Source organism: Nicotiana tomentosiformis, chromosome 2, assembly GCF_000390325.3.
Source record: "Nicotiana tomentosiformis chromosome 2, ASM39032v3, whole genome shotgun sequence".
Taxonomy (NCBI): Eukaryota; Viridiplantae; Streptophyta; class Magnoliopsida; order Solanales; family Solanaceae; genus Nicotiana; species Nicotiana tomentosiformis.
Window position 1 is genome coordinate 192,692,535 of NC_090813.1, and position 144,179 is coordinate 192,836,713.

General features: G+C 39.0%; 8 protein-coding genes and 1 non-coding gene across 12 annotated transcripts; 5 read left to right on the forward strand and 4 right to left on the reverse strand.

Annotated features, from left to right (window-relative positions):
- Positions 1-7,938: 7,938 nt before the first annotated feature.
- LOC138906310 (uncharacterized) lies at positions 7,939-8,442 on the reverse strand. Its single transcript, XM_070194843.1, has one exon. The coding sequence runs from the start codon at positions 8,440-8,442 to the stop codon at positions 7,939-7,941; it is 504 nt and encodes a 167-aa protein (XP_070050944.1).
- A 3,068-nt stretch (positions 8,443-11,510) lies between these two features.
- LOC104108793 (pentatricopeptide repeat-containing protein At1g09220, mitochondrial) lies at positions 11,511-17,762 on the forward strand. 3 transcript variants are annotated; one of them, XR_011414475.1, is made up of 3 exons: positions 11,513-13,009; positions 16,276-17,001; positions 17,406-17,762. XR_011414475.1 is itself a non-coding variant. In XM_070196499.1 (2 exons), exons 1-2 carry the CDS (start codon positions 11,611-11,613, stop codon positions 16,347-16,349), a joined length of 1,383 nt encoding a protein of 460 aa, XP_070052600.1. In that variant the 5' UTR covers positions 11,511-11,610; the 3' UTR covers positions 16,350-17,318. The 3 variants fall into 3 exon arrangements, 2 of the variants coding, with proteins under 2 accessions (XP_070052600.1, XP_070052601.1); XM_070196499.1 differs by lacking the exon at positions 17,406-17,762 and having other exon boundaries at positions 11,511-12,919; positions 16,276-17,318; XM_070196500.1 differs by lacking the exon at positions 17,406-17,762 and having other exon boundaries at positions 11,512-12,929; positions 16,276-17,318.
- Positions 17,763-18,024: 262 nt separating this feature from the next.
- On the reverse strand, positions 18,025-18,960 carry LOC104108792 (uncharacterized). Its single transcript, XM_070194844.1, has 3 exons — positions 18,654-18,960; positions 18,085-18,545; positions 18,025-18,030 (listed from the first exon to the last, which is right to left on the reverse strand). The coding sequence occupies exons 1-3, from the start codon at positions 18,958-18,960 to the stop codon at positions 18,025-18,027; spliced, it is 774 nt and encodes a 257-aa protein (XP_070050945.1).
- A 6,919-nt stretch (positions 18,961-25,879) lies between these two features.
- On the reverse strand, positions 25,880-30,059 carry LOC104108791 (uncharacterized). The gene is made up of 7 exons (XM_009617915.4): positions 29,714-30,059; positions 28,280-28,949; positions 27,023-27,581; positions 26,818-26,918; positions 26,636-26,725; positions 26,429-26,556; positions 25,880-26,266 (listed from the first exon to the last, which is right to left on the reverse strand). The coding sequence occupies exons 2-7, from the start codon at positions 28,829-28,831 to the stop codon at positions 26,137-26,139; spliced, it is 1,560 nt and encodes a 519-aa protein (XP_009616210.1). The 5' UTR covers positions 28,832-28,949; positions 29,714-30,059; the 3' UTR covers positions 25,880-26,136.
- Positions 30,060-37,365: 7,306 nt separating this feature from the next.
- LOC104096845 (receptor-like protein kinase ANXUR1) lies at positions 37,366-40,417 on the forward strand. Its single transcript, XM_009603281.4, has one exon. It carries the CDS (start codon positions 37,657-37,659, stop codon positions 40,291-40,293), a length of 2,637 nt encoding a protein of 878 aa, XP_009601576.1. The 5' UTR covers positions 37,366-37,656; the 3' UTR covers positions 40,294-40,417.
- An 11,305-nt stretch (positions 40,418-51,722) lies between these two features.
- Positions 51,723-53,230, reverse strand: LOC138906311 (uncharacterized). Its single transcript, XM_070194846.1, has 4 exons — positions 53,144-53,230; positions 52,328-52,804; positions 51,919-52,257; positions 51,723-51,824 (listed from the first exon to the last, which is right to left on the reverse strand). The coding sequence occupies exons 1-4, from the start codon at positions 53,228-53,230 to the stop codon at positions 51,723-51,725; spliced, it is 1,005 nt and encodes a 334-aa protein (XP_070050947.1).
- Positions 53,231-53,963: 733 nt separating this feature from the next.
- On the forward strand, positions 53,964-54,070 carry LOC117273898 (small nucleolar RNA R71). The gene has a single exon (XR_004503920.1). It is a non-coding gene; the product is annotated as a small nucleolar RNA R71 (small nucleolar RNA).
- Positions 54,071-57,108: 3,038 nt separating this feature from the next.
- LOC104084974 (uncharacterized) lies at positions 57,109-84,638 on the forward strand. Its single transcript, XM_009588935.3, has 27 exons — positions 57,109-57,362; positions 57,615-57,680; positions 58,518-58,604; positions 61,628-61,684; positions 61,822-61,886; positions 62,045-62,214; positions 62,469-62,530; positions 62,740-62,823; positions 65,254-65,422; positions 74,421-74,536; positions 75,474-75,602; positions 75,739-75,810; positions 75,972-76,067; positions 76,495-76,572; positions 77,344-77,472; positions 77,689-77,856; positions 78,779-78,979; positions 79,062-79,175; positions 79,261-79,511; positions 79,854-79,899; positions 79,980-80,228; positions 80,732-80,962; positions 81,277-81,368; positions 83,016-83,244; positions 83,392-83,748; positions 83,840-83,913; positions 84,029-84,638. Exons 1-27 carry the CDS (start codon positions 57,264-57,266, stop codon positions 84,129-84,131), a joined length of 3,594 nt encoding a protein of 1,197 aa, XP_009587230.1. The 5' UTR covers positions 57,109-57,263; the 3' UTR covers positions 84,132-84,638.
- A 2,892-nt stretch (positions 84,639-87,530) lies between these two features.
- Positions 87,531-92,201, forward strand: LOC104084975 (pentatricopeptide repeat-containing protein GUN1, chloroplastic). 2 transcript variants are annotated; one of them, XM_009588936.3, is made up of 4 exons: positions 87,536-89,621; positions 90,436-90,652; positions 91,567-91,751; positions 91,838-92,201. In XM_009588936.3, the coding sequence occupies exons 1-4, from the start codon at positions 87,751-87,753 to the stop codon at positions 92,100-92,102; spliced, it is 2,538 nt and encodes an 845-aa protein (XP_009587231.3). In that variant the 5' UTR covers positions 87,536-87,750; the 3' UTR covers positions 92,103-92,201. The 2 variants fall into 2 exon arrangements, with proteins under 2 accessions (XP_018622455.2, XP_009587231.3); XM_018766939.3 differs by lacking the exon at positions 91,838-92,201 and having other exon boundaries at positions 87,531-89,621; positions 90,436-90,704; positions 91,567-91,742.
- Positions 92,202-144,179: the final 51,978 nt, after the last annotated feature.

Below are 144,179 nucleotides of genomic sequence, written 5' to 3' on the forward strand. Positions count from 1 at the left end.
ACAAATCAGACTTACAAATCTCATTCAGCAAATATTCGCTAATGTGACTACAAATATTTATAAATCACATTAGGCAAATGTTACGTAACTGTCTAAATATGCATAACACATAACCATTAGTAGTTTATACTAAAAAAACATGTCAGGAGGGCTGGTTTTTTGTTATTATTATATACGGTTAAAACCAGGCCCACCTGATTTTACTGTTTAACCGAGACCGGGAGTTTGCATCGAAGGATGGTCTCGTAACGGAATAGGCCATATCACGAGGATAAGGTACCGAGCTCAGAACCGAGGTACCTGTCGTGATCGAGGCTAGTAGAGATCGAAGCCAAATGAGGCGGACATCGAGCAAGATCGAAGATAGCATAATAACAAAAAGGCAAGATATTCGTGGCTGACCGAGGATCATGGCGTAAATCTCGATGACTAGTCGAATGAGAAACGGTTAATTAGATAATCATGGATTTTCTTTCTATAATTAGAATTGTACCATAAGTGGAACTCCTCTACTATATAAAGGAGGGTTCTAATCATTTGTAGGACACGTTTTGACAGACACAAAAAGCAATAAAATTCTCTTTATTGTTCTCACCATTGTTATTCATCTTGTTATACTTCCATAGTTCTTATATCAACCAGTTCAAGAGTGTCCAAACTCAAGGGTTGAGTTTCATTCTAACACTGGTTTGCTTTACTTTATTGTTAATTTCTATTACTCATCCTCATATTTATCAATTGGTATTAGGTGAAATCACATGTCCTTAGAACCATATTATAAGTTTAATTGTTATCCAACTTTAAGGGTAAACAGTTTGGTTTACACTTGTTCTCGTATGAATCTTTGTTTTCGGGACAAACATGTCAAACTCACAAGCAGCACCTACACATAGTGACAACAGCCTTGGATTTCAGGGCGAAAACGACAACATAGCCGCCCCAGGAATTGAGGTGCCTCAGGCCGACCTTGAGGGAGCACCAATTGCAAATCCCGTCGACGTCAGTTCACATGTCGCCCTAAATGCAAATTTGGGCGTTGAGCCCGAAGGTAGTATACACAAGGAAGTTCGATCAGGTGGTCGAGGTATACAGGGCGGAAAAGATGATGGAGTTAGCCTCAAATTGATATTCGAAATATTACTGGCTCAATAGGCCGCTATAGCACAATTATAAAATCAACACCGAACACCGAGTAGGATCGAACCAGAAGTCGTTCAAAGGACCGAGCCTGTGCCAGAAAGGTCGAATGCCAACGAATCGGGGACTGCCGCCGCCATTATGAAAATGTTCGAGGAGCTCACTAAACATATTGAATCGGGAGAAAAGAAAATCGAGGCAAATGACAATAAAGTAGAGACATATAACTCCCAGTTTGACCAAATACCGGGGGCGCCACCGATTTTTAAAGGTATGGATTCAAAGAAATTTGTACATAAGCCTTTCCCTCCGAGTGCGACACCGAAACCCATTCCGAAAAAATTTCGAATGCCAGAAATTCCTAAGTACAACGGGACCACTGACCCTAATGAGCATGTCACTTCTTGTACATGCGCAATAAAGGGAAATGACTTAGAAGACGATGAGATTGAATTTGTTCTACTAAAGAAATTTGGAGAAACCTTGTCGAAAGGAGCAATGATATGGTACCACAATTTGCCACCTAATTCCATCAATTCCTTCACCATGCTTGCAAACTCCTTAGTAAAGGAACATGCCGGAGCAATAAAGGTCGCGACTAGAAAATCGGACCTCTTCAAGATTTAACAAAAAAATAACAAAATGTTGAGGGAATTCGTATCTCGGTTTCAGATGGAACGCAAGGAACTACCACCGGTCACAGACGATTGGGCTATTCAGGCCTTTACTCAAGGTTTGAACGAACGAAGTTCGGTGGCATCACGATAGCTAAAGCAGAATTTAATTGAATATCTAGCGGTAACCTGGGCCGATGTACATAATCGGTACCAGTCGAAGATCAGGTTCGAGGATGATCAATTGGGGATCCCTTCCGATTTTGCTTATCCAAACAGGCCCGTCGGCAAAACTCAAAGGGATATCGACAGAGAACCCCGGTCGAGCAGAGATCGGTATCTACCATACAACGCAGATCGTAGAAACAGCGGCCTAGGACGCAATCCTATCTGAAATGATTGAAGGAACGATCGAAGACAGAGCCCTCGAGGGCTCATGAGTAAAAGTGGCTTCGATAAACATGCCAATCCCACAGAAGCACCACGATTGTCAGAATACAACTTCAGCATCGACGTGTCAGGTATTGTGTCAGCCATTGGGAGAATCAAAGATACTAGATGGCCCAGACCCCTATAAACCGATCCATCCCAAAGGAACCCCAATCAAACATGCAAATACCATGGTACACATGGTCATAAAACCGAAGACTGCAGACAACTAAGGGAGGAGGTGGGCCATCTATTCAACGAGGGTCACCTTCGAGAATTCTTGAGCGACCGAGCTAAAAACCATTTTAGAGAAAGAGACACAAACAGGAAGAACGAGCAGGAAGAACCACATCACGTGATTCACATAATCGTTGGTGGGGTCGATATTACACAAGGGCCCGTGTTCAAACGCACTAAAGTATCAACCACCAGAGAAAAATGAACTCGAGACTATGTGCCAGAAGGCGCTTTATCATTCAATGACGAGGAAGCAGAAGGGATTTCACAACCCCACAATGACGCTTTGGTAATCTCTATACTTATGAATAAAATTCAGGTTAAACATATTTTAATTGATCTAGAAAGTTTGGCCAATATTATTCGATCGAGGGTCATGGAGCAGCTCGGCCTACAAGATCGGATCGTACCCGCAACTCGGATTCTCAATGGCTTTAACATGGCAAGCGAAATAACTAAAGCTGAAATCATCCTACTAGTAAATGTAGCTGGAATTATTCAAGAAATAAAGTTCCATGTGATCGAAGGCAATATGAGATACAACGCACTGCTCGGAAGACCCTGGATTCACAATATGAGGGCGGTCCACTCAACCCTTCACCAAATGCTGAAGTTCTCAACACTGGATGGAGTAAAAACGGTGTATGGGGAACAACATGCTGCCAAAGAGATGTTCGCGGTCGATGAAGTAATACCAGTATCGGCACTTTCGTCAACAAAAGGATCGGAGTCCAAAGGAAAACAGGGAGCTAAATAGCAACCACAGCTACCAGCCTCTACTCAATCGGAGAAGCAGGGAACGGACGAGGACGATGATTATTGGAACCCTCGAACCTTCATAATCCCCGAGGATTCCGACGTCGCCAAATCGACGGTCGAGGAGCTGGAGCAGGTCGTACTGATCGAGCATCTATCCGATCGAAAGGTATACCTGGGTACGGGGTTAACCCCGAAGCTCAGGGAAAAACTCATTAAATTGCTTATCGATAATATGGATTGTTTTGCTTGGTCCCATTTAGACATGATAGGGATCCCTCCGGAAATCGCTACACATCGACTGAGCTTGGACCCAAAGTTCCGCCCCGTAAAACAAAAGAGAAGGCCCCAGTCCGAGATAAAGCATGCATTCATCAAGGACGAGGTAACCAAACTTCTCAAAATAGGGTCCATTCGGGAGGTAAAATATCCCGAATGGTTAGCAAACATAGTCGTAGTCCTTAAAAAGGGGAATAAACTTAGGATGTGCATAGACTATAAAGATTTAAACAAAGCATGTCCTAAAGACTCTTTTCCTCTGTCGAATATCGATCGCATGATCGATGCCACGGCCGGCCACGAGATCCTTAGTTTCCTCGATGCCTACTCTGGGGATAATCAAATACAAATGTACCCGGAGGATCACGAAAAGACTTCGTTCATCACTAAGTATGACACCTATTATTATAATGTAATGCCGTTTGGACTAAAAAATGCTGGTGCCACCTATCAACGCTTAGTAAATTGAATGTTCGAAGAACAAATAGGTAAGTCAATGGAAGTTTATATTGACGATATGCTAGTTAAGTCCCTGCGAGCAGAGGACCATTTGATACATTTGCAGGAGACCTTAGATATACTAAGGAAATACAACATGAAACTCAACCCGGAGAAATGTGCATTCGGGGTTGGCTCGGGCAAGTTTCTCGGCTTTATGGTATCAAATCGGGGTATCGAAATCAACCTCGATAAGATCAAGGCGATCGAAGACATCACAGTTGTGGATAATGTTAAGGCCGTACAAAGATTAACAGGGCGCATAGCCGCCCTAGGCCGATTCATCTCGAGGTCTTCAGATAGAAGTCGCAGGTTCTTCTCACTGCTCAAAAAGAACAACAATTTTGCATGGACCCCAGAATTCCACCAAGCATTGGAAGAACTAAAGTGGTACCTCTCGAGCCTTCCACTGTTTCATACTCCGAAAGCGGACGAGCAACTATACTTGTACTTAGTAGTTTCAAAAATCGTGGTAAGTGGGGTCCTAGTTCGAGAAGAGCAAGGTACGCAATTTCCTGTTTATTATGTTAGTCAAACTCTAGGTGAGGTCGAGACCAGGTACCCACACTTAGAAAAATTAGCACTTGCCTTAATAAGCGCTTCTAGGAAATTAAAACCATATTTTCAGTATCACCCGATCTGTGTGGTGACTACTTATCCCCTTCGCAATATTTTGCATAAACCCGAACTTTCGGGCCGATTGGCCAAATGGGCCGTCGAGATCAGTGGGTACGATATCGAGTATCGACCCCGAACGGCCATCAAGTCTCAAATCTTAGTGGACTACGTGGCCAACTTTACGCCCACCCTCGTACCTGAAGTTGAAAAGGAACTGTTATTAAAATCAGGTACATCATCGGGGGTATGGACCCTCTTCACATACGGCACTTCGAACGTGAAGGGGTTCGGGCTAGGCATTGTTTTGAATCCGCCCACGGGTAATACAATTAGACAAGCTATCAAAACTTCCAAGTTAATTAACAATGAGGCCGAGTATAAGGCTATGATTGCAGGTCTTGAGCTAGCTAAAGGTTTGGGAGCAGAAGTCATCGAAGCTAAATGTGACTCCCTGCTCGTGGTAAACCAAGTCAACAGAACTTTCGAGGTCCGAGAAGATCGAATGTAGAGGTACTTAGACAAATTACAGGAGACTCTACATCGGTTTAAAGAATGGACCTTACAGCATGTACCTCGGGAACAAAACAGCGAGGTCGATGCCCTTTCAAATTTGGGGTCATTAGTCGAAGACGGTGAGATTAACTCGGGAACTGTCGTACAACTTTCAAGGTCAGTAATTGAAGAAGGCCACGCCAAAATCAACTCCAAAAGTCTGACCTGGGATTGGAGGAACAAATATATCGAGTACCTAAAGAACGGGAAGCTTCCATCGGATCCTAAAAAATTGAGGACTCTACGTACGAATGCCGCACGATTCACATTGGTCGAAGATGGAACACTATATAGAAGGATGTTTGATGGACCATTGGCGATATGTTTTGGACCAGGAAATACCGACTACGTCCTATGAGAAATCCACGAGGGCACCTGCGGAAATTATTCTGGTGCCGAATCATTGGTTCACAAAGTCATCAGAGCAGGATACTATTGGGCCGATATGGAAAAGGATACAAAAGAGTTTGTTCGAAAGTGAGACAAATGTCAAAGGTATGCGCCGATGATCCATCAGCCCGGAGAACAACTCCACTCAGTGTTATCCCCATGGCCATTCATGAAGTGGGGAATGGATATCATCGGCCCTCTTCCATCGGCCCCAGGTAAAGCTAAATTTATTTTGTTTATGACTGACTATTTCTCTAAGTGGGTTGAAGCACAGGCTTTCGAGAATATTAGAGAGAAAGAAGTCATAGACTTCATCTGGGATCACATTATATGCCGATTCGGGATACATGTCGAGATCATATGCGACAATGGAAAGCAATTCGTCGGTGGCAAAGTAACAAAATTTCTCGAAGATCACAAAATAAAGAGGATCCTATCGATGCCGTATCATCCTAGTGGGAACGGACATGCCGAATCGACAAATAAAACCATCATTCAAAATCTAAAGAAAAGATTGAACGACGCTAAGGGAAAATGGAGAGAAATATTACTCGAAGTCCTTTGGGCGTATCGAACAACGTCAAAATCCAGTACGGGGGCAACACCGTTTTCTTTAGTATATGGCACTGAAGCTCTGATCCCGGTTGAAGTCGGGGAATCCAGCGTCAGGTTTCGATATGCAACGAAAGAGTCAAATCACGAGGCTATGAATACAAGCCTCTAATTGCTAGATGAAAATGGGAAGCCGCCCTTGTTCGAATGGCCGCACAGAAACAACGGATCGAAAGGTACTACAATCGAAGAGCTAATCTTCGGCACTTCAAAATCGGGGACTTGGTTCTGAGGAAAGTCACCCTCAATACTCGAGAATCAAACGAAGGAAAACTTGGCCCGAATTGGGAGGGACCATACCAGGTCCTCGATATCTTCGGAAAAGGATCCTACAAACTTGGCATGGTGAATGGCGAACAATTACCAAACAATTGAAACATATCACTCCTCAAACGATATTACTGCTAAGGTACGACCTTCTCCATTTTCATTTATATTTTATACTAACCATTTGCAGGTATTTAATCGAAGACATCAAAGGATTATTCAAACGCGGAGTCCTTAGGTCTGAAAGCACGTGTTGCACTCTTTTTCCCTTAGACCGGTTTTTGTCCTAAATGGATTTTTCCGGCGAAGTTTTTAACGAGGCAACCATTCTTCGTGCTAACTTAGAGCAATTTCACAGTATCTGAGGCTCCTTTACAATCAACCTCGAATACTGGGTGGCATCACCTTCGGATAGTTACAAGGAAAATACTTCATGTAGACGGGGTCTCAATAGGTAAATTTTGTAGAGGACCAAATGTTCAAATGAACCGTGTCCATGTAGATTACTCGAACCCTAATGGCAAAACATGTATGCATGTATAATCTATTGAAAGAAGTATTTTTCTTTACTAGATGTTCCATGCTTTAGAAAAATTTATACTTTATAATTTCATATTTATGATCTATTGTGGAAACTGGCTTAAGGGCCGAGCACAACTGAAGTTCAAACAATTTACCCGATACTCGGGGACTGCTGTCCAAAAAATTGACAGGATCGAATTACTAAACCTCGAAATCGTAAGGCCTTAAAAAGGCAATCCATGATTATATAGGCCACGGCCACCCCACTCGGGGACTGATACTTCGAACAAGTTCGAAGTATAACAAGGGAACAAACCCAAAAGGTGAATCCCAAGTTAAAGGCTACGGCCAAATTAACACGGTTCGGAGACGTCCGATTTCCGTTATTAAACAGGCCTTCTAATATTTTCACAAACCAGTTAAAAAAAGCTACCCTCGGCTAAATTTCTAAGGGTCTCGATAATATCAACCCTCGAAAACCCTAATGGGTATAAAGTCGTTCGAACTCTCGATCAAATTCTTTATTTTATGCTAACGCATTACGAAACAAAGGGTCTCGATAATATCAACCCTTGAAAATCCTAATGGGTACGAATATGTTCGAACTCTCGAGCAAATCCTTTATTTCGTGCTAAGGCACAACAGAATTTATATGATTAAACAATAAATATTTCAAGCCGAAAAGGGAGAGAAAGTCATTCTTTTTGCTATCGGCCTAATTCAAGAGCCTAAAGGGCCAGTTTATTTTTGAGAAATCATCCTCACTCAATTAAAACCTAAGGGTAACCCTACTCCGAGTTCGACCAAGTACTCACTCGATTATAAAAACTATACTAGCTCAGTTTCGATCAAATTGCCTAAGCCTCGAACTTATGAACAAAATTTCCATTAGGCATAAATAAAACAAAATTTTCACAAGGCATAAATGAAATAAATACAAGTCGGAAAGGAAAGAGATCTTTATATATATGAGAATATTTACAAGGTTCGTTCAGGATCCTATACAAAAGACCAAAAGTGAAAAATCCTAAGATTCCTGATCTTCTCCGATGGCAGCTTCTTCTCCATCGAGGTCCTCTCCATTCTCGGACCCGCTCTTGCTACCATCATCATCATCGTCATCGGAAGTGTCCAGCGCTCCAGCTTTGGCTTCATGCTCTCTAGCCATAACTATCTCGTTGGTAAGAGCGAAACCTCGAGCGTAGATTTCCTCGAGAGTTTCCCTATGAGATTGGCATCTGGCAAGTTCGGCAATCCAATATGCTCGAGTTTGGGCGGTCTCGGTTGCCTCTCTCGCTTGGACTTGAGCGGCTTCAGCATCGGCCCGGTAGATGGCCACGATCGTATCTGCCTCGGCGTTTGCCTTTACGGCTTCAGATTTGGCCTTGGCAAGTTCGGAAGCCAATAGAGCCTCGAGCTCCTCTATTTTCCTTGCTTGAGTCAAGATCTTCTCCTTTATACCTTGAAGCTGACTTTCGACCGATGATAATTGGGCTCGAGATGTATCTTTTTCTGCAGCAAAGTGGTCCATACCTTCTTTCCACCCCAAGGACTCCACCTTTATCGTATCTACCTCCTCGCGGAACTACTCGATCCTCTCTATCTTCTGCTGTAGCTGTGAGATCGAAATGTTAGCCATTGTTCCAGAATCGAGCCCATGAGCTTTTAAAATTTTCATTACCTGCTCGATCAGGTCGGTCTGATCTTTGTGAGTCGTGGCCAATTCGGCTCGGAGGTCCTTGATTTGTTCTTCTTTTTGCTTACCGAGAAGATTGGGGGCATTCCTCTCCTCGGTAAGCCTTTAAATGTCGGCCTCGTACCGACTCAGTTCGGCTCGAGACCGAGAAAATGCTTCTCGGTGAAGTGCTGAGGCCTACGCAGAAAAAAGAAAAGAAGTTAGACAAAAAGAGAAAAATGAACACAAAGGTAATACCAACAAGGGGAGCGAAGGCTTACCTGATTCATAGCTTGTTGCGCTTCATTAAAAAGGCTCAATGCCTCGCCCGAGTCCTTCCTCGAGACTTCCAAATCACTCAGGCCGATAGTATCTTCGACCCCAGTAAAGTAATCTCCTCCCTTCCATGGGCTCCTTCGATGGAGAGGGTCTTCAAGGCCCGAGCCTCTTGAATCATCTTCTCAGAAAACGAGGGGAGCAGCGGGGAGCCTCCAATTTCTATTGCCCCAAGGGGATCACTTGGGGAGTTCTCCTCATCTCGAAGGGCCTCAACAACCGTACCCACCGTTGGCTCAGTGTGGTGGGAAGCATCTTCGATCCTCGATGACTCGGGGACTTCGCCCAAGTCTTTTCCCGAGACCCCCTCATCTCGAGATGGAGTCTCTGCAGCCTTCACCGATTCAGTGGAGTTTGGGGCCCCGGTGCTTATTCCCGCTCGGGCCACCAGCCCGGAGTCGTCTTCTTCCTCTTCTTCGCACTCTTCCCTTAGACGCCGAACAGACTCTTCGGTCAGGAGGATGATGTTCTTCCTCGGCTTACGAGCTGCCTTCTTCTTAGGTTCTGGATCCTCGGAGGGTGAGGTCTTTTTCCTCTTTTTGTCCTTCACCAGTTTCGGTGCCTAGATCAAAGTCTCCTCCTCACCAGATAAGGGCCTCATAACAGCATCTTTGCTAAGGCCTATATGAAAGAAAGTATTATGTGGGAATTGCCTTAACAAAACCATCAAAGACATGGAAAAGGGGCTTACCATAAGTTTTGGCCTCCCGTCGGCCCTTTGATAAATCGCACCATGAACGCTCGGCATACGAAGAGGTCGAGGCCAGGTCCCGAACCCCCAACTCTTGAGATTAGGGATTGCACCGGGCATCCAAGCAACGACTACATCACGGAAGGGGATATCGATGAGAAGAAGCAAAGGGGAAAAACAATAAATAAGAACTAACATTGGGATTATACTTACGCTTCATATTCCATTTCTCAGGAAATGGTATCTTCTCGGTCGGGATTAGGTCAGAAGTCCTCACTCGAACGAACCGGCCCATCCAGCCTTGGTCCTTGTCCTCGTCTATGCTCGAGAACAACACTTTGGTGGCTCGGCGTTGGAGTTTTATTAACCCGCCTCAATAGAGGCGGGGCTGTATAACCTTATGAGGTGGTCGAGGTAGTGAAAGGCATCCCCTCGACTTTGCTCACGAAAAATCAGAGCAGAATGATAATTCGCCAAAAAAAAGGATGGATTTGGCCTAGGGTTATTTGATACTCACGACAAAAATCAATAACAACGGGGCCGAGAGGGCCCAACGTGAAAGGGTAAGTGTAAACACTTAAAACCCCTTCCACATGGATGGTAATGTCTTCTTCCGGGGTCGGGATCACCACTTCTTTGTCCTTCCAGTTGCAGTCTTTCTTTACCTGCTTAAGGTACCCTTCGGTTATCGAGCATATATACTTCGGCACTGGCTCACATCGACCAGGAATCGACGAGGCTTTATCGGTCTTGAAATCAGAAGTGAGAACACACCCCCCGGGAACACACTCTTCAAGTCGTGGCTCCACCGGTGTTTTGTCGCCGGCCGGCCGCGATGAAGAAGTGTTTTCTTTTTGAGGAATAATTTTTGATGTTTTTGTCATTTTTGTATGGATTTGAAGTTAAAAATAGATGGAGATGATAAGATTTGGTGTTTTGAGAAGATGGCAGCAGTGAAAATCGTAGATTTGCAGATGAAGAAGTTAGAAGGTATAAAAAGTTTTGGAGATTAGAAATCTGAAAGTAAAAGTTCGAAATGGTGGAGAGAGGGGCTATTTATAAATTTCAACAACGACGGTTCAATATTGGCGGTAGCCGACCATCGACTGACGCGCATTTATTGCCTTGGTAACTGTACAGACGGGACGTTTAAATCATTTACGTCGCTTACGTCACAAGGATGACGTCATGACAGGTCGAGGTAGAAAATCGAAGGCTCAATTCGTTTCTTGTCATTACACTCCAAAAAACGAGGGGACTATTTGTATACGGTTAAAACCAGGCCCACCCAATTTTACTGTTTGACCGAGACCGGGAGTTTGCAGCGAAGTACGGTCTCGTAACGGAATAGGCCATATCACGAGGATAAGGTACCGAGCTCAGAACCGAGGTACCTGTCGAGATCGAGGCTAGTAGCGATCGAAGCCAAATGAGACGGACATCGAGCAAGATCGAAGATACATAATAACAGAAAGGCAAGATATCCGTGGCTGACCGAGGATCATGGCATAAATCTCGGTGACTGGTCGAATGAGAAACGGTTAATTAGGTAATCATGGGTTTTCTTTCTGTAATTAGAATTGTACCATAAGTGGAACTCCTCTGCTATATAAAGGAGGTTTCTAATCATTTGTAGGACACGTTTTGACCGACACAAAAAGCAATACAATTCTCTTTATTGTTTTCACCATTGTTATTGAGCTTGTTATACTTCCATAGTTCTTGTATCAACATTGTCCAAACTCAAGAGCTGTGTTTCATTCTAACATGGTTTGCTTTTCTTTATTGTTAATTTCTATTAATTATCCTCATATTTATCAATTTCAATTGATATTAAGTGAAATCACGTGTCCTTAGAATCATATTATAAATTTAATTGTTATCAAATTTTAAGGTTAAACAATTATTTAACTAGGTAATTTAGTCCGTTAAGGCTCAAAGAACAAGCTTTCTTTCTTTTCATGCCATAATAAAAAAATGCAAACTTGCTGCTATTAATGGGCAGAGATGTTAATCATCTTCTTAACCTCGTTAAAAGACACCAGAACTACCGCAGAGCAATTCAACAGATTCATACTCAGTTAATATTCACGACTGCCGAAAACGCCTTTAACCCAAGTTCAATACCCATCATATTAACTTTGTGGAACTCTGTAATTCGCCATTACTCTCTTGGCATTTTACCACAAGAAGCCTTTTTTCTTTTCCAGAAACTCCGATTCCAGTATCAAAAAGTTATCTTTTTTGATAGTTTTACATATTTATTCTTGATCAAAGCATCTGCCAATTTAGAACAGTTTTATATTGGAAAACAGCTTCATTGTTTGAGCTTGAAGGATGGATTTGAATCGCATGTTTATGTGCAAACTGCCTTGGTTAATATGTATGGTGAATGTGGGTTAGTTAGGGAAGCGAAGAAGGTGTTCGATAAAATGCCTGTCAGAAATTCTGTGACTTGGAATGCTTTGATCAGTGGTTTTGTTAAATGGGGTGATGTTAAGGTTGCTCGGGCGGTGTTCGATGCAATGCCGGAGAAGAATGTCATTTCGTGGACGGGTCTCATTGATGGGTATACGCGGATGGGTCGGTTTAATGAGGCTTTGACTTTGTTTCGCGAGATGGTTGTGGTCGAGGGGATTAAACCGAGTGAAGTGAGTCTTTTGGCGATTTTCCCTGCTATTTGGAATGTTAGGTGTCTAGAGTGTTGCCAAATGGTTCACGCTTACGGGGAGAAAAGTGGTATTAATGCTTTTGATATCCGTGTTATGAATTCGCTTGTAGATGCTTATGCTAAATGTGGAAGCATAGACGATGCTGTGAGAGTTTTTGAGGATATAATAGATGAAAGAAGGAATTTGGTGTCATGGACGTCGATAATATCAGGATGTGCAATGCATGGGATGGCAAAAGAAGCTTCGGATAGTTATCAGATGATGGTGGATGCAGGTGTTGAACCGAATCGCATAACGTTTTTGAGCATGCTCAATGCTTGCAGTCATGGAGGTTTAGTGGATGAGGGGCTCGAGTTTTTCAGGAAGATGGTTGATGAGTTTGGGATTCAACCAGACATTAAGCATTATGGCAGCTTGATAGACATGTTAGGCAGAGAAGGTAGGTTAGTAGAAGCAGAAGAAATAGCTTTGGAGATACCTAATGCTATGTCTAATGTTGTGATTTGGAGAACACTATTGGGAGCTTGTAGTTTTCATGATAATGCAGATCTGGGAGAAAGAGTTATGCAGAAGATCATGGAGATGGAAAACAAATACGGTGGTGATTATGTGCTTCTTTCGAATATCCTTGCAGGTATGGGCAGGTATGTTGATTCTGAGGTTGTGAGGCGAGTGATGGATGAGCAAAATGCACTCAAAGCTCCCGGCCTTAGCTTTACTTAATGTAAGATTGTAAACTGATTGATATATTGTTATAAGTCACATTTTCCTTGATAAATTTTTTCTTTCACTGGAAGTAGGACCAGCACCAAATTGGTACTTTTAAGCATTTCTTCGTTTATTCTCATTTATTTCGTGCCTCCTTTTGCCCTTTGCTTAACCTAATCTCAGAGCTTCGGCTAATCATAACTTGCCTCCTAATCTGATTAATGCTTGTCCTATTTACTATAAGGCTCAGGCCTGAATGCAGTCCAATCTTTTATAATTAGAAAGGTCTGCAGGCTAGCTGTTCTTGTTAGTGACATAAACAGATCAACAATTTGGCAATCTATGCACAAACTACCAAATATAATATGATCTACTGACCTGTTGGATGTTTACCTCTGTTAATGAGGTGATGAAATATAGCTGGATTTTGTTGAAAGGACTGGCAGGACAATGGATGTCAATAAGAATTGGCATTCGAGAATAAGAAATTCATCACTTACTAGTGGACGTGCTTTATTTTTGTCAGGTAGTCATTAGTTAAGCAAGAAATGAGTATGTTATTACTGAGTATACTTGAGGGGTTTCTCAAATTACTGTTAGAGAACATGAAGGAATTATCAGAATACCAGCATTTTATAGTAAATGTAGACAAGAACCTGCTCATGAAATTAAGAAGGTCGCCCTAGAAGCTGTCTGTAACAAAATATTGCAAGGCTGAATGGCATCTATCTTGGACTCTTTGTTTTCATGTGACGGTTATGATTTTCACTAACTGATTCTTTCACTTTGATTAAAAAGAAGTTGAGAAACAAAAAAAGCATTCTGCCCATGGTAGATTTGGGTTGCATGGCAAATCGATAGCTGTTTGAAAAGTCATGGAGATGCCCAAGATGATGCCAGCTAAAGTAACATAACAACAACTACATCTCAATCGCAAGCAAGTTGGGGTCAACTATGTAAAACATCACTCACCATATCACTCCATTTAAGCTCATCTCATATCAATATTATACGAAATAAACAAAAAATAAAAAAGTTCTCTATTTTTTTCTCATATAAATCTTCAGCAGGACTAAAAGAATTTTTGAAAACATAGGACCTAAACAAAACGTACTAATTGATCAAAACATATTCCCAATTAATTGGTGTTATCTATGTTGATCTTTTTCTTCCATTGTGCCCTATTTTTCGCTAGGTCTACATGGATTCCAAGAGATTGTAAGTCTTTAGGGACAATTTCCTTCCATGTGATTTTAGGTCTACCTCGTCATGTTTTATCACTTTTACTCGTCACTATTGAACACCTACTGACTAATGCACGAGGTCGACACAGGACATAACCTAACCATCTCAAGCGGCTATTTCTCATTTTATCCTCGATATGTGCTACTTGCATTTTCTGCCTAGCTACAATGACTCTAAGCTACCCTTTTTAGTGGTCTTTACAAGAACTTCCAAATAGAAACAGATTCAATGGCTGTTCCTTTCCATCCTACAAGGAGGGCCTTCCCATCATTTTGAACATTGCAGGAACTGCCTTGGGAAAACTGCTTGAGAATCAGATTTGCTTGATACCAAGATGACTCACTGAGTTCCATTTCAACCATTCCAAACCTTGCAAAGTATGCTCTCCATACATCAAGCTTCATATTCCGTGTGAACCTTTCTGCACCCTCAGCTGCAACCATATTCCGGATACCTTCACCAATATGAAATACCTCAATCCTCTTTCTAGCCAAATTGTCTCTATCCATGCAGTCCTCAAAGCAATCAAAAAGCACACCATAAAAGAAAAGTGCCTCCACAAAACGGTTCAAAAATGAAGGTGAGTTATGGTTTGCTTCCACCTCACAGACAACAACTACAGATGGTCTGAGTCCTCTGATTACTCGGATCGTGTTATCCATATACTCTGGCCTGCAGATCATTGTCCTTAGTACAGCGTTACAATAGACAGCCACAGTTTCATCTGCTTTAACGTTTACTGATTCTGCCCTAAGATCTTTCATGTCAGACATAAAGACTATATCGAATGAAAAGGGCAGATTCAAGGAATTGGCAAAATTTTGTAATCTCTTGCCTGTTTCTTCGATTTTCTCTTTTTCTTGGTGTCCAATGGCAGTTATTTTCAGAAGCTCAATTGGACAGTCACATTGTTCTGCAAGAGCTTGCATCAAGCCTGTACACTGAATTCCAGTTCTGATATTAAAATCAACCAAATGGATCTTGGTTGCACCTTTAACATTTTCAATTATTGCTTGAACTCCTGCGAACTGCATTACTTGGCTGAATGGAATTTCTGTGTGGCAGGTTAAGGCTTCAGGTGTGGTACCTAATGCCAGAGTGCTTAAAACCCTTAATTTTCGTTCAAAACTTGGGGACCTTCCTGTTTCTCGATCAATCCTTTCTTGTAAAGCTTCACCAAAATAGAAACAAAGCCTCTGGATTGGATTACCTGTTGAATATATAATTGAGTAAATAAAAGTGTACTTTCTCAGTTCAACATGGTTCAGAGCAAGTCTTGGGTTCAAGACTCGCGGCCACCCATTGTAAAAAAAATTCTCATGTACTTGGCCCACGAAAAAGAATCAAACCCGCACGTGAGGAGGCGTGTTGAAGACATAATAATTAAGTAAATAAAAGTGTACCTCTCTAATAACTTAAGCTTTTAAACGAAATGATCACACACAGCTCAACATTACCTGTGACGGATGCCTTCCACAGGCAACGTGCAATGGATTGGCTAGCCAGATGAAATTGCTGCTGATCCACTTCTTCTGCAGCAGCTAGAAGGAGGTGAACGAGTTCCATGTCCCTCGTTTGCTCTATGGAAAGGCCCGAAAGTGCTGAAGCATAAGGATGTATAAACATAGAAAGACCATCTACTCTTTGGGTGGAGTACTGGATATATCTTTCTCCAGCAACTCGCAAGATTTCTTCTGTTGACAACTTAGGGATGTTACCTACATGAGCCTCGTTGATGTGTACATTGCTCAAATTTTCCTCGCTTGATTTCTTGAACAATCTCCCACAATTGTTCAACAGCTCCAACGATGCTGAAGAAATGGGATTTGTTTTCTCTCCATGGAAATTGCCAAGCCTTGGCACTTGAGGCTGAATCCTATTAGATGCTTCAAAGGTGGACTGAATTTGGACAGGCTGCAGGGGAAAGTCCGTGTTGGAAGAAGAGTCATCACTTTGAGTGCAATAACCTGAGATGTTCTGTTGCTGATCTTCCGATAGTTGAACATGTTTGTCTGATGTATTCTCTTGATATTTCAGGTCAAACACAGAGTAAAGAGAGTCAAGATCCTCACTATCCAATTCAAACAAAGGATCTATTACTCCGTCGTTGACCAATTCATCTCTCACACACTCTTGAAGATGATTGTGACCAGCCTGGAATACACTGAAATCAATGGCGGGGATTGAGACTTGATCCATGATCCTAGAACTGTACGATCTTTTCCGCTATTATATTGCCAACTGCTAACCTGAAGAAGTAGTCTTGATCAGATTTATAGTCTTGGTGATATCAGGCTTATAGCAACCTGTATTTTACTGCTGGAAGATGTAGAAAGGAATTTACTCGGGTTTGAAAGTGAAGTTTTTGTCCTCGGAAATAAAAATAGCTTGTTCATGGTGAAAGTTTAGAAGACCGATGCCAGGATGATGTTTTCATACCTGGGACAAGCAGAGAGTCCAGATGAAAGATAGTCTCTGGTATTGTTTTTTCTCTAAAAGCAACCTTGACTGAGGTAGCTCATCATAGGCCTTAACGAGTTTGATTGATTAAGGAATTTTATGCATTTGGAGAAGACGATTGGGACAATGAAATATTGTTGAAAGCATAATGCCATGGTTAGAAGGAAATGGCATTAGAGAAACAAAAAGGAAAGTCTGCAGGCCAAATGTCAGTCTCAGTAAGGAACAGAAGTGATACAGTGTCTAGAGCAATTGAGCTTCGGAATTGATGTCTTTTTGGTCAAAGTAATGGAAAAAAAGGAGGTAAATTATTATGTCATTTTAGTTATGACTTGGCACAGGACAAAAACCTGATAATCATAGGACTTTCTCTTGCTTACTTGTCTTAAGGAAATAGAAAAGAAACACACAACATAAAAAAACATTTCTGATTGTTGGCCATCCTGAAAATTGAAGAGGTTAGTAGTCTTTAAGTTTTGTGCATTTGAAACTAATCATGGTTTCTTTTGATAATTCACTCTTGGATTATAATATGTGAGTACTATTTTGATTGCAAACTGAACAATTTTTGAAAGAAGAGTAACTTTCCATCATCCAATTTATGCTTCTTAATGTAATAACCCTTCTTTAGATTTTACATTACTGAAAGTTTAATTAATGAAGGTAGTTTTGGAGCCACGGTAAAGTTGTCTTCGTGTGACCTATAGGTTACGAGTTCAAGCCGTGGAATCAGCTACTAATGCTTGCATCAGAGTAGGCTGCCTAACATCACACTCCTTGGATGCGGCCCTTCTCCGAACCCTGCATGAATACGGGATGCTTCGTGCAGTAGGTTTGTCTTTTCTGAAAGCTTAATTAGTCTCGTCGGATCTTTTGTGTATAGCTGTCGTTCAGTAATGGCTTTAAAGTTTAAGAGCAGAGATTTGTTCCGTTTCCCCCTCTCATATCACTTAGGTTCCATCAAATTAGAAGGGCTTGAATAACTGTAATTAAATTGAATGAGTTATATAGAAATGTAGAATCAATCAATCAAGCACCCCTTCTTGAACTAGATAGACAAAAAAAGTACAAATTTAATTCTTTTATTGTTTTCCTTTCTACTATTTTAATAAAATTGATTGCTTTTTTAATATGATATGGTTCTTTCAATTTCTTGTGAGCCATTTATTTCCTTCTGAAACAAAAGATCAAAATTATCTTTCTCCTTCACAAGTCGACAGCGTTACACCGTCTAGTATTTGCATTTGTTTTACTAAAAAAATACATACATGTCCCCCTCATTGACCAAACAAAAACAATAATCTACTCCCTCTTTAACAATCCAGATTACAACTGTATAGAGACAAAAAAAAAAATTAAAAGAAAAGATCAGATGAATTCTCAGACCTTTTCATCATTTCTTGTAGAATAGCCGGCATTGTCCGAAGAGTCAACCACATTCCCACAAAACAAAACAAAACAAACCCAAATAAGACCCTTCACAATCTTAACCATACCAATTGCCAGAGTCATATAATACAAGCACCAACCAACAAAATCAACACTACCTATCAACTCCCTTTTCACCTCAGCCACAACAACTAAAGACTCAACTTCATCCCTCAATTTCCACCACCACAACACACCAAAACTCATTGCCATTGCCACCTTCTCAACCACCCTATCATCCGCCGTTTCGACCCCGAAAACGGTGTCGTCCACTACCGGCTTCACCACTTTCTTGGACCAAAATGACGTCGTTTCATGCAACCCGAAAAAGAATATAACTCTACTCAATAAACATAATCTTTCGTGATGACTAAAACTTGAACTACCACCTATTCCAATAGCTATACTACCTTCTACGCCTATGCACACAAATATTTGAAGCATGAAAAGAAAAAACCAAGCGGTATACAGACAAGGTTTTGAAGTCATGTGATCCGCGGATTGTTTAATGAACAATATGGTTCGACCTGTTAACCCGTGGATGAGAGCTGAAACGGCGACAAGTGGAACTAGTACGTGCAGAATATTGGGATTCGCGTAGAGGAAGATTTTGACGAGAAGAGAATCAGGTCGTATGTAGTACTCAGCTGAGGTGGTAATGAAATAGCGAGCGACTGAGAGCCTGGCGAGGACAATAAAAGAGAGAGGGAGGAGAAGGCTGAGGAGGATAATGGTAAGGCATTGAAATGATTCTTTTAACACATTGGCAACATAGTCGAAGAATGAAATGGTTTTCTTCTCTTCTTGGTAGCATATTTCTGAACTTGATCCCATTTAACTTTAATTAACAAGCAAAGAACTGCTTTCTCTTTGACAAGTACGTAAAGGAATGAGGAGTATATAAGTGATCAAAATTTTGAAGAAACGAATTATGCAAATTAGTAGAAGAAGAATAAGTAAAAAGACTATAAATTAAAGTGGTTGCCACGACTATCTTCTCTACGTTTTCTTCTCTAACGAGTTTGGTGTATATATCTTTTTATGGACTTATCCAATAATGTACTTTAATTTATTCATACATATTTCCACCAATTGGTGGCCGCCGTACACGAAAGATATTTTATACTAATTTTTTTTTTTTTTCTAATTTAAATTTGAAAAAATTTACACTATTAGATCACCTAAAAGACAACAACAGGTAATCGGCTATAAAGCTGGAATTAGTAACCTAGAGAAATAAGACAGTTACCTACTATAATAGATTAAAATACAGTAAAAACTTAATATTATCAGTGTATATAAGTTATATTCTACTATAAGTTTACCTCTTAGTAGAATTCAACTTAGGCATAGTAGGTTTTTATGCCCAAGAGGAAGAACCTTTTCTATTTTCATTCAAAGTATAGTACGTATTCAACACCTCTTTACATATAGAATATAGATGCAAATATACATAGTGAAAGGAAGCATCAGCAAGTGCCAAATATTCAGGAAGAATTGATCTGTTATCTACGTTGCTAGTAGTATAGAGTGATAATATGAATTATATACTAACAAAGGTTGTAGTAGAGTGTTAAGTACTCCTTCATATATCCTTAACCAGAGGTCTCGGATTCGAGCCTAAGGTATGAAATCGTCTTTGTTAGGAAGTATTTTACCCCCTAATGTGGGACTTTCTGGCGCGAATTCGGATTTAGTCGGACCCCAATAGAGATATTGGACACCGGATGGAAAACAAAAAAGGATAATATATATATAAATTATATCATCCTTGCATTTTAACCATTATGCGTATTTTAGTTGCATTAACCAATATCTAGAAGCTAGAATCCAATCAAACACGAACATAAATTCAAACTACTTAATATTCTAATTTTCTCATGTCTAAGTTGATGTAACTAGAACTACGTGCTATAAAAGGTCGCTTTGTTGTTGGATAATTAATTGGACTTCAATTATTCCTTTTTTGGAGTGAAATTCTTAATTAGAAGTGATCGTGACAACGACAAATCTCACCAAATCCAACGTGATGGCATTATATGTGGGCTTTAATTCAAAGATTTGAATTTGGCCTTAAAATGGAAGCTAGCTAGAATATTATAAAAGAACAACCATTTTAAAGCACTTCGCATTCGCAACATGATGAAAACATGCAAATAGGCTCCACACGGATGGAAACTCTACCAAAGACTGCATTTGCACCCCAAATAAAAATGAATTTAAGTTATATACATAGTTCGTTCTCGTAAATAATTAGTAGCTGATTCCAAAGCTTGAACTGATGACCGATATATTATACATATACAATTTTACTGTTACTCCAAGGTTCCTTCAACAAAGGTTAATTTTTTTTTATTTGGTAATTCAGCTTAAGTACCAATTCTAAAAACTCGATGAGATTCATATTATTGTCCTTTCGTTCTCATAGTTTGCTTCTTATATAAAGGCAACCTAGTGCATTAAGCTCCCGAGACCCTTGTGGTCCGGAAGGGCTGGACCACAAAGGTTTATTGTACACAGTCCTACCCTACATTTCTGCAAGAGGTTATTTTCGCGCCTCGAACTCGTGACCTCCTGGTCATATGGCAGCAACTTTATCAGTTACACCAAGGCTCCCCTTCAGTTTGCTTCTTATATCTATAGTTAAAAATAGGAGGTGACTTCAATGGTCACATTGGGGCGACCTTTGGGGGTTATGACGGTGTGCATGGCGGCTTTGGCTTTGGAGTTAGGAACGGAGGAGGTACTTCATTGTTGGACTGTGATAAAGCCTTTTATTTGGTGATTGCTAACTCGTATTTTCCGAACATGGAGGAGCACTTGGTCACATTCCAGAGTTCGTTGGCCAAGACTCAAATTGATTATCTACTCCTCCGAAAGTGCGATAGGAGTCTGTGCATAGATTGCAAGGTTATACCAAGCGAGAATCTCACGTCTCGGCATAGGTTATTGGTGATGGACTTAGAGATCGTGAGGAAGAGAAAGAAAAGGGTTGTGTATGGTCAACCCAGGATCAGGTGGGATGCTTTGACTAATGACAAAGTGCAGGAGATTGGGGGGGGGGGGGGGGGGGTTGTTGGCTATGGGAGTCTGGAGGAGCAGTGGGGACGCGATCTGTAAGTGGACCGCGACAGCGGAGTGTAGTAAAGTAGTTGCGAGAGAAGTGTTAGAGGTCTCGAAGGGTTTCTCTGGCGGCCACAAAGGTGATTGGTGGTGGAGTGAAGAGGTATAAGAGAAAGTGGAAGCCAAGAAAACGATGTACTTGAAGTTTATAGAGAGCATGGACGAGGAGATGAATAGGATGAACAGGGAGGGGTATAGGAGGGCTAAGAAGGAGGCGAAGTTAGTGGTTTCTGCGGCAAAGACTGCGGCGTTTGGGCGTTCGTATGAAGAGCTTGGGGCCAAAGGCAAGGAAAAAAAGCTATACAGGCTAGCCAAGGTGAGATAGAGGAAGGCCCATGATCTAGATCAAGTTAAGTGTATCAAAGATGAAGACAGTAGAGTTTTGATGGAAGAGGCTCATATTAGACGAAGATGGCAGACATATTTCCATAAACTCTTGAACGAAGAGGGTGATAGGGACATTGTGTTTGGCAACTTGGAGCACTCCGAGATGCGCCAGGATTTTGGGTATTGTAGGCGCATAAGAATAGAGGAGTTCGAGGGGGATATGCGTAAGATGCGCATGGGTAGAGCTATCGGGCCAGATGAAATTCCTGTGAAATTTTGGAAGAATGCGGGTAGGGCAAATTTGGAGTAGCTCACTAGGCTGTTCAATGTCATTTTTAGGACGAATAAGATGTCCGATGAATGGAGGTGGAGTACGATGATTTCTTTGTATAAAACCAAGGGAGGTATCCAAAGTTGTAATAATTATAGGGGGATTAAGCTACTTAGTCATACGATGAAAGTTTGGGAGAGAGTGGTTGAAGTGGGGGTGAGGACCAGTGTGTCTATTTCTGAGAACCAGTTCGGTTTCATATCGGGCGTTCGATTATGGAAGTCATTCACCTTGTGAGGAGATTGGTGGAGCGGTATAGGGAGATGAAGAAGGATTTGCACATGGTGTTCATTGACCTAGAGAAAGCATATGATAAAGTCCCGATAGAGGTGATTTGGCGATGCTTGGAGGCTAAAGGGGTCCCAGTAGCCTACATTAGGTTGATTAAGGACATGTATGATGAAGCTAAGACTCGGGTTAGGACAGCGGGAGGAGACTCGGAACACTTTCCGGTTGTGATGGGATTGCACCAGGGATCAACTCTTAGCCCATTTCTATTTTCCTTGGCGATGGATGCATTGACGAGACATATTCAAGGTGAGGTGCCATGGTGTATATTATTTGCTGATGACATAGTCTTAATTGACGAGATACGGGGTGGTGTTAACGAGAAGCTGGAGTTTTGGAGGCAGACCCTAGAGTCTAAGGGTTTCAAGTTGAGCAGGACCAAGACGGAACACTTGGAATGCAAGTTCAGCAACGTTATCCAGGAAGAGGATATGGAGGTGAGACTTGATACGTAAGTCATCCGCAAGAGAGGTAGTTTCAAGTATCTTGGATCTATAACACAATGTAACAGGGAGATTGATGAAGAAGTCACGCATCGTATCAGAGCAGGATGGATGAAGTGGAGGCTCGCTTCCGATGTCTTGTGTGATAAGAATGTGTCGCTGAGATTTAAAGGTAAGTTCTACAAGGTTGTAGCTAGACCGACTATATTATATGGAGTAGAGTGTTGGCCGATCAAGAACTCTCATACCCAGAAGCTAAAAGTAGCTTAGTTGAGGATGTTAAGGTGGATGTGTGGGTATACCCGATTCGATAAGATTAGGAATGAAGTTATTGGGGAAAAAGGTGGGAGTGACCCCTGTGGAGGATAAGATGCGAGAGGTGAGGTTGAGATGGTTTGGACATACTAAGAGGAGAAGTATAGAAGCCTGGCACAGCTGGAGCCGACTGAGGACATGGCCCTAGACAGGAGGGTGTGGAGGTCAAAGATTAGGGTAGAAGGTTTGTAGGTAGTCGAGCGTTTTCTCTTTGTCTTACTCAGTTCGCTAGCATTAGTGTTAGTATGATATCTTTTTATTCATAGATTGCTATTATTACCTAGAGTTTCGCTGCATTCTTGGATTTGATCTTATTTTATCTTGCTATTATCCCTATTTGTTGCAATTACCTTTTTATTTTCAGTCGTTCTCAAGCCGAGGGTCTATCGGAAACAGCCTCTCTGCCCTTCCGGGGTAGGGGTAAGGTTACATACATCTTACCCTCCCCAGACCCCACTTGTGAGAAACTACTCGACTTGTTATTGTTGTTGTTACCAATAAAAGAATGAGGAAATTTTCTAACTGTAGGTCGCTTGTAAAACCGCGACCTACTTCCTTTTATGTTTTTTCTTCTTTTGAAAAAAAAAATTGAACAAAGCTTATAACTGTATGTCTTAAGTAAACCGGCAGCCTACTTTATTTCATGGTTTTTCCTTCTTTTTTAAAAAAGAAAATTTGCACAATTTTTTTTTTTTTACCGAAGGTCGCATGTACAATAAGCGATGTACTTTCTTTTATAAATAGTGCCCTACTTGCTCTTATGCATACTTATGAGGATAGTGGAAAAAGTGAAAACTAATGGATAACTCTAGTTTCGTGTTGTTTATACATTTGTGACAGATTAGATGGTGAAAACAATTGTGTGATCCGGATACGGAATCGTCTTTGTCAGGGAGCGTTTTATTTTCAATGTGGAATTGTTGTGAATTCGAATTTAGTTTCTGCAACAAAACTTTTAAACCCCTAGAGAAGAAAAAAATAAAACAGAATTTATGAGTAATTGGTGACTGTAATCAGAGTATACGAACATTTCAAGATTAACCTTTAAGAGGTTTTAGAATTCTGGCAGGAAGCATTTTCTCTTTTAATGATTCTTATGCGATGTGAATATAGAAATGTCACATGGTAGCCACTTATAGGACTGATGTTTAAGTTTTATCCAACACCTGTAAATTATTTAGTGTTTAGCCACAATTTAAGAAAGTAGGAAGATGTTGTTTCAGTTTTACAAACGAATGTCATGAAGTTCAGTTTTTTAGTTCAAAATTTCAAGACATTGTGTCCTGAAGTTCAATTTTTTTAGTTCAAAGCTTAAGGACATTATGTCTTTAAGTTCAGTTTTTCAAGTTTAAACTTTAGCAACACTATGTCTTGAAGTTCAACTTTTCAGATTAAAAACTTTAGGACACTATGTCAGTTCGAACTGTGTAGATCAAATTATAAACTTATTTATGTTTATTCTACCGAATAATTAAAGCAAACATTTCCAACCATTCGTTGTGATTGGAAGAGGAGGAGTTCGAATGAGTTTTGGGTCTTTGCGATGAGAGAGAGCAAGAACTTTCATTGTTGAAGGTGTATATTGATGGAGTCGAGTCAATTTTTGAATTACTAGTGATCGTGAATAAGTTCTTTGGTAGTAAGTGTTATATATAGTGGGAAAAGAATTAAGGGATGTTGAAGAAGAAGAAGACAGAGAAAAAGAGAAGCAATAGAAGAGGCGAGAAAGAAAAGAAGCGAGCTGCCCTTTTTATGTGACGGGCTAACAATAACAATAACAACATCCACAAGTGGGGTCTGGGGAGGGTAGAGTGTACGCAGAGCTGCCCTTTATGTGACTGGCTAAGCTCTAAATAATTTACAAACTCTGGTTGAAACTTAAATAGCAGCCAAAACAATGGCTATCCATGCACTTTCCTCGATGTGAATCCAGATTAGTGAGGCTCTAATGCGTGAACCGGACACCTGAGAGGAAAAGACATTTCAAGATTGCTCGAACCAAAATCATCAGCTGAGGTACCAATTCTCAGAACTCGATGAGGCTCATATCCCATGCTTATTGATTAATTATGTGTTTTTGTTCTTATTGTTTGCCTCATTTTATATGCCTAGTTGGAAGTTGGAACCATGTTCTTGAAGATTGCAGGTTCGAATCATGTCCCCACCTAATTGGCAGCACGAAATACCAAGGAAAGACAATTTTTTTTTTTTTGCATAATAATCTCGATGAGAATTTCCAATTGGCAGAAAAGAGTAGTTGTAGAGTTTGATTGAGATAAAACAGGATCAGAAGAGCTCTTATCTCTGACCAATAATGAAACTAAAGCAAGCACGAGTGCAGATTGAGATTTTGTCGAGCAAAACAATAAACCATTCTCAACTATTATCAATAGCAATGATCAAGGGAAGTCTTTTTTGTGCATCATACCATTAAAACAAAAGGCAGAGTGTTGCTACCACTTTATGGTTCCAGTGTTGCTAGCTGCTTTAGTTGTATGTTCAGAACTATCAAGCTCATGTAACACCACTGTGATTGTTGATTGACATAGCAACTATTTTCGGATCTACCTTAAACTACATGATCCACTTCTAAATGTAGATTCAAGCTTTGATCTCAGTTTCACTTGACATGCTAGTTAAACTCCAAATCCAAGTGATTGTAAGTATGGGCATTACCAGAGTTCAACCCATGTATCTGAGTTTACCAATTGGATGGAGCAGCATTTTCAAAATGCATCAAAAGTATCCTAAAAACTAGACGGAGTCAATAAACCAATTGAACTTGATAAGACTTACCATAGCAGCCAGGATATGAAGTGGTCAAGAACGTCTAAATAGAAAGGCTAAAATCGACTAGAATAACGTAAGAAAGGATAGTCATCACCAAAAAAATGCTTAACTGAACTGCCAAGAGGATAACCAAAGCTAGAAGAACTTAAAATAGGGAAAAATGAATAAAAACAGAACAGCAAATGTATTAAGAGGTTCGGGCATGCCCATGATAAATTCACACTGACAAAAACTTTAAAAAAAAATTGTTCCCAGCTATGTTTTGAATCACTGGGGTAGTCCAAATTCCTGTATAATTTTCTATAATATGATTGAGAGAAAAAAGAATATCTCCATTATCCTTACAAAGTTGAACATAAATAAGCAGGAATACCTGCATATGTCACAATAATTTTAACAGCCTTTTTCATGAATTGCTTTGTAGCACTTAAGACTGCAAAGAGGAAGGTTTGACTTCGAATCACGATATTTGTATGGGTTCTCACAGGAAGGACCAGCACATTTCTCGCGAGGGGGAGGATAACTGGAGTATAGCAACAAAACCACAAAGCATAAACTGTAAGTAACTTAAATGAATCTTAATAACAAAAAGTAAGGATCAATAATATTCAGATTCCAGATGTAACAAAACGCATAGGGTGGAAAATGAGGACGAAAGGGAAAGGGAAAGGGTGACAATCCTTACCTGCAAGGCTTAGAGTCAAAAATACTTGGCAAACCCATATCCTGAGGAAATGTCACGACAGTACCAGTGGGGCCCATAACCGTTCTGATAGTGCTCGACGCAAGCATCTTCTCTTTAGCAGCCTTCTCCTGTGCCACATACAACGATTAATTGATTGTCAGCTTCATAACCGATAACAAACTGGAAACCTAGCAACACATGGGATACCTGTGCCAACTCTTCTTGCTGCTTCTTGATTTTCTCTTCTCGCTTCTTCCTGTTGGAATCTTGACCTAGTATTTTTCTAATTGCCTCAGCCTGCAAAATTGAAAAAGTTATGCTCATTTCAGCATCGTAAAATCTCAAAAAATGTAACACATCATAAGCAAAGAAAAAGAACAAGGGCAAACCTCTAATTCCCTAGCTGCCTTCTCGTTTTGCATTCGACGTCTCTCAGCAGCCTCTGCTTTCTTCAGTTGCTGCTCAACTGCTGTTAGCTTCTCCTTTTGTTCTGTTGAAAAAGCAGAGATGGCAAGACAAATTTTGTGAATCAGAAAAGGTGATTGAGGAAAGGGATAACATCACAAGATATGAGTAAATACAAAATTTTCTCACTTCGAGGTGGTGGCGGCGGTAAGCCGTTAGGAAACTCAATCTGATTAGCAGAAGTGGCAGAGGTATCCCTGCTTGATAGAAGAGCTCGTTGCCGTGTTGTGAGACTTGCTTCCCTTTTTGTTTCAGCCGGTGTCTCAGGGGAATCCTCCTCATAATCAGTGTACTCGGAACTTCGATCTGATATTCTCTCAACTTCTTTGCCTGACCTTCCAACATCGTCCAAGATTTCATACTTATCGACCTTCAAAACGCGGGAAAGACTTCTAGTCTTAGTTGATTCTTCCCCCAAATCCTTATATCCTGCAACCTTCGAGGTTTTAAGCTTCTCCAAATACCGAATCTCGTCATCCTCATCATCATCAAGGCCATCCAAAACAAGCCTCTTTGGCATCTTCTTGCTCTTACGATTTTGATGAGGCTTGTCTCCTTGTTTTTCTAACACATTCCTTCCCATATCGCCCTTGCTAGTACCAAAAGTGCCTCCTGAGAAATCGTTCCAGGAAATTCCTTTTGACCCACTTTTCTTATCTGCCGGAGGACCGTCTTCACTTGAATTGTCCTGAAATCCAGAGAGAATGGTTCAATTGAAAGATCAGCATTACTAGGAACATTAAATGATAATCTATCGCTACATAAATGCCAAAGATTTACTAGCCATACACATAATAAAATGGACAAAAGAATAATCAAAATTTGCATCTTTAAATAAATTGCAACAACAACAACAACCACCCAGTATAATCCCACTAATGGGGTCTGGGGAGGGTAGTGTGTACGCAGACCTTACCCCTACCCTGGGGTAGAAAGGCTGTTTCCGATAGACGGCTCCCTCCCTCCAAGAACTCCCCACCTTGCTCTTGGGGTGACTCGAACTCACAACCTCTTGGTTGGAAGTGGAGGGTGCTTACCACTAGAGCAACCCACTCTTTAAATAAATTGCAATGACTAAATTTTCTTGCTCACTATTTGGAATGGAAATTAGTGAATTTCTAAATCAGCAACCAACAAGAATGCTTCTCGGGCACATTCTTTATTCATTCCCTGAGAAACTAAATAACCAAGTTCAGATGTTGCTTTATGTGTTCTCTTTTTCACATAATTTGGATACTAGACGGAATCTAGTATGTGGCAAATTCTTAAGTGGCCTCCTATCCAAACCAACCATAATTTTCTACCAGATTAAATCTGACAACATTATTAAAGATTCGAGTGGATTTAGAGAATCCAAATAATTAACAATTTGAGCGTGCGCAAAACCTGAGGAGTGAGATTCTGTCGTGGCCGAAAGGCATCAGAAGGTCGTGCACTTTTAGTAGACGATGAACTGCCAGATGCTCCATAAGAATTGTTTTTGGTTTGAATAGTGCGTGTCACGCCACCAACTTTCAGCTTTACCTTTTTCAGCTTGCTATCGTTAGCTCCATTGTTCTCAGCGTTCCCTACCTGCCTAAGAGATGCACCATTCCTGAGATCCGTATCATCTCCCTTACGTGCATTATTATATGTCACACTAGATCCCGCATCCTCCTTGTTCTTCTTAGAAGCATAATCACCTTTGAATCTGTTAGCAGAAGAATCTCTAGATATACCGTGATTAAACTTGTAGATTCTCCCTCCAACATTAGCATCGTCAGTATTCTCACCGCTAGAGACCCTACCAACACTATCTGAAACTGGTGTAAGGGGTGACTGATCACGGCGTTCAGGAAACGTCAGACTCTCTGGTCTAGGTCGACGCAACATCTGGCTTCTTTTCTTTCTAACAATAGAGGCGAGCCCTTCATATCGAGTACCACCACACTCATTCATGATGCACAAAAAGAATCCGCCCACCAACAGCAAACGTGTACCGATTAGATCACGCCTTAAAGTCCACGATACAAAGATACAGCCAGATGAACTTGGAAAAAGCTGCACCAACTGGAAACTGCAAGCATGCAAAGACAAAGCTTTTATAAAACCCTTGTGGTAAACCATTTATAAGAGAGAAACATGAAGATAAAGCTAATCTTCAACAAAACCTTTGAAGGATAAGCTACTGAAAACAATTGAAAATCCAGATTTACCACTTTTAAAAAAAAATTGCCCCCTCAAATGCAGTGGTGGAGCCACCTTTGTCCAAGGGGTGCTCGGAAAATTACACTGCGTAGTTTCTTTTAAGTATATATAGTATAATTTGAATTCTCTTAGTAAAAATTTTAGCTCGGCCACTGCTCATATGGAAGGCCACGATTTTATTTTTAGTTTCGATAAGTCATGTGGAAGGGTAAGATATAAATGGATCATCAATAAAAAGCAGTTATCACAAAATGGCATTAGAAATTTTAGACAAAACAAATTGATTGAACACAAAATCCTTTACTCAAAACATTATAAACATATAAAAAAAAATAACTTGACACATGAGCCAATGAAAAGTCAAGTTCAACAATGGATACTAAGCATATAAAAAGATACTAAAATTCTACCAACAGAATACTCAAAACATCACATAAACACAAAGAAACACCCAATAAAGAAGCACCCAGAAAGATTTATCACAAGCCATAAAACAAGAACATTAATCAACACACACCCACATGCCAAAAAAAAGCTAAATTTAACATAAACATAAAACTAAACACTTGGGCACAACATAAATAACCAAAAACATTTAATTTAACAGAAAATATATGACTTTAAAAAACGTACCTTGCCGATAAGCCGGTGGAGAGATGAAAAGGAGAAGAATAAGAAAAAAGATGGCTTTGCGTGTGTGTGTGTAGTAGGGTTAGGGTAGAGATGAGGGCTTAAGGGTATTGTTGATATAGCGAGTTTAGTAGTAATGGCAATGCAGATGCTCGTAATCTCGTCCATTTTTTTCTTTTCCTCTTGTGATTTTGTTTTCTTGTATTGGCCTTTTGTTTTGGCTTAGCCACACATTGAGTCTGAGTTGGGTCGACTCGCCACTTTCCTTTTTCTCCTCTCTCTCTCTCTCTCTCTCTCTCTCTCTCTCTCTTTGCTTCTTTTGTTTCCTCGTCTTCTACGCAGTGTTTTGCTGCAAACACACAACGTTATTAGAACAAAAAAGGTTGTTCCTTTAAACATAGGATTATTATTGAACACTTTGTTTTAATATAAAGCTCAATTAAACACCTAATGTTGATGCTTTTATATATAAGTCAATTAATTAATAATCTTTCATAAACGAAAGAAAATCTTTCATAATTAACAAAGTTAAGATATGGCGTATCTTCCTTGTTCGACGTGGCGTGAATTATCGAACATGCACTTAAGACTAGTAATACTTTGTAAAATATGTGATTCGTAAAATGATTTGCTAGCCTAGTTGTAGAGATGTTGTAGGCAAAGATCATAGTAATTGATTATTGTTTGCAAAATATGTTTTAGTTGCAACTACGAAATATATTGAAATATTCAAACTTTTTTATGTTCTCATAGAAATAATTTCTTGGCTCGTCGAAAAGATTCACCTCAAATATATTTATTAGAATATCTTTTACAATGTGACATAGTTCTTGAGAAATAATTCATCTTTTATTTTGATGGTTTTCTCTCCATCTTATTGTTAAGTGTTAGTAAATTTTTGTTATCTATTATAATATTATATTTTTTTAAGTTTCCCACTCGATGCATGGTTCTTGAGAAATAATTCATCTTTTATGTTGATGTTTCCTCTCCATCTTAATGTTAGCAGTTAGTAGTAAATTTTTCTTATCTACTAGTACAATTTATTTTTTTATTTTTTTTGGTTTCCCACCCTGATGTCTGGTATTTGTATTGGGGCTCGATTAAATTCGGATTCGTACCAGAAAATTTTATATTGGAGGGTACATCGTTCACTAACAAAGGTAACTCCATGTCCGGTACTCGAACCCAAAACCTCTAATTAGGCGACTCCATACTATAATATTGTGTTATGTGTTAGTATTATTCTTCTTTAGGCGTTACTCTAATTTGATAATGCAAAGAATAAAGAACACTTCTAATCTACAATTAATCTGTGGTTAATTGTCATACCTCTCCACCATTAATTTGTTGTAACATTTCTAGATTTTATGTATATGCAGAGTGGGAGAATGAAGTTACTACTTCATAAATGGTTCACATTTATTCATATGACAGTTTCTTAACTTTTGTGATTTCGTTTGTGAAAAGATACAACTTTTCAGAAGGTTTGAAGTTAGTATCTTTATGACAATTTTATCATTAAACCAAAATAAATATTACATAACATTAACTCACATTTGGCCTCTTACGATTTTCTGATGGAAGAAAACGTAAATGATTTGCCTATATAAATATCATCATTTGTGAGCTAAAACACCAACCAAAAATATTATTCTCTCATCCTCACAAAAGACTATTCTTCTTCCTATTTTTCCTCAGCAATTCTTTTTTGCAAACTCCAAACTTACAGCCATGAGTGCACGTATTTGGAAGTACTGTAGAACCTTGAGGAGCGACCGGTCTTAACGATTTGCACCCAGTCGGACTGAAATCGCTTTCAAGGCAGTGGCTTGCCACGATACAGTATTTATTCGATAAGTTATTTCTATTCTTGGTCAATATTATCTACTATTTTTCTTACAATTTGAAAGCGATTTTGTATATAATATTGACTAATGGCTACCACTTTGAATAAAACACTTCCTGTCAAAAATTAAGCCTTTAGATGGCAATAATTATAAGCATTGGTCCGAGAAACTTCTAATTTTCTTTGAACAATTAGAAGTGGATTACGTTTTGTTTAACGAACCTCCTACTGATGTTGTCTCCAATACTACTAATGTTGCTGATAGTTCTAATATAACTGCAATTGTTGTTGCTAATGATGCTGCTAAAAAGAAATTTAAAAAGGATAATAAAACTATTCGAGGGCATCTGCTTAACCATATGACTAATACTCTCTTTGATTTGTTTATAAATTATAAAACTGCTAAAGTCATATGGGACAGTTTGGAGAAGAAATATGGTGCGGATGATGCGGAAAAAAATAAGTATGTAGTTGGAAAGTGGATCGAGTTTCAGATGGTTGATGATAAGCCAATCATGGAGTGGAGCAGGTTCACGAGTATGAGAATTTGACTGCTGATATTCTGAACGAAGGCATAGAGAAGTGTGAGATTCTTCAAGCTAATGTTATGCTTGAAAAATTTCCACCTTCCTGGAGTGATTACAGGAATCAACTGAAATACAAGAAGAAAAACTTAACTCTTCAAGAATTCATCAGTCACATGAGGAATGAGGAAGCAAACCATCTCAAATATGAGGAGGTAGAACGACTTAAGGATAAGATGAAATTTCTCTCTCTTAATTCTTCTAAAGCTAACCTTGTGGAATCTGCTAGTACTTTTGTGAAAGACGGGTTTAAAGGTAAACAGAAGAAAGGATATGTAAAGAAGCAGAATTACTTCAATAAACCGAAGGGCCAAATCCAAAAGCCGAAAGGACCTTGCTATGTCTATGGAAAAATTGGTCATAAGGCTTTCTAGTGCAACCAAAGACAAGGACAAAGCTCGAAGGAGGGAGTGAAAACTCCACCCCAAGCGAACCTTACTGAAAGCGGTGATATGATTGTTGTTGTGGTCGTTGAGGCAAATATGGTGGCTAACAAGACTGATTAGATACTGGACACAGGCGCTTCAAGGCACTTCTGCGCCAACAAGGAATTGTTCCATGACTTTGAGGAGTCTACTGATGGCGAGTGTATTTACATGGATAACTCCACTACCGCATGAGTTATGGGTAAAGGAAAAGTTCTACTTAAATTAACTTTTGGAAAAACTTTAGCCTTGAACAATGTTCTGTACGTTCCCTCCATTCGTAGAAACTTAGTTTCTGGTGCACTTCTTAACAAAGCAGGCCTTAAACTTGTTTTTGAATCTAATAAAATTATTATTTTTCGTGAAGGAGACTTTGTTGGGAAGGGTTACCTTAATGGAGGTTTATTTGTACTAAACATTGTTCAAGAGATTAGTAGTAATGCAAGTACTTCTAATTCTACTTATATTACTGAGTCTATTGATTTGTGGCATGGTAGGCTAGGTCATATTAATATTGCTTCTATAAAAAGACTTAAAAAAATAAAATTAATTCCAGCGATTAATGTTGATAATTTTTCTAAGTGTCCTATTTGTATAGAAGCAAAATATACCAAAAAGTCTTTTAAAAATATAACTAGTAGAAAGACAGAATTGCTTGAACTAGTGCATTCAGACTTAGCCGATTTTAAGAACATTGTTAGTAAGGGTGGGAAGAAATACTACATCACTTTTGTAGATGACTTTTCGAGATACACTAAGGTATATCTTCTTAAGTCTAAGGATGAGGCTGAAAGCATGTTTTTAAAATACAAAGCAGAAGTAAAAAATTGATAGGGGTGGTGAATATAGTACTAATACTCTAGAAGCTTTTTATGAGAAAAATGATATTACACATGAGGTTAGTGCTCCCTATACTCCCCAACAAAATGGTGTAGCTGAACGAAAAAATCGAGCCCTTAAAGAAATGATGAATTCTATGCTTTTGAGTTCAGGTTTATCTGACAAGATGTGGGGGGAAGCTGTCTTATCTGCATGTTATGTTCTTAATAGAGTTCCACATAAGAAGTTAGATAAAACTCCTTATGAGTTATGGAAAGGATTTGCCCCTAACTTGAAATTTATAAAAGTGTGTGTGTGTTTGGGGGGAGGGGGGGGGGGGAGGGGGATTGGCTAAAGTTGATCTACGTAAATTTAAACAAGTAACTGTAGGACCTAAGACTTTTGATGCCGCTTTTATTGGTTATGCTCAAAACAGTGTTGCATATAAATTTCTATCTTTGAATGATCATTCTATTTGCGAATCCAGAGATGCAGAATTTTTTGAGCATGTTTTTCCATTGAAATATAATGTTCCACTGATGTGCCTAATAATACTTCTACATTTATATCTGTTAATTCTCATATTGTGCCTTCTTCTAGTATTACTGCTGATTACTGCTGATGATCATGAAAATGAACTTAGAAGGAGTAAGAGACGTAGAATTGAAGTTAGCTTTGGTCCTGACTTTATCACTACTTTCTTGACTGAAAATATTGAGCTTGATCTTTTGAATTATGAATTAGTGTCTACATATTTAATAGAAGAAGACTCTAAGACTTATGATGAAGCAATGATGTCAATAGATGCTAATATTTGAAAAGAAGCTATTAAAAGTGAATTAAACTTTATAGTTTCTAATCACACTTCGGACTTGTCTGATTTGCCTAAAGGTTGTAAACCCATAAGTAGCAAGTGGATATTTAAGAAGAAATTGAGACCTGATGGTACAATTGAGAAATATAAGGCTAGACTTGTTATTAGGGGTTTTAACCAAAAGAAAGGCGTTGATTACTTTGATACTTATTCTCCCGTAACTAAAATAACAACTATTAGAACTCTTGTTGCCTTAGCCGCTATTCATAATTTAGTGATGCATCAAATGGATGTTAAAACGGTTTTTCTAAATGGTGATTTAGAGGAAGAGATCTATATGACTCAACCTGAAGGTTTTGTGATCCAAGGACAAGAGAATAAAGTATGCAAATTGAGAAAGTCTCAATATGGTCTTAAACAGGTACCTAGGCAATGGTATGAAAAGTTTAATAGCACACTAGTAGATAATGGGTTTGTTGTTAATGCATCTGATACTTGTGTTTATTCCAAGATGGTAGGATCAGATTGTGTGATTATATGTCTGTATGTAGATGACATGTTAATCTTTGGCCCTAATGTGGATATTATAAATGATACTAAGAATTTGTTGTCTTCTAAATTTGAAATGAAAGATCTTGGAGAAGCAGATGTAATTTTAGGGATTAAAATCAAAATAACTGCTAATGGTCTTTCATTGTCTCAGTCTCATTATATTGAGAAAATGTTGAAAAGGTTTGATTGTTTTAATGTAGCTCCTGTGAGAACTCCTTATGATCCTAGCATACACTTGAGAAAGAATAAAGAATCTAGTATTTCTCAAACTGAATATGCTAAGATAATTGGTAGTGTAATGTTTCTCATGAATTATACACGGCCTAATATTGCCTATGTTGTTAGTAGATTAAGTAGATATACTCACAACCCCAATAGTGAACACTGGAATGCTTTTCATTGCTTGCTAAGGTATTTGAGAGGTACTATGGATTGGTGTTTGCATTTTAATAATTTTCCTCATGTTTTAGAAGGATTTTGTGATGCAAATTGGGTTACTGACAATGATGAAGTTAGCTCCACTAGTGGCTATTTGTTTACTTTGGGTGCAAGTGCTATTTCGTGAAAGTCTTCAAAACAGACTTGTGTAGCACGTTCGACCCTGGAATCTAAATTTATTGCTCTTGAGTTAGCAGGGCAAGAAGTTGAATGGTTGAGAAACTTATTGGCAGACGTGCCTTTGTGGGGAAAACAAACTTCTCCAGTGTCTTTACATTGTGACTCACAAGCGGTAATTGGAATTGCCAAGAATAGTGTGTACAATGGGAAAAGAAGACATATTCACATTAGACATGGTGCGGTGAAATAATTATTAAAATATAGTATTATTTCCTTGGAATATGTAAGGTCCGGAAAAAAATTGACTAATCTTTTAACTAAGGGTTTGGCAAGGAGAGTTATCCTTGAAATATCGAGAGGGATGGGGCTAAAGCCCATGGATTGAGAAGTATGGTGGATACTCGTTCGTGGTCAAATGAAGCCATACAAGACTTCAATATGCACTATATTTCCTATCCCTATGATGTGTGGTAGTGCTTTATAAGGTTGAGCCTATTTTGCTCTTAATGATTCCATAGCCTTAAGGTAGTCTATATGTTAATAGACTTGATGGAATCACCTACGTGAGTATAAAGGTGCGGTCACCTTTTCTGAAAGACTTGGGATGTCTTTCTAGAGCACTCATGAGACCCAAGGTGTGTGCATGACCATAAAAGCACTTTATTAGTATCGCGGAGTTTGCATAAAATTAAGGATATAGTATGTATATTGAGGGTCTCAACTCATGTCTATTCAGTTCAAGAGTACTTCACTTTGTGGATATTAGTCGTTGCCTCATTTCACTACGTGCCAATTCAAATCAAAAGATATTGACACTTAAGTACATGTTCCTTCCTTTTGCCAGGAAGAAATTATTCTTATTCTTTATCTTTGCATTAGTGGGGGATTGTTGGTATTATTCCTCTTTAGGCATTACTCTAATTTGATAATGCAAAGAACCAAGAACACTTCTAATCTATAATTAATCTGTAGTTAATTGTCATACTTCTCCACCATTAATTTGTTGTAACATTTCTAGATTTTATGTATATGCAGAGTGGGAGAATGAAGTTACTACTTCATAAATGGTTCACATTCATTCATATGACAGTTGCTTAACTTTTGTGACTTCGTTTGTGAAAAGATACAACTTTTCAGAAGGTTTGAAGTTACTACCTTTATGACAATTTTGTCATTAAACCAAAATAAATATTACATAACAGTAACTCACATTTGGCCTCTTACGATTTTCTGATGGAAGAAAACGTAAATGATTTGCCTATATAAACATCATCATTTGTGAGCTAAAACACCAACCAAAAATATTATTCTCTCATCCTCTCAAAAGACTATTCTTCTTCCTATTTTTCCTGGGCAATTATTTTTTGCAAACTCCAAACTTCCAGCCATGAGTGCACGTGTTTGGAAGTACTGTGAAACCTTGGGGAGCGACCGGTCTTAACGATTTGCACCCAGTCGGACCGAAATCACTTTCAAGACAGTGACTTGCCACGACACAGTATTTATTCGATAAGTTATTTCTATTCTTGGTCAATATTATCTACTATTTTTCTTCCATTATGTGCTCTCAATGTTGCCTATCTCCATCTTCTTTTCCCGAAGTGGTTCTGCCTATATTTGATTAAACTTCCCTTTGTGTCTTTCCTATCCATGTTGCTTGTTATCTCTCTTTTTCTTTTTATATTTAATATCGAGGCATTGTAATTATTGTTATTATCTATTCTCCTTTTCAACTCGTCGAGATGCTCCCATAGTCGCATTTTACACTTATTTGTAAACTAGACCGGCTTAAATTGCTTGTGTTGAAAATAATTAACTATCTGCTAGTATAATTTATTATCTCGCGTTAATATTTGCAATACCAATTTTATTTTTAGATGATGAATGCATTATTTATATACTCATGATCTCATTTGTATTTCCTAAATTGTTGTGCGAATAGTACTCTAGGCCAATATTTCCTCTTGAGGTTCTCATTAGCTAAGGAAGAAAATTTATTCATTTAGGTTTGCGTTACAATTTTTCACTCCTGTCCATTAATTCATAACGTCCATTTTTAATAGTGATTGGTGTGTGTTTAATGATGTCAAAAAAGACAAACAAAAAGAAAAAGTTGAAAGAAATTGACAATATTTTAACTTTTTTTCATTGTTGGTCTATTTCCGAGCATCCTATAGTTAAATTTTTAGCTAACACCCTTTTCATGGATGCCAAGAAATGACCTGGTTTTTGTCTTTATCAAAAACAAACAACCCTTCCTTTAGAAAAAAACTTCATTTTGAATTGACTAGGCGTACAGGATCGCCTATTTTCCTGTACGCCTTTTTCTTTCGTTTGTTAACATCATGTTAACAAAGATCGTACACATTTTGCTACTATTCGTATGTCTTTCTTCTATTTCTCGCTCGCTTCATGCTGCAAAAGGTGATGATCAAAATACATTATTTTTAGCATGTGGTTCGGAAAATGGTGGAACGGATGAAGATGAGAGAAAATGGGAACCCGACGCGAAATATCTAATTTCAGTTGATAAATCAGTCATTTCACAACCTGAATCTCAAGGCCCTTCTTCTCCATCTGTTGTACCATATATAAATGCAAGAATTTTTCAATCTGAATCTTCATATAACCTTCCCGTTAAAAACCAAACAGCTTATATTTTACTCAGGCTTCATTTCAATCCATCCCCTTATCCTAATTTCAACATTTCCAATTCATATGTCACAGTTTCTGCTGGTAAATTTACATTGTTAAATAATTTCAGTGCCTTTATAACAGCTCAAGCCTTTTCACAAAGTTACATTATTAAAGAATACCTTTTAACTCCTGTAAATTCTCCAACCTTGGAAATCAAAATTAAGCCTTTTGGTAATTCACCATTTGCATTTATTAATGGAATTGAAATGATCACGTCGCCTGATTTGTTTTTCGGCCCTGATCCTACGTTGGTTGGTTTCGACGTTGAATTTGCTACTGCACAACAAACTATATCTGTAAAGGATAATATTATGGAGTTGTTGTATAGGGTCAATGTTGGTGGACAATATATTCCTCCGAAAAATGATTCAGGCGGGTTAATGAGAAGTTGGTATGAAGATACTCCTTACATAGATGGCGCGGCATTAGGCGTTACTATGAGCAGCAACATGACAATTTTTTACGATGACTTGCCAACGTACGTTGCACCACTTGTTGTGTACGAGAGTTGTAGATCGATGGGTTATGATTCGAATGTCAACTTACAATATAACCTCACTTGGGTTTTCAATGTTGATCCGGGGTTTTCATATCTCGTGAGGTTTCACTGGTGTGATTTCACTATCGATGCCACGAGGGTCAATTCCTTGGTCTTTAATGTATATATCAATGGACAAATTGCAGAACGCGAAATGGATTTAATTGCATTCAAAAATGGGAAAAAGGCAGTCCCATTAGAAAAAGATTATGTGACTCATATTATTGATGATAAATCAGGGAAGGATAAACTTTGGATTGCAGTACATCCATCTGGTACTGGAACTGAATTTGCTAATGCACTTGTAAATGGGATTGAGATCTTTAAAATGAATGCTGGAAATACGAGCTTAGCAGGACGGAATCCTGCAATTTCAGATTTAATGAAGAAGCAACAAGAAGTAGAACAAAGTAAAAAAGAAGCTCCGCGTCCATTTGCTGATGAGAAGAAATCACATAGTACTTCTGCTATAATTACTGGTGCTGCTGGTGGAGTTGCTGCATTTGGTGTAGCTGCTGTTTTACTTATTGTTGCTTATAAGAGGAAAAAGAGAACAGCCCCGGGAGCTGAAGGTACAACGAGTTGGCTACCGATTTATGGTAACTCTCATTCTTCCAGTACCAAATCAGCTTCAGGAAGAAGTTGTGGTAGCACGACGATATCTTCAGATGCTGCTTCTAATTGTCGATATTTTTCATTAGCTGAGATCAAACAGGCTACTAAGAATTTCGACGAATCTTATGTTATTGGTGTTGGTGGATTTGGTAAGGTGTATAAAGGAGTTATCGATGGTGACACGAAAGTTGCAATCAAAAGATCAAATCCGTCTTCACAACAAGGGGTGAACGAGTTCCAGACTGAGATCGAGATGCTGTCAAAACTAAGGCATCGACATTTAGTGTCATTGATCGGATTTTGTGAAGAGAATAATGAAATGGTCCTTGTTTATGATCACATGGCGCACGGAACATTAAGGGAACATCTTTATAAAGGTAATAAAACTATATTATCTTGGAAGCAAAGGTTGGAAATTTGTATTGGAGCAGCCAGAGGACTTCATTACCTTCACACTGGAGCTAAATACACTATTATACATAGAGATGTGAAAAGTACAAATATTTTATTAAATGATAAGTGGGTTGCTAAGGTTTCGGATTTTGGACTTTCGAAAACAGGTCCAAATATGAACCAAGGACATGTTACAACAGTTGTAAAAGGTAGCTTCGGTTATTTGGATCCTGAATACTTTAGAAGACAACAACTGACTGAAAAATCAGATGTGTACTCATTTGGTGTTGTCTTGTTTGAAGTATTATGTGCAAGGCCAGCACTTAATCCAAACCTTTCGAAAGAACAAGTTAGTCTTGCAGATTGGGCATTAGCTTGTCAAAGAAAAGGGAATTTAGAAGATATTATTGATCCACAGTTAAAAGGAAAGATAAATCCTGAATGCTTGAAAATTTTTGCTCGAACAGCAGAGAAATGCTTAGCTGATAATGGTATTGATCGTCCGTCTATGGGCGACGTGCTTTGGAATCTTGAATATGCACTTCAGTTAGAGGAAAATCCAGATGGGGTTGCATCAAATTCTGAGGCAACTAAAAATGTGGATCAAGAAAAGGCTGAAGTAGTAGATCAACACAGTTTGATAGCTATGCATAGAAGTACTTTGAGCCTTGAAAGTGAAACTGGTGATAATAACACAGATGATGTCTTTTCTCAGATTGTGAATCAAACAGGAAGGTAATAGCAAACGTAGCTGTTTCTTATCTTATGAATGATTATGATAAGAATACAATATTGTACAATTTCACTACATACTTTGTCTCAAACTATATAAGAAATATTATACTAGCAGTTTATATATTGTACATTGTGTAGTGTGTTTGGACAAACTATGTGGTCTAAGAAGTTATTATTTAGATGAGGGATTTTCAGTTTGCATATAAATTTCTATTTCTAACTTAACTAAATACTCAATATGAACCAGTACAAAAGTTCATCAAGCATAATGCTAACTTCTACTAAAAGCAAGATAGTTTGTGAATTTTCCAAGCGGACAACTAATTTTTAATCTGAAGTTTTTGTAAAGTTGGTATTTAAGAGCTATGTTGCGCGGACTCTCCAAAATATCGTCGCACTCGTGTTAAATCCTTTAAAAATTCACTATTTTTCGATGATCCGATATGCACCCAGCGATTTTTTCGATGAGTATGAACCAATATTTTAAAAGGCATGGGCGTAAGACGAGGCGTTTTACATGCCTCAGCAAGGCGTAAGCCCCATGGGTATTCAATTTTAATTATTTTATAAAATAATATAATTACAGTAAGTATTTATAAACAGGTAAAATTACATAAAAATTAAAAAAAACTATATGTATGTATGTGTGTGTGTGTGTGTATATATATATATATATATATATATATATATATATATATATATATGAGAGAGAGAGAGAGAGAGAGAGAGAGAGAGAGAGAGAGAGAGACTTCGTATTTGTAAAAAAAATGAATATTCGATGTTTTGGGATATATTAGCAAACTAGCAGATCAAATAAAGAATTGAAAAAGACCATAAATTATGGCTTCAATCAATAAAAAAGATCTTGACTTTTAAATTTAATACATTCCAGTTCCTTTTTAAAACTTTTGATAATTACAAGTTGACTTTTGATAATTTGGGTATTATATAAAAGACTTATTTAACAAACTTTATTTTAATTTGAAAAAATCTTTGGGGCTTACGCCTCACTACAAAAACGCGCCCCAAACACCCGGGCGTATGCCCCGAATTGTTGGGTGTACGCCTCTTGAGACTTTCGCCATATGATCACGCCAACTATGCCTTATAAAAAAAACTAAGCGGTCGTTGCAAATATATTCCGGCTAATAAGTCCGGAGTCGGATCCCACAGGGAATTAACCGATCAAATACAACTACTAGACTCGCACGAACTCACGCAATCAATCTTCAAAAATATTTAAGTAACAATTTGGATGTTTACTAACTAAATATTACGTAATGAAAATGCCACAATTAATAACTAACTACTAACGGGTTGTAGACAAGAATTGGAATGAACTAAGATTGTGATTTCCCCTATTGTCAGAATCTTTTCCGCTACATTTTCTATAAATTTGGCTAAGTCTTCTCTATCGATCATGAGCACTCTAACTGTCGTAACTCTCTCCCGAGTAATTACCATAATTTACTAGACATATTCTCCCGAATTACGCTAGCTGGCATTAAGTATGGCTCACTCGGATCGCACCAAGGTTTCGTTATCCCTAATCTCACCTTTAAACCCTTCGTATTGATCCTTCATATACGTTAGGAGTGATGTTGCTCAACAACTACCTAAATATATATTCTCTCCCGAGTAATATATACTAAATAGGCACAGCCAATTGAGGGGCCTTCAATCAACCACAATAATATTGTAGTTAAACAAATAGAGAAAATACTACGGCAAATATATATTAACGTAACAAGAAAATCATCCTAGGTTCCATCAAAACCTTAGATTAGGAGTTTAGCTACTCATACTCATAGTAACAATATCCAAAATATTTTGCATAATTAAATTACAAAGTAAGGATAAAGGGATGTAGAAATCAACGAGTCTAGCTCCCAACGGTTGTTCCACGAGCTATCCTTGCCTCTGGTTGCCAAGAGTCCCCAAAAATGGCGTTTTTAGGTCTATTTATATGTGTAGGAAAAGACATAAACGCGTAGGCCAAGTCCTAGTCAAACTAGGAGACAAAATAAGTCTTCAAAGCTCGGAATGTGCGTGCCTCAGACCTCGCCTCGCGAGGCATAACGCCAGCTTAAGCTCGCCTTAGGCCTGGCGTCGCGAGGTATAACGCCTGCTTGAGCTCGCCCCAGGCCTGGCGTCGCCAGCTCACACGCGAGCTAAAGGGCTCACCCAGCCTGTTCTAGGCCTGGCTTTGCCAGCTTTTCATTTGTCGGCTGCTCACTTCTTTATTTCTTCTTTTCAACTGTTTTCGAGCACGCTCTAGACTTTAATTATTTCTTTTTCTCTACTTTCATCTCCAATTCACCCACAAATAAAATAGACTCCATTACGTGCAAATAAAGTGTAATTTATCATTAAAGCATATAAAATGCAAGGCGAATAATGTGCTAAACTATGGAATTATACCTCCACATCAATACCCCACACTTAAACATTACCCATCCTCGAGCAATCAAACTACACTTATAGATACAACATTTCTAAACAATTTCCTTAACTCATTACACCAAGAATATTTAAAATAATCTAAGCCCAAAGGTGTAACATCCTCGCCTCAAGATTTGACTCACAAATACCATGCCTTATTCACAATTCACTTACTTACTCTAACATGGAGGTCAACGACATTATATTTCCCTTATGAATCACGTGCCCTCACCCAATCAAAGAGCTTAGTTCCACACACAATTAATTTTAAGAACATAGGAACTCAAGATAGGAAAAATTCACTCGCTCTCATAAATAACATTCATATGCTACAAATGATGCATCATAGGCTTGCCCGTAGTGTAATACTCTACTAATCGAGTTTATTCAGTCTAAGATCAAGTAGGACTTCCACTGGTTGTAATGTAGGTTGTGGGTTGGGTATGATACATTTGGATATGAGTGACTACACCTCCCTTAAGCACTTTAATACATATACTTTAATACAACAGCTCATACTTATGTCAAACCCAACACTCTACCTTCACTTCAAATTATATTACCTCGTACTTCTTTAAGCACAAGTATATCAATAGCCACCATCATCAAGAATTATTTTTCATACAATACACTATTATCATTTTTCTCTCTCTTTTTTTCAAAACAGTACACATTTCTCTTTATTTCAATTGTTCCACTCAAAAGTCAGCCCACACCCCACACTTTAACTTTTTCATAATTTATCACAATTCAAGTGCTCATGAGAGGTGACAAGGTTCAATTATATAGTCTATTAAAACAAAGGTGTACGACTTGTAATGTGGTTATTAAAGAAACAGGATTATAGGCTCAAAGGGGTTAACTACGATATATAACATTTAGGTGGGTAAACTATATATATCTAGCTTAACAAAGAAATGCCTATATCACTTCCTAGACTGAACAAGACTACTTTTTCTCTTTGCACACACACGGGGCAAGTTGTAGACATCAAATGCAATGTACAGAATATATAAAAAACCTCACACAGACATGGCACATAACCCACTCAGGATTGGTTTCATCGCGACACCCCAGTCCAAGCAGTTAAGCAAAATTAAGAATCTATGATTTAAGGTACTTATACTAGAGTCAAAAACCGAGCCCAAGCGTCACAACCATAGTGCTAACTATTCTCAAGGCATAACAAAGCTAAGAGATATTGCAGCAATTAAATGCATAGCCCCGTGGTTCCTACTTCTAAAAATTAAAACTAACTACACTCTGTTCAACTAAAAGCCCTTGGAAAAGAACAGAGACCCAAAGAAAAACCAAGGGGGGATTACTACACTACATACAAGAAAATCTTTTTGGTTTGTTTTTCTTTAGACTTACTTCCCTCGAGAAAATTGTCTAGGAGATCCATCGTCGGGAAGAGTCCAATTTTTCTTTTCTTTTTTTCTTCTAACTAACAACAAATAACTAAAAACAAATAACTAAAACAATTAACTAAACTAATAACTAAAACAATCAACTAGAACAAAGACGACACTTACTAAAAAAAAACAAATAACTAAGCAAAACTAATATTTACAAGTCCCCACCCCACACTTAGATCATGCATTGCCCTCAGTGCATGTACAAAATGACAAAACGAGAAAAATAAGTAGGGTATAAGGAAAAACTCATTGGTCATGCTGCATCGTTGCCCTCATCCTCTGAGGCTGCCCACTCTTCATCTTATGCTTACTCCTCCTCCTCATCATCATCTGACTGCTCTGGCTCGGCCTCGTACTGCTCTGGTGTGTTGACATCCTCATCATCTCGGAGTATGTATCTATCACCTAGCCCAACCAGTTGCTGAGCATGAGCGTTGAGCGGGAACCGCTCATCCAATATATCCCTCTCCGCTATAGTGGTCGGCCGTCCCCCTATCCGCAGCTGCAAATCCATCATCCCATATAGATGGGCCATAAAACTATCATCACGAACATTGCGCTCGGCACATGTCAATAATGGCATGTCAGTCTCTTCCTTCACCCGGATGCTAGTAATGTTCGTTTGTCGTAGGGGCTAATCAATGATGTGGTCGAACGATGGGTCCTCCTCAACCTCTTCGTGTATTAAGAACTGAGTCAACATATTTGCAAAAGACACGCGATCAATCTTCTTACTCGTTCTTACTAGAGACATCTGGTAGCGGATCAAATGACCCATGTTTACCCTCTGACCCGTCATGAGGAAACATAGCACACACTTCCTCTCACGGCTAATGAGCGTGTCATGATTGCAAGGTAGGAGCCGTGCATTAATCAGTTTCAAACAAACTTGAGCCTCCACCCTCATCTTCTTTTTGGGGAACTTCCTGTGCCGATTTGTTTTCTTATCACGGATCTACGCTGCCGTAGAATTGACACCACATAATGTGTGTCTCATCTCTCTATATGTAGGACGTCGAATGAAGTAGTCTAATGGCTCCACAGAAACATCCAGAGCACCTAAAATGTTACATATGGTTGTGGCTGAAAAGTTTATCAACCGTTCACGAATCAGCACTAGTTGTTCGGTATCCTGTGGATCAAACCCTGCATAGAATTCCCGCACTAGATTGAGATTAATATTCCTTATGTTCTTGAAGACATAGCTCAACCCCAAATCATGGATGCCCCTCCAAATAGCCCGGTACTTTTCTTGCAGTTGGCGCTCATGGATAGCGGCTTCCGGATGTACATGTTTAGGCCTAAAACGCATATACCAATCCTTAGTATGTGGGGGTATGCTTCTGATGCCAAACTCCCGTTGGCCTTGGGGTTGTGGACGCATGGCCGCTACAGCTGCCACAACTTGTGCTCCTTCACCTTGACTGGAGGTAGCTTCTCCCCATTTTCTCTTCTTTGGTAGAGGTGCGGAGGTCGCCTTTGCTTTAGCCGGAGCAGTGGAAGTAACCTTTCCTTTGTCGGTGTCTTTTCTCGGAGGCATATTCGTTCATACACAAGTAATCATTAATCAGTTAAAACTGCATTACAATATGACACACATGGTCTTGCCCAAATTTCCGAGGTTACTCAGACTTCACCTCGTATTTTCTTAACACGAGAATCAAAAAACAACACATGGGTGCTTCCTCCAATTTTGAAGCATCGGGCTACCAGTGAGCTACCCCACACTTAAGATTTTAACGTGGTGCACGACTACATAACACTAGTATATTAATCCCGGAGACTCGGGCTCCAATGGGGACAAGGAATGTCATTGAGGCATTATAACAAACATTTAGCATGCATTAGTGCCATGGGAGTTCTTGTAGAGGTGAGGGTTTACCTCACCCTCCCAAATCGGCTTGGGAGTTTCTTACTACCACTTGTTCACACAATAGCAACACCATTCCTATGGGGTTCATGGGGTTGGTACACACAAATACAATACTACAATGAAGAACAACCCCTAAATTTCGTGTCTAGTTGCATACCTTTACCCAACTCGAAATTGCAAAGGAAAGATAAAAGAATCATACCTTAGAAGCTTTAAGAGGAAGGATTTGCTTGTGAATTGCTGGTGCAAATGAAAGAAATAACAGGAGGTTGCTTAACTTCAATGGGTTTGCGAGGGAGGGGGCTTTGCAGTGTTCTTCTTGCGTGAGTGTGTGAGCAGTGAATCTTTGGGCAGTGAAGTTTTGAGCGTCTATGTGTAGTGAGGTTCTGGGCTTTAGGTTGGGTTTTAAGGGATGAGGTTAAAAGAAATAAAGGAACGGGGATTAAAATAAATCGAGATTTTCACTTACCTGGCGACGCGAGGTCGCTGCTTCACCTTATCCCTCGCGAGGTGAGCTCCAACGCTAGATACACCTCATATTTCCCCTTGCGAGGCGAGCTCCAATGCCAGATACACCTCGCTTTACCCCTCGCGAGGCGAGCTCCCACGCGAGCTTTACATCAGGCGACGCGAGACCTACTCTTGGCCCAACTCGATGTGGACCAGGCGACGCGCAGTGCACTGTACGACTTGCTAAAATTACCTTCAAACATGTTAGTACCTAAAAACTAAAAAAAAATTCTAACTACACTAAAAATCAACTACGAATTGAGTTGCCTCCCAACGAGTGCCTTAGTTAATGGCACGGCCTGACGAATACAATATCATAATGGGTTGCCTCCCATGAAGTGCCTAATTTAACGTCGCGGCACAACGCATGTAATTGTACTTAAGGCTCGCTCAACCTTGGTGGCTTGAGCAGATGAGTCACCGACACTACTTTCGCATCATCCATGCCCAAATAATATTTTAACCTGTGCCCATTAAATCTAAATGTGCGAGAGTCATTTTACGCAGCAATCATTACGGCACCATTGGGGTGAATCTCTACCACACGAAATGGTCCTGACCATCTTGACTTTAATTTGCCCGGAAATAACTTTAATCTTGAATTGTATAGCAATACCATATCTCTGGGTTTAAAAGTCCGCTCAAGAATATTTTTATCATGCATCATCTTCATTCTCTCCTTGTATAGTCTTGTGCTCTCAAAAGCATGATAGCGAAACTCATCAAGCTCATGCAACTCTGTGATTCTACTTGTACCCGCAACTTCTATATCGAGATTCAGCTGCCTCAATGCCTATAAAGTTCCATGCTCCAACTTCACTGGTAAGTGACACGCCTTCCAAAACACCAATTTATATGGCGACATGCCAATCAGAGTTTTGAAAGAGGCACGATATGCCTAGAGTGCATCATCTAACTTTCTCGCCCAATCCGTTCTTGTAGCGTTCACAGTCTTTGTCAAAACGCTCTTTATCTCTTTGTTCGAAACTTCCACTTGCCCACTCATTTGTGGATGATATGGTGTGGCAACCTTGTGGCATACATCATACTTTCCTAACAACTTTGCGAAGGCTCGATTACAGAAGTGAGTGCCTCCGTCACTGATTATTGCCCTTGGAGTGCCAAATCGGGTGAATATATTCGTTCTCAAAAAAACTAATTACCCTCTTGCATCATTTGTAGGGAGCGTTGCCGCCTCCACCCATTTTGACACGTAGTCCACAACTACGAGTATGTACTTGTTGCCATATGAGCTGACGAAAGGCCCCATGAAATCGATTCCCCATACATCAAACACTTCTACCTCCTGAATTGGGTTCATAGGCATCTCATGTCAACGGGTAATATTCCCGGTTCGTTGGCATTCGTCACAACCCTTCACCCATAAGTGTGCATCTTTGAACAATGTCGGCCAGTAGAAGCCCGACTCCAACACTTTCGCAGTTGTCCTTCCTCCCCCTAAATGGCCACCATATGGTTACGCGTGACAAGCCTGCAAATTAGAAGATTGGTCTATCTTAGGGATACATCTCCGGATCATGTTATCAACACAAATCCGGAACAGATAAGGCTCATGTCGCACCCCAACCTCGGGGAGTGCGACCGACGCTCAACCGAGTGAACCCGATCGAGCAAGCCTATTAAACCTTTCCTACCCGACTCATTCATAATCCAAAAAGGGATCACATCACCATTTGTAAAACAGCGGGAAGATCAGTTATATAAATATATAAACGTTGCTAGTTCATTTTTTCTTATATACATTATGCCATAGTTGAGTTCCCAGAATACAACTCGATCCATCGACCACCCCAACATACATACATGACCCACATAAACGTCTACGGAGCCTCTAAGAGTACAAAAGAGCAACATGACAATGCCGGCAACAAGGCCTCGGCTATACCTCAAAATATGAAAACTTATACAAAAGAAGGACTACATGACCCATGGGAGAAATGGGGCTCACCAAGACTGCTGTGAGGAGAGAAAGAGAGCACCACTATCTGCGATCGACACTATCTGTGATGGAACCACCTACATCCATTCAAAGATGTAGCGCCCCCGACAAAAGGGACGTTAGTACTGTCGAATAGTACTAGTATGTCAGGCAAACACCAATCTTAGTAGAATGAACAGTGAAACAAAGAGAAGGCAGTCATAATAATCAATAAGAGCTTCATAGAAATACAAAGAAAATACCAAGTAAGGGTCACATAGTTTCCAATTCAATCTTTCCATCTTTTTAGATTAATAATCTTTAGTGCCAAAGCCACAACTCACAATGCTACCGTGTTTTAACACGGAGTCTGGTCTCGGCCCGACCGGCTAAGTCATCTCAAGTGAGAAATATCTATTTCCACCATGTAAATCAATAATTCCAACACAAATGCCACCATGTGTATAGCATGGCGTCCGATCTCGGCCCGATCGGCTAAGCCATCTCACTTGAGGCATAACCTCTTTCAATTGTTCACTCAATTCATATTTCTTTCCCATCTTTTATTACATAGCACAAACAGCCACATTTATTAAGTAGTTCTTGCCACTTGAGAACATTTTACAATTCAAGTCTTTTCCCTTTTTATCCGTTCAAATAACATCATCATTCATGTCGATAAGTACCATCACATAAGGCATTGCACACACAAGGGAAGGAGCTTGGAAACAACATAATTACATTCTCAAATATCATGATGACATGGTAACCATCTAAAACAATTAGGGAACATGGATCTTTCAATCCAACACACTAAGGCAAACAATTCTAGTATAATCAAGTTAGAACTTACACCCATTATTCGGACACCATGAGTTCGATTCTAGGAAGAAGAGAGTTAGCCATACATACCTCAATTGCGCTTCTTTAGACTCTACAATTATCCGGACCCCTTAGCAACCTCAATCTATTTTAGCAATATACAAATTGAACCCAAAATTAGGAAAACGTTCATGGTTCTATCTCACTCCCCCCCCCCCACTCCTTATCATACATGCATGCAAGATAAACCACCCTTTTACCCATGAAGTATCACACTAGTACCCCCATTATAACTATGTTTGAAATTAAGAGCTGGGGTGATGAAGTCTTACCCTTTTGGATGAAGAATTTGGTGCTCTACTTGAATATTTCCAAAGCTTCAAGTGATGATTGAAGATCAATTTGATGAAAACTTAGGTCCTCCCTCTTGAACCCTCTCTCTCTCACTCTAGAAATATCAGAAAAATGAGCTCAAAATAGACCTAAGGGGTATTTTAACGGAATGTGGGGTCGGATTTTAAATTAAGAAAAATGGTGCCCCGACACAAGTCTGCGGTCCGCAAAGTGACCGCAGAAATGGCCCTCAGGGGCCTAAACTTTCGGCTCAAGTATACGACCAGTATGCGGTCCGCATACTTGTTCTGCGGTAGCATAATGTACCGTAGAACTCCCTTCGTAGAAACCCAAGAGGATATTATTTTACCGATATGCAGTCGCAATCGACCGCAAAACTGACCTCAAATTGGCCAAACTTACTGCTTCACTCTGCGGCCATTATGCGGTCCGCAGAGTGATTATGCGGCCGCATAATGGGCCGCAAAAACACTTTCTTCTGTGAAATATTTTCCTCTGAGTCTGTAGGGTACTGTTTAGTCCAAAAAGTCTGAACCGCGAGAATTTCTACTATAGTAACGCAGGAATCTATCTTGGCACCACGAAACCTCGAGTTTTTGGTTAAAACTTTTACGAGTCCTCACAGCTCATCCCAATAATACATGCGACAGTCACGAAAGAACTTTTTCTTTTGAACAGAGGAAATGTCATAGGGAACAATACCGCTTGCCAGGTAGTTTGCAATGTGTGCATACCATGGTGCTACCTCAAGACTCGTGGCTAGTAGTTGTTCATCCGGGAAAGTTTCCACAATCTCTTCCACCTCAACCTTCTTTTCGGCTCCTTCCAGCCTGGATAAATGATCAGCCACTTGGTTCTCCGTTCCCTTTCGGTCACGGATTTCCAAGTCAAATTGTTACAGCAGTAGCATCCATCGAATTAGGCGCAACTTTGACTCCTTCTTATCAATTAGGTACCTGAGAGCAGCATGGTCAGTATAAACAACTACCTTCGAGCCTATCAGGTAGGACCTGAATTTGTCAAATGCGAACACCACTACTAGCATCTCCTTCTCAGTCACTGTGTAATTGAGTTGGGCACCACTCAAAGTTCTACTTGAATAATATATTGGATGCAAGACTTTGTCTTTGCGCTGTCCAAGCACTGCTCCCACAGCATAGTCGCTTGCGTCTCACATCAGCTCAAATGATCGATCCTAGTCAGATGCAACTATGATAGGTGATGTCACCAGCCTATTCTTCAATTCCTCAAAAGCTACCCTGCAGTCATTAGAAAATACAAAAGGGTGATCTTTTTCAAGCAATTTACACAAGGGGTTAACAATTTTGGAAAAATCTTTTATAAACCGTCTATAGAACCCGACGTGGCCAAGGAAATTTCTTATTGCTTTGACGGAAGTGGGTGGTGGAAGATTTTCTATCACATCAACCTTTGCACGATCTACCTCAATGCCCTTACTCGACACTAGGTACCCCAAGACTATACCTTCATGTACCATAAAATGGCACTTTTCTCAATTGAGTACCAGATTAGTCTCGACACATCTTTTCAGCACTCTTTTCAAATTCCTTAGGCAATCATCGAATGAGTCTCCCACCACCAAGAAATCATCCATAAAGACCTCAATGATGTCCTCTACCATATCAGTAAAGATGGCCATCATGCACCTTTGAAATATGACGGGTGTATTGCATAAGCCGAGCAGTATCCTCCGGAAGGCGTAGACGCTATATGGACAAGTGAATGATGTTTTCTCTCTCTATTCTGGGGTAATGAAGATTTGATTATACCCCGAGTATCCATCCAGAAAGCAAAAGTGAGACTTCCCAGCCAATCTATCTAGCATTTGATCAATGAACGGCAAGGGAAAGTTATGTTCAATCTTCTGTAGTCCATAAAAATTCGCCATCCCGTGACTGTTCTTGTTGATATCAACTCATTGTTCTCGTTTTGCACTATAGTCATCCCACCTTTCTTAGGCACACATTGGACTGGGCTGATCCAGTTGCTGTCGAAGATGGGGAAAATGACCCCCGCATCTAACCACTTTATTACCTCCTTTTTCACAACTTCCTTCATGTTGGGGTTCTGTCTTCTTTAATGTTCTCTGGAAGGTTTGTGGCCATTTTCCAGTAGAATCTTATGCATAGAGAAGGTCGGGCTGATACCCTTAATGTCTGCAATGGTCCAACCAATTGCAGTTTTGCACTCACTCAATACCTGCAAAAGCTATTCTTTCTGCACATCTAACAAACCATATGAGATAATTACCAGTAAAGTTGAGTTAGGTCCCAAGAAAGCATACCTGAGGTGAGGTGGTAGCGGCTTCAGTTCCAACTTTGGTGGCTCTTCTATCGATGGCTTAGCTGGAGGAATTTTTCTTTCTTCTAAGTGCAAAGGCTCAAATTTGAGCTCTCTTTTCCAAAACCCTTGGCCGTCAAGGGCCGGCACCCACTCCGCCAAATCCTCTCCATTTGCTTCATCTAAGTTCATGAGACAGGCTGCTAGAGGGTCTTTAACATTCAAGGTCTCATCTTCCTCCTCCATAATTATATCCATAACTTCTATTAGAGAGCAGTTAGCAAATTCACTTGGTCGCCGCATAGATTTCTGCACGTTGAATGTTATTTATGCATCATTTAGTCTCATTTTGAGCTCTCTAGTTTCACATGCAATTTACATCACTCCCAGTGGCCACGAATGGTCTTCCCAAAATTATGGGAATCTCCTCGTCAACCCGGCAGTCTAGAATGACAAAATCTGCTGGGAACACAAACTTCCCAACCTGTACTAATACATCATCAAGGATACCAGAGGGCCTCTTCACTGTCCCGTCGGCTAGCTGCAGTAACATGGACGCGGGTCTAGCTCTTTCAATGCCTAGCCTTTTGTAGATAGCCAAGGGCATCAAGTTTATGCTTGCCCCCAAATCACACAATGTTTTAGCAAAAGCATAGCTGCCTATCGTGCATGGGATTGTGAAACTCCCTGGGTCTGACAACTTCTCAGCTATGAGTCTCGTCACGACTGCACTACAGGTCTGTGTCAATGTAACAGTGGACAGGTCTTGGGAGTCGAATTTGAGAGACATTAAATCTTTCATCATTTTGGCATACCCATACATCTCCCGCAACACATCAATCAGTGGAATGTTCACCTGTATTTATTTCAACATCTCTATGAATTTCTTATATTGCTCGTCCTTCTGATATTTGGCCAATATCTGCGGGAATGGTGCTGGAGGTCGCTTCTTTCGTGTGATTTGAGTTTTATCTTGCTTAGGCACTGCTTCTACTATCGTTTCTTGTGCTAGCTCAGTCTCCTTCGCAATCTCTTTTTCTTTGCTTGTGCTCTCTTGTGCATGTTATACCGTCACCTCAGTTAACCCCGTTGAATCATCTATCTCAATGGGCACTGGCATAAGTGTTTCAGTAGGTTGGCTTTCGCGAGCAATCTCTTGCTCCAGATCTAGGTCTCTGTCATTTCATAGACTCACTTCCATAAGCTCTTTCGGCCCCTGATCTTTTAGATTGACTTGTGTGCCTACAGGTAACGTCCCTTGGGGACGATTGTTTAGAGCCATAGAAATCTGTCCTAATTGAATCTCATTACCTTTTATCGCTGATTCATATGAGTCCACTCTCTCTTGCATTTTTCCAGTTGTTGCAACATTCTGTTATTGTTGTCCAGCATTCCCTTGAGTTCAACAAACCCATCATTTTGTCTCACAATCTGTTGTTGTTGAGGTTGTTGATAAGCTAGCTGTTGATTTTGCTGGTTGTAACCATGTTGCCTTTGGTAAGGCACCACTTGACCCTGTGGTCGCATAGCTCCAGAATTGTTGCTGTTATTGTACTGTTGTTGTGCTGGTCTATATTGTTGATTATGTTGTCCCCAATTCTGACCACCTTGCTTCTGTCCCCCATAGTTGGCTACATAGTTCATATCTTCCTGATAGTGCTGGTTGTCACCTTCTGCACTTTACGAGCATACATAAGGATGATTAATGCATGGTGTACATAAGCCCCCATTAGTTGCGTCAACTATGTGTACCTGCTATTTTTGGCCTGATTCATCGATCTTTTTGGTGAGGATACTCATTTGCGTCATTAGAGTGGCCATATTTTCAGCTATGGAGTTGTTTGGGTCCAAAGCCACTGAGTGAACTACACGAGTGATCGTAGAGTCTCCTGTCATCCATCGTGCATTCTCTGAATATTTTGCTCAAAAATGCTCCACCTGCTGAAGCATCAACATTGGCCTTTAAGCCGTCTGCCAGTCCCATATAGAATCTCTGCCCCAACGTCTGATCTGGAATGCCATGATGTGGACACTTAACCAGCATACCCTTGAACCTCTCCCACGTTTCTTGTAGTGATTCTGTCGGTCTCTGCCTGAAGCTCAATATATCATCAATTTGTTTGGCAGTTTTATTGGGTGGGTAGAACTTGTTCAAAAATTGCTTGACTAATTCTTCCCAAGTAGTGATGGAATTTATGGGGAGTGAATTAAGCCAAGTCTGAGCTTCTCCTGTCATCGAGAATGGAAACAACAACAACTTTATTGCTTCCGGTGTCACATTAGGTTGCCTTTACGTGACACATATCGACAGGAAATTCTTCAGATATTGCTGAGGATCTTCAACGTATGACCCTGAGAACAGTCCCTTATTCTGCAACAAATGTAGCATATTGTTTGTGATTTGAAATTATTCCGCTTGTATCTGAGGGACTGCAATTACGGTTGCCAGATTGTCGGCGGTGGGTTGTGCCTAATCATATAATGCTACTTCTGGTACAAGAGGCACCACACCCTAATTGTTTGGTTCATTCGCATTGTTTCTGTTGTTGATCGGATTTTCTATTCCGTCATCCATGTCTGGTTCGATTTGGTCTGTCGAGTTTTGTTGATGTTTGCCTTTCTTGTTTGCACGATTTAGTGCCTTGAAAACTTTCTCAGGATCTGATAATGCTTCGAGCAATTCACCAATTCTCGAGGAGTCCCTAGGCATGCACCTGTAACACCCAAGACTACAAACGTTAAAATTTCAATGTATTTGGTTTAAAATGAAGAAAATTGACTACACTAAGAATTCTAGCACTTCTTGTAGCTACAATTAATAACACCGTTAACTCCCCAGCAATGACGCCAAAATTTGATCACGCCCAACTATGCCTTATAAAAAGGACTAAGCGGTCGTTGCAAATATATTCAGGCTAATATGTCTGGAGTCGAATCCCACAGGAAATTAACCTATCAAATACAGCTACTAGACTCGTACAAACTCACACAATCAATCTTCAGAAATATTTAAGTAATAATTTGGATGTTTACTAACTAAATATTACGTAATGAAAATGCCACGATTAATAACTAACTACTAACGGGTTGTAGACAAGAATTGGAATGATCTAAGGTTCTGATTTCCCTTATTGTCGGAATCTTTTCCGCTACATTTTCTATAAATTTGCCTAAGTCTTCTCTATCGATCACGAGCACTTTGACTGTCATAACTCTCTCCCAAGTCATTACCACAATTTACTAGACATATTCTCCCGAATTACGCTAGCTGGCATTAAGTACGGCTTACTCGGATCGCACCAAGGTTTCGTTATCCTTAATCTCACCTTTAAACCCTTTGTATTGATCCCTCATATACGTTAGGAGTGATGTTGTTCTACAACTACCTAAATATGCACTCTCTCCCGAGTAATACATACTAAATAGGCATAACCAATTGAGGGCCCTTCAATCAGCCACAATAATATTATAGTTAAACAAATAGAGAAAATACTACGGTAAATCTATATTAACGTAACAAGAAAATCATCCTTCAATAGGTTCCATCAAAACCTTAGATTAGGAGTTTAGCTACTCATACTCATAGTAACAATATCCAAAATATTTTGCATAATTAAATTACAAAGTAAGGATAAAGGGATGTAAAAATCGATGAGTGTAGCTCCTAACGGTTGTTCCACGAGCTATCCTTGCCTCCGGTTGTCAAGAGTCCTAAACACGTAGACCAAGTCCTAGTCAAACCAGGAGACGAAATAAGTCTTCAAAGCTCGGAATGTGCGTGCCTCAGACCTGGCCTCGCGAGGCATAACGCCAGCTTAAGCTCGCCTCGGGCCTGACGTCGCGAGGTATAACGCTTGCTTGAGCTTGCCCCGGGCCTGACGTCGCCAGCTCCCACGCGAGCTAAAGGACTCGCCCAGCCTGCTCTAACGCCTGACTTCGCTAGCTTTTCATTTATCGGCTGCTCACTTCTTTCTTTCTTCTTTTCAATTATTTTCGAGCACGCTTTAGACTTTAATTATTCCTTTTGTTCTACTTTTATCTCCAATTCACCTACACATAAAATAGACTCCGTTACGCGCAAATAAAGTATAATTTATCATTAAAGCATATAAAATGTAAGGCGAATAATGTGCTAAACTATGAAATTATAGCCACACATCACTCCCACACCATCACCTCGGGACATTTTTGGTGCGCCTCGCCCCCAGGAATAGCCCCGAAAATACTTTTTAAAACACTGGTATGAGCACATAGTTTAAGAGTGCTAAATTATGAGGAATATAACCATAAATGCTTAGCATTCTTCGGGATATTAACACACCATTTTTATCCTACAAGAGAGGTAGAACTCTTTTCCGTTTGACATTGTCCAAAATACAAATGGTAGCTCTCTATGACCAGAGCAAGAAAATAATTTCTACCTATATTTCTACAAAAAAATCTAAGTCTTTCATGTGGAGAAAACACAAAACTAAAATCTATCTTGAAAATTAAATTGGCAATTCTCTTGTCAAATCTCTGGTTTGAAAGGGTAAAGGCAATTTCCAAGTTAGTCGGTTATAACTTATAAGTGGCCATGCTCTTATTATCGAAAAATTATTGGATAAAACTCAATTTCATTCTAATTGGATTGCGACTTTCAGGTTTTGAAAGGTGTAAAAATAAAAAGTAGGTAATGAATTATTGCGTATGAAACAAGCCACCTTAAATTGTAGTCAAACAATGCATATCTCCTATATTATTAACCAAAGATTTCCAATTCTAGTAAAAAATCATGGTAGGAATTGTTTTTCCAAAAGTAACAATCTAGACTGCTTTCGGACTGAGCTTGGTAATTAAAATGCTCATCTCAATGTCACGTAATATGATGTCTTAGAGTCCGGTTGGGATGAGTTTATTTTAAATGACTTTTAAAGTAAAAATCTTATGTTAGTAATTTTAGCTTTTGACTTGTTTTTATCAGTTTAGCTTAAAAATAAATACTTAAAATTACTTTTTATTTTATCCAAACACTACAAAATAACTATTTTGAATTGAAAATAATACAAGTACTCCAATTTCTATAAAAATAAAAAAAGAAAAATTAGAGATTCTATTTTCAATCTTGCTACAATACTGTATCTGCTCTAACTTTGATGAACAAATTTATTTGATGACTCTCTCACCGTAACCCAAAAAAAAGATATTGCTCTTTATATCTAGTTTCTCCCTTCTGGCCCTACCTCTAAGGTCTTATGTACAAAGACCAAAACCCTTGCGCATCACAGCAGAGAGAACAGCTGAACTGAGCAGAGCGAGATCTGTTTGTGCCGGCAATGGCATCCACCTACTATCAATATGTCATATTGATTTTTCTCTATGTTGCATCCACTGCCACTGCTGATTCAATTCAAGGATGTGGCGGATTTGTTGAGGTGATTTTTTCTCTTACTACTTCATTATTCATCTGCTAAAGTTTTGAATTTGTCACAAAATATTCAGTCTTTGAGGCCTGTTGAGCTACTTTTTGGGAAGGGTTTAATGTTGATTTCAAATCGGAGATTGAAAAATCTTAGGTTTAGAGATTCTGAGTAATTTTTTTGATTCCTTTTTTAATGTCAATTGATTTTAGTAGGTGAAGAGTGTGTCACTGATCTGTTTTTTTTATTCTTTTTCTTTTTCTGCAGGCGAGTTCGGAACTGATCAAGTCAAGGAAGTCAAGCGATCCGAAATTAGATTATTCTAATATCATTGTAAGGGGCAACTATTGAAAATATGATAATCCATAATTGTTCTCCTTTATTTAATTCTTTCACCTTATGGTTAGTATCAGTCAAATGCACATTAACTTTGGACTAGCTCTGTGTTGTTTTTCATATTAAAAGGAGTGCTATCTCCTTTCAAGTTGCTATTCCTTGAGGTAGGGTGCTTTCGGGGAAAGTTGGAGTTCTATTATGCTATCGCTGAAACTAAACCTAGGAGCTTGAGCATTTATCATATGTTTTCTGTTTAACGTTAAAACATATAAAAGTTAAATAAAGTTGGAAATTTATATAATATCTCCTAATGATGATTTATTTATTATTCATATACTAAAAAATTATTGGTGAAGGGAGAAAGAGGTCAATTTTTATCATCGTAAACCATAAGTTTGTCCTCTTTTTTTTGGTAAGCATAAATCATGAACTCTCGACCGTTAACCCACTGTCCTTTCCTTAAAAGATCAAGTGTTGTTTTTATTTCACCATTGTTTGGCTTTATTATATGCTACTTTTTCCTTATATATGAAAATAAAAAATTCCATAGGATATTAGCCCCGTGCTCCAGGGCCTATGCCTTGCAGCCGTAGCTTAAAAAGGGTGGCATTTTATGCATGCTGATTGGGGTCGGCGTTTTCCAATTCATCTTCTCAAATTAATGGTGTTGAAGAGTTATTTATATGCCCTGTTCCTGTTGACAGGTGCTGTAGTATGCCACTATGCCTAATATTTCTCAGTCAGCCATCGCGAATTTATGCATTACAGTGCTTTTAATTAAATCCGTAAGGATAACACACTAAGAGTTTCCATTGACATGTTTTTCTAATGCAGGTTGAGCTTCGCACATTGGATGGCTTGGTGAAGGAAAGAACACATTGTGCACCTAATGGCTATTACTTCATTCCAGTGTATGATAAGGTACGTCTTCTAGATGGTACTGAGTTGCACGTTTTCTTCGACAAGCTTATGTTTTTTCCGTCTTTCTTGATAAGTCAACAAGCTTATATGTCATTTGGTGCTTTGAGGATTATGGTGTACTTTAACCGCCTTGAAATTAGAAGGTTTGTTTCCGCTGCAAGACAGCTAAATAGCCAATAGCCAAACACGCCGGGCTAAAAATATTTAATGTACACAAGGCACTGAGATCTCACGAGGAATAAGTTTTTTAACCCACGATATTAAAGTATTTTTTGCTGGATGGGCAATGTAAGTGTTGTATAGATCGTATAAACTTTAAAGATGGGGTACACATGGCTTTTTTAGTGGAAGATGGATTGGATGCGCCTTGCATTAACTTTAAAGATGGAGTACACATGGCTTTTTAACTTAAAGCTCCCGTTAGAGAGGCTACACTTTCATTTAGCTTAATTATGTCTTCAACTTCCCCCTTCACTTGCGGACTTGACTCTTTTTCATAGGCCATGCATGTGTAAATGTTTTTGATAAATGGGTGGTGGTGAAATTTGAACCAAGGTTTCGCTTGCTATGGTACCATGCTGAATTGTGTGACTGCGTCATTTAAAACTTAAGTTGTTAGAGAAGATACACTTCCGTTTGACTTAATTATTTTGTCAACAGATGTGTTTCAAATGTGTAACTCACATACGGTCTCTCCTTTGAGTAATTTTCGTTGGAGCTGATGCTCTAAAAAAGTTCCAAAGTTGCTTCTGGAATTGAACTACTGCGTCCATTATCCCCTCTTTCCCTTCGTATTCCGTGTTGTTAATCTGATCCTTCCATTGGAAATATATCTTTGTATGAATATTTGTCGTTGTGTGAAGAAATTACTATGCTGTTATAGCCTTCCTTCTGTTTTTTTGGTAGGGTAAATAATTTTATTAATAATGGGAAAATTTTCTGTATACAAGCAGTATCCCAAAAAGTAAAGAATCTACAAGATAATATGATTATCTACAAACGACACCCAATTATATGTAGGGCGCACCAAAATAAAGCTACGAGTGAGGCTATTCCATTGTCGGTCTTATACCATCGAAAACTCTCCTATTTCCTTACTTCCACAGGACCCACATGAATGCTAGTGGGGTAACATCCCAGGATCTTCAACTTCTCTTCCTTTTTCTGAATTTCCAGAGGGAGATTGCCTCTTTCACTATTGCCTCTTTCACTATTGCCAGCGCCCATTGCACCCCGAGTCATCTCAAAATCTTGCACCACAGTGAATTGCCACCAACAATATAGGAGGTGACCCACATCTTTCAACTAAACGTTTGCACATGAAGCACCAGCTTATATATGTTATCCGCCTTTTTCTCTAATTTTCAACCCCCTAGCTGCCAACTAAGAGAAAAACCACACCTTCTTGGTGTCCTAGCCTTCTAGGAATCTAAACCTATATGCGTGGAAAACTCGACTCCTTCCTCACCGAGAGCTTTATGATTATATAGCTTTACTGAAAACAATACATCTCTTCCCACCCTCCACCTCCATGAGTCTTGTCTAATATAAGATGTACTCTGCTTGTAAAGAATTTCAACCCGGCCTTGGAATACAATTACTTCTCAATCTTGAAGGTTCCTTCCGGCCATTATGTCCTAATGAATAAGAGAGTTTTTGAGGGAATAGAGAAGAATTTTGTACACTTGAGGAGTAGCCTCTTATCCCTTGTTTCTTTTTGCTGCACCCACGACGTTCCTATAGGTATAGAAGATTGGGCGTCATTTGTAGAAAAACATATCCTTTTCTAAGGTTTCTAGTTTTTTGGTTTATTTCTTGTATGTAGGTGCCTTCTCTTGCCCATTATTTTTATAAAAATCTTATTACTTGATCAAAAAATGAACACCCCCCTCTTATAAACTGCGAATCTATTGTTGTCATTTCCTTATGGTTTGAGATACTGTAACTGTTTGGGAATGTGAGTTTCCACACCACTTGTTACTCCAAAAGCTGATTCGACTTCCATCCCCCGAAGGTTATATTGCCAATATAGTTTTCCCATTCTTTCACAATACTCCTCCAAAGTGCACATCCAACGGGAAGTTTGATACTTTTTTGTCATCCATCCTCCTTCAGTAATACATAATTTTCTGATATCACCTCCTCTCCATAGAGTATGTTCTTCAATCTTGGATCTCTATAACCCTTTGTCTAATGGGGCTTGTTGGAAACTTGAAGATCTTTCAACGCAAGACCCTCCTTCCTCTGGAGTTGTAATGTCCTCAGTTGACTAAGTGGATGCTGAATCCCATAGAAGTTCCTTTGCAGCCTTTCCAGTTTACTTGTGACACGGGCCGTTACGTGAAGCAACAACATAAATTATGTAAGGATGCTCAACATGTGTTCTTATCCTCCCTTTCGACATCTACCCTTTTTGGTCATCTTGCTAGCCTCTTCTCAACTCTCTTAATCACCGGCTCTACACTGCTTGGTTCTTATTGAGTTATTGGAAGCGCCTGATAATACACCAAGATAAGTAGTTGGAAAAGTTCCAACCATGCAATTGAGCACCTGTGGTAGATTTTCAATATTGTTCACTTCACTCACCTGAATGATCTCATACTTTATAAAGTTGATCTTGAGACTTGGCACTGTCTGGAACCATATAAAAACCTTCCTAAGATAATTCAGCTAGTTAATGTCCACGTTACAGTAAATTTTCTCACTCTTGATTCTGCATCAAATACACTTCTTGTGCTGTTAAGATTCTTCATAGTTGTCCCTTTAATTTTTCCATTGACACCTCTTTCCCTGTCCCCTTTAATTCATGCAAGTCCAAAAGTCTTTTTGCATGTCATAGTCTGGAGTTAGGGAGGGCTTAAGGTTCAGTATATATGAGCCAATTTAGACCTATTTTGTTTTCCATTCACAGCCTGTCGTGTTGATTTTTATCTGCTTCTGATCTTTGCCATCAGTACTCAGACTTCTCTTGTTTTCTGAGGAAATAAAAGAATTTCTCACATTGTATTTTAATCATTTTGCAGGGTTCTTTCTTGATCAAAGTCAATGGACCGGAGGGATGGTCGTGGGATCCTGAACAAGTGAGTGTCTTCAATCTTATGCTGATGATAATATGTGCTAATATGCACTTTTTGTTGATTTGCTAGCAGCTCAATATTAGTCCCTTTTTTCCTTCTTCCGAGCTGGTGTATCTGACTGAGGAAGGATCTTTCTGTAGGTACCAATTGCAATTGATCATACTGGTTGCAACGGCAATGAAGATATAAATTTTCGGTTCACGGGGTTTGTCCTTATTCTTTTAATATTGAAATAAGTCTTTGAATCATTTGTTCCATGAACGAAGAACAATGGAGAGGAAACATTTCTCTTTTACAATGTTTATATTGTTTCCTACTTAGCTTTATCATTTGAATCATTTCCTTGAGTCACTGCTTCTGCAGGTTTACTGTATCTGGACGAATTGTAGGAAATGTCGGTGGGGAAAGTTGCTCTCTGAAAGATGGAGGCCCATCAAACGTGAAGGTTGAGCTTTTATCTCCCGCAGGTGATGTTGTGTCTTCTGCGTTATCAACACCCAGAGGAATATACTCCTTCACGAACATTATTCCCGGTAGGTAAATGTTACCCAAAAAATTATTTGGTTGTATTTTATAGTGCATATATTTGGATGGGAATACAAATCTATAATAAAGAAAAATACAAATCTATGTGTTAGATGGAGCAACCACATGATTCTGATGTTTTTTTTTTTTGATTATGAATAGGTAGTTTTCATGTGTGCTTAACATGCAATAATTCTGCTATAAAGCTCACTTTGTACCTATTTCTTTTCTTTCACTTTGTACCACTTGATCTTCATTACAGGGAAGTACAGATTACATGCATCTCGTCACGACTTGAATGTTCAAGTTAGAGGATCTGCCGAGGTGCTTTTGAGTCCCCCATGTTCTTTGGATTAGTATTTCTTCTTTCCGTATAATCACGTAGACTTTGTTTACCATATCTTCTTCCTAAATTTCTGTACATCAGTTAGGAATAAGGAACAGTCATTTTGTCTCTTTCTTTTACCTATAAAAAAAATAAGGAACAATAATTGAATAATTACTTTTTTCTACCATGTTTGTTCTCATTGCAGATTGAGTTGGGTTTCGAAAATAGGATAGTGGAAGACTTCTTTTTTGTCCCTGGTTATGATATTCGTGGATCTGTGGTTGCTCAGGTGAGTTTCTCTAGTAATGAGTCGATCTCTGTCTCTGGTTTAAGTTTTATATTATGGTTTGCTGCTGCGACTTGTTACAGTACCTTTTAATTTTGTGTAATCTGTATTTCGTAGTGATTTTACTACGAACCATCTTTACATACAATTCAAGACAAGACATTGCTAAAAGCCTAAAAGTGACTAGAGGTATTGGACTTGTTACCATCGAATGAATTTGCACCTACATATGTCTTCCATCGCATAGTTAAGGTGCGGAAAATGCGGGAAGGAGGTGGAGATCTCAAGAGCCAAGGGTCATTTCTTCCTCTAGTGAGATGTGCGAGTGAAATCCGCACTTCTTTATGAGACGATATTGTATGGCTACCTCCGTATCAGAATGCAAAATTAACATAAAATGGTCGCATTATATTTCAAATAGGTTACTTGGATATTGGTTTTTGAATGATGAGGTAAAGGAGAAGTAAAGGAAATGAAAAATTGCTTTCTTGCACCGTGTCACGGGCTTAACTCAAGTAAGCAACGTGCGGACAGCTTGATAGCCTGTATGCTACTCATAGCTTCAGTCCTAACCAAGAAATAAGCACAAAGTCGTGCTTAAGCTAAGGCAATCACACAAATCAAAGGCTTGAAAGATAATGAACTAAAAGGCACACAAAGATTGGGAGGCCAAGGCTAATTTTCGGATTTACTTGATATGCAAAGGGAATTGCAAAGTATATGAGATCTGCCTTCTAGCAAGGCCTATACAAGTGTATATATACTAAGAATGTCCGCTGGCAGACTTGGTGGCAGTGGACCCGTCCAGCTGTTGAGCCCAACTTTCTGCTAGCATGGTGACCTCCATGATTATGTTGGCAGGCTAGGGGATTGTAGTCCTACCCAGCTGTGCAACACTTGTTCCTGCTGTCAGAGAGTGGCCTTCATGATTGTCTTGGCAGGCTGTGGGACAGTGGCCTCCATGTGCAAAGATTCTCTGGTCTTTAGCAGCCAGGTTTGACTCGGCTTGTGGCCCCGCCAAGTTCTCTACTGATTTTCCCGCCTAAGGGGCCACAAGCCGAGTCAAACCTGGCTGCCAAAGACCAAAGAATCTTTGCACATGGAGGCCACTGTCCCACGGCCTGCCAGGACAATCATGAAGGCCACTCTCTGACAACAGGAACAAGTGCTGCACAACTGGGTAGGACCATAGTCCCACAGTCTGCCAATCATGGAGATCACCTAATGCCAGCAGAAAGTTGTGCTCAACAGTTGGACGGGTCCACTGCCACCAAATCTGGTGGATATTTTTAGTATATACACATGTATAGGCCTTGCTAGAAGGCAGATCTCATATACTTTGCAATTCCCTTTGTATATCAAGTAAATCCGAAAATTGGCCATGGCCTCCCAATCTTTGTGTGCCTTTTACTTCATTATCTTTCCAGCCTTTGAGTTTGTGTGATTGCCTTAGCTTTAGCACGACTTTGTGCTTATTTCTTGGTTAGGACTGAAGCTGTGAGTAGCATACAGGCTATTAAGCTGTCCGCACGTTGCTTACTTGAGTTAAGCCCGTGACAAGCGTCCTTATCGAAAAAGAAAATTTGCTTCCTTGCATCGGTTTAATTTAGCGGCAGAAGGAAATATCTTCCTCGCACGTATTATTTAGTGCAGTGGGAAAATATATTAAAAGACATGTATTTTGGGAGAGATGGATATTTCCAACTTGTTCTTTAGTAAATGTAGCTTTGTAGGATTTAAAATGACTTTAAAGCTTCTTGGATTTATACCTCCCATTACCTTCTTGCTAATACATAGTAAAAGTAATTCTTGAAAGTTGGAGTAGCCTCAATTTTCCTAGTTTGACTGAGCTTATGGAGACCAAGAAATTAAAACCTGGTAATCTTGCGGGCTAAGTTCTATTAATCTAAGATAAGCTTCACTTTCTCAAGATGACTAGTCAGTTGATTGATTAAGATGGATACACGGTTCTTACACGTCAAGGGAAAAAAAGGGAGGGATCACTCAGTTTTTCTTTTGTTGGTTGCCTGGTGCTACATCAATGAGATATACCTATATAAATGTACAGGCAAATGGATTAAGGACTTACCTTTCTTTTGGATGTTACTTTTATTATTTTGATGTTGCCTTCTGTTATCTAATAGTGTTACTACTTCCTCTTATTCATTCTTTATTCAAACAGAAGTGCACAAACTATGAAGCAAAGTCAACAAACATAGCACTAGTCTTATCAACATGAATTAGCCATCAATTGATGTCCTATTTGTTTCCCTAGTCCCATTTTGTGATACCAAAAAATTATGAAATTACTACCTCATGTCCACGAAAAGGATTAGAATATGATTAGGTGAATCTCCAAAGTAGCTTCTCTAATTCCAATTAATAGTATGTTGGGATTCTTTTATATTTTGTAATGTTAAAGTTGTATTGCAGGGAAATCCCATATTGGGAGTTCATATCTATTTATACTCGGATGATGTCACAAATGTTGATTGCCCCAAGGGCTCTAAATATTCATCTGGTGATCTAGGACTGAAAGAAGCACTTTGCCACAGTGTGACAGATGCTAATGGAATCTTCTCATTAAAATTTCTTCCTTGTGGTAAAACTCTTCATTTCTGCTGATGTAATTCTTTGACTTAGCTGTGTGTAATTATATAGTTGCTAAGTGTAAGTTATTTCCTAGCATTATTTGAATTTTCGGAAGGTCTTAAGTGCATAGGTTTGTGTTCTTAAAAATCAAATAAAAATAAGACATGAAGATAAAAGAAGAGATCAAGATGTTTTTTTTGATGTAAAATGATATCATTAAAGAGCATCAGGGTGATGCTAATAGCAAAAGAGTACAAAAGTTAGTTAGCTCCATTACATGAGTGACTAAACTAAGATCAGGGAGCTAACAAAATCCAAAAGTTGTCAACTTTATTTACAGGGGAGAGAAAGTTCCAACTGAACAAATTAACTGAGCATATAGATTTCAGAGAATGGGTTGGAGTTGAGATCCCATCAACACCTGTGATTCCTTTCATTCCAAACAACCCCAAAAATAGCTGCTCCAGATCTTCTTGATGGCTTTGTCAACTCTCCAAAAAATCCATTTTTTTATGCTTCCTTAATAGATAGAGGGACGACCCATTGCAGACCAAACATAGAGAGGAAAAAGTTCCAGATGGCTGCTGCAACTGGGCAATGCAAAAATAGATGGTTGATTGATTCTAAATTCTGTTGGCACATGTAGCATCTGTTGGGTAAGACTATATTCCTTCTGCATAGATTATCCTGTGTGAGAGCTGCTTCATTAAGTGCTATCCAAGTAAAGCATGAGACTTTAGGTGGTAGCCTAGTCCTCCAGACATGTTTTCAAGGCCAATTTTCCAGCATACCATTCTGAGAGCACATGAGGTTGTAGCTGTCTTTCACTGTGTAATTCCCATCTTTGGATCTTCCCCATACCATGCTATCTGGTTGTTGCTCATCACTAGTGTCGTCAGGGAAGGTGGCTAGAAGTGTGAGCATGTCATTTATTTCCCGGTCTTTTTATTGCATCCGTAACTCATAACTTTAAAAGGTATCAGTTAACTTTGTCAGATATCTCAATCATACTGTTAGTTTACAGCATGTATATAGTGTAGTATTGTCCCACATTGGTAGAGGAGTAGTATGTCCTTGTATAGTATAGCTATAAATAAGGAACAGGACCTCTTGTATTGTATTGTTCATCAAATATCAATAACATATTTTCTCCCGTACCTTCTCACATGGTATCAGAGCAATTGTGAGAGACTTATCGTTGTGCATAAATTCCAGCGATTCCGGGAAAGAGAAATCAGTACTTTTTTAAGGTTGTTTTCTATCTGCTTCATTTCTGTCAGTGTTGTGCAAAATCCAACACTACCATAAGAGTCGTCACTGTCCGGCGACCAAACCCCAGTGAAAAGCTCTGGCAGCAGCCTCCTCACGCGCCTCCACGCGCCACCAGAAGCTCACGCGCCGGCGCGTACGACCACTTCCGGCCATTTTTTGAAAATCTTCCTTTAGAACAGTTGGGTCGCCTGGTAATTCCGATCCTACCCCTACTGTTTTCATTTTATTTCGACAACTTTGACTTTTTTCCGGCAACTACAATACTATTCCGATAGCTACAGTAGATTCCGGCAGCTACAGTATTTCAGTATTTTGTTTATGTGTTTCCGTACTCTCTTTCAGTGGATTACAGTTGATTCTCTCTCTTATTTGGTAATAATTTGCAACAATGTCTTTGGGATTGATGCTTTTGGGTCTAGAAACATGAGTTCTGGAAGCTCTAGTGCTATTATTACCTCAGAACCTTTAATGAGAGGTTCAAACTACTTAGCTTGGGCTTCATCTGTCGAGTTATGGTGTAGAGGTTAATGTGTTCAAGATCATCTAATCAAGCAGTCTAGCGATGGAGATGAAAAAGCAATAGCACTTTGGGCAAAAATCGATGCTCAGTTATGTAGCATCTTGTGGCGATCTATTGATTCCAAGTTGATGCCCTTGTTTCGTCCATTCCAGACATGTTATTTGTTTTGGGCAAAGGCACACACCTTATACACTAATGACATATCTCGCTTCTATGATGTGATATCGCGGATGACAAACTTAAAGAAGCAGGAATTGTATATGTCTACTTACTTGGGTCAAGTATAGGCAGTCATGGAGGAATTTGAGAAGTTGATGCCAGTTTCTGCTAGTGTGGAAAAACAACAAGAGCAGCGACAGAAGATGTTTCTCGTTCTTACCTTCGTTGGACTTCCTAATGATCTTGATTCAGTACGCGACCGGATTTTGGTTAGTCCGTCTGTCCCGACAGTTGATGAATTATTCTCTCGATTACTTCGCCTTGCTGCAGCACCAAATCCACCAGTGATCTCATCACAAATACTTGATTCCTCTGTTCTTGCATCCCAGACAATGGATGTTCGGGCATCTCAAACTATGGAGCATAGACGAGGAGGAGGTCGTTTTGGAAGATCTAGACCCAAGTGTTCTTATTGTCACAAACTTGGACACACTCGTGAAATGTGCTATTCCTTACATGGTCGTCCACCCAAAAATGCTTACATTGCTCAGACCGAGACTCTAGGTAACCAGGGATTTTCTTTATCTAAAGAAGAATATAATGAGCTCCTTCAATATCGAGCAAGTAAGCAGACATCTCCACAAGTAGCCTCAGTTGCTCAGACTGATACTTCTGTTACTGGTAGTTCTTTTGCTTGTGTTTCCCAGTCTAGCACTCTTGGCCCATGGGTCATGGACTCAGGCGCTTCTGATCACATCTCTGGTAATATATCACTTTTGTCAAATATTGTATATTCACAGTCTCTTCCCACTGTTACTTTAGCCAATGGATGTCAAACTAAGGCAAAAGGAGTTGGACAAGCTAATCCCTTGTCTTCTATCACCCTAGATTCCGTTCTTTATGTCCCTGGCTGTCCTTTTAGTCTTGCATCTGTTAGTCGTTTGACTCGTGCCCTCCATTGTGGTATATATTTTATTGACGATTCTTTTATTATGCAGGACCGCAGTACGGGACAGACAATTGGTACAGGACGTGAATCAGAAGGCCTTTACTACCTTAACTCACTCAGTCCTTCCACAACATGTCTAGTTACAGATCCTCCAGATCTAATCCACAGACGTTTAGGACATCCGAGTTTATCCAAACTTCAGAAGATGGTGCCTAGTTTATCTAGTTTGTCTACATTAGATTGTGAGTCGTGTCAACTTGGGAAACATACCCGAGCCTCCTTTTCGCGTAGTGTTGAGAGTCATGCAGAGTCTGTCTTCTCCTTAGTTCATTCTGATATATGGGGTCCTAGTAGAGTCAGTTCATCCTTGGGATTTCGTTATTTTGTTAGTTTCATTGATGATTATTCAAGATGTACTTGGCTTTTCTTAATGAAAGATCGTTCTGAGTTATTTTCTATATTCCAGAGTTTCTGTGCTGAAATCAAAAACCAATTTGGTGTTTCTATTCGCATTTTTCGCAGTGATAATGCCTTAGAATATTTATCTTCTCAATTTCAGCAGTTTATGACTTCTCAAGGAATTATTCATCAGACATCTTGTCCTTATACCCCTCAACAAAATGGGGTTGCTGAGAGAAAGAATAGGCACCTTATTGAGACTGCTCGCACACTTCTAATTGAATCTCGTGTTCCGTTGCGTTTTTGGGGCGATGCAGTTCTCACAGCTTGTTATTTGATTAATCGGATGCCTTCATCTCCCATCAAGAATCAGATTCCGCATTCAGTATTGTTTCCCCAGTCACCCTTATACTCTCTTCCACCTCGTGTTTTTGGGAGCACGTGTTTTGTTCATAACTTAGCCCCTGGGAAAGATAAGTTAGCTCCTCGTGCTCTCAAGTGTGTCTTCCTTGGTTATTCTCGTGTTCAGAAGGGATATCGTTGTTATTCTCCAGATCTTCGTAGGTACCTTATGTCAGCTGACGTCACATTTTTTGAGTCTAACCTTTCTTTATTTCTGCTGACCACCATGATATATCTGAGGTCTTACCTATACCGACCTTTGAGGAGTTTACTATAGCTCCTCCTCCACCTTCGACCACAGATGTTTCATCCATACCAACCGTTGAGGAGTCTAGTGTTGTTCCCCTAGTTCCCCAGCCACAGGAACACCACTCTTGACTTATCATCGTCGTTTGCGTCCTCCATCAGGCCCAGCTGGTTCTCGTCCTGACCCTGCTCCTGCTGCGGACCCTGCTCCTAGTACACCGATTGCACTTCGGAAAGGTATACGGACCACACTTAACCCTAATCCTCATTATGCCGGTTTGAGCTATCATCGTCTGTCATCTCCCCATTATGTTTTTATATCTTCTTTGTCCTCGGTTTCCATCCCTAAGTCTACAGGTGAAGCGTTGTCTCATCCAGGATGGCGACAGGCTATGAGTGACGAGATGTCTGCTTTACATACAAGTGGTACTTGGGAGCTTGTTCCTCTTCCCTCAGGTAAATCTACTGTTGGTTGTCGTTGGGTTTATGCAGTCAAAGTTGGTCCCGATGGACAGATTGATCGACTTAAGGCCCGTCTTGTTGCCAAAGGATATACTCAGATATTTGGGCTCGATTACAGTGATACCTTCTCTCCCGTGGCTAAAGTGGCTTCAGTCCGCCTTTTTCTATCCATGGCTGCGGTTCGTCATTGGCCCCTCTATCAGCTGGACATTAAAAATGCCTTTCTTCACGGTGATCTTGAGGATGAGGTTTATATGGAGCAACCACCTGGTTTTGTTGCTCAGGGGGAGTCTCGTGGCCTTGTATGTCGCTTGCGTCGGTCACTTTATGGTCTAAAGCAGTCTCCTCGAGCCTGGTTTGGTAAGTTCAGCACGGTTATCCAGGAGTTTGGCATGACTCGTAGTGAAGCTGATCACTCTGTGTTTTATCGGCACTCTGCTTCAAGTCTCTGTATTTATCTGGTAGTCTATGTTGATGATATTGTTATTACTGGCAATGACCAGGATGGTATTACCAATCTGTAGCAGCATCTCTTCCAGCACTTCCAAACTAAGGATCTAGGCAGATTGAAGTACTTTCTAGGTATTGAGGTTGCCCAGTCTAGCTCAGGTATTGTTATTTCTCAAAGAAAATATGCTTTAGACATTCTTGAGGAGACGGGGATGATAGGTTGCAGACCTGTTGACACTCCGATGGATCCGAATTCTAAACTTATGCCAGGACAGGGGGAGCCGCTTAGCGATCCTGCAAGCTATAGGCGGCTGGTTGGAAAATTAAATTATCTCACAGTGACTAGACCCGACATTTCTTATCCTGTGAGTGTTGTAAGTCAGTTTATGAATTCTCCCTGTGATAGTCATTGGGATGCCAGGCAAAGGGTTATTCTTTGAGGATCGAGGTCATGAGCAGATCATTGGATACTCAGATGCTGATTGGGCAGGATCACCTTCTGATAGACGTTCTACGTCTGGATATTGTGTTTTAGTAGGAGAAAATTTGGTGTCTTGGAAGAGCAAGAAACAGAATGTAGTTGCTCGGTCTAGTGCAGAAGCAGAATATCGAGCAATGGCTATGGCAACATGTGAGCTAGTCTGGACCAAACAATTGCTCAAGGAGTTGAAATTTGGTGAAATCAGTCGGATGGAACTTGTGTGCGATAATCAAGCTGCCCTTCATATTGCATCAAATCCGGTGTTCCATGAGAGAACTAAACACATTGAGATTGATTGTCACTTCGTCAGAGAAAAGATACTTTCAGGAGAGATTGCTACAAAGTTTGTGAGGTCGAATGATCAACTTGCAGATATTTTCACCAAGTCTCTCACTGGTCCTCGTATTGGTTATATATGTAACAAGCTCGGTACATATGATTTGTATGCACCGGCTTGAGAGGGAGTGTTAGTTTACAACATGTATATAGTGTAGTATTGTCCCACATTGGTAGCTGAGTATATGTCCTTGTATAGTATAGCTATAAATAAGGACCTCTTGTATTGTATTGTTCCTCCAATATCAATAACATATTTTCTCCCGTGCCTTCTCACACATACCAAGGATAAAACCAACATTGAGGTAGACGATCAAGTGGTACAAAACGGAAATAATCAACAATTTATTGAAAGAATATGAGTTTCTACTTTCTACACAAAAAGCATCATAAAAGCCAAGTTCTGCTGATACATATAAAATTAGAAATGAGCATTGCAGAAAATTTGTATTTTTATTTGATTCCATATCCTAAAGGGCGTCTTTTGTAAATATATACAAGTTATTTACAAATCAATAATCTAACTATTAAAAGTTCTACACACAGCTGAATTTGTATCGTAGAAGACCAATTTATATGTTGATAAACCAAAAATCAAACTCAACTTGCACTTATAGGTCTTACAGTATAGGAACGCAGCAAAAGATTTGATAAGGTTCTTTCTCTAGTGCATCCATAACTTATTGATTACTACTTAATACATTTATATTTGTCTGAAACCCAATAAAGTTTTCCTTTGAATGCTGATTCGAGTTCATTAAGAAAAAAGTGATAGTGGAGGGTATCTTAATTATTTGTGCAAATGGAAATACGGAGGTCTGTGCCCTAATAAATTCAAACCACTCTGGTACCACTTGAATACACGCTCTTGCTGAACTGAGAAAATGGATTGTTTTTAGAATTATTCGCAAAAATTATAGGTGAGTCTAGTGATACTTTCTAGTAATGAAAGGTTTTGCTATTAGAAACTGATATTTCTGTTTTAAGTTGAATTTTCCAAAATTGTGCCCTATTTAAATCACAAATGAGCGAGTACCTTATTATAGTCCAGAAAGATATGTGAATCTAAAAAAATGCTTTAGGTTACCTGTTTGGTTAAGCCTCTTATAAGGCAACTCTTTTATAGATTGAAGTGAGTACATGCCTAAATCTGTTTTGAGAGAGAGATTCTTGGGTTTAGCTATGGCTATTTTTGGATTATCACTCTGAGGATATTAGTTGACCACAATGATTTGCCAATAAATCTTTAGTAGCAGTTGTGCGAGACACTCCACCTAAGAGCGGACCGCTAATGCGTTCCACGTTCCACCATTTTCATAACCAAATATATATTCCAATTCACATAAAATCCAAACTGCTAATAATGGTAGATTTCAATTTAGCACTCAACCAACTAGAATTTACCAGAGATTGCAATTTTTTGGTTATGAAAATGGTGGAATTCGGTCATCTAATTTAATCACTCTGCAACTCACCTAACCCACCGTTCTGTTTTCCTTTTTCTTCATCCCATCATCTCAAAATCCACATTTTCATACGCTCATAGCCAAAGTTTTATTCCAATAAAAAAATCCAATTTTAGGAGGGGAGGTACTTGCCCAGGTGCGATTCTTTTGACTGTCCAAATCTCTCTCTAGGGGCGATTTCCGGTAACACTATAGCATGATTATTTTTCAGATTCGTGCAAACAGCAGCAAAGCATTTTTTAGATTCGGTCGATTTTTTTGAATGGGAAAGGAGAAATTTAGCAATAGTAGAGGTGTTAAAGGGAGTGGTAAGAATTTAAGGCTACGAAAAAAGAAGTTTGGATTTGAATGGGGATGAAAGTTTGAAAACTCTTACCTCATTGTTATTCACCAGAAGTTTTTTTCTCTTTTTTTTTTGGGTTCTTTTCAGATGGGGGAGAGAGTAATAGGGAGACAAAGACGAAGGATTTTGGCCAAGTTTTATCCACGCAGCAGAAAACTATGCTTATCGGACTAATTAAAGATAATCAGTCCTTAATACTTTTCCGTGAAATAAGGGTAAATCTGACCCATTTTAGTAACGGTTACATAGTTCAGGGGTAAATTTAGATTTTTTCCCTAGAATATTTCACTCTCCTCTAGATTAGTAATCTCACGAATTTCCTGAAATAGAGGTTCTGCGAATCATGCAGGAGTTCACAATAGGCTTGGGTATAGTGCCTCTAGGACTTGACCAGCTTTAAAATTAGACTATTGTTAATATCCATCTCAAAAGAAATTAGACTATTGTTAATAACGACTTGCACAACATTTTTGGCATCAACTTCACTAATCTCCTCTCTCAGTAGACCATTGTGATCTCTCCTGAACAATGCAAACCTGAAAAAGTATGTGTCCATTTTTATTTACAGAAATACCATTAATTAACCTTCTATACTAGGCTTTCCAATTAATACTCGCTAATCGCTATATACATGCCTTTCTCAGACCAATTCCCCTTTAGTAGCTGCATTAACCAATGTCACCTTTCTTCTTTCTAAATCTGGTTACAAATAAAGTTATCCAAGAGGCAAGTGACTGGGGATGCTATAAGTTGCCGCAAAATTTTTACTTCAAAAAAAAAAAAGGGTTGCTGCAAAATTGCTAAATCGGAAGGTAGCGCTGAAGTAAGATTCAAGCAACCAAGTTGAAGGCCTTCCCTGGGGATGTGGATGCGGATGATCTCCTTTCCAAAGTTTTCGAAAAGGGCTCTCTATGCTCACACTTTCGGTACCTTCGACCCTATTCCCTTTGATTCACAAGAACTAAATGACAAGGGTTTAGGTAATATTGGGTTGTGCATAGGCTCTTCTTTGCCACCAGTTTCTCCATTTCATTCGACATTTTGAGCCGTGGCTCTTTCAACTTGAGCTCTTTACTCATTTTGTCTATGCAAGTGATGATTGGTTGCCCTTTTCTGGTCCTTCACATTCCTCCACATCGGTAGTTGGCAAAGAGACTTTTAGTGGATGTGTGCGCAGTGGGTTTGGCGAGGTCATAATATTAGTGCATGTCTTTCAGTAGGACATCGTTACTGAAAGCCGGTGAATATTGCATGTCTTTCAGTAGGACATTGTTATTGTTTGTTGCCGGAAAACGAAGTTATAATGCTTCTTCTCTATTACTTTTTCGTGTCGTTTGATCAAGTAAAGCGAAGAAACTAATAAAGAAAAACTAAGAAAGCAAGAAAGAAAATTATAGTGCTTCTGCATTTTTGTTGTGTTTTGGCACGAGTATCTACCTTTTTTGATTGGGTAAGATACCATTTATCCCCACCTCCATCCCCTCTTCTCAATTATAATGGTTGATCTAATGAACTAATTGCAGGGGTTTACAAGCTTTTACCCTTCTACAAGGGTGAAAACACAGTTTTTGATGTTTCACCTTCTTCAATATCAATATCGGTTCAGCATGACCATGTAATAGTGCCAGAAAAGTTTCAGGTATAGTATTGCAATTTGTTTTGTTCTTACAAAGGTTTAAATGGGCCTCTATTGTGTTATGTGGGAATTTAAAAATTGTCCTTTTGTCTAAGTATCTGCTGAAAGCATGTTAAAGCTTCAGTTTGCTGCTACTTTTGTTTGTGAGGAAGTGTCTTAATAACAAGGTATTAGAACCATGTTGACTGCTTGTATTTAATTCTTTCAATTGCAACTGCCATTTCAGAGACACAAATTCTGTTGTTCGCACTTGGATAAATTGTTCATCGTGCACTCTATAATCTCATACGTCCTTTTGGTGATAGGATATTTAAAAAATTTTTTTTGAACTGAAGAAGATTTTAATGCAGGTACAACTCAATACAGATCTTTCAAGGACTAAATAAAAAGATATTATGAGTTGGTTGCTATGGGCATCCATCTTTTTATTTCTCTTTCATATAAAAAAGCTACATATTTGTCTAATCAGAATATAAGTTTGAGTTATTGCAACTCTTTTCTATAAAAAGTATAATCAGCGAATAAAAGTGAGATTACTTTCAGTAAATTATTGATCACTGTACTAAAGAGCACACGCAAGCTCCCCCCCCCAATTTATGACATCCTTTGCTAAAGGACCCAGCTATCTTTGCATGTTTTCTTCACTCCAAACTAGTTTATCATACCAAGATGGTGCATATTTTCTTGTTCTAGCGCCATAATGTAAGCTTTTCCAATCTTTTCGTTGATTGTTTCTTATGGAAAACCTAAGGTAGTGGGTGGATGCTTTATTCGGTAACTGTACTCTTTTTGCTTGGCAAATTGGTTGTATGAAGTTCTATGTATTTTATCACATGTTCCGGGTCTTTGTTCTTTTAGAATCATTGATACGCCAGCTTCTCCCTGTAATTCCTTGAGCAAAGGAATGTGTCAAAATATTGTTGCATCTTATTTTTCATAGGTCACTGGATTTTCTGTTGGGGGTCGTGTGGTTGATGGAGATGGTAATGGAATTGAGGGTGCAGAAATTTTAGTTGATGGACAGAAAAGATCTATCACTGACAAAGAAGGATATTACAAGCTTGACCAGGTAATTCTGTTTGGAGCTATGCTCTAGCTTCAACGTTCTGAACATTGGAGGATTGGCAAGTTGTTGTGAATACTACCAGTTTTTTTTTTAGCATCAGTCTTTCCTGACGTTGTCTGTGGTAAAATTAAAAATCCAGGTTACGTCTAAACGATACACAATAGAAGCAAAGAAGGTGCGCTACAGATTTGACCGGCTCGTTGACTTTTTGGTAAGTTTATCAACTGAGCTGTTTAAGAAATTTACAATGATGATTTGAGCGATCTATCTCCTTTTAGTGCAAAAAATTTGTTATATGGTCATTATATTCCAAATGGTTACTTACCGCCTCCTTTTTTGGTGGTTCCGTCCCCTCCATCCTTATATTGTTAGGTATTGCCTAATATGGCTTCAATCTCTGACATCAAAGCTGCATCATATGATGTATGTGGTGTTGTGCTAACAGTTAGTTCTGAATTCAAGGCGAAGGTATCGTGTTGCTCTTCTGTTCTTCTATCAAATTTGCAGCTTTCCTAGAATAGTGGTATGTTTTTCAATAGTGTTGTTTTGCACATGAAATATAGTTAAAATCTGAAATTACTATGTTATGCTGGTTGGATATTGCTTTGTGCTATGACCTTTTTCTTTACTAGTGGTGAGTTACTTTTTAAGAGATACTGCTCGCGATTCTGCAGATTTTATGTGAAATGAATTAGGTTGGTATATTTTAGTGGCTTAAAGTAGTTTTCTTAATTTTTTTAACTAATCTATATCATACACCTATCTCCTTTCTTAAAAATATATCATACACCTATCTCCAGTTGTTAGTTTTCTGATTTCATAGTTAGAAATTAAAAAATAAGTGCAGTTTCTTTTGATATTTCCATAGTCTTCCAGCAAATGGTTGTGTATGCAGGTAGCTCTGACTCATGGCCCACAAAACGTTAAACCTCAAGTGAAACTTACTGATGAGAGTGGCCATTTTTGCTTTGAGGTATGTCAGGGTGAATATTTTAACTTTTTCTGCTTCTTGAATACTTGCTGTCACAGTTATAGGATGCTGTTTTAAGTGAAATAGGATAATCAAGTGTATAACGGAATCATATCTGTTATAATCTGTAGGGTTTTTAACATACTTTTTCTGATTTCCACGAGTGTGTGGGAGGGTGCACGATGAGAAACCATCAATTATTGGTGCTTGTTTACGAAGACATGTTTAAGCGAACTTGAGTTTTACATCCTGCTTCAAATTGTCTATCATGTTAAATTATATGTACACTCTCAGAACTCTGAAGCTTTTGTGCCCATTATGTCCTGATTGTGAGTAAGATATTTAGTACTTGGGTTCTGGTGGGGGTACTTTTTTCTCCATTTTCTTTTGTTTGGTTGGAGGGTACTTCTTCAGTGTCTTGTGAAAGGTATATATCCCGCTCTTGACTTTACAAAGAGCAAGCACATAAAATTGTTTTTGAGAAAAGTCGCACTAGATATAACTAAACCCCATTTGTATAAGATCCCTCTTGAATCTACAAGATATCAAGGTTGAAGCAGAATAGGACTTTGGGTGTTAAAGTGTCACAGCTCCAAGGTTCTTTCAGTATTGGATCTTTGAGACCTTTTAGCATTCCCTCATCCTTTCAGAACTGATTGACATAAATTTTCTACGATGAAGTTTCTGTCATCATCCTCAGATGTAATGATACTTGAAAGTTTTTCACAATTATCTGTTTGAAACACATTAAGGTTTTATCTCAACTTGGCACAGGTTCCTCCTGGTGAATATCGCTTATCTGCCATTCCAGCAAAACTTGAGAACGCTCCAGAGCTTCTGTTTTCTCCTTCTCATATTGATGTCTCAGTTAGGAGCCCGTTATTGGATATCAAATTTTATCAGGTATTTGGACTATGTTAGAAAAATTTCAAATCCAACTAAGGACTGCTTTGGAGTTATGCTAGTTTTTCGTGATGTGTCAAACTAAATATCGAAGTTGTGGAATATGGTAGTAGAAAGTCAGCCCATCTAAATTCAGATAAAATGCTCGTTGATCACCTTATCCGAAAAAAAGAGGAAGTTAAATTCTTGTTGATCACTCTTTTTTTCTTTCTGAAGGCACAAGTTAGTATACATGGCTTTGTTGTTTGTAAAGAGAGATGTGATTCTTCAGTTTCTCTTACTCTTCTGCGCTTGGATGGAAAACGTATGAAGACAATTGGTTTGGCAAATGAGAGTAATGAGTTTTTCTTCTCAAATATTCTCCCCGGCAAATACAGGGTCGAGGTAACATCCACTTCTACGTCCTTTTTTCATCCTGTTTTAGGACACTTTGCATTTCGTTCTATTTACATCGCCAAAATGTCTTTTCCAGTGCTTTTTATCCCCCTTGTTATTAGCTAACTATATTTGTGGGGAATCTTAGTAGTCTAGTTGGTTGACGACCACAATATTCACCTTCTTGGTGAAGGTTCGATTCCCCACCTTGTAAACCCCCCCTCCCCATTTCCCGTTGGCAAAAAAAAAAGAAAAAAGAAAAAAGAAAAAAGAAAAACTATATCTGTTGATTAAAGGTTTGTGTTTTTCTTTTATTTTAAATTAAGCTCTGTTTTTTTGCCAGTATAGCGTCCGTTGGTTGGAAATTCACTTCGTAGTCCTCTAAGATGTTCTCTGGCTTTATTATTTTTGTGACGGCAGCGATGCATTCTCCACTCTGATCTTTTTTTCGCATGAGTATATGTTTTTATTTTTATTGCTGTGTTAGCTAGCAGCATACAAAAAGCTGGCAGAAGTTTTATATATACATATTATTAATTTGTTTGGGGCGGTTGTATACGGAATGAAATTTTCTTCTCACTTGCGTTTTTCCATGACCTTTTCTTTCGTGCTTTCCCTTTCTCCAAGAAAAATGCTTTGTGTAGAATTCAATATACAAGGAAGTTCATTTCTTTCTCTTGTTTAGGGATTTCAGGGGATCCTTTTCTCTGCCTAGGCATATCGTTGACCTTATGCAGGAGTAAATAGGAGATCGTTCTTGCCTATTTCTGCATTAAGTAGTGCATGTACTGTATTCATTTTTAAAGAAATACTTGTAGCCAGAAGTAGTCTAGCTGAAAACTACAATCTATATTGCATCTATCTATTCTTTGTTCAATTAGTTGGCAATGCATTGTGGTGTTCCATTTGATGATTATGTTCTTATTTTCAGGTAAAAAACAATTATCCGATATCATCAGGAGAAGATAAATGGTGCTGGGAGCAGAGTTTTATCAATTTAGAAGTTGGCACTGAAGATGTTAAAGGGGTAGATTTTGTTCAAAAAGGATTCTGGGTCAACATAATCTCAAGCCATGATGTGGATGGTTTGCTGACTCAACCGGATGGTTCTAGAATGAACTTGAACATCAAGGTTGGCTTAATCTAGCTCAAAAAGTTAAATCTCTTAACTAACACAAGAAGCTCATTTTCTTTTTCTGGTTCTTGAATTGCAGAAGGGTTCTCAACACGTGTGTGTAGAATCTCCAGGAGCGCATGAACTGAGCTTTCCAAATTCATGTATTTCATTTGGGAGTTCCTCTGTGATAATTGACACATCTAGCCTATCTGTATGATTCTTTTGGGGTTGAATTATTCTATTCTATGATTTCAGGTATCATCTCCATGTTCTCATTATTTTCTTGTTTTTTATAGCCTATCTATTTGAAAGGGGAGAGCTATCTTTTGAAGGGTCATATCCATGTTGAGTCAAGCTCATTTAGTAGCATCGAGGGCTTGCCGGATAATATACCACTGGGCGTTTTGGACAGTGAAGGTTCTGTTGTTGGTGGTCTAACGTCAAAACTTGTGCCTAATGGAGTTGATCAATCGAGTGCGGCAGTCTATGAATTTTCCATGTGGGCTAGTGCGGGGGGGAAATTTACTTTTGTTCCTCGAGATGCGAGGTGTGTGAATTATGTGTCCGTTATTGATGCTTCTCAGTCATTTCAATTTCATTCTTTTTGTGCTCTCTCTCTCTCTCTGTCTTTTTTTCCCTTTCCGTGTTCTCTGTCTCTCGGTTTTCTTCTTTTTAAAAAAAAAAAAGAAAATACTTATTTTGATCAGGAACTTCAAAGAATATGACCTAGCCTAAATAGAGGTTCATGTATTGATTAAATCCTGTGATTGATTTTATTCCTTAAAAGAAAGGAAATAATTTTTGTTGTACTACAAGTCTGCTTTTGTTTAGCTATGTATCTAAATAATTTAGCTATTCATGCATTTCTAATTGTTGTTACATGTTGCAGGGATGATGGCGGAAAAAAGATATTATTTTATCCTAGACAGCAGCATGTATGTGGAATTGCAAATTTTTATCAGAGTAGTTTTATGTATCTACTCTTAGTTTTGAAGTTTTTCCCCACTTTCTCTAGGTTGCCGTGACGCAAGATGGCTGCCAATCTTCAATTCCTCCTTTTGCTGGTCGTCTTGGGATGTATATAGAAGGATCAGTTTCTCCCCCTCTCGATGATGTCGTGGTCAAAATAATTGCTGCAGGAGACAGCCAAAGTGCTCCACTCAAGCGAGACGAATTAGCACTTGAAATTACCACAGGGACAGATGGCTCGTTTGTTGCAGGGCCTCTATATGATGATATAAGTTATAGCATTGAAGCTTCAAAGGTTTGAATGCTCTTGACTACACTCCAACCGCCGGAGTTATTCTTGTTTCTTCATAATTCTTTGGCTGCGTAGAATCGTAGATCGATAGCATCTTCAGCTTGTTTAATAGGTTCTTCATCCCTTTTTGAGTTATTTTTTTTGTTTTTGAGTGATATACAGTGCATTTGTACTGATGGTATGGATGTCTTTGATATATGTGCATTATTGGCAAAATAAGACTAAAAGTATCTTTTTGGTGTACTTCTTGTAAACGGGCACGATTGTTTTGGCCCTATCATTAATGAAAATTTTACTTGATAAAAAAGACAAAGTATGAACCAGGTGGATATCAGGAGAGTTGCTAGCAAATTTTTTCTTTCTTGTTGCTGTGGTTATCCTTGATTGCATTTTCAAACTTAAGCTGTCAGCTATTCCTTCTTGGAGCTTATTTGCTTACTAAGGTTGTGTGGACTTTCTTTTCTCTTTCTAGTGGAGCTGCCTAACATTTCCTTTTTTATTCACAGCCTGGTTATCATGTAAAGAAAGTTGGACCTCATTCCTTTTCTTGTCAGAAACTGGGCCAAATTTTAGTGCGTATATATTCTAGAGACGATGCAAACGAGCCTTTTCCATCAGTTCTCTTATCATTAAGTGGAGAAGATGGTTACAGGAACAATACGGTAACAGGTGTTGGTGGGATTTTCGTGTTTGGTGACTTGTTTCCAGGGAGTTTTTATCTCCGACCTTTGCTTAAGGTATTTACTCTTTATTTCTAAACTAACAGCTTTTCTATTATTGTCTTTGGATATAGATGCTGGTATATCTTCCAACATGATCGTTTTGATGAGTCTGCATTTGAGTAATAATTTCCTTGCTTAATTCTGATACTGTGATTATTGTCATTATGGTATTATAACCTGTAGCAAACTGTGAATTCGTATGGTTATCTTAAATGATGATTTTTTTCCCAATAACTATCAGGAGCATGATCTGTTTGATTGTTTACAACATCCATATTACAATTGTATTAGTTTCTCTAATGAGGGAATGATTGCTAATGTTTGCCTAGGAATATGCTTTCTCCCCTCCAGCAGAGGCAATTGAACTTGGTTCTGGAGAGTCAAGGGAAGTTGTCTTTCATGCAACCCGCGTTGCATACAGGTATATATACAGGGAATGTTCTGTTGCACAAATGTCGTAGCTTTTAATGTTAGTGAGTTGTGTGAGGTCTTGATTATTTGAAACATGCGGGTTCCAATCTACTTGGATGCTTCCGTCCAATCAATAACCTTTAAATATGAAGGTTTTTGTGCCTCTAGGCCTTTGGTCTAGTCAGTGTTGTGAAAAGCGCTCGCTTCAGCGCTTTAAGCGTGAAGCGAAGCGAGACGGCCACTGTGTCGCTTCTGTAGGGTGAAGCGTAGCAGGTAGGTTGAAGCGTCCGCTTTTGCCAAAAAAGCGAGAAGCGCTAGCGAAGCGAGAAGCGACGGAAGCGCTGGCATCAGCGAGCAGCAGAGCAAGCAGCGACTAGGGTTTCAATTTTCAAGCCCAGGTTTCTTCTCCTTCAGTGCTTAAAATAGCAGCGAAATGCTGCCAAATTTTTTTCCCCTTCAGTTCTTTTTCTCATTCTCTTCTTCTTCTTCTTCTTCTTCTTCTTATTTTCGTTTCAGTCCTTAAAACTGCAGCGAAATGCTGCCAATTTTTTTTTTCCTTCAGTTTTTCATCTTTTGTTCTTAGTCTCACTGCCAATTGTTTTAGTATTGGCAGTTACATGTGTTGTATGCAGTTACATGTGTAACATGTGTTGTCTATGCAGTATTTATTTTAATATTTTTCTTAATTCCGCTTCACTTCAAAAAAGCGAGCGCTTCGCTTCTCGCTTCACGCTTTAAGCGAAAAGGGGCTTGTTGCTTTTCCTCGCTTCACGCTCTTCACAACACTGGGTCTAGTGGTAAGAGCTCAAGGCGTGATGTGTGGGTTAGGCGCATGTCACGGGTTCGAAGCCCGTAGCAGACAGAAGGCTTGTATTTAAGCTGAGAGGGGTAGAGGAGCAGGCCTGTTATCCACCGAGTTTCAAACCATGCCTCACTGGCCATCGGGGATTCCTTAGCTATTAAAAAAAAAAAGAGAAAAAAGGAAATTTAAAAACATTTAGTAAATAATATATGGCAGGACATGCAATGACATGAGAAGTTTGTATTTTGTTTCATTTGATCGTCTGTGTACTTGAACTCACCTAATTAATCTAATAAACGCTGAGAAGTATTAGCATTATGCATTAGCGTTAATAAATGGTTGTTTGACATCGTAATATAGTAGTAAATATTTGGTCATTCATATCTTCTCCGTATCAATTTTCAATTTGTCCATCCTTTAAAATGTTCTAAAATCTCTACCTATGGAGTGGACGTGCTTGAGATGCACCGAGGACAAATGAAGAACTAACAAGAAAAAATCAACAAAAGGAGAAATGGGGAAAGGTTTGGCATGTATCATAGTTGTACTGTTATTGCTAGTTCTTTGATGAAGGGAATTTGTTTTGGGTACTCTTTGCTACTTCTCTAATATCATATGACAAACTAAGTGAGGTATCACCAGCTTCAATAAAATTTCTACCATTGCTTAGTATCCTTTGCCATTAAATTGATATATGTAAGACATGGTGTATAAGATTTAAGTACACATATGGAGAGCTTTAGACCCCTGAAAATTCTTCTTGAGCAGCTACAAGCAAGAAAAGATATTTGACGTGTCATTTGCAATATTGTCACCATTTTATGTTGGGATTCAGATGGTTTGACTTCTTTACAGTGCCATGGGAGTAGTTATGCTCTTGTCCGGTCAACCAAAAGAAGGTGTTTCAGTAGAAGCTCGAGCGGAGTCAAAAGGCTTTTATGAGGAGACAGTAACAGATTCAACAGGATTTTATCGATTGAGAGGACTCCTACCTGACACTACTTATGTGATCAAAGTAGCAAAGAAAGTTGCAAATGGCGGATCTATGATCGAGCGTGCATCTCCTCAGTCTATGACCGTTCAGGTTGGTACACTTAATATTTTCATTTTTCTTTCATGTTTAGTTATAGTTAGAAATACGAGTTGTAGTAGCAAGTTTTATCTAATGTCTGTATTGGAAGGCATAGTTGTTTGACGTATTTTGCACGTGTGAACTTCATATAATTTGCAGGTTAGGGCTGTGGATTATAAGGGATTGGATTTTATAGTATTTGAACAGCCAGAGAGTACCATTTTAAGTGGCCATGTTGAAGGGCATAAAATCAAAGAATTTAATTCACATCTCCAGGTGGAAATCAAGTCTGCCTCTGACCCGCTGAAGATTGAATACAACTTCCCACTGCCTCTCTCAAACTTTTTCCAGGTGAAGGACTTGCCGAAGGGTAAGCACCTTGTGCAGCTGAGATCATCTCTGCCTAAAAGTACCCACAGATTTGAATCAGAAGTTATTGAGGTTGATTTAGAGAAACATACCCAAATTCATGTGGGCCCACTCAAGTACACAATCGATTTCAATCACCAGAAACAGGTATTTTTACTTTGTCTGTCAAATGTATTTTTGCTTTGGCGACTTACTGGAAATCAATATTCTTTTTATCGTCTGTCTTCCACGATTCCAGGAATTAGCCCCGGCTCCTGTATACCCTCTGTTTGTTGGAGTTTCTGTGATTGCGCTTTTCATTGGCATGCCAAGGTATCTGGGAAACTTCCATTCTCGTCTAATGATCTATTGTTATCTTTCTAGTTTCATTTTAGTGCACAGGAAATGAAACAAAATAATGTCTATTTCCTTGCAACTCTACTTGCAGATTGAAGGATTTATACCAAACCATGATGGGAATGTCTGCATCAGTATCAGCTGCAACTAAGAAAGATGTGAAAAGACCAATTGTGAGAAAGAAAACATACTGAGGATTTACTTATACCATTTTATAGGAACTTGAAGGTTGAGCTTTAGCGCAATAGCTCTGATGCTTAGGTAGGTGATATGATCTAAGAGCAGAGATAGTTCTTATTTCTTGATCGATTGAAGCAATCTTCACTGGCAAAAGGATCTTCTCACAACAACCTCTACTACGACAGAAACTGACAATGAGCTTACGAAGGCTTAAGTAGCTAAGTTCAATTTTTTTGGGACGTTTCTACGTCTAAATTTGAAATATTGTTGACGGATAGGGCGGATGATGATCACTTGTTAGCTGTTAGTGCTGCAAATTTTGACAATTTAACCTTGCCAATTTTGGATAGTTCCAGTAACTACATTTTTGTGATTCTATGCACATTTAGCTTTTGTAACTACTAACTCATCTCGTTCTAGTTAGGACAGCGACATTCAAATCCATGTTGCTTTTCTCTCTTCCTGGAAATTGGAATAGGTAATAAAAAGAGAGCAAACTGTCCCTGTTTTCTTTTCTTTTATTTTTTGGTGTATAAGTGTATTGAAGGAGAGGAAAAATGAAACCAAAAGAAAAAGGGCAAATTTATGTTCTTTCGGTTCTTTAGTCTGAATAATTTTGGTGACGTAATTTTTTTTTGATAAACTAGGGCTGAACCGGTAGCTGACCCATGGGTCAATTGGCCCGGACCAGCTCATATATATATAATTGAATTCAAACATTGAAGAAAGATTATAGTACCATACACTATGAGGCGTCTTGTCGAAATAGTTGAATTCCATGTGTTAGACTATTAGTTTTAGAAAGTTCTTAAGTTTTAATGTTAATAAAGTATGATTTTTGTTTTATTTTTATTCTAATTGGCTTAAGGGACATGTAGTAATTTCAAGTACTTATATATGTACAAAGTTTGAAATTTTTACCATTTATAAGTTTTTAACTTTTTTTTAAATTAAATTGGATTCGGCCCATTAGGGTCCGGGTTAAGGGGTTATGGGTTCAGGTCCGAGTCGCATATTTTGATTAATGGGTCAAATTCGGACCGATCACTATAAGAAACTGAACCGGCCCAGCCCGGTTAAGGATCCATGGGCCAAGAGTCAACGAGTTCGGGTTGGGTCAACCTATTTAACGGGTCTAATTCTAGGGGAAAAAACATAACTAGGCAATATTTAAAGAAAATTTGCAAAACATAGCAACATTAGTTAATTACATTTAAAATAATTCAGCCGGACAAGAATCAACCCCATTGCAAAACTATAGCAATTGTTCCTATTTTTTCCCTCAGATTTTTTGTCTTCCCTTTTCTAATGCCTTTCTTCTTATTTTCTTTTTGTATATGCAAAATTCTTCTTTTCGTTTCCTTCTTTGGAGTTTAAATTTGGATAATAACATATTATTTTAACATGTTATAACTTTGATAAGTGGTTCTTATATATTTTCTATTACAATGGTATATGTGATAAATTATATAATAGTGGTATATATAAAGTATAAAATACACAACTTTAAAGATTATGTATGGTATATTTTGTTTGTTTACATGTATTATGATGTATATATATAATTTATATGTGGTATAAAATACATATAAAAAATATATATGGCATATTGATGGAGTATTTACATTATAAATTATCACACATATAGTATACTTGAAATTTATTAAATTATATTAAAGATATATTTTGAGTAAAAATAAAATTATACAACAAAAAAGTTTAAAACTTAAAGAAAATAAAATACTAAAATTCCCATTGTGCAACCTCATTAAAGAGGGACTTATTTTTGAGATATTCTTCTTTCAAAATCTTTGATATATTTGGGTAAGTATTATTATGGAACAGAAAAAATATATATGGCATATTGATGGAATATTTACATTATAAGTTATCACACATATAGCATACTTGAAATATATTAAAGGTATATTTTGAGTAAAAATAAAATTATACAACAAAAAAATTTAAAACTTAAAGAAAATAAAATACTAAAATTTCCATTGTGCAACCTCATTAAAGAGGGACCTATTTTTGAGATATTCTTCTTTGATATATTTGGGTAAGTATTATTTATGGAACAGAAAAAAAAATTTATGGAAGAGAGTGGGAAAAGAAAATGTAGTAGAAGTATATTGATGTACCAGAGAATACCTTAGTTAATGTACTTACCAAAGTGAAAGTGCTACAAAAGTAAAACAAAGATGGCTATTATTTATGAGAATAATGTTTAAAAAGAGAAAATCTCCTAATTATTCTAATGCTTACGTTAGCCCTCCTGTCACGAGTCTTGTAAAGTTTGCTTTTTTCTGCTATGTGGCGAGCACCCTCCACTTCCAATCAAGAGGTTGTGAGTTCGAGTCACCCCAAGAGCAAGGTGGGGAGTTCTTGGAGGGAGGGAGCCGAAGGTCTATCGGAAACAGCCTCTCTATCCCGGGGTCAGACCCACTAGTGAGATTATATCGGAAACAACCTCTCTAACCAAGGGTAGAAATATGATCTGCGTACACACTAACCTCCCCAAACCCCACTAGTGTTGTTGTTGTACTCTCTTATGGTCGAACAAGAATATATGTGAACTTTTGACTTTTGAGTACTATTTTAGTATTATTGTGATCGGGGTAGTTAAACAACTTTTTTTACTTAGATTTTAAAAATAATTTCTATTTATAAGAATTTTATTTATATATAGTACAATATGTAGTTAATAAACTTAATTTAAAAAATAAGAAAGCGTAAATTTACACTAAAATGTAAATGTGTTAACTCATTTTCTTAAGTGTGAACCAGTAACTTGAAAAGGACCAAGGAGCATATTAATGTTTGACTTTTCTTTCTAAAATTATAAAATATTAATTAATAAAATAATTAACTGAGTTTGCCATCAGGTGGTTTCCTAACAAGTACTCCTACTAATTTACAAGGAGAACGAACCTGTTTTGCTTGTATTATCTTTTTTATCTGAGGATAATTGTATATTTGGTCCGTTGCTCATTAATAAATTTTGATTTTGATTCTCGTAATAATTGTCTATGAACTTTTAACCTTCTATTAATTGAACAATGCAATTTTGATCCCTTTACATAAAAATATGTGATATTTAGACTATTTTTAGACTTATATTGAGCTTGAATATAGAGAAATTATATGAATTTGATATAAAACATTAATAATTAAATGTTCAACATTTAATCATTTGTTAAATTATTAAAGATAAGCATACAGAAAGGATAAGAAGTGCATAACTGCATATATCAATTCATTGAAGGTTAGATTAGATGTGCTTAATCAGAAATTATAATGGTAAATATTACACTTTATTTGACATTTTAGGGACTAAAAGCGCAAATATTTCCTTATTTTATTATATTCATATATATAAGGTGAGTTGATGCCACGTAAGCTTACAGCTAGAAAAGAAGCCGTACGGTCAGCCGGCAGCGGCGGACAAAACAGAGTAAGAGGAGAGAGAAACGAGGTGGTAAGATTACACTGTCCGAAAATCCGACAGCAACACTCATCCCTCAGCTCTCTCCCTCTCTCTCTCTCTATATATATTTTCTCTCTCTAGAATCTTCTAAAACCCTATCCATCCTAAAAAAGCTTAGCTCCTTTTTTTGGTCTCTCTATCTTTCAATGGCGTCTTCCACTCCCCCACCCCACTGTGCTCTCACTACCTCTAAGCCCTATCAAAACCACCCCCTACCCCAACAAAACCACCCCCACCCCAACCCCCACCACCACCCCCGCAACCACCCCCACAAAGTCTCCTTAAACCGACCCACCCACCCTCGCCATGCCACCACCCACCCCCCACCTTCCCAAAATCCTACCTTTTTATCCCTTTCTTCCTCAAGATCAGATTTTTCAGCCGATTTCTCGGGTCGCCGTTCGACCCGATTCGTTTCCAAGATGCATTTTAACCGGCCCAGGGTTTCTGGTACCAGCCGCCACTCCTCATTTGCTGAGCAGGCTCTTACAGAAGCTAGCAAAAATGGCGCCGTTTTGGACCAGGTTTTGTTGACTTTTGAGTCAAAGCTATTGGGTTCTGATGATTATACTTTTTTGTTTAGGGAGCTGGGGAATAAAGGGGAGTGGTTAGCTGCTATGCGTTGCTTCGAATTTGCTGTTCGTCGCGAAAGGAGGCGAAATGAGCAAGGTAAATTAGCTAGTTCAATGATTAGTATACTTGGTAGATCAGGTAAAGTTGAGTTAGCTGAAAAAGTGTTTGAAACTGCTGTGAATGAGGGTTATGGTAATACTGTTTACGCTTATTCTGCCTTGATTGGCGCTTATGCAAAGAGTGGGTATTGTAACGAGGCGATTAGAGTCTTTGAGACCATGAAAGATTCCGGCTTGAAGCCTAATTTAGTGACTTATAACGCGTTGATCGATGCTTGTGGAAAAGGGGGTGCTGATTTTAAGAGGGCGTCGGAGATTTTTGATGAAATGCTGAGAAATGGGGTGCAACCTGATAGGATTACCTTTAATTCGCTGCTGGCTGTTTGTAGTGGTGCGGGGTTATGGGAGACCGCGAGGGGTTTGTTTAATGAGATGGTTTATAGAGGAATTGATCAGGATATATACACGTATAATACATTCTTGGACGTAGCTTGCAATGGGGGGCAGGTAGATGTTGCTTTTGATATTATGTCTGAGATGCACGCGAAGAATATCTTGCCCAACCAAGTTACTTACAGTACTGTGATTCGTGGGTGTGCAAAGGCGGGGAGATTAGACAAAGCGTTGAGTTTGTTTAATGAGATGAAGTGTGCAGGCATAACGTTGGACAGGGTTTCTTACAATACTTTACTTGCTATATATGCTAGCTTGGGAAAGTTTGACGAGGCTCTTAGTGTTAGCAGGGAGATGGAGAGTATGGGAATTAAGAAAGATGTTGTCACTTACAATGCTCTTCTGGATGGGTTTGGCAAACAGGGAAGGTATGCTAAGGTTAAGCAGTTGTTTGCGGAGATGAAAGCTGAAAATCTTTCACCTAACTTATTGACGTACTCTACGTTGATCAGTGTGTATTTGAAAGGAGGTTTGTATCAGGACGCGGTGGAGGTCTATAAGGAGTTTAAGCGCCAAGGTCTGAAGGCAGATGTCGTCTTTTATAGCAAACTTATTGATGCCTTGTGTAAGAAAGGCCTCGTGGAGTATTCTTCATTGTTGCTCAATGAAATGACCAAGGAAGGGATACAACCAAATGTTGTTACATACAATTCTATAATCAATGCTTTTGGTGAATCAACAAGCAATGATTGTGGATCAGATAATGTCACACAGATTGTATCCATTGTTCCTGAGAGTAAGGTGGTATGCACTGCAGAGGATAATATCATTAAGATTTTTGAGCAATTAACTGCTCAAAAGACAGCTAACGGGAAGAAAACTAATGGTGAAAAACAGGACTTGCTCTGTATTTTGGGTGTTTTCCATAAGATGCATGAATTACAAATAAAGCCTAATGTAGTCACATTTTCAGCAATCCTGAATGCTTGCAGGTATAATTTTCTTTCTTACTAGTTCCATGCTTTACATTGAATTGTGCTTTCCTTAATGCACCGTCTTTTCATTATGTGAGTGCTAGTATGATCCAGTGCTGTTAAAGACTCGCTTAAAGGGCGCTTAAGCGCTGAAGCTCCGTGAAACCTAGATTGTGTGAAACCCAGATTGTGCTTCGCCTACGCTTAATTGGCGCTTCAATGAGGGCGTCAAGGTGCTAAGGCGTGCACACTTTCACCAATGGGTTTTGTCTTTAAGGCACAACAGCATATATATAGCTTAATCACAGTTTTTTCATTCTTTGATCCAAATAATTGTTGATTGTGTTTATAGTTACATACTTACATTTTCATCCATTACATTTCTATTTTTGTTTTTTCTTCATTGCACGTTTCATCGCTAAAGCCCACATTTTAATTGCGCTTAATCACATAAATGTTTATCTAATTCAACTTTAGAAGGCAGCTCATTGGGTGGAAAAACTCTGGCTTCATCTGGCACTATTTGACGTTTCAATGATTTTTTGTTAACATTTTATTTTGTTTTAATGAGCCTTTCCTTCTGGTTGCTAGCTTCGAACTAGGTTATTATGCAGCGGGTGTGAACATGGATAGGCTCTTTTATTGTTGCCAAAGTTTTTTTTTTTTCAAACAAAGTTTATTCTCTCCAAAATCACAAGGAGTGCTAAAACAAATTGCTACTTAAAAACCTTTAGCATCTTTGTGGAATACCAATGTAGTTGATTGATTCAAATGTTTATCATAAAGCTGAATGGATTTGTAGATATGATGTGTGACTTAAATATAATTTCAGCCGGTGCAGTTCATTTGATGAAGCTTCGCTCTTACTCGAAGAACTTCGCCTATTTGATAATCAAGTTTATGGGGTGGCACATGGACTTCTCATGGGTCAGCAGGAAGGTGTATGGAAACAAGCTCTATCTCTTTTCAATGAAGTGAAGCAGATGGACTCTTCAACTGCATCTGCCTTTTACAATGCTTTGACTGACATGTTGTGGCATTTTGGTCAGGTAAAACTGCAGCTACATAACAACTGGAGTGTTAAAGAGCAGAAAACATTGAGTAAAATTTCTCTATTATTTTGTTTTAATTTTTACAAGACTACTAGAAATTTAGACTGACGGCGTACCTGAGCACTCATGCCTGCAGACCCCTCGATTCTCTTTCTATGACTACTCCGGAAAAGAAAGTCTAACTACTCAATGGCTTTGATCTTCTTTCCCCCATATTGATATTGAATAGAACGAGTTCGCTTCATGATTTCGTGACATACCAAATAAGGGATTGTTAGAAGAAAGCTCCTATAGTGGACAGCTATAGCCCTTTGTATAGGTTGGGTGCTTGTTTAAGGCCATAAAGTGCTCGCTTGAGGCGGCAAACAGAGATAGAATGATTTTTGAAGATGAATTATCGGCACCTTGAACTGTACTATCGGAACTGTGCTCTGAAGATTGATTTAAAGTAACCCAGTCAGATGTCTCAGAAAGGGTAGTGATCTCCCCCTGAAAAGTATCACGACCATAAAGAGAAGAAAAGGGGGATTGCATGTTGATAACAGAAAATGGCAATCTGTTGATTAAATACACTGTAGTAGTGAATGCTTCAACCCATAGATGCTTTGGTACTCCATTATTTATCATCAAAGTCAATTCTTGAATTTAACGGTGAAATTCTTCAAGGAGCAAGAACAAGGAAAAAAGTGAATCCTAATTGAAACTGGTTATGTGCGAACTGATTCTTTCCACATCCAAAGATATAGTTTCCTTAAGAAAAAGGAGTTGAAATAATATTGCAAGCACACACAGAAATGATATCATATCTAGCTTGTGTCATGACTGTATAGAATCATCTTTTTCTCTACCCGTGAAATAGTTACCACTGACTCTGGGTATTTGGTGTCCGATCTAATTTAATTTTTTCACAGAAACAAGGTGCTCAACTGGTTGTGCTTGAAGGAAAACGCCGGGAAGTGTGGGAAAACACATGGTCCACTTCTTGCTTGGATCTGCATTTGATGTCTTCAGGGGCTGCATGTGCAATGGTCCACGCATGGTTGCTTAGTATAAGGTCTATTGTGTATGGAGGCCATGAGCTACCAAAGATATTGAGGTATTTCCTCTTACGCTCTTAGATTTTTCCAGAGTTGGACAAACTATAAGAGTGATATACATGAAATATTCAACTGTCCTTTGCAGCATTTTGACTGGCTGGGGCAAGCATAGCAAGATTACAGGTGATGGCGCCCTGAAACGAGCGATTGAGGGCCTGCTCACAAGCATAGGTGCACCGTTCCAGATAGCCAAGTGTAATATCGGAAGGTTTATATCCACGGGAGCGGTGGTAGCTGCCTGGTTGAGAGAATCAGGCACACTGGAAGTACTTGTTCTTCACAATGATAGAAGTCACTTGGGCGCGACAAGGTTTGGTCAAATTTCTAATTTACAGCCGTTGCCATTGTAGTTATTTCTGTATCATTTGACTGGGAATATGACATTTCAATTCCAGTGTTAATTATATATATATATATATATATATATATTCCTTTTGTTGGGTGAGAAATGTCCTATTCTACTTTCAACTTCAACTGGACCGATATCGTGCTAGAACGATCTCTTTTGAAAATAATACTCGGGAAAAGGGAATGGCATGCGATCTTTCCAGTAGAAAAGAAAATTTCCACTATTCTCTTTTCATCTCTTGGCCTCTCACTGAATCACAGAAAAAGAGCAAATAAAAGAATGGTATGGGTTTGGATTGGAATGAAGCACAAGTGCAGCATTTCTGGTCCATGGGGAGCCAAAAACAGAAGGGTTTGCCAATTTTCAGTAAGACAGGAGAGCTGAAAGGTAAAAGGGAGAACCAATTCAAAAGTGTTTGCATCTAAAATGACCAATGTTGTCTGAGCTCTGAGGTACACCGAGCAAAGTAATTTAACCTTAGCCGCTAATTATTAAAGTGACACCAGATATGCTTAAGTGATAAATTTGAGTATGAAATATACATGTATCATATTCATTGCTTTCATATTTGTATGGTGCAATTTCAGGGTTAGAGGTGAAGGGTGTTTACTAGTTGAGTAATCCTCTCTTGTCCGATGATCTGAGTTGGAAACACATGCATATTCATAGGAATGTCAAGTAAGGTGGCTAAATCAGTGGCATATATATAGGAGGACAACCATTTGTTGCATGTGAATTAATACATCATAAATCACATGCACATGTGGATATTGAAACGTCATTCTATGATCCATTAAATCCTCTAATTGTCGAGCCTGAGAGCATGGTATGGACAATTAATCAGGTATTTTGACCTTAACAAATTAATTGCGTCTCCGATCACTTTCTTGGACTTCAATAATACACTTATCTATTGGATTAACGTGTGTTGTCCCATATAGCATACTGTCACGTCCTTGAATTAAGTGCACGTGCGGCACTTGACAACTTGCTTACGATCTTACACAACTCGGTAACGATCTTGCTGTGCTAAGTCAACCTAAAATACTACACTCAAGATCGCTAAGGGAATGTTAGATAAGAAAGACAAGAGAAATTTGCCAAAGGAAGCTTTTTATTGTAGAGAACTTGATTATTTTCTTTGATGAGTTACAAATGGATAACCCCCTTTATATACTAGTTTCATAGGCGCTAGTGAGTAAATAATAATTATTACACAAGGCCCTTATTATTTACAAGTAAGTCCCTTCTCTAGAATATTCTACATAGCTAGAATCTTCTAAGGACTTTCCTAGCAATTCCATAGAGTTCTAAGGTCTTCTGTGAGAAATCTCCATATTTCTTTAGAACCTTCCCACATGTGCTAGTCTATTTCATATATAAGCTTCCACATGGCATTAATATATGCCAAATGACACTTACGTGGCATGATGATGTGGCGGGTCATGACACTATCCCCCACTCAATTTTGTGCCGCCCTCGGCACAAAGCATCGACACGTACGCACGCACCTCGCCTTGGTGTCGCCGGAGATCTTTGTCCATTAGCCTTGATGCTCTATGGAGTGGTTTGCCTTCCCATGTCACAAGGTACTTGTCACCTTTCTTCTTGCCCTGTTTGTACTTTGGACGGCTAGCAATGATGGCCTCGATCCTCCGCCCATCGGATACCTCTCCTTGCTCTTGGCCTAAATCTCATGACTTGACCAAGTCTAGTAGCTTCTCAAGCATCGGGTACATGCTTCCACTCCCTATTTGGCTGCCCTCCGTGGTCATAGCTTTACTGGCAAACTTGACCCCTCCGCTTGGTGCTTCGTCTAAGCTCGATAGCGTGCCATCACTTTATAACGCGCCATCCTCTTCAACTATGTCCGCCCAACATTTTTTGCTACCACCATGCTCCATTTGCTTGGCGCCAATATAGGCTTTGGAATCCCCTATTTTCGGCTTAGATTCCAAGCGCATCCCCCCAATACAGGCGATCCCTCTTGTCTCACCCTTGTGTGCTTGAGCAAAGTTCCCGATCATTGCTGCAAGCCTCCCCAAATCTGAGTATTCATTTGCCCGGTGTGATCCTTTACAAAAGTAGCACCCTCCCTTAGGCAGTACTCGCTACCGTTTTTCGGCCCCTTGCCGTTTCGCTTGGACCCCATTCCATTATGGGATGGCCCCTTGCCATTTCCCTTATATACCTCGGCTATGCCTTTCCCGTTGTCCTTGTCATGATCTGCCTTACCTCTCTCGGCATTGCCTTCTTTGGACTTGGCAAGCTCCATCTTGAAGTCAATGAGCGACTTGGCTACCCCTATGGCCTCGTCCATGTTGGCTACTTGATGTCTTCTTAGCTCTTGCTTTACCCAATTTTGCAACCCATCCATGAAGTAGAAGAGGGAATCATCCTCGGACAACGACGGGATTTGCAACATTAAGGTAGTAAACTCGCGCACATACTCCCGAATTGTGGCCATGTGTCAGAGCTCCCTTAGCTTCCGCCTAGCTTCATACACCACATTCACCGGGTAGAATTGCTTCTTCAACTCCTTCTTGAACTGCTCCCTATGTCTCAATCTTGCATAGACCCTTCTCCATGTCAGTACACTTTCGATGCCACCATATCGCGGCAACCTCGGTCAAGTACATTGAGGCGTTGCGTACCTTAGCAACTTCGTCATCCTCCTTGACTACCTCAAAGTACTTGTCCACCTCCAAAGTAAGTCTGCCACCTCGCGTGCGTCCCGTGCACCGCCATACTGCTTTCTCTTAGGACCTTCACATTGGTCCCTTTTGCAAGTACTATGCCCTTGGTAATTCCGACCATGGTTCCCTACAAAAATTCCTTCTAGCAATCTCTTGTATTCTTTCTAACATTCCTTTAGTCATAACCTTTGCTATGATACCACATTGTCACGTCCTTAGTCTTGAACTTAGCGCACGTGCGACACTTGACAACTTGCTTACGATCTTACACAACTCGGTCACGATCTTGCTGTACCAAGTCAGCCTAACATACTACACTCAAGATCGCTAAGGGAATGTTAGATAAGAAAGACAAGAGAAATTTTCTAAAGGAAGCTTTTTATCGTAGAGAACTTGATTATTTTCCTTGATAAGTTACTAATGGATAACCCCCTTTATATACTAGTTTTATAGGGGCTAGTGAGTAAATAATAATTATTATACAAGGCCCTTATTAGTTACAAGTAAGTCCCTTCTCTAGAATATTCTACATAACTAGAATCTTCTAAGGACTTTCCTAGTAATTCCATAGGGTTCTAAGGTCTTGCACGAGAAATCTTCATATTTCTCTAGAACCTTCCTACATGTGTTAGCCTATTTCATATGTAAGCTTCCACACGGCATTAATATATGCCAAATGGCACCTACGTGGTATGATGATGTGGCGGGTCATGACAATATGCTTCCTCTTATCCGTTTATTACTTGTACAATATAATAACAATAGATTTTTTCTTTACTTGTTTATTTTAGCAAATCAAACCCCTTAAATTTTATCCTCACAATAACAATAACAACAACAAAAAATCAATAAAATTTCATAAATGAGATCCGGGGAGGATAATGTGTACGCAGACTTTACATCCACCTTGTATAGATAGAGAGACTGTTTTCGATAGACTCACAACTCAGCTCAGTAAAAGCATAGTCCTCCAACATTGTTGAAAAGAAATGCAATAATGGAGAAGCCATGGAAAAGAAGCAGTACAATATGCAAAAACAACAACAAGATAATAAGATAGGCGAAACAAAAGAAACAATTGGTAGTAATAGAAATCTAATTACAAGCAAATACGAGAATAATATTAATGCTACTGATAAGGAAAAGAAATACGCTTGACTATCTACTAATTCTCTACCCTAGTTCTTAATCTTTATACCCTCCTATCTAGGGTCATGTCCTCGCCAAGCTGCAGATATACCATGTCATGCCTTATTACTTCTCTTTAATTTTACCCTTATTATTAAGTAATCATTTTTCACAATAGTTGGAGTATTCTTAGTTAAATTTAGATTTTCAGAGTATCATTAAATAAGAATAATTTAATAACATAAACAATTAATTAATACTTTTTCAAGGGAAGCGCAAAAATACAAATGATAAAAGAAAACGGAAGGATTATTAGGACTAGGGGTGGCAAAATGGTTACAAGAAAATAATTATCCACTTATATCATCCATTAAAAAATGGGTTGGATAATGAACTTTTTAGAAACGAGTCAAATATGAATAAGAACCATATTATCCACTTAGAAAATAGATAACCAATGGATAACTAATGAGTTTAACTTTTACATTTGTAAAACCTCAAATTAGGGGTTCCTCATGTTTGGGAGATTAGGAATTCTCCCCAAAGCGATCATATTCAAGAAGCCATGGATAATATGAATATCCATACACTACTAAAAAACTGGCTAATTTCGTCCAGAAAAACCGACCGAAATCGGTCGGAATTTGAGAAAAAGCAACCGATTTCCGACCGCTTTTAATTAGTCGAAAAAATGATGGTCGCTAAAATTTTCCGACCGAAAACTGTCGGGTTTTTCAACGCGTTAACTGACAACCAAACTACATATACTGACCGAAATCGGTCGGTATTAATTAATTAATTTTTTTTCAAATACAGACCGAAATCGGTCGGTATTTCGGTCGGTATTAATTAAATTTTTTATTTATTTATTTTTCAAATACCGATCGAAGTCGGTCGGTTTTAATTAATTTTTTATTTTTTATTTTTCAAATACCGACCGAATTCGGTTGGAATGTTAAATATATTTTCCATTTTAGAAATCTTATATATATATATATATATATATTTTGTATCGCATATATATGCCCCAACTCGAGATATCATGGTACCACAATATTATATCTTATTACTATATTACTAATTTGTACTTTTATATATTACTATCATTATCATTTTATTGAATTCTAATTCTAAATATAGAATATTAAATCTTATTACTAAGCACTAATTACAACCCTTTCTATATTTGCTTATTTTTTGTTAGTCCACAGCTGTTGGATTCTATGGCATCAAAACTCAACTTATAAGATGGAAAAGCTCACATCTTTCAGCCGGTGTGGGACAAGAGCATAATTTCAAATTTTCCGACCGAAATCGGTCGGAATTTTTGAAAACTTTTAATAAAAAATTATTTTCCCATGGAAAAACCCACTATTTCTCTTCCCATGAATATTTATTTACTAATCTAGCCATTATTATTTGTTTGTTTTTTTCTTTTTTATGAAAAAAGAGTGTATTAAATAAGGATTCCATAAATCAATAAAAGATCATTTCAAGTGAATAAAATTATGATGACATTTTAATAAAAATATATTTTTGTAGATTATACTATACTACACTTTATTATATATATCGAATATAGCTTATATATTATACACTTAATATATATATATATATATATATATAAAATCTATATTCGATAAGCTATATATACATCTTATATAAGCTATATAAGATGTATATATAGTATAGTATAGTATATATACTAAGTGTATAATATATAAGCTATATATTCGATATATATATATATATAGCTTATATAAGATGTATATATAGTATAGTATAGTATATATACTAAGTGTATAATATATAAGCTATATATATATATATATATATATATATATATATATATATATATATATATATATATATTAAGTATTAAATATTATTTATTTAAAAGTTATTTATATAAAGGTTGACAAAAACCGACCGACTTCGGTCGGTAATTTCATTAAATTTATATTTTAATTATTTTAAAATTATATTTCCGACCGAAATCGGTCTATATATATTCGATATCTATATATATATATATATATAAGATGTATATATAATATAGTATAGTATATATACTAAGTGTATAGTATATAAGCTATATTCGATATTAAAATTTAGGATCTTAAATCAATTAAATATTATATATATATATATATATATATATATATATATATATATATCAATTAAGTATTAAATATTATTTATTTAAAAGCTATTTATATAAAGGTTGACAAAAACCGATCGACTTCAGTCGGTTATATTATTAAATTTATATTTTAATTATTTTAAATTTTTTTTTCGACCGAACTCGATCGGAAATATTTAATTATAACTTATTCCGGTTGGTAAATTAAATATATATAATTTTTGTTATATTAAAAATTAATTGCCTTGGGCGGGAAATTATAATTTCAAATATTTCGATCGAAATCGATCGAAAATTTTAAAAACTTTTAATATAAAATTATTTTTGTAAATTATATATAAGTATTTTCGTTGTCAGATAATTTATCTATTTTTATATTATCTATTTTTGATCCGTTCATATTCGACAGGACTTGTGGTCCCAAACCAAAGACAGTGAGATGACAATACCTTACTATCTTATCCTCAATTCTATGACTCTATATTGTGCCACGATAACCTCTTTCGACACCGTTCGTTCTATTTAGGGCATTTGCATAAACCAGACTAGTCGTATTTGTCTTCTTTGCGCCCACCATCTCATCTTAAAAACATTTTTCACGTGCATGCATGTTCTTGATAGAGGATGTCATAATTAACAACTCATTATTTCATTCTGAATTAAAACACAAAAAATTTCACAATATAAAATCAATTATAGTATACCGGTTAAGACGACATTATCAGTATGATATATCTGACAGTTTAGATAAAAGCCACAGAATTGACTGACTCAATAAAAGGTATCGATAGTCTCATAAATCATTCACTTATCATCTAGATTAATTGGACTATCTCAGCATATGAGAATCTACTAGAGCAAAGGCAGACCTGTTTGTAACAATGAGGGATAACTGGACCTGTAAGTTTCGATAAAATTTTTGTACATGTATGTGTCTATATCTTGAAAATGATTATAATAAAATATAAGCTCTCAAGCAGTGGGAGCAGCCAGGGCTCTGACCACGTGCCTGTTGAAGAACGAGCCAACGACTGATAGGTAGTGGCTTGGTTAAGGGAACCCACCAGAGACGTAGTAAAAGCGAGTCTTCATAGGGCAATTGTCACTGCTTATGGAACCGAACCATGTTTTTTTTCTTTGAAAAAAGCAATAAGGAGTAAAGAGATTAAACTCTCGGATGGGATTAGGCAGCTACCGACCGTTCCGACGCACCCATGACCTATTTTGACTAAGACTAAAAAGGCATATTGAACACTGAAAGTCTTTAGGGGATACTGATAAAAAAAAATGATACTCTTATCGCACGTTAAAATTTTGAGTCCGCCTCTAGCAAGAGAATAGAGTTTTACTCATAGAAGGCGAATGCTAATTTCGTATGATGACAAGAACTAGGTCAGAGGCAATTAAACTCAAATTCATTGTTGGATGAGGCAATAACAAAGCATCGCGTTTCATAAATTTCTTCCAATTTACTCCATACCAGCAAATTGGCACCATTCCAATTTTAATTATTAAACAAAGAAGTCTATGCATCCGTGGCATTCCCTGAACCAGATTTTCAGAGAATCATTAATTTGATAAGTTTCTTTCAATTATATGAGAAAAAGAAACGTTCATTACTCATTAGGCAATGGTCAGAATGTGATCTTATTACCTTAATTTATCTCAATGCCCCAACAACGAAGATTATAAGCTCTCACTTTTTATAGACAAACATTAGCAAGCCGAAATAGGATGACAAGATTGATTAAATTAAGGACCTGATTGGGAAACATGAAGCTAACACGATGACAGCAGCCTCAAAAAGGTGAACTACGTGTGTGGTGCCACGTCATCCATTAGTGAGCTGGAATGAGAACAATAGAGTCCCCATTCACATTACGCATGCATTGAATTTGGAAAGTGCAAAAAAAGAAAAAGGAATAATCCAGGGTGTTTTCACTCAAATCATGCATGCGTGTGTGTTGTAATAGGTCCCTAGATGTGGCTGTTCTTGCAGGTGACGACGAGGTCAAGTGAACGGCAGAGAAAGACTCGGCATTCAATAGGTTTACTACACCTCGCCCAAACAAACGGCTCCAAGACAAATAAAAAGGTGTATGCCCTTAATTGCGAAGCATAGTTTGAAAATATCAGCTGAAAAATAATGTATATCAACCGGTGGCGATGACAGAAATTTTTGCAAGGGTGTTCAAATTAGAAAAAAGTGAATTTTTTTTTCCAACAAAGGGTGTTTAGTATATGTTATACACATCTAAAACCTAATATCTTTATTTATATACACAGTGTAATTTTTAGACAAAAGATAGTTAATTAACCCCTCTTCGGATAGTGTACCTTGCCCCTTATATCAACATTCACATCTATTCCTTTATGGTTGACCCTAGTTCTTAAAGTTTTTGGAAATTTTAACTTCAATATATAAATGTATATGGTCAAAATCGGCCTTGCCCGATTTTGTATGGTTAATCGAGACCGGGGTGACAGACCGAGGTTCAATCCCAAGTTATATTGGATCGTTACATGAATAAATATTGCCTAGCTCGTGATTCAGGGATCGATCGAGATCGAGACCAGCTAAGGTCGAGACCGAGAAAGATAGAGATCTAGCGAGATCGAAGGAAGCCTGCTAAGTCGAATAACAGAAAGCCGAGGGATTCGTGACCGGACGAGGATTGTGGCGGAGATCTCGGCATGTATCAAGTCAAGACCGGTTGATTAGCCAATCAGGAGATTTCCTTCTGTATTTAGAATTGTACCATATGTAGAACTCCTCTACTATATAAAGGGGGTTCCAATCATTTTGTAAGCACAGATTCACGCATAACAAAGTAATATATTACGTTTTCTCTCTTAAGCTCTCTTATTCAGAAGTTCAGTTCTTACTCTTCAATAATACACTTAGTTGGTGCGAGGGCAACCTAGCTCAAGGAACAAAGCTGTATGATATATCGGTTTGCTTTATTTTACAGTTAATTTCTAACTTCAATTTTCATATTTCTCAGTTTGTGCCAAGTGAAATCACATATCCTTAAAACCACTTATAAATTTAATTGTTATCCGATTTTAAGGGTAAACAGTTTGGCGCCCACCATGGGGCTAAGGATAATAGTGATTTCCTAGTGCTAATTTTCATAACACACACACTGCTTTACACTTGTTCTTGTAAGCGTTTTTGATTCCAAGATCCGCATGTCAAACTCTCGAGCAGTACCCACATACATCGACAATGGCCTTGGTTTTCATGGAGAAAACGACAACGTAGCCACCCCAGGAAACAAAGTGCTTTCAATTGACCTTGAGGGAATACCAGTTGCATACCCCATCGACGTCAGTTCCCATGTTGCCCTGAATGCAAATCTGGGCGTCGACCCCGAAAATAGCATCCGCAGAGACGTTCGATCAGACGGTCAGAATGCACTGGGCGGCGAAGAAGGCGGAATCAGCCTTCGAATAATATTTGAAATGCTACAGGCTCAACAAGATGCAATAGCACAACTTCAAAATCAGAATCACGCACCGAGTAGGGTCGAACCCGAGCCATCACAGAAAGTTGTTCACAGGGCCAAACCAGTGCCGGGGAGGTCAAATGTGAATGAGTCAGGGATCGACCGCGCTATCTTGAAAATGTTCGAGGAGCTGACAAAGCGAATTGAATCGAGGGAGAAGAAGATTGAAGCGAATGACAAAAAAGTGGAAACATATAACTCCCGAGTTGATCAAATTCCGGTGGCACCACCGATTTTGAAGGGTTTGGATTCAAAGAAGTTTGTACAAAAGCCCTTCCCCCCGAGCGCGGCTCCTAAGCCCATTTCGAAGAAATTCCGCATGCCAGAAATTCCCAAGTATAATGGAACTACCGACCCCAACGAGCATGTAACTTCTTACACATGTGCAATAAAGGGGAACGATCTAGAGGACGATGAGATTGAGTCCGTACTGCTGAATAAATTCGGAGAAACTTTATCAAAGGGGGCGATGATATGGTACCATAATTTGCCACCTAACTCCATTGATTCTTTTGCCATGCTCGCAGATTCCTTCGTTAAAGCACACGCCGGAGCGATAAAGGTAGAGACTAGAAAGTCGGACCTCTTCAAAGTAAAACAGAAAGACAACGAGATGCTCAGAGAGTTCGTATCTTGGTTCCAAATGGAGCGTATGGATCTGCCCTCGGTCGCCGACGATTGAGCCGTTCAGGCTTTCACTCTAGGCCTAAACATACGAAGTTCGGTAGCCTCACAATAGTTAAAGCAGAACTTGATCGAATATCCAGTTGTAACCTAGGCCGATGTGCATAATCGGTACCAGTAAAAGATTTGGGTTGAGAATGACCAGTTGTGGGATCCTTCCGGGTCCGTTTATCCAAACAGGACCATCGACAGAGTTAAAAGGGATATTGACCGGGAACCACGGTCAAACAGAGATCGATATCAGCCATATGGTGGAGATTAGAGAAACAACGAGCCTGGACACAACCCCGTTCGAATTGATAGAATAAATGATCGAGGATAGAGCTCTCGAGGGCTCATGAGTGAGAGTGGTTTCGACAGAAATGTCAAACCCAAAAAAGCACCACGACTATCGGAATACAACTTCAACGTTGATGCATCAGCTATTGTATCGGCCATTGGGCGCATCAAAGACACCAGGTGGCCCCGACCTCTACAGACTGATCCGGCCTAGAGAAATCCTAGTCAAATGTGCAAATATCATGACACCCGTGGTCATAGAGCAGAGGATTGCAGGCAGGTGAGGGAAGAGGTAGCCCGTTTGTTCAACGAAGGGCATATTCGAGAATTCTTAAGCGATCAGGCTAAAAACCACTTCAAGAACAGAGATTCAAACAGACAGAATGAGAAAGAAGAGCCGCAGCACGTGATCCACATGATTGTTGGAGGGGTCAATATTCCTCAGGGGCCCGTATTCAAACGCACCAAGGTGTCGATCACGAGGGAAAAGCGGACTTGAGACTACGTACCAGAAAGGACCTTGTATTTCAATGATGAGGACGCAGAGGGGATCTTACAACCCCATAATGACGCACTGGTCCATAATGACGCACTGGTAATATCTGTCCTTATGAATAAAATTCAAGTTAAACGTGTTTTGATTGATCCAGGTAGCTCGACCAACATTATTCGATCGAGGGTCGTAGAACAGCTCGGCCTACAAGATCAAATTGTGCTCGCAACCCGAGTACTTAACGGCTTCAACATGGCAAGCGAAACCACCAAATATGAAATTACTTTGCCAGTAAACTTGGCCGAGATCATCCAAGAAAGAAAGTTCCATATGATCGAGGGTGACATGAGGTACAACACCCTGCTCGGAAGGCCTTGGATCCATAACATGAGGGCAATACCCTCGACCCTTCACCAAGTTCTAAAGTTCCCGACATCGGAGGGAGTCAAAACAGTGTACGGCTAACAACTCGCCGCCAAGGATATGTTTGCAGTCGATGAAGTGATACCGGTATCGACACTCTCATCAACGAAGGGATCATATTCGAAGGGAAAGCAGGAGGCCAAATAGCAACCACAGACACCAACCTCGACCCAATTGCAGAAACAAGGGATCGACGGGGATGACAACTACTGGATCCCTCGATCCTTCATAATTCTCGATGACTCCGACGCCACCAAATCAACGATCGAAGAGCTGGAACAAGTCACACTGGTCAAGCATCATCCCGAACGCAAGGTATACCTGGGCACATGGCTAACCCCCAAGCTCAGGAAAAGACTTATTCATTTCCTTAAAGCTAACATGGATTGATTTTCTTGGTCCCACCTCGATATGACAGGGATCCCACCAGAAATTACCACTCACAAACTGAGCCTGGACCCTAAATTCCGCCCGGTGAAGCAAAACAAAAGCCCCAGTCTGAGGTCAAACATGCCTTCATCAAGGACGAGGTAACCAAACTTCTCAAAATAGGATCCATTCGGGAATTAAAGTATCCCTAATGGTTAGCAAACGTAGTGGTAGTCCCTAAGAAGGGAAAAAAACTTAGAATATGTGTAGATTATAAAGACCTGAATAAAGCATGCCCCAAGAATTCTTTTCCTTTGCCTAATATCGATCGTATGATCTATGCCACGGCCGGCCATGAGACTCTCAGTTTTCTCGATCCCTACTCCGGGTACAACCAGATACAGATGAACCCGGAGGCTCAGGAAAAGACCTCGTTTATCACTAAGTACGGTTCCTACTATTATAATATAATGCCATTCGGTCTAAAAAATGCTGATGCAACTTATCAACACCTAGTAAACCGAATGTTCGAAGAACAAATAGGAAAATTAATGGAAGTTTATATTGATGACATGTTAATTAAGTCCCTGCGAGCAGAGGACTATTTAAAGCATTTGCAGGAGACTTTCGATATACTGATGAAGTACAATATGAAGCTCAACCCCGAAAAGTGTGCATTTGGGGTTGGCTCGGGCAAGTTTCTTGGTTTTATGGTATCCAATCACGGAATCGAGATCAAACCCGATAAAATCAAAGCTATCAAGGATATCGCGGTAGTGGATAATGTAAAGGCTCTGCAGAGGCTGACGGGGCGGATAGCCGCCCTAGGATAATTTATTTCGAGATCCTTAGATAGGAGCCACCGATTCTTCTCGCTGCTTAAGAATAAGAGCAATTTTGCATGGACTCCGGAATTCCAATAGGCCTTGGAGGAACTAAAGCGGTATTTATCGAGCCCGCCGCTGCTTCACACCCCGAAAGTGGACGAACAACTTTACCTATACTTGACAGTCTCAGAGATAGCGTTAAGTGGGGTCCTGGTTCGAGAAGAATAAGGTACGCAATTCCCTGTCTATTATGTTAGTCGGACCTTAGGTGAGGCCGAAACTAGATATCCACACTCAGAAAAATTAGCGCTTGCTTTAATAAGCACCTTTAGGAAACTAAAACCATATTTCCAATGTCATCTAATATGTGTTGTAACAACTTATCCTCTTTGAAATATTTTGCACAAACCCGAGCTTTCGGGTCGATTGGCCAAATGGGCCGTAGAAATCAGTGGGTACGATATTGAGTATCGACCCCGAACTGCCATCAAGTCTCAAATCTTGGCGGACTTCGTGGCTGACTTTACATCGGCCCTCGTACCCGAGGTTGAAAAAGAACTATTGATTAAATCGGGTACATCTTCGGGAGTCTGGACCCTCTTTATGGACGATGCTTAGAACGGAAGGGGTCCGTATTAGGCATCGTACTAAAATCACCCACAAATAATGTAGTTAGACAGTCTATCAGACCTACAAAATTGACTAACAATGAGGCCTAGTATGAGGCCATGATTGCAGGTCTCGAACTAGCTAGAAGCTTGGGAGCATAGGTCATAGAGGCTAAGTGTGATTCCCTCCTCGTGGTAAACCAAGTTAACGAGACTTTTGAAGTCCGAGAAGACCGAATGCAGAGGTACTTGGATAAACTACAGGTGACTATACATCAATTTAGGGAATGGACCTTGCAAAATATACCTCGAGAATAGAACAGCGAGGCCGATGCTCTTGCAGACTTAGGTTCATCGGTCGAAGATGACGAATGATGGTTGGCTATAATCTCATGTTTTAGTCGATTATTACATTCCGATTTACTGCACTTTAGTTGAGTTTGAGCTTTAATCGCTTGTGTTTTGCACTAACTGTGTGTTTTATACCTTGTAGGAGTAATTCCAAGCTATGTAGATGTTATGGAATGAATTCAAGTGATTTGAAGCTTTGAAGTATGAGTAAAATACCAAGGAATTAGGCCGGGATCATGTTTGGGGATTAACGGATGATAGTTAAGAACGAACGAAGAATCGAGCAGGCATATTGCGCGCTGTTTAGTAAAATACACATAACCTTTCGCTCAGAACTCCCTTTGAGATCCACAATATATATTTGGAAATATAATTCAAAGGGCTACAACTTTCATGTTGTATGGTTTTTCAAATTCCCAACAGAACAGGGTGACAAGTGCGCGGCCGCACACTGACAGCACATATATGGCAGAACAGTGTGAAAAGTGAGCGGCCAAGTGCACGGGCACACTTCCAGGTGCGTGGCCGTGCACGTCCTGTCCGGGAAAAGTGTCCTTTTAAGATTAGGAGAAGGTGTAATTGTTTGGACCCTACCCTACTTGGTATATATACATGAAAAAACATTATTTTGAGGAATTTTGACCTAAGGAAGCTAAGGAGAAGAGGGAGAAGCAAGAGCATTAGGATTTCACTATTCATCCTCACTTAAGACAAGGGTTTGGATGTTTTATATTTTCCTTTGACTTAAATATAATTGTGATGAATTTCTCCATATCCATGGAGTAATTCTTCCTTAGGGATTGATGGATTTGGTATTTTGAGAATTGTTTGTGGATATTAACTCTAGTTTTATCTATTGAATCGTTTTGGGTATTTTTATTATCGCATACATATTCACATGTTTATGTAATCGAAAGAGGAATAATTTATGATGTTTTGCATTATCTTGTTTGTTGAATTCGGTTATTCTTCTTAGTAATCGAAAGAGGCTAGTTGAATTATTATTTAGACCTAGTTAGTAGGATAATCGAAATAGGTTCTCCTAAAGATTAATCCACTACGAATTCTTGCATATCTTCACTGAGCTTAACTTAGTTTATATTGTGAGGTTGTGACTTAATCGAGGCAGGAGTTTCTACCAAACGTTTGACCTAATAATCGAGTGAATTTGAGAGACTCACTTGAACATTAGGAGTGAATTAGCTAGAGTTAAATCTCAGACAATTATCTTGCACCTATCCAATCAACCCCTATTTTCTCCCATTGATATCTTCCTTGCTAATTTTGTTTGATTGTCATTAGTCAATTAGCTCTAGATTCTTAGTTAATTTTAGTTTTAATTCACATAGTTCTCAATTGCCGATCATCTTAGATAGCAATCTAACTACAAACTACAATAATATTATTTAACTCCAATCCATGTGGATGCGATATTATATTTTCTATACTATATTCGACTAGAGAGCATACTTTTGTGTTGTGGTTTTAGCTCGTCAAATTTTGGCGCCGTTGCCGGGGATTAGCAATCAACAGTGTTTGAAATAGTTTGTAGTGCTAATTCAGGAATTAGGTTTTAGTTTTTCTTTTCTCTTTTCTTTTCTATTTTATTTTCTTTATTAGTTGACTTCTTTTCAAGATTTGTTTTGTAGTACCTAAAAAGATGGAGAAGATAGTGTAGATATTGAACTCTAAATGCTATGAAGATGGAGTACAACCAGCCTAAGAAAACGGTTCAAGAGTTAGCAACTTAATATTATCAGCGGTCTGCTATGTGTTTTAAATGCGGTAAAAATCATCTATGGGTTGACTGTCAAGCAGGTATGTATTATTCCTATGGCTCGTATTTTGAAAAGTCTCGCTCTGTTTCTAGTCCGTACAGGTATGAGGATTCATATGTGCACAATCTTGGCTTTGGTTGGGATGAATACCTGTTACACCTTGTGCGTCTCAAGGTGACATAATGAATATGAGACTTGTTAATCATGATTTAAATGATTTAAAGTCATAATATGGCTATATATGATGTTTGGATAGAAAATATGAAGTTTGAAAAAAATCGGATTAAAGTTGCGACGACTAAGGATTTGCCTTGTAACATAGCTTTTTGAAAAATAAATTTCGTGTGCAATATGAGGTCTTTTTGGGACATATTATATACCAAATTGAAGGTCTTGGAATGTAATTTCTAACACTCTTAACCGTTCATTCATACGACACCCAAAACAAAAAGCTATAAGCGTTGGAAGAAGGGACAATCATAGGGTGCCAAGTAGCACCTTTTTGACTTTTTTTAAAAAATGGGATATTTACATCACATCTCGTATCTTTCTCCATTTTTCCAGAGAACACACCCAACTAACACCCCTAACTTTACTCTTAAGCTCTCTGCAAGAGATTTAAATAAGATTATCATCCCGGGCACGAAATCAAGAAGCGTTAACATTAAAACGATCCCTATGACGTAAGTATCGCTATATCGCCTCTCTTTTTCTTTGTAGTTTGAGTTTTGGAAGGTATTTCATAGTTAATAAAACGTGTACTTTTTGTATTTTAGTGTTTAAATATCAAGGAATGTTGATAAATTCATTTCCTAATAGTTAGAACTCACGGGACGATGATCAGAAGCCGTGAGTTCGAGTTATTTGACTTATAGCGGACTGTTTTGTGGGCTGTTTCGTGTTGTCTTTGGGCTGTGTATTTTTATACTGTTTAATGGAGTTTTGGAGGACAAGTGGTGTGGATAAAAACCACATAATGACAGAATGGTGAGCTGGTCATTCGTCGTTACATTTTTTTTAGTTGTTTGACACTACTTTGATTATCGTTTTATGTATGAAGTGATTAGGGTGTGTTGGGCTATTTTGTGGTATATTGTGATGGAGATAAGGTTGAAAAATGATGCTTACATGTTGTTATTGTTGTGTTCTTGTTGTTGTTGGTATATGGTATTGGAGGAGGGCCTAGTTACAGGGGAGATGCTGCCCAAATTTACGTAAACGAGCTACTAGTTTAAGTTGCGGACTTAGCCTTTACTCAACACTGATTTTGAATCTCCTTATGATGTGGTATATTGGGTTGAGTTGTTTGAAGAATTTCTTGTAAGGTATTAAGGACTCAACGGAGTTAAGGTATGTTAAGGTTATCCCTCCTTTCCCTTTGGCATGATCCGTACGATACAAACGAAACGAGCAAATACGCAACTTTCATAAATGACTCTATTCATAGAAATACTAGGGATGTCTATATTCTTGATTACCCACGTGTCTTATTATTCTATCACATGTTCATGAGTCTCAGAAAAATATGCAAGTTGATAAAGTTTATTTCATGATATTAATCAAAGGCATAGTGATCTTATGACATTTTGAGAAATCTTATTAACGTACTTCTTATGCATTTCATTCATGTATACATGTACATTGACCCATGACCAGATGGCGTTATATACGCGTATATTATATGTATATGGGATATGGGAAAAGGTTATGGCATTGTATATGCACTACTATCTGATCAACTGGTATACATTGATGATTTTGCCCACAGTGGCTGAGATGATATGATGGGATGCCCTCAGAGGCTTGATGATGTTATGTACGTATATACCTATGCATGATATGGAATTTATATGCACGTGCATGACATTATAAATTTTCATTATTGACAGAGCTATTCAGAATTACAGGTTGAGTTTTTTACTCCATGTTTCTTTCATGTCTTTTATATACTACTGTCATGCCTTACATACTCGGTACTTTGTTTGTACTAACGTTCCTTTTGTCTGGGGACACCGCGTTTCATGCCCGCAGGTCCCGATAGACAGATTGAGAGTTCTCCAAGTAGGCTATCGGCTCAACGGAAGATGTTGGTGCACTCCATTTGCTCCGGAGTTACTTATTTGGTCAGTATGATTCAGACGTGTATTGTTTAGTATGGCAGGGCCCTGTCCCAACCTTTATGGTATTTATCTACTCTTAGAGTCTTGTAGACATATGCCATGTACGTAAAAGATTGTATTGCCTTGTCGGCCTACGTTTAGTGTACGAGTGATCATTTTGGTCTTATAGGCCCAAGTTGGTATTACATGTTGTATTCTAGTTATCCTACGACAGCCTTTCTGTCTCATTTACCCATGATAGCATGATACAAAAAGATACGTTATGTTGGTATTCGGTTGAGTAAGGTACCGGGTGCCCGTCGCAGCCCATCAGTTTGGGTTGTGATAGAGGTGGTATCAGAGCAGTTCTGTCCTAGGGAGTCTACAAGCCGTGTCTAGTAGGGCCTTGTTTATAGGTGTGTTGTGCACCATACTTATAAGCAGGAGGCTACAGGGCATTTAGGACTGTCACTCTTTCTTCTTACTCTAGATCGTGTGGTAGAGCTCAACTGTAAGAAATTCAAATTCCTAAAATTCTATTTTATTCGTTATACAATGACATCTACATCTAGAAAGAGAGTTGGTAAGAGATTGAATGTGGCTGTGGAAGAGTTGAGTCAGAGGAACTCGATTTTGTGTCAACTTATGATGAGTAAATGTAAGGCCTTCAGTAGATATGTGTGTACTATGATGTGTGAGCCTCTTGATAAGGAGCCCTAAAGCATGAATATTTATCTACCCCTATGGTAAAAAGCAATGAGAGAATCAGAAGGTAGATACAAATTTCAACAAGTAAAAGAAGCTAGGTAAAGAAGGATACGAGGTACCTAGTTAGTGAAGATTATCTGTATTTACAATTCAGGCAGAGAAATATAAGCATTCTGAGTTACTTTCAACAATAACAAAGATATATTCACTTGACAACACCCATTTCAGTTATGCCTTGTGGGAGCTAACAAATATAATTTAAGAGAAGGATGGGATATCAGCATCCAACTGGGGTTAGAGTAACCCAAAATTATGGATGGATTGTTATCATTTGCTCACATTTCTGAGGGATATTGCAAACGTGGTAATGGTTCTCCTTGTGAGACACCCAAATGGTGCACTCTAGAATAGTACAATCAGATATGAATACTAGAATGGATAAATATTTACCTTTGTATGGTTCTCGTCCCTAGTAAAGAGAGAGTGTTAGGCAACCCGAAGAGCCAGTGAGTTGAATCAAGGGGGGCTAAAAGTGAAAGAATGTTTTGAAGAGGTTTTTATAATAAGGTGATATACAAAAATATTAGCAGGAGAATAAGAAGAAAGTAAATGAAGCATTATGAGTAAGATGTGATAAATGGATGATAACGGTAAATCAAAATATGACAAGACTACAGATTCTATAGTCAAGTGAAGGAAAATACAAGAAATTACATGCCTTGAGACAATAAAAGAGTATAAGCCATAAAGTCATGTCCCCATTTCGAGAAATGAGTTGGTGACTCATACGTGATTACCAGAAGAAAATGTTAGACCCCTAGAGTAATAGAAATTAGTATGGGCTAGTGAATAAGATAAATTGAACATGAATTCGGGACCGAAGGATTTGATAATAGTTGACATCATGAGAATTTCAGAGATCGTGTTCCGGTGATAATTGAATGGACAACAGAAGAATAACTTTTAAGGTCATTCAGGAAGACGCTTCCCTAAAACAAGCGATGTGAACAGAGTTAAGCTTAAGGGACTAAGTGTGCCAGTTATACTAGGTGTCACCTTTGTATGTAAGAAATTAAATTATCCCTGGTACAGAAGGGTTACCGCAAGGCAAGTAAGAGTCCGTGAAGATGTGAAAAGACGTCAAATATGAAGAGGTAAAATATTTATAAGGTAAATCTTCATACCAATAAATGTTAGTACTCCCCTAAAGGGGGAAGATGGTGTGATATGGTATTAAGTCGGAGTTATGTGGTTAAGGTAACTATGGAATAGTAAAGGAAGAATGTGGTAGAAAGGCGAAAGGAATGAGATTGCATTTATTTAGATCCTACGGATATGATACGACTCTTGAACATTATGTAAGCATGACGATGGGGAGAGGCAGTAAGGGTTCCATCACTAGATGTTATTGATAAATAAGTGCAAATGAACACTGGATACATAAGGAGCCAGTGTGCGGGGTAAGTTAAGACAAAGGATATCACCCAAGAGAGATTACGCAGAATATATATATGAGAATGGACTAACGTGTAGTTAGTAGTTGATTCAGGAAAAGCCTAGCCATGGCTAAACAAGAGGATATAGACAAATCAGCAGGTTGTGCAAGATAAACATAGAGAAACCCAACATAGGGGAATTCAGTCTCGCAAATATGATGACATCGTAATCCTTGAGAAATATTCAGATAGGAGTTGTAGTAATTAAAGGTAACGTATACGTGTTATGGAAATAAGAGAGAGTGCCACTAAGGAGACAATCAAAATTTGATTTTAGAAGTAACCCTACGAGCACAAGGGCACAGAGGTATATAACTTAGGATATTTGTAGGCGAGTAAGAACATCAAAAATTCCTTCGGGTATACAATATAACAATCTCGTAACTTTACAAGAGCCAGAAGGTCTCCTTAAGTACTACAAAGAAAGACTAGTTGAGGAAATAAGGAAGAAGGCTTCAACTTAAGTATAGTGACATAAGGAAAAAATAGTCTTGTAACAACAGTCTCACAACAACATTGTATGCACTCCATAAGAAAGTGGCACCTATCGTGGCTAATGAACGGGAAGAAAACAAATAATCAAAAGATGATATTTGAGATCATATGAGTTACAGGAAATTTCAGTAGCCATATATTCATGCAACAAGTGGCAGAACGACCATGAAAAGTAATCGCTTATGTTTAAAGACAACTAAGAAAGCACAAGAATAATTATCCGACCCATGATTTAAAGTTAGCCGCAGTGATTCATGCACTAAAGATGTGGAGGCACTATTTGTATGGAATTTATGTTGATATATATACGGATCATAAGAGCCTTCAATATATCTTCAATCCAAAGGAATTGAATTTATGCCAAAGGCGATGGTTGGAGCTACTAAAAGACTATGATGTTGATATTTTATACCATCCAGGAAAGATAAATGTAGTAGCCGGTGCCCTCAACCGTAGATATATGGGTAGCCTATCATATTTACAACCAGAGAAGTATGGGATAGCCCATGAGATTCATCTGCTAGCTAGTCTTGGAGTTCGATTACTGGACTCAGGTGATACCGGAGTTACTATTCAGGACACGACAACATCCTCTTTAGTAACTGAAATGAAGGAACGCCAGTATGAGGATACTGTGCGAGATCATTACAGAGATACATCCCCTCAAAAGGAGCATACACCATTTAAGATTATAGGAGATGGAGTCCTCAGATATCGAGGTCGATTATGTGTTCTAATGTGGTAGGGTTGCATCAACAGGTTATGGGAGAAGCTCACTATTCTCGTTATTTTATTCATGCAGGAGCGACAAAGATGTATCATGATATCAGGGGAATATACTGGTGGGACGGAATGAAGAAGGATATAGCAGAGTTTGTTGCTCAGTGCCCTAATTGTCAGCAGGTTAAGATTGAGCATCAGAAACCCGGTGGATTATTACAGGCTATAGAGATTCCGACTTGGAAATAAAAAGTGATTAATATGGATTTCATCATAGGCTTACCTCGTACCCAACGTAAGTTCGATTCTATATGGGTTATTGTCGATAGACTTACAAAAGCAACCCATTTTCTGTCTGTCAGGACTAATTATTCAGCAAAGGATTATGCAAGGCTTTACATTAGGGAGATAGTATGACTTCATGGTGTCACCTATATCTATTATCTCAGATAGAGGTACTCAGTTTACAGCTAATTTCTGGAGGTCCTTACAAAAGGATTGGGGACTCAGGTAAGTCTTAGTACAACATTTCATCCCCAGACAGACGGTCAGGCTGAACGTACTATTCAGACATTGGAGGTTATGCTACAGGTTTATGTGATGGACTTCAGGGGTAGCTGGGATGATCATCTTTCACTTTTTGAGTTTTCATATAATAATAGTTATCATTACAGCATTCAGATGGCTCCATACGAAACACTTTACAGACGGAAGTGTAGGTCACCTATCAGATGGTTCGAGGTTGGGGAAACTAAGTTAGTAGGATCAGAGTTGGTACGACAGGCAGTTGAGAAGATTAAGCTTATACGGGAAAGGCTATTAGCAACTCAAAGTCGTCAGAAGTCCTATGCAGATAATCGACGACGAGACTTGGAGTTTCAGGTAGATGACTGGGTATTTCTAAAGGTATCACCGATGAAAGGCGTTATGAGATTTGGTAAGAAAGTAAAGCTTATCCCTCGGTACATTGGACCTTATAAGATTATACACAGAGTAGGCCAAATAGCATATGAGTTAGACTTGCCTTCCAAATTGGAGTCTGTACATCTAGTATTTCATGTGTCTATGCTCCGTAGGTGTATTGGAGATCCCTCTAAAGTCATTCCAATTGATGATGTTCAGGTTACAGAGCAACTATTATATGAGGAAGCTCCCATTGCTATACTAGATAGACAAGTTCGGAGATTAAGAACTAAGGATGTAGCTTCGGTTAAATTACTTTGGATTAACAATAATGTGGAGGAGATGACTTGGGAAGATGAAGAAGAAATGAAGACTAGGTATCCTCACTTGTTTCCACTTCTGGAGGAGGATCAGACTGAGACATCACAGCCTTTAGGTACGTATATGGTACTTGATTCTTATGTTAGTTATTGTTATTGGTCGTGTGAGGCCATTGGTGTTATTAATGATTGTTGTCGCGCCCTATTTTTTCCTCTTTCTCGCGAAAGCGGGCTTCGACACGTGACAACTCTTTTAAAGGAGGTTATTAAAAGAGGAGAGTCGTCACCTAACGATTTTTAAGGTGCGTTAGGGCACCTATCTTGCAAATGACTCTGTTTTAACTAGTCAACGCCACCAAAGATCGGGTAAGGGCTCAAGTTACCTCAAAGAGAAGGTGTTAGGCACTCCTCGAGGTCCATAACTGTGGGTCCCGACCAAACTAAAATTATATGGATTAGTCTATATGGTCAAGTAAGAAAAGAGAGTACAAAATCTAAGAATATTATTACAAAGAGATCTTGAATAGGGAGGTACAACTATTTAGATTAATAACAACATATAAGGGGGGGGGGGGGATCCTAAGTTTATTAGCCTAAAGGATCACCCCCTGCAACATAAATAATACTTCGCAACTCCTTTTAGATAGGAGTTGCTCATATTATTCAGCAGGCACATACTATCATTTCCTGCTACCCGATTACTATGTTGAAGTTGTTTACTTAAAGCGTTTTAATTTAATTCCAGGTCGCGTCCTGCGCATGCATTACCCGTCCCATGCCTATGGACCAAGAGGCTTTGGACCTACTATTCGTGAACACATAAGAACAAAATTGTAAAAGCCAAAAGACTTACCAGTTATCAGTTGACAAAAATAGACAACAAGAAAGAACCAACTCCACAATACTTTGAATATCAATCAAAGAGCGAGAACCCAGAATCTTAGTGCGTCAGAGTTCCCAAGGGATTCGAATAAACCCCAGGCAGTGCTCGCACCAAGAAAAGTTAAAAAATCAAAATCCGGTGGCCTTGGCTTTCAGCCGACTGAGAATGAGAGTATAGAACAAGAGAATAAGAGAACAATAGAGTAATAACTTTGATTTTTTTTGAATTCGAGATAAAAAAAGTCTGACTTAAAGGGGAATGTGGAGGGGTTTATATAGTAGTAGGAATCAAGCGAACAAACGAGGAAAACAATCAATCAAACATAAATATGGAAAGAAAGTGCCACATGCTATCAGTAATGGAACGGGTAAAGGGAAAAGTATAAAATTCTGAACCCTTATTCGACAGAAATCGAAGATTGGCCAAAAATCATGGCTAATCGGGCCCAATATAGCCTGACCATGATGCATATGGACGAGATATCGTCCAGATTTAGCCGATTGACGTTGAACGACTTAGAATATGAGAGGTAGTACTTGCCATATTTAGGCAAGTACTAAGTGATACCATGAAGAAACACCTAGTAGCGGAGGAACACTAATATGATAAGTAAACAATGGGAGAATCCCATGGCTAACAGGATTAGAAAGGGGGATTGGTGAAGGGCGGCGATTTGGGTTCTTCAGAGAGAGGCGAGACAGTGAGAGTTTAGAGGCGGAGGGTAATGGGGTTAGGATTTAGGTTTAATGGATTTAACAGGGGAGGTGGCTTATGAGCCGTTGATCTCTGAGATCAACGACCAAGATTGAAGGAAGATGTGGCGGGTCATACAAAACGGGTCCCGACCGGGTCGTTTTTTTAAAGAAAGGTCATTTGGCTTTGGGCTGGGGTTCTAGGCTAAGGTGTTGGGCCAATTTGGTCCGAAAAATCACTCAAAAATTAGGCCTGCATTTTAAACACATATAATTTAGCAAAATAATTTATAAAAATAATTAGTAAATGAGTAAAAAATATTTTATGCACTAAAATGATTAAAAATAGATTTAGCATTATAAAAATATAAAATGCTATTTTTTGGCACAAATAGTATAAATAAAGAGCATTTGTATATGAATATAAGTTATTATTGCAAAATTAGATAAAAAGCTCAAAAATGCTAATGTAATTATATAAAATGAAATAAAAATATTTAAAACATGTATTATAGGTGCAAATAATAATTTTAGGTAACTAAGTCATCACAAAAATAATTTGAAGGAGTAATTAATAATTATTCAAGCAATTTAAATATAGAAAAATAAATTTTAAAGCTCTAAAATTATGAAAAATTATAGAAAATGCTTGTATAGATTTGTAAACTAAATAATGATGCAAAAAATGATGTTTTGAAAGTATATATATCATTTGAAAAATATGAGGGCAAAATTGGATATCAACAACTGCCCCTCTTTACCCATGAATGATGAAAGAGTTTGTCGGGTAAAGAAAATGATGATCGATTTTGACCGAATGAGGTGATTTGAAAAAATGGAGGCCGAACCCTAGTTCCTGAATTGCCTACATATCCCTGGTGTTACGGGAATCAGGCTGTGTGTAGTTCTAGATACAACGGTGAACTGAACCGATGGGGTTGTTATAGGGATGGTCGTATGCTTTGGAAAAGGTTATTTTGGGTAGGACAGTATCAGATGAATTTATGCGGAGTCGTGAATAGATGTATCACTGAGCAAATATCTGAACGGTCATAGTGTAAAAGGCGGGCAATTGATGGTGGTCGGTTATGTTTGAAATAATTGCAGGATGTGAACATTGAACGGAAACTGGAGCGAAGATTACTCCTGTTAGGAGAACGGTTACTTCCTGGATTACCTGCAAAACTTAAAACACGATGCATGCAAGTATATATGGATTATTGCGAGAATTTAAACATGATGCAAATTCCCTTTGGACCATAAAAGTTATCTTTGGACGGTGAGGATGATGTCCTTAAACCATGATGTCCTGGGCCATGAATCATGTGATAAGGGATTTGCAGTCCATGAAATAATGTCCTCGGGCCTTGAAAATGGTGCCTCTGAACCATGACGCCTTTGAATAATTATGTGCAATACTGAGAGATCCTCAGGCCATGGAATGGTGTCTTCTGGCTATGAGGATGATGCCTTCGGACTATGACGCCTTTGGACAAAGATGGCGATGTTTCAGCCCATCAGATGCAAAGATATGATGCTATGTCGTATGTAAAACGAAACAGAGCTTAGGCAATGCTTAGCCGCAGGCGAATAGAAGACAGTGCTAAGTCTTAAATAGCATAATGGAGATAGTAATTAATCCTGAGAAAAAGGTAGTGCTTAGGCGTATGCAAGAAGGGGAGGCATGGCTTAGCCTCATGCAAAATAGGAGACAATGCTTAGTCTCATGCGAAGAAGAAAATGTTTAGCCTTATGCAGTTAAGGAGGCAGGGCATAGCCTCATGCAAATAGGAGACAATGCTTAGTCTCATGAAAAGAAAGGTAGTGCTTAGCCTTATGCAGTTAAGGAGGCAATGCTTAGCCTCATGCAAATAGGAGACAATGCTTAGTCTCATGCAAATAAAGGCAGTGCTTAGCCTTATGCAGTTAAGGAGGCAGGGCTTAGCCTCATGCAAAATAGGAGACAATGCTTAGTCTCATGCAAAGAAGGTAATGTTTAGCCTTATGCAGTTAAGGGGGCAGGGCTTAGCCTCGTGCAAATAGGAGACAATGCTTAGTCTCATACAAAGAAAGGCAGTACTTAGCCTTATGCAGTTAAGGAGGCAGGGCTTAGCCTCATGCAAATAGGAGACAATGCTTAGTCTTATGCAAAGAAAGGAAATACTTAGCCTTATGCAGTTAATGAAGCAATGCTTAGCCTCATGCAAATAGGAGACAATGCTTAGTCTCATGCAAAGAAAGGCAGTGCTTAGCCTTATGCAGTTAAGGAGGCAGGGCTTAGCCTCATGCAAGAAAACAATGAGTGATAGTGAGAAAGCATAGTATTTCTTAGCTGGAGATGCTTGGGATAGATGATTTGCCATCTTGAAGGTAGTGACCTAATGCGTCTGCAGATATTATTGTCTTACTGTGCCTGCATCCAAAGAAAGAAAATTGTGAGTTTTGTGGGGGAGGTTGGTCCGTGCTTTCGCCTTCTTGCTTTGCCTTTGCTCATGCCTTGAGATCCAGTTTGAGTTACCCTTGGCAATATTTAGTTGTTTATAAAAATAAAGTTTTCGAAAAAACAAATATACGTGTATTTGATGAATGTAGTTATTTAAAATATAGTAGTATGCAATATCAAGTAATTTAGATGGACCAATGACTGTGACACTTTTTATAGACATTGCGACTTCCTTGCTTTAGAATTTTGAGGGTCCTCCTCAAAATTCTGCCCCAGTTTAAAAGCAATTCTTTGACTGTTCTGCATATGACGAAGTTGGCTAGACTTGCTTCAGAATTTTGAGGGTCTTCCTCAAAATTCTGCTCCAGTTTCTGACCATGGAAAAAATGAAGATTTTATTGAGATGTGACCGAACCCACAGGGTTTCCTACGTATCCCCTCTTAAACGGGAATCAGGTCAAGCGTAGTTCAGTTATATCAGATGAAGAACTACAAATAATCTAAACATAATATCTTTTGATTGTGTCTGAGTTGATAGGTTTTGGCCAAACTTCTCCGTCCATTTCTGCAAGTATGAGTGCTCCTCCTGTTAGTACTCTGTGAACCATGTAGGGCCCTTGCCAATTAGGTGAAAATTTTCCTTTGGCTTCATCTTGATGCGGGAAGATCCGCTTTAGCACCAACTGCCCTGGTGTGAATTGTCTGGGCCTGACCCTTTTATTGAAAGCTCTGGACATTCTGTTCTGGCAAAGTTGACCGTGACATACTGCGTTCATTCTTTTTCCGTCAATGAGAGCCAGTTGTTCATAACGACTTCATATCCATTCTGCATCACTAAGTTCAGCCTCTTGTATGATTCTCAAAGAAGGAATATCTACTTCGGCGGGAATGACGACTTCAGTACCATAGACCAGCAAATAAGGAGTTGCCCCAGTTGATGTGCGAACCGTGGTACGATATCCAAGTAGGGCAAATGGTAGCTTTTCGTGCCATTGTTTGTGATTATCTACCATCTTCCTTAATATCTTCTTGATTTGCTTATTGGCAGCTTTCACAGCTCCATTCATTTGTGGCCTGTATGCTGTGGAATTCTTATGCTTGATCTTGAAGGTTTCACACATGGATCTCATCAAATCACTATTAAGGTTGGCGGCGTTGTCGGTGATGATTGATTTCGGTACCCTGAATCGACAGACAATACGATCCCTAACAAAATCTGCTATGACCTTCTTAGTTACAACCTTGTAAGATGCGGCTTCAACCCATTTTGTGAAATAGTCTATGGCCACTAGAATGAACTTGTGCCCATTTGAAGAGGCGGGTTCGATTGGACCGATGACATCCATCCTCCAAGTGGATAAAGGCCAAGGTGCACTTGTTGTATTGAGTTTATTGGGTGGTACTCGTATCATATCAGCATGTACTTGGCATTGATGACACTTTTGGACTTACTTGATACAGTTTGTTTCCATAGTCATCCAAAAATACCCTGCTCTTAATATCTTCCTAGTTAAGACAAAGCCATTCATGTGTGGTCCGCAAGTTCCGACATGTATTTCTTCGAGCAATTTGGATACTTCCTTGGCGTTGACACACCGTAATAACCCCAGATCTGGAGTCCTTATGTATAGAATTCCTCCGCTTTGGAAAAAGTGGTTAAATAATCTTCGGAGTGTGCATTTCTGAGTATGATTTGCGTGCTCCGGGTATGCTCCTTTTGCTAAATATTCTTTGATGTCATAGAACCATGAATTTCCGTCAATTTTTTCTTCAACATGAGCATAATAAGTTGGCTGATTATGAATCCCTACCGGGATAGGGTCGATGAAATTCTTGTCTGGGTGTTGTATCATGGAAGATAGAGTGGCCAATGCATCTGCGAACTCATTCTGGATTCTCGGAACATGTTTGAACTCTATCTTTGTGAATCTCTTCTTCAATTCTTGTACATAGTTCAAATACGACAATATTTTGGTATTCTTTGTAGCCCATTCTCCTAGAACCTGATGTACCAAAAGGTCTGAGTCACCAATTACCAGCAATTCCTGAACGTTCATGTCAATGGCCAACTTGAGTCCCAAGATGCAAGCCTCATATTTTGCTATATTGTTGATACATGGAAACTTGAGCTTTGTGGATACTGAATAGTTTTGACATGTCTCTGATACTAAGATAGCTCCAATACCTATTCCTTTGAAGTTTGCGGCTCCGTCGAAGAACATCCTCCAACCGTCGTATGCTTTAGTGATGTCTTCTCCCATAAATGATACTTCCTGATCGGGAAAATACGTTTTCAATGGTTTGTATTCTCCGTCTACAGGATTTTCTGCCAAATGATCTGCCAATGCTTGCCCTTTGGCTGCCTTCTGAGTTACGTAGATGATGTCGAACTCACTCAGCAATATTTGCCATTTTTCCAAATTTCCGGTAGGCATGGATTTCTGGAAGATGTATTTTAACGGATCCATCCTTGATATGAGATATGTGGTGTAGGCACAAAAGTAGTGCCTCAACTTTTGAGCTATCCATGTCAAAGCGCAGCATGTGCGTTCCAACAAAGAATACTGTGCTTCATAGGGTGTGAACTTCTTGCTCAGATAGTATATGGCCTGTACCTTTCTTCCTGTCTCATCGTGTTGTCCCAAAAAATAGCCAAAAGCCCCATCTAGTACAGATAAATAGAGTAGCAAAGGTTTCCCAGGTTCCGGTGGGATCAGGACAGGTGGTTTGGATAAATATTTCTTGATCTTGTCAAAGGCTTTCTGGCACTCTTTAGTCCAACTTGTTCTTTCTTCAACATTAGAAAATCGGTTCACAGATCACAATTGACTGTGCTATGAAATGGCTGATGTAATTGAAATGCCCTAAGAAACTCATCACATCTTTCATGTTCTTCGGAGGTGGCAAATCTTGGATAGCCTTAACCTTTGACGGGTCTAGCTCAATTTCTCGACGGCTGACGATGTACCCTAACAACTTTCCAGCAGGGACTCCGAAGGCACATTTTGCGGGATTCAGTTTCAGGTTGTACCTTCAAAGTCGATCAAAGAATTTCCTTAAATCTGCTATATGATCTGTGCTTTTCTTGGATTTGATAATGACATCATCCACGTACACCTCTATCTCCTTGTGTATCATGTCGTGGAAAATGGTTGCCATGGCCCTTATGTAAGTGGCTTCAGCATTCTTTAGGCCAAACGACATCATTTTGTAACAATATACTCCCCATGGTGTAATGAAGGCTGTCTTTTCGGCATCCTCTTCATCCATCCAGATCTGATGATATCCCGCGAAGCAATCCATAAAGGATTGAAGTTCATGCTTGGCACAGTTGTCAATCAGTATGTGTATATTGGGCAAAGGGAAATCATCTTTGGGACTCGCTCTGTTTAAATCCCGATAGTCGACACACACTCTGACCTTCCCATCTTTCTTTGGAACCGACACAATGTTAGCCAACCAGGTCGGATATTCAACCACTCTGAGAACCTTGGCTTTGATCTGCTTGGTGACTTCCTCCTTTATTTTCAGACTCATATATGGTTTGAACTTTCTGAGCTTCTGCTTTACATGCGGACACATAGGGTTGGTAGGTAGTTTATGAGCCACTATGAACGTGCTCAAACCGGTCATATCATCATAGGACCATGCAAAAATATCCTCATACTCCTTCAAGAATCGGATGTATTCTTCTTTCTCTGACGGCGATAGGTGAATGCTTACACGAGTTTCCTTGACTGTTTCGGAGTCTCCCAAATTAACGGTTTCAGTCTCATCCAAATTGGACTTAGGCTTGTTTTCAAAATTTTTCACTTCTTTGACAATTTTCTTGGGTATTATATCCTCTTTCAGATCCTCTGAATCATTATCCCTATGTTGTGTTGTCTCGTTACATATCACAATCATAGGTTCATCAGGATAGGTAATAATAATACTGTAGAGAAAAATGTAACGAATAATAATAAATACTAAAAATAACAATGCATTAAATAAATCTTGAAAACGTCAAACAAGTACGTCTCGATGACTCGAGCAATTATTTCAAAACAAAATACGTTTAGAACAAAATATTGAAAATGTCTTATATGCTCATAAAATTGCTTTTTAAAAATAATTGATGCTAATAGCTAGGCTACCCAGGAACTTGACGGGCCCTTGATGGCGCAACAGTCCAATTCTTGAGAACAACTCCCTTCTCCATTGTCTGAATAATAAGGTCTTCTTCCTCATCCTCCCCCTCCTCAACTATCACACTGCAGTCTATGTCTTTGTCATCCAGAAATAGCTTCCTTATGCCAGCTAGAGCTTCATCTTCTTCAGACCCCCACATCATGTTAGCTTGATGAAATGACTGGCTCAAATGTGGTACTGGCTGCTATAGAGGGTAATAAGGACCACGCCACGGTGGCGACCAATTCTGATACTCGTGCCAGGTGTATTCATACCCAAGCCCAAAAGTTGTGCCATGACACTTTAGCTATATCGGTTTGGTGATCCACTGGAGATTCTTACCGAGACCCTTGCCAAGTTCATACCCTGTCCATTCCAATATGCTTTCTATCTTACTGCTCCACCATTTGTCTTTTTCAATTGCGTTGACGCGCTCGACGTGATGGTATGTTTACCCACACAACTTTCTTCTATTCTCGACGATCGGAACAGTTTGATTGGTGTAAATGGGATTACTTCCGTCCCCATGGATGATCACTTCCTGATGGTTCCACTCAAACTTCATGGCCTGATGTAGTGTAGAAGCCATGGCCCTAACAACATGTATCCATGGTCGCCCCAATAACAGATTGTATGTAGTAGATATATCCAATACTTGAAACTCAACATCGAACCAGGTCGGGGCCATCTGTAGGCTGAGGTTGGTCTCCCCAATTGTGGCCCTTTGAGACCCATCAAATGCTTTCACATTCATACTCCCTGCTCGTATCTCGTGCAGACCTTTACCCAACCTTTTCAAAGTAGTTAGTGGACAAATATTGAGACTCGAACCCCCATCTATCAGGACCCTAGCAATGAATTTGTCCTCCAACTGCACTGTGATATGTAGTGCCCTATTGTGACTTAGTCCTTTCGGTGGCAGCTCGTCTTCATGAAAAGTGATCTTGTGGCTTTCCAACACTTGCCCTACCATGTTGGCCATCTCTCCACTGGTGATGTTATTTGGTACATAAGCTTCATTCAACACCTTCATCAAGGCATTCCTATGCACCTCAGAGTTTTGCAGCAGTGATAAAATGGATATTTGAGCAGGGGTTTTGTTCAGATGATCAACCACAGAATACTCTCTTGCCTGCACCTTTCTCCAAAGATCATTTGGGCCAGTCTCAATGACAGGTGGATTAAAGGCGGCTTCTTTGCTCGTTCCTCCCAAATGCTCGGGTGTATAAACCCTATCAGTTCTGGTCATGCCTTGCGCTGCACTTGTTTCTTCCATTTTTGCCTTTCCTTTCCTTCTTGCTTCCGCAACATAATCCCAAGGTATACCATTAGACTTAAAAGACGGTGTGGGTGCCACCATCACGGTGAAGGGTGTTGTTACCTCAACCTCAAATGGAGTTGGTGCGGCTACCTCAACTTCAATCGATGCCTGAGTTTGTACCACGATAGGTGTGAGAGTGACTGGGGATGTTTTAGGATTATCCTCTTCTCGAATGAGTCCAATTGACCCCTCTGAGTCCCATTCTTCATCGGTCTCTATCACGTTTACCCTTTCACCCCTGTGATCCAGGAGAGGATTGTTACGGACATTGGGTGCAGCCTCCTTTGCCTGTATCACTTTGGTGTCAATTAATGTCTGAATCTTATCCTTCAAAGTACGATACTCATCAATAGTATAACCCTTCATGCCTGAGTGATAGGCATATGTCTTATTTGGATTAATCCACTGGGAGGAGTTTTCCATAGCAACAACGGGGATGGGAGTGACATAACCGGTAGCCTTCAGTCTCTCGTACAGTTGGTCTATGGGTTCATCAATTGGGGTGTATTGTCTGGGTGGTCTGTGGTCGAAATTTGGTCTAGGATTTTTTTTGCAGGCTGGTGGTGAGTGGTAGTACGCTGGTTGGGTGTTATAAGTATGGTAAGTGACGGTAGGTTGTTGGTATCTGGGAGGTGAAGGCTGATATGTGGGTGGGGGTGTTTGGTATGTAAGAGGAGACTTTGGAACTTGGGCTACCATCACCGCACCTACTTCTTTCTTCTTGGAGATACCTCCTGACTGTAAGGCTTTATTTGTGGCTTGGAGTGCTTCAAAATTTTTCACCATTCCGCTTTTGATCCCTTCTTCTATTCTTTCTCCCAATTTGATGGTGTCTGAAAATTTATGGTTTTCAATAACCATCAGTCTTTCGTAGTATTGTGGATCCTGAGCTTTGACGAAGAACTTATTCATCTGTTCTTCTTCTAGTGCTGGCCTTACTTTTGCAGCTTCAGACCTCCACCGAGTAACATACTCGCGAAAATTTTCTGTTGGCTTCTTCTTGAGATTCTGAATGTAGAAAATGTCTGGTGCATTTTCAGTGTTAAACCTGAACCGATCCATGAAATCTGATGCCATGCTCACCCAATTAACCTATTTCTTTGGGTTCTGAATGATGTACCAAGACATGGCGTCTCCGGTGAGGCTCCTCATGAACAGCTTCATGCGGATTCTTTCATCCTTGCCAACTCCTACAAGCTTGTCACAATACGTTCTCAAGTGCACCTTCGGATCACCAGTCCCGTCGAACATTTTGAACTTAGGAGGTTTGTAACCTTCTGGCAGTTCTACATCTGGTTGAATACACAAATATTCATAATTCAAACCCTCAATGCATTTGCCCCCTTCGACATTTTGAACTATGCCAGTAAGTTTCTTTAGTTTTTCCATCATGTTATTGATGAGCAGGTCCTTCTCGGTGGATTCAGGTATGTATAGGGTCTGTTGTGGGGTGTGGGGTAAAGTTTCCACATATATGGGATTGCTTTGGTGGACTCCGGGAATCTGGGCGTAATGGTGGTCATTGGTTGAGTTTTGCGGGTCAGGAGTAGGCTGTACATTCTGAGGGGTGTAGCATGTGGTTGTTTGTAGGTATTGAGTTGGGTGGTGATGGTGTTGTTGAGGAGTAGGTACCGGTGGAGGATTGTGGTTCTGAGGAGGTGTGGCATATTGATGTTGTGCGGGAGGATTTTGCGGATTTTGATTTTGTGTGTTTTGGGGAGTTGCCGGGTTTTGGGCATTTGTGTTTTGTTGGTTAATGTCGGGGACGTTTAGGGTGAAGGAAAGGTGTGCCAAGTTCCGGACCTGCTCAAGTTCCCATTGTAGCTCCAATATTTTCTTTTCCAAATGTAGGACCAATTCATTCTGTGCTGGAGTATTCCGACCGTCCGAAGTTTCAATGTTCTCTGCATTGTCCTTCTGATACCGCTCAAATCGTCCATCTTTCCTTTCCCTTTTCTTCTGCCTTTAGGATCACTTAGTGGAGGAGGAGGTAGAGGACCTCTGGATCTAGTGTGATATGCGGATAATTCCAGTATGCACGAACCAACCTTTGGGGAATGGGAATAGACAAAAGAAAAGAAAAACAAAAAGATAACCAAGTTAGTAAGGGATATTGAAAGAATGCTTGCAATATTGAACATGCTTTGCAAAATCATGTAACAGATTCGCGTCCTAATTTGGGGGACCTCGTTGTGCCCGAGGTAGACCTAAGCGACACATAGACTTGGAGAAAATTGATGCCAATAATTGTGTCATTTCATTAATGCGAAAATGAATCAGATCCTTACTAAAACGACAATAATAAGAAAAATTAATAATGGCATTTGCCTTATTACAATCGAAATCTAAAACTAAGCTAAAAAGTAGTAAAGAACATCATTTCCTAATCTACTTGGCCCTAGAGGGACCTTCTCCATGCTTGGCCTTCTTGGATCCATCAATCAAGTTCCTAGGTCGCGCATGTCCAATAGTAGGTAAGCCCTTGCTAGATGCCCTCCCTCACTGCCTTCCGTATTCTGACAATCCGAGAGCCTCTTCCTCATCTTCCCCTCAAGTTCCATTAACTCTTGCTCCAAATATTCCAATCTTTCTATTGATTTAGTAGCAATTTCTTTCCATTCGTTGATTGCTTCCATATCCACTTTGTGCTATTCCAAATGCCTAGCTTCAGACTCGAAAACCCTCTTGTGCAGCATCCTATACTTGACTTGTGCTTTAGCAACGTCATCTATAACCCTATTTTTCAGATTAATCCCTGGTTTGACATCTCCCGCTATATCATTTACCAACCATGATGGGTAGAAGTATACATGGCCGGCATGGTACCTTTTTGGCTCGATAGTGTCTTTCTCTATAATAACCTTTTGATTCCACATATGATGTGCCTCGAACTTGAATGAAATGATATTCCCTTTAAAGTCTGCTTTGTACTGGACAATGTTGGAAACCCGAGGTATAACCTGTTTTCTTCCCGCCTGCCTCATTACCCTTATAGGAGCATAAGGATAAATTTCTCTTAACCCGATCAGCAATAAATGAGTGGTTTCTCTTGACTTGATGATGAACTCGCTGCTAGGGAACTATTCTAACATCCAATGTACCTTTTCTTGAGTCAAATTGCTGAAGAAACGCACCCACCTCACAACACTTCCAGGTTGCGCGAACCTATCTGGGATAAATGTCATTCTTTTTGGATGATGGTAGGCTATGTAGTCATTTAATGGTCGTCGCAGAAGCTCCTGACGATATTCACCTCTCTGGAAATATTCTAATAACCAAACCTGCAGCAACAAATTACAGCCCTCGAAGTGCCCATACCCCTGCTTGCATCGATCTAGAGCTTGGTACATTTTGGCCAAGATCATGGGGATGATAGTGTAAGTTTGTCCCTCAATTCCTTCTATTAGAGTCCTAGCGACCATGGCTAAATGAGTGTGGATCTTCGCCCCTTTCATTGGAAATAACAGCAACCCCAAGAAACAGATAATGAACACAAAAACTCGGCGGTGTGTCCAACCCAAAGAAGTAACGGCAAGTTCATCATGGTGAAGGCGATATGACTTGCTATGCCCATAACGTTCATAAAGAAATTCAAATGGTATGTATGACTTCTTCAGACAGAGTAACTCATCATTTTTCTTGAAATCCATCATTTTCAAAAAACCGCGGGGAGTGCGATTTTCTAGTACTAATAAACTCGGACTATCCCATGGAAGCCTAGCGAAGCCTCCTATTTCCTCTAAGAGAGGAGTCATTTCTATATCACCAAAGCGGAAGACAACTCTTTTCTCATCCCAAAACATATTAGCTGCCTTAAGCAATGCGTTATTTGGCCGAATGTCCAATAAGGAAGGTAAATTTTCGAGGACCCTTTTCACATGATTCTTGTCACTAGGTGAGAGGTTCTTCCACCAATCAAGCAGCAAAGGTGGGATGTTTTGAACCATGCCAAACCTGGGGACTTCGTGCCTCATTTTTTGCAAAACAAATAGAGTTAGCCCTTTCCCCCTCCGGGTCTGACTATTTACACATTAATGATCAACATACCGGCATGTTTTCTCCAAGTAATGCACATAACGTGATGGTGTCCATTAGGATTATGGAAATCCCGTCGGGATTTGGACAAGGCTTATCTTAGTGGATTGTCACGAGGATAACGTTCTAACCCATACTAGGTTTGACATGATGCATGCACAACTGATATTGGAGCGAGGTTTCTAGAAGGGTCTAGACTGGTACTCTCAAGTGGAAAACTTGAGAGGGAAAGGAACGGAACCGTCGACTGCACCGCTGATCGACTAGTTTACCGCAAATAAGCCTTTCTAATTTAAAGGGTAATTTTGGAAAAATACGGACACTCATCAAGTGCCGCTATGGTATTAGTTGGGCACGAGTGGGATATGATGTGGAGCATGCTTTATGCAAAGATAATAACACATTGCCAAGTATTTGCATGATAAATATGTGAAAGCAATAAATGCAGTATTAAGATAAAACATAAAGGACGTAAAAAGAAATACAAAAGAAGAAGTTAGTTCGTGGAATATAGGGAATATAATAAAGTAAGTAAGGGAGTAGGGGTGGGGGAGACATGATATAGCTAATAAATAGCAGTTAGAGCAACTAAGGGCGAATAGGGAAAGGGATGTGCATGTTATAATAAATTTAAGCAAATAAAGGTGGAGAAGGGAAGGGATGTGCATATTTTAACGGTTTTAAACAAGTAAAGGTGAACGGACAAGGGATGTGCATGTAATAGCAAATCTAACAAATAAAGATGGAAAAGGAATGTGCATTTTATAACAAAGAAAACTAATTCACATAAGCCAAGTTCATTATGGTAAGAGCCTAAGAGTAATTCCCCAGCAGAGTCGCCATGCTGTCGCACCCCATTTTTCTTCTCTTTCTTGCGAAAGCGGGCTTCGACACGTGACAACTCTTTTAAAGGAGGCTATTAAAAGAGGAGAGTTGCCACCTAACGATTTTTAAGGTGCGTTAGGGCACCTATCTTCAAATGACTCTGTTTTAACTAGTTAACGCCACCAAAGATCGGGTAAGGGTTCAAGTTACCTCAAAGAGAAGGTGTTAGGCACTCCTCGAGGTCCACAACCGTGGGTCCCATCCGAACTTAAATTATATGGATTAGTCTATATGGTCAAGTAAGTAAAGAGAGTACAGAATCTAAGAATATTATTACAAAGAGATCTTGAATAGGGAGGTACACCTATTTAGATCTAACAACAACATATAAAGAAGATGGGGGTTCCTAAGTTTATTAGCCTAAAGGATCACCTCCTTCAACATAAATAATACTTCGCAACTCCTTTTAGATAGGAGTTGCTCATATTATTCAGCGGGCACATACTATCATCTCCTACTACCCGATTACTATGTTGAAGTTGTTTACTTAAAGCGTTCTAATTTAATTCCAGGTCGCGTCCTGTGCGTGCACTACCCGTCCCATGCCTATGGCCCAGGAGGCTTTGGACCTACTATTCGGATGATTCTAGACTTTACTTAGGTTGCTAAAAAATGATAAATCTAAGCGACTTTCAAAACATGTAGGACTGCACATAAAGACAATAAATGTCTCAAGTTGGCCTCCACATGTAAGCAACAAATGCACGCGAGCAAGTTCATGTTATAGGCAATAGACAAATTTCAGAATTAAGATGAATTAAAGTCCTTAAGTCCTATAGACATGCTCCTATGTGATCTTGGATTCAAACGTGCATATGTGACATTGCTGCTTCTAGCGGCCTAGACGAGGAAGCAGTAAACCATTTGTTGTTAACGCGGGTTTTAGATACCAGTTTTAGAAAGGTAAAATTATCCTACATACATGATATCTAATAGTGGCATAGTTAAGCAAATGAGAATAGTTCTGGGAACCCAGACTTGACAAGGAGGTAAACAATATTAAGCGAATGATAGTATCCTATAGGCAGGATCTCTAACAATTGACAATCGAACCTTGATTTTATAACACTTCACCTCTATGAGCAGGTTATCTGGGCAGAGTAATAACAATAACAATAGCTAATTGATTAGTCAAGGTCCTATAGGCATGACTTCTAGGTGAAAATAGAACATAAGATGGTGAGATCCTATAGGCAGGGTATCTAATGAATATGCTATAATCATACAAATCGAAAGAAAGTTCACTGACATTTATTTCCTGTATGCTGTCTAGTAGCACATAGCAGTAGAATAAATAGAGGGTTTACATCAGTGCTTTGATGGTAGACAAGTTATGTGAGTGTGTGAGTTTCCTAAAGGCATGATTTCTACCGGTGGAAGTAAAATGGCATATACAGCAAGTCGGATAACAAGTAAATCACATGAATCCTATGGGCATATTTTCTACCCTTGCATGCAAATATCAGAGTATACCCGTTCCTAGTTTCACTATCACCCCAATTGTTCATTAAAGAGTTATTACAGACCCAATGATAAACGTAATTACAAAATATTATACAAGAAATTACAGTAGGCCATAACGGCCCCAAAAGGAAATACCCAGCATTGCCTGGGCCTTCAACAACTCTCACATAACATACCCAGATTGCCAACAGGGAACTATATTCATCAACACAACCCAGAAACCATATGAGAACTCAAGCCAAGCCAAACAACCTTAGATTGACCAATATTACCCAAGCAGTTTACATATTCAGTAGACAGTAGGAAGAAAGAGCTGAGTGTCAGAGATAGCTCAAGTCTTAGTAGTAAAGAGAGTGGCTAGAAGACCCCGAATTGTAATGTGTCAGAGTTCACAAGGGTCTCAAATGGACCTCGAGCAGTGCCCACACTAGGGTGGTCAATAGAGAAGTCTTAGTGGCCTTGGTTTTCAGCCGGCCAAGAGTGGTATATTCAGAATAGTGTAGGTAACAAATGAGAGTGAGGGAACAATGATTAAGAGGACAGAATTTGAAGAGGTGCATTTGTATTTTAGAAAGCAGACATGACAAGGGTGACATACAAGAAAAGAGAATCAACAAAACTCAAAGAGAAGGTTGTTATCACAAATTCGAACACTTAGCATATTGGGCAGAAAACATATTTTTGTGAAAGACAAGGGCATCAAGTTTCTAAGATTACAAAATTGACATACAAAGGTGTATAATACCAAACGAGTCTGAAGTAGAGCATTAACTTAAACTATTAGAACTTAGGGGACCAAATCGTGTTAAGTATCCATCACAATATCAAAGACAGACATGTTAACTTACATTATGAAGCAAAACAGTATCAAACATGGAAAAGGAAACACAAGTTGAGATAGCTACTCTAAAGGTTAAAATAATCACTAAAGGATATGAGATTCAGCAAACAAGGACATGACAAAGTGTTAAAACTAACATGGGAGCGGATCATAGTTAACAGTGAACATATTACAGATGCGAGTTAGTCATTACAGGAATGCAGAACAGAGTAGAAAAAACAAACTCATGACGAACAACAAATATAGACATTCATGTATCAACACATTAAGCTTACGAGGGTCTAAATTATTCAGGTGAAGCATATTCAAATAACATATCTCAGAACTGGCAGCTTTATTTAAAACCAAATGCTAAAGAGGTTCAAACAAGTGCAAAAACTAATAAGGTTGCACACAGAAGTAGCCCAGAACACATTAGGTCACGAATTTCAGAGATAAGAATATGCAAATCGTGAACACAAAAGAACAAAATTGTAAAAGCCAAAAGACTTACAGTTATCAGTTGACAAAAATAGACAACAAGAAAGAACCAACTCCACAATACTCTGAATATCAATCAAAGAGCGAGAACCCAGAATCTTAGTGCGCCAGAATTCCCAAGGGCTTTGAATAAACCCCGGGTAGTGCTCACACCAAGAAACGTTGGTAAAATCAAAATCCGGTAGCCTTGGCTTTTAGCCTGACGAGAATCAAAGTATAGAACAAGAGAATAAGAGAAAAATAGAGTAATATGTTCGATTTATTTTTGAATCCGAGTGAAACAAAAAGTTTGTCTTAAAGGGGAATGTGGAGGGGTTTATATAATAATAGGAATCAAGCGAACAAACAAGGAAAACAATCAATCAAACATAAATATGGAAAGAAAGTACCACATGCTATGAGTAATGGAACGGGTAAAAGGAAAAGTATAAAATTCCGAACCCTAATTTGACAGAAATCAAAGATTGACCGAAAATCTTGGCTAATCAGGCCCAATATAGCCTGGCCATGATGCATATGGACGAGATATCGTCCAGATTTAGGCGATTGACGTTGAACGACTTAGAATCTGAGAGGTAGTACTTGCCATATTTAGGCAAGTACTAAGTGATACCATGAAGAAACACCGGAGGAACACTAATATGGTAAGTAAATAATGGGAGAATCCCATGGCTAATGGGATTAGAAAGGGGGATTGGTGAAGGGCGATGATTAGGGTTCTTCAGAGAGAGGCGAGACAGAGAGAGTTTAGAGGCGGCAGGTAATAGGGTTAGGGTTTGGGTTTAGTGGATTTAAAAGGGGAGGTGGCTTGTGAGCCGTTAATCTCTGAGATCAACGGCCAAGATTGAAGGAAGATGGGGCGGGTCATACAAAACGGGTCCCGACCAGGTCATTTTTTTTTAAAGAAAGATCATTTGGCTTTGGGCTGGGGTTCTGGGATAAGGTGTTGGGCCAATTTGGTCCGAAAAATCACTCAAAAATTAGGCCTGCCTTTTAAACACATATAATTTAGCAAAATAATTTATAAAAATAATTAGTAAATGAGTAAAAAATATTTTATGCACTAAAATGATTAAAAATAGATTTAGCATTATAAAAATATAAAATGCTATTTTTTGGCACAAATAGTATAAATAAGGAGCATTTGTATATGAATATAGGATATTATTGTAAAATTAGATAAATAGCTCAAAAATGCTCATGTAATTATATAAAATGAAGTAAAAATATTTAAAACATGTATTATAGGTGCAAATAATAATTTTAGGTAACTAAGTCATCACAAAAATAATTTGAAGGAGTAATTAATAATTATTCAAGCAATTTAAATACAGAAAAATCAATTTTAAAGCTCTAAAATTATGAAAAATTATAGAAAATGCTTGTATAGATTTGTTAACTAAATAATGATGCAAAAAATGATGTTTTGAAAGTATATATATCATTTGAAAAATATGAGGGCCAAATTGGGTATCAACAATTGTGGCTCTGTGTAGCTTTGTATTGTTAGGTTTACTGTGTGACAGGTTGCTAGTAGTACCGTTACAGAGGAGACTCTACCAAAATTTCTATAGATTTCTCGAAGTTTAACATTCGAGGACGAATATTTCTGGGGGGGGGGGGAAGATTGTTACACCCGGTGCGTCTCAAGGTGACGTAATGAATATGAGACTTGTTAATCATGATTTAAATAATTTTAAAGTCATAATATGGCTATATATGATGTTTGTATAGAAAATATGAAGTTTGGGAAAATCGGATTAAAGTTGCGGAAAAACCGACTAAGGATTTGCCTTGTAACATAGCTTTTAGAGAAATAAATTTCGTATGCTATATGAGGTCTTTTTAGGACATATTATATACCAAATTGAAGATCTTGGAATGTAGTTTCCAACGCTCTTAACCGTTCATTCATACAACACCCGAAAAAAAGGTTATAAGTGTTGGAAGAAGGGCTACTCATAGGTGCCAAGTAGCACCTTTTTGACTTTTTAAAGAAGAAAGGGATATTTACATCCCATATCGTCTCTTTCTCCATTTTTCCAGAGAACACACCCAAATAACACCCCTAACTTTACTCTTAATCTCTCTGCAAGATATTCAAACAAGATTATTATTCCGGACACGGAATCAAGAAGCGTTAACATTAAAACGATCCCTATGACATAAGTATCGCTATATTGCCTCTCTTTTTCTTTGTAGTTTGAGTTTTGGAAGGTATTTCATAGTTAATAAAACGTGTAATTTATGTATTTAAGTGTTTAGATATCAAGGAATGTTGATAAATTCGTTTTCTAATAGTTAGAACTCACGGGACGGTGATCGGAAGCCGTGAGTTTGAGTTATTTGACTCGTAGTGGACTGTTTTGTGGGCTGTTTCGTGTTGCCTTTGGGATGTATATTTTTCTACTGTTTAATGGAGTTTTGGAGGACAAATGGTGTGGAGAAACACCACATAATGACGGAATAGTGGGCTGGTCATTCGTCGTTACATTGTTTTTAGTTGTTTGACACTACTTTGGTTGTCGTTTTATGTATGAAGTGATTAGGGTGTATTGGGCTATTTTGTGGTATATTGTGATGGAGATAAGGTTGGAAAATGATGCTTACATGTGGTTATTGTTGTGTTCTTGTTGTTTTTGGTATATGGTATTGGAGGAGGGCCTAGTTACAGGGGAGATGCTGCCCAAATTTACGTAAACGAGTTACTAGTTTAAGTTGCAGACTTAGCCTTTACTCATCACTGATTTTGAATCTCCTTATGATGTGGTAGATTGGGTAGAGTTGTTTGAAGAATTTCTTGGAAGGTATTAAGGACTCAACGGAGTTAAGGTATGTTAAGGCTATCCCTCCTTTCCTTTTGGCATGATCCGTACGATACAAACGAAACGAGCAAATACGCAACTTTCATAAATGAATCTAATCATAGAAATACTAGGGATGTCTATATTCTTGATTCCCCACGTGTCTTATTATTCTATCACTTGTTCATGAGTCTCGGAGAAATACGCAAGTTGATAAAGTTTATTTCATGATATTAATCAAAGGCATAGTGATCTTATGACATTTTGAGAAATCTTATTAACGTACTTCTTATGCATTTCATTCATGTATACATGTACATTGACCCATGAACAAATGACGTTATATACGCGTATATTATATTTATATGGGATATGGGAAAAGGTTATGGCGTTATATACGCACCACCACCTGATCAGCTGGTATACGTTGGTGATTTTGCCCACAGTGGCTGAGATGATATGATGGGATGCCCTCAGAGGCTTGATGATGTTATGTACGCATATACCTATGCATGGTATGGAATTTATACACACTTTCATGACATTATAAATTTTCATGATTGACAGAGCTATTCAGAATTACAGGTTGAGTTTTTTACTCCATGCTTTTCTTTCATGTCTTTTATATACTACTGTCATGCCTTACAGACTCGGTACTTTATTTGTACTGACGTCCCTTTTTCCTGGGGACGCTGCGTTTCATGCCCGCAGGTCCCGATAAACAGATTGAGAGTTCTCCAAATGGGCTATCAGCTTAGCGGAAGATGTTGGTGCGCTTCATTTGCCCTGGAGTTGCTTATTTGGTTAGTATAATTCGAACGTGTATTGTTTAGTATGGCGGGGACCTGTTCCGACCTTTATGGTATTTATCTACTCTTAGAGGCTTGTAGACATATGCTATGTACGTAAAATATTGTATGGCCTTGTCGGCCTACGTTTAGTGTACCAGTGATCATTTTGGTCTTATAGGCCCAAGTTGGTATTCCATGTTTTATTCTAGTTATCCTACGACAGCCTTTCCATCTCATTTACCCATGATAGCATGATACAAAAAAGATACGTTATGTTAGTGTTCGATTGAGTAAGGTACCGGGTGCCCGTCACGGCCCATCGATTTGGGTCGTGACAATACCCTTATTCTAATTGGAATGAAAGCGAAGTGAGACAACCACCTCAAGGGGAGAATGATAGTTTGGAAGAACTTGTGTATAAGTTCGTAAATAAGCCGGTAGAGAGATTTACACAATATGATGAAGCCATTCACAACCTAACAACACAAATGAGTCAAATAATAAGTACACTTTCAGAAAGCTCATTGATTTGTGATGGTAAATATATGGAGGGGATACCCTGCGAGAATGAGCCTACTCAAGAGGATGAGCGTCTGCAGAGGGAGATTTCCACGGTACAAGAAGACTCCGATTCAACTGGGATGATCGAGAATAAGGCTGTGGATGAGTGTGAAGCAATGGAAGAAGAGTTCAAACCCCCATCCACCTTTCCATATTTGCAGCATGTAGTAGAAGAGAATGATAAACAAATGGTCTTAGACATACCGGAGGAATATTCACTTGACCTTTCTTCTTTGTTTTCTTGTTCTAACTTTGATCATGAGGATTTTATTATTGGGGATTTACAGGAAGATACATGGATTGATTCTGTGAAAGAATGCAGGAACAAGTTGAGAATGATCATGAACGAGCAATTTACCACTCAAGATGAGGACAAGAAAGAAAGAAAAGAGCGGGTCTTGTAAGTATCCTTAGAAGAATTGGGCTTAATGAGCTCCATAAAGAATCCCAAGGAGCAAAAACGAGGAATGAATTCAGAATTAGGGGTGGAGTTCATAAGTTCTCGGAAAAGAAAAAAATTTAGAGAAGTTTTTTCTACCTTATGCTTTTTAATTGTGTGTCATGGAGACATGCCACAACTTAAAGTATGGGGTGGAGAATATTTGTATGTATGTTTTAGTTTTCTTTTTGTTAGTTGTAGTAGTTAGAAATAGAAAAAACATTGAAAAAAACATAAAATTTTAAAACTTTTTGCCTTTTCCCGACGATGGATATCATTCGACAGGTTTCTTGAGGGAGTAAAGTCGAAAAAAGTGCAAAAAAGATTTTTTTTTGTAGTTAGTGTATTAATTCCCCCTTGGTTTTTCTTTGTGCCGCGGTTCTTTTCCAAGGGTTTTTGTTTGAACCGGGTGTAGTTAGTTTTTATTTTTGTTAGGAGTAGGGAACCTTGTGCTATAATTTGAATTGAAAGCAATGCCTCTTGACTTTGTTATGTCTTGAGAATAGTAAGTGCTTTAGTTGTGACGCTTAGGCTCAGTTTTTGACTCTTGGATAAGTGCCTTAAATTGTATGTTCTTAACTTTGCTTAACTGCTTTGACTAGAGTGTCTTGAGAGTCCAATCCTGAGTGAGTCATATGCCATGTGTGTGTGAGATTTTTATATTATTCTGTGTATTGCATTTGATGTCTAGAACTTGTCCTGTGTGTTTGCAAAGCGAAATAGTAGTTTTACTCAGTCTTGGATGTGATATAGGCATTTCTTTGTTGAGCCAGTTATATGTTGTTACCCACCTAATTGTTATGTATCTTAGTTAACTCATTTGAGCATGTTATCCTGTTTTATTTGGCAACCACATTACAAGCATTACCCATTTGTTTGAATTGACCATCTATTTGAACCTTATACCTCCCAAGAGCACTTGAAATCATTATGAACTTTGTAAAAGTTGAAGTGTGGGGTGGTTGGTTTGGCTTTTGAGTGGAACTAATGAAATAAGGAGAATGATGCATTGTTTTGAAAAAGTAAGAGCCACTTGAGGTGAATAAGAAAAGAAAAAAAATATAGTTGTATTGTTGTGCAAAATATTCTTTGATAGTGGTGACTCTTGATGTAATTGTGCTTAAAGAAAAAGGGAGTTAATGCATATTGATGTGAAGGTAGAGTTATGGTTTGACATAAGTGTGGGGTTTCAACTGTTAAAGTGTATGTATTAAAGTGCTTAGGTAGGTGTAGTCACTCTTATATCTAAATGTACCCTACCCATCCCGTAGCCTACATTACAGCCAGTTTAAAGTCCTACTTGATCCTTGACTGAATGAACTCCATTAGTAGAGTAGTACACTACGAGCAAGCCTATGGTTCACCTTTTGTGGCATATGAATGTCATTTCTGAGAGTGAGTGAATTCTTTCTATCTTGAGTTCTTAATTGTTCTGGAATTTTGTGTGTGTGGAACTACTCTCTTTTGTTGTGTGAGGGCACTTGATTCATGAAGGAAAGGTAATATCCTTGACCTCTATGTTAGGGTAAGTGAGTAAGTTGTGAATGATGCGTGGTACTTGTGAGTCAAATCTTGAGGCGAGGATGTTACACTATTGTGCTTAGTCTATTTTAAATATTCTTGGTGTGATGAGTCTTGAGTGTTGTTTAATAAGGTTGTGTCTATGTAAAGTGTGGTTTGATTGCTCGAGGACGAGCAATGATTTAAGTGTGGGGTGTTGATGGTAGGCTATAATCTCATGTTTTAGTCGATTATTACATTCCAATTTACTACACTTTAGTTGAGTTTGAGCTTTAATCGCTAGTGTTTTGCACTAATTGTATGTTTTATGCCTTGTAGGAGTGATTTCGAGCTATGCAGATGTTATGGAATTTGAGTAAAAGCCCAAGGAATTAGGCCGGGATCATGTTCGGGGATCAACGGATGATAGTTAAGAACGAACGAAGAATCGAGAAGGCATATTGTGCATTGTCTAGTAAAATACACATAACTTTTCGCTCAGAACTCCGTTTGGGCTCCACAATATATTTGTGGATAGATAATTCAAAGGTCTACAACTTTCATGTTTTACGATTTTTCAACTTCCCAACAGAACAGAGTGAATAGCGCGAGGCAAGTACGTAGCCGCGCACTGACCGCGCATATGGGGCAGAACAGTGTGAAAAGTGCGCGGCCACACTTCCAGGTGCGCGGCCGCGCACGTCCTGTCCGGGAAACGTGTCCTTTTTCGAGTAGGAGAAGGTGTAATTATTTGGGTCCGACCCTACTTGGTATATATACATGGAAAAATAGTATTTTGAGAACTTTTGACATAATTTAGACCTAAGGAAGCTAAGGAGAAGAGGGAGAAGCAAGAGCACAAGGATTTCACCATTCATCCTCACTCAAGACAAGGGTTTGGATGTTTTATGTTTTCCTTTGACTTAAACATAATTTATGAATTTTTCTATATCCATAGAGTAATTCTTCCTTAGGGATTGATGAATTTGGTGTTTTGAGAATTGTTTGTGGATATTAACTCTAGTTTTATGTATTGAATCGTTTTGGATATTTTTATTATTGCATACATATTCACATGTTTATGTAATCGAAAGAGGCATAATTTGTGATGTTTTGCATTATCTTATTGGTTGAATTCATTAATTCTTCTTAGTAATCGAAAGAGGCTAGTTGAATTATTGTTTAGACCCAGTTATGAGGATAATCGAAAGAGGTTCTCCTAAAGACTAATCCACTACCACTACTAGAAATTCGGCAAAAACCGATCAAGGTCGACCGACCAACTTTGGTCGGTAAAAAAACCGACCAAAGTTGGTCGGTTTTTTAAAATATTTTATTTTTTAATTTTTTTTTACGAAACCGACCAACTTTGGTCGGTTTTTTTTGGCGCAAAAATGCGGGAAAATATTTTTGACTCCCGCAAAATTTATTTTTTAAGAAACCGACCAACTTTGGTCGGTTTTTCAATTAAAATAAATAAAAATTAATATTAAAAAAACCGACCAAAATTGTCGGTTAATTCGGCCGGTCATTTAAAAAAACCGACCAACTTTGGTCGGTAATTTTACTTTTTAATAAAACCGACTAACTTTTCCCTTCATTCGGATTTTGGGTGTTGAGGGTGAATTTTCTTAGCACCAAGTCCCCGATGTTAAAATGTCAAAGATTGGCTCTTCGATTGTAGTACCTTTCGATCTGCTATTTTTGGGTGGCCAATCGGACGAGAGCGGCTTCATGTCTTTCGTCCAACAATTCTAGGCTCGTATTCATGGTCTCGTTATTCGACTCCACTATTGCATATCGAAACCTGATGCTAGGTTCTCCGACTTCGACCGAGATCAGAGCTTCGGCGCCATAAACTAACGAGAACGGTGTTGCTCCGGTGCTGGATTTCGATGTTGTATGATATGCCCATAGAACCTCGGGTAGTATTTCTCTCCATTTTTCTTTGGTATCGGTCAATCTCTTCTTAAGATTTTGGATGATGGTTTTGTTGGTCGATTCGGCTTGTCCGTTCCCGCTGGGATGATAAGGTGTTGATAGGATCCTTTTGATCTTATGATCCTCGAGAAATTTAGTTACTTTGTTGCCGATGAATTGTTTTCCATTATCACATACAATCTTGGAGGGCATCCAGAATCGACATACGATGTGGTCCCAAATGAAGTCTATAACTTCCTTTTCTCTGACTTTCTTGAAAGCCTGTGCTTCAACCCATTTAGAGAAATAATCAGTCATAAACAAAATAAATTAAACTTTACCTGGGGCCGACGGGAGAGGGCCAACGATGTCCATTCCCCATTTCATGAAGGGCCATGGGGACAGGACCGAGTGGAGTAGTTCCCCGGGTTGATGAATCATGGGCGCATGCCCTTGGCATTTGTCGCATTTTCGAATGAACTCCCTTGCATCCTTCCCCATATCGGTCCAATAGTACCCTACTCTGATTACTTTGTGGACCAGCGATTTGGCACCGGAATGATTTCCACAAGTGCCCTCGTGAACTTCCCGTAGGATGCAGTCGGTATCTCCCGGTCCCAAACATATTGCCAACGGTCTATCGAACGTCCTTCTAAACAGCGTTTCGTCTTCGGACAAAGTGAATCGTGCTGCCTTTGTGCGCAGAGCTCTTCACTCTTTTGGATCGGATGGAACCTTCCCGTTCTTTAAGTACTCTATGTACTTGTTTCTCCAATCCCAGGTTAAACTTGTGGAGTTAATCTCGGCGTGACCTTCTTCGATTACCGATCTCATGAGTTGTACGACAGTCCCCGCGTTGAGTTCGTTGACGAGCTAAAAACACAACACAAAATTATGCTCGCTAGTCAAATATAGTATAGAAAATATAATATCGTATCCACAGGGATTGGAGTTAAACAGTATTATTGTAGTTTGTAGTTAGATTTCTATCCAAGATGATCAACAGTTGAGAATTATGTGAATTAAAACTAAAATTAACTAAGAATCTAGAGCTAATTGACTAATGACAATCAAACAAAAGTAGCAAGGAAAATATCAATGGGAGAAAATAGGGGTTGATTGAATAGGTGCAAAATAATTGTCTGGGATTTAATTCTAGCTAATTCACTCCTAATGTTCAAGTGAGTCTCTCGAATTCACTCAATTATTAGTTCAAACGTTTGGTAGAAACTCCTCTCTCGATTAAGTCTCAACCTCATAATATAAACTAAGTTAAGCTCAGTGAAGATATGCAAGAATTCGTACACTACTAGAAATCCAGTAAAAACCGACCAAAAAACCGACCTAAGTTGGTCGGTAATGGCCAATAGCCAACCAAAATGCGACCATTTACGTGTAGACGGTATTTTAGGAGTCGGAAAGTAATACCGACCAAAGTTGGTCGGAAATTACCGACCAACTTTGGTCGGTCAATTAAATTCAAAAAAAAAAATATTGCAAAAAAAAACCGACCAAAGTTGGTCGGTTTTTTCCGACCAAAGTTGGTCGGTATTTTAATTATGTAATCAAAAGATTTACCATCTGGGAATCGAACCGGGGTCTGTACTGTGGCAGGATACTATTCTACCACTAGACCATTGGTGTATTTTATTTTAAGACTGTCTTTTATTTGATTTATACTCTTTAATTGTATTTTCGCACGAAAATAACCGGGTAAGTTCATATTTTCTTTGTCAATTTTCATACTTGTACTTTTCTCCCCTTGTATAATTCTTTCTTTCTATTTTTGTAGGCTTCTGCGCTTCATCACGAGGCTTTCTTCTGATCCCGAGGGGATCTGAGCCGGTACTAAGCCAAAAACTGAGGGATTACTGAGGAGAGAGATGCCTTCAATCTTCTCAGTGAGCAGAGAGAAGGGGAAGCAAAAGGACATCGGGCTGAGATAGAAGCAGCTCAGAAAGAACAAACTGATTTGGCCGAGCAGGTAAAAAGAATCTTTGAAGTTAATGACACTGACTCAAGCGAGGTGGCTAAAGTTCGGTCCCACAGGTCCAGCGAAAGCTCGATGTGACTGGACAGCTTCGTGAGGAAGTGGACGTAGTGAAAGCAGAGGCCAAGGCATGAAAGAAGAATATGGACCGCCTTACCTCAGAAAAGGAAGCTACCCGAGCTCAACTGGCCTCGGCTGAGACCCAACTCTGAAGATTAAAAGAGAAGGCCTTGGTGCAATCCAAGAAAATTGAAAAGTTCAAGTCTCGCTTGGGTTCAACAACTTCCGATCGAGAGAGGCTGGCCACAAAACTTGCAACAGCCAAATCGGAGGTCGAAACGGCCAAGGTTAATGCTGATGCAATGGTGGCCATCTACCGGTCCGACGCTGAAGCTGCTCAGGTTCGAGCAAAGGAGGTTGTCGAAGCTGCTCAAGCTCGAGCAAACTGGGTTGTCGAGCATTCTAAATGCTAGTCTCGAAGGGAGACTCTCGAGGAGATCCATACTCGTAGCTTCGATCTTACAGCCGAGATCGAGAATGCTAAGGAGCTCGAAGCTAAAGCCAGAGTGTTGGCCTTTCCTGATGATGATGATTCTGGGAGTATGAGCGGATCTGAAAGAGGAGAAGGCCTCTAGAGCGAAGATGCTGCTCCCGGAGAAGACTAAGTCCTTTAGGATTAGTATTTTTTGTGTTTCTTTTAAGACCGTTTCGGTCTTTTATAGAGAAATTTGATCGGGCCATGTTGCCCTTGTAAATGAATTTTGACATATATATATAAAAACTTTCTTCCTTTCTGCCTTATAAAATTATGAAGTTGTATTCTAAGGTCCGAGGTTTAGATAATTTGATTGAAACTGAACTAGTATAGCCCTTAGGCTTTACGATTGAGTGAGTTCTTGCTCGAAAAAACCCTTAGGTTTTTTATTTGAGTGAGGATGGTCTCTTGAACTCAAACCAAAACAGCCCTTAGGCTTTTCTATTAGGCCGATATAGCCTTTGTAAAAAGATTATTTATGGCTTTCTCCCCTTTTCAGCTTGAAAAAGTTTTTTATCATTTGTATTTGCAAAACTTGTAATGCCTTAGCATGCAATAAGGAACTGTTCGAGAGTTCAAACAATTTGCACTCATTAGAGTTTTTGAGGCTTGATATTATCGAAGCCTTTTATGATTTTGCTGGGGGTAGCCCTTTTAACCGATTTATGAGGGAATTCGAAGGCATATTTTGTTACGGAATTCGGACGTCTCCGAACCGTGTTAATTTGGCCGTAGCCTTTTTAGTTCGGGATTTGCCCCTTGGGCTTATTTTCCCGTTTTACTTCGAGCTTGCCCGAAGTGTCAGTCCCCGGGTGGGGTGGCCGTGGCCTATAAAAATCGAGGGTTGCCTAAAAGGTCTTATGATCTCGGAGTTTTAATAATTCGATCTCGTTTATTTTTCGGACGGCAGTCCCCGAGCGTGGGGGTAATTATCCGAACTCTGGTTATGGTCGGCCCTTAAGCCTATTTATATAATAGATCAAGAGTATGAAATTGTAAAGTAGAAACTTTTTCTAAGGCATGAGATATCGGTAAAGAAAACTACTTCTCTTTATAAATGATTATACATGCGTACATGTTCTGTGTCAGGGCTCGAGCAAACTACGCGGGCATAGTTCGTTTGACCGTTTGGCCCTTACAAATTTTTCCTATCGAGACCCTGCTGCCATGAAGTAATTTCTTCGCATCAAAGTTGACATGCAAGGGCAATGCCCCCCAGTATTCGAGGTTGATTGTAAAGAAACCTCGGATACTGTTGAATTGTTCTAAGTTAGCACGATCAATGGTTGCCTCATTAAAAACCTTGCCGGAAAACCCATTTGAGACAAAACCGGTCTAAGAGAAAAAGAGTGTAACGCGTGCTTTCAGACCTAAAGGCTTCATGTCGAAGAATCCATCATCATTTCTGGTCGAACACCTGCAAGGGTTAGTTTAAAATATAAATGAAAATGGAAGGGGCCGTACCTTAGCAGTAGTATCGTTTTAGGTGCGATACATTCCAATTGCTCGGTAGTTGTTCGCCATTCATCATGCCGAGCTTGTAGGATCCTTTTCCGATTCAGGGCCTGTTGGGCTTCGTTGAAAAGACAAGGCGCTCCCACCTCGTCCATCTAGGCTTGGTCTTCTTCCGTGACCAAACGTAGGAGGTAGCTAGCCACCCCTACAGGGGCAGTAAGAACCCCGGCATCCTCCGGGATTGTGATAACGATTGTTCGCTTGCACCGGGATCGGCATTAGGGGCGAAAAACTGATTGGTCAGTTTAAAACTCGAGGAAGCCTCACTCGAACTCTTCTTCGGAATCTCCAAGTCACTCAGACCGGTGACACCTTCTACCCCAACAAAATAACCACGAAAAGGATCTTCCTCTTCGTGGGCTCCTTCCCCGTAACAAGTCTCCACGGCCTGAGCGTCGTGTATCATCGACTCGAAAAATAAAAGAAACGAGGGGGAATCCCCAATCGCTATTGCCCCAATTGGGTCTTTTGGGGTGCCGCCTCCGTCTTGGGGATCCTCGAGCCTGATTTCTGCACCAGCATCCACCACCTCTTCAACGGTCTCTTTGCCCCAAGATAAAGCATCTTTGGTTCCTCTCAGCTCGGGGACTTGGGCCGAAGTCTCCTCCTCGACCTCATCGAGCCTAGACGGAGTAGTATCAACTACTACCGGTTTCGGAGTTATCCGAATCTCGGTGCTAGCTCGCGCACGGGCCACCTGCCCATAGTCATCTTCTTTCTCTTCTTCTTCTTCTTCTTCTTCCATTAGCCTTTGGACTAACTCCATAGTCAGTGGGATTG

Bases quoted from the DNA above. Each gene is read 5' to 3' on its own strand.
- LOC138906310 (XM_070194843.1), bottom strand. From the start codon at position 8,442: ATGGACCACTTTGCTGCAGAAAAAGATACATCTCGAGCCCAATTATCA.
- LOC104108793 (XM_070196499.1), top strand. From the start codon at position 11,611: ATGGGCAGAGATGTTAATCATCTTCTTAACCTCGTTAAAAGACACCAG. The intron at 12,920-16,275 runs GTATGGGCAGGT...TTGATATTTCAG, and splicing joins TCTTTCGAATATCCTTGCAG to GTCAAACACAGAGTAAAGAG.
- LOC104108792 (XM_070194844.1), bottom strand. From the start codon at position 18,960: ATGGGATCAAGTTCAGAAATATGCTACCAAGAAGAGAAGAAAACCATT. The intron at 18,546-18,653 runs GTCGAACCATAT...TTGTGTGCATAG, and splicing joins TCTCATCCACGGGTTAACAG to GCGTAGAAGGTAGTATAGCT.
- LOC104108791 (XM_009617915.4), bottom strand. From the start codon at position 28,831: ATGAATGAGTGTGGTGGTACTCGATATGAAGGGCTCGCCTCTATTGTT. The intron at 27,582-28,279 runs GTTTTGCGCACG...TCTGGATTTCAG, and splicing joins GACAGAATCTCACTCCTCAG to GACAATTCAAGTGAAGACGG. The intron at 26,919-27,022 runs GTGAGAAAATTT...CTTTTTCAACAG, and splicing joins ACCGCCGCCACCACCTCGAA to AACAAAAGGAGAAGCTAACA.
- LOC104096845 (XM_009603281.4), top strand. From the start codon at position 37,657: ATGTTAACAAAGATCGTACACATTTTGCTACTATTCGTATGTCTTTCT.
- LOC138906311 (XM_070194846.1), bottom strand. From the start codon at position 53,230: ATGGCTCTAAACAATCGTCCCCAAGGGACGTTACCTGTAGGCACACAA. The intron at 52,805-53,143 runs GTGAGTCTATGA...AAATAAATACAG, and splicing joins GGCCGAAAGAGCTTATGGAA to GTGAACATTCCACTGATTGA. The intron at 52,258-52,327 runs GTAAATTGCATG...TTCAACGTGCAG, and splicing joins TCGTGGCCACTGGGAGTGAT to AAATCTATGCGGCGACCAAG.
- LOC104084974 (XM_009588935.3), top strand. From the start codon at position 57,264: ATGGCATCCACCTACTATCAATATGTCATATTGATTTTTCTCTATGTT. The intron at 77,857-78,778 runs GTAACATCCACT...TCTTATTTTCAG, and splicing joins CCGGCAAATACAGGGTCGAG to GTAAAAAACAATTATCCGAT. The intron at 80,229-80,731 runs GTTTGAATGCTC...TTTTATTCACAG, and splicing joins ATAGCATTGAAGCTTCAAAG to CCTGGTTATCATGTAAAGAA.
- LOC104084975 (XM_009588936.3), top strand. From the start codon at position 87,751: ATGGCGTCTTCCACTCCCCCACCCCACTGTGCTCTCACTACCTCTAAG. The intron at 90,653-91,566 runs GTAAAACTGCAG...ATTTTTTCACAG, and splicing joins TGTTGTGGCATTTTGGTCAG to AAACAAGGTGCTCAACTGGT. The intron at 91,752-91,837 runs GTATTTCCTCTT...TGTCCTTTGCAG, and splicing joins GAGCTACCAAAGATATTGAG to CATTTTGACTGGCTGGGGCA.